This window comes from Megalops cyprinoides, chromosome 1 (assembly GCF_013368585.1).
Source record: "Megalops cyprinoides isolate fMegCyp1 chromosome 1, fMegCyp1.pri, whole genome shotgun sequence".
Taxonomy (NCBI): Eukaryota; Metazoa; Chordata; class Actinopteri; order Elopiformes; family Megalopidae; genus Megalops; species Megalops cyprinoides.
The window spans coordinates 27810774-27954952 of NC_050583.1; positions in this window are offsets into that span (position 1 = coordinate 27810774).

A 144179-nucleotide genomic window follows, 5' to 3' on the forward strand; every position below is an offset into this window, starting at 1 on the left:
ATGAATGGGTGTAAAACTGAGGGAAAGCAGGGGGCAGCAGTGCAGAAGCTAATTGCCTCTCAATCAGATCTGTTCTGCTCCCCTTTCTCCTGGGTAGGCACTGATAATAGACCCGTTTCATCAGAGATTAGGCACCAGGCCTCTAAGCACTGCTCCAGGGAAGCTTTCACATGGCTGCCAGCTCTTCAATGCCCCTACATCACAAAGGGAAAGCACCAGTCAGTCTTCCAGCTGGTTTGTTTTCTGAGAAGTGACTCATCAACCCTTAGTATAGTGTAGTATGTTTTCATCTACAGTTTTATGTTACTTACATTACGATTGCAATACAGATTGTTATGAATAAAAATTATTTAAATGATTAAATTATAAAAATAAATTCTAAAATATAAAATAAATATACAATTGTCCAATTCATTTAATATATGCCTGTTAACATTACTTTCAAATTTTTGCACTTTGTGATGCTACCTGATGATGTCCAACCATGTAATCAAGTTAACCAACAATAGCATTGGCTAGTTAACATTAAATTATTGCCAGATAGCTACTGAGCTTGTTCACTCATTGATAGGTAGTTTATTTAGTTTATTTATTTAGCTAGCTATTGATGAATAAACAAGCTAGCTAGGCAACTGTATCTTGTGATGTGCACTTACAATAAAGTAAACCAGAAAATGGATTCTGTGTTTTGGATTGGCAGGAAGTTGGTGAATGGTACAGACTGGAGTTTATACCACATATTATCAAGCTATCAATAAGTGTTTGGCTTGGGGTGCCTTTTGGAATTCTCTTTTTACAGTAATTAGAGAACTTTCATCAGAGCATCACTTGCTAGAATACAGAATTCATGTATCTGCATGTACACCATTGAGCCAAAACATTAAGGCTTTTCACATTGCATATTCTTAGCCCAGGGCTATCCTTAGCCCTGGGCTAAGATTTGACCCTGGGATAACTTAGCCCCTTTTCACACACACACACATTGTTAGCCCAGAGTTAACCTAAGCCCAGGGCTATACAATTCACACTGCACTTCTACTAGCCCTGGGTTAGCCGGTGGAGGGACTGTGATGCTCTGGGCAATGGTCTGCTGGGAAACCCTGGGTCCGGCCATTTGCCCATCAATTTGACACGTGCCACCTACCTAAACATCGTTGCAGACCAGATACACCCTTTCATGGCAATGGTATTCCCTGATGGCAGTGGCCTCTCTCAGCAGGATAACGCGCCCTACCACAGTGCACACATTGTTCGGGAATGGTTTGAGGAACATGATGAAGTGTTCAAGGTGTTGCCCTAGTCTCCAAATTCTACAGAGCTCAATCCGATTGAGCATCTGTGGGATGTGCTGGACCAATCCAATCCATGGCGGACAAGTTCAATCCATGGCAGCTCTACCTCGCAACTTACAGGACTTGAAGGATCTGCTGCGAATGGTTCGGTGCCAGATACCACAGGACACCTTCGGAGGTCTTGTAGAGTCCATGCCTCAGCAGGTTGGTGCTGTTTTGGCGGCACACAGAGGACCAAACGCATAGGCAGGTGGTCATAATGTTTTGGCTCATTGATGTATATGCTAATGTTGAGACTGATGTAATCGGTATCAGTGTCCTTCTTAAAATAAGAAAATGTATTTTTGTGGTCCCCCCCACCACCACCACTACCCCATGTTGAACTGGAATCTATGTCCCCTACTGTGACCTGTGTAGCTACATCTGTAAATGGCTTTGTTACAGTCATCATAGAATACTGAGATATGGATAGCTAGCATTAATGATTTTGTTTTGTAAAGAGGCTACAGCTGGTCAGCTAGTGAGGTCCTAAAACAGATTTGTAACCAGCCATCTTCAGTGTCAAAGCAAGGCACAGCCAGCTAGCAGATACCTATCACAATAACTGAAAATAACACAGTATTTATTTTATGGTCCCTTTTAGGTTCAATGACAATGAAATCCTCATGACATGACTCCTCTGCTGTGTTGATGAATTTGTGATCAGAATCAGACCTCATCACCATATCCTTTTCTAAGGTGTATCATTCAAAGCCTGATATCTCAGAAGCTTCATATGCTCCGTGATACGTGTCATTTCTGCTGCTTTGTTGCGGCACAGCATGTTATGTTTATATTGAAACATGCATTTCCAAGGAACCTAACTGACTATGATTTTGATTGTATTGGCCATCTCACATTCTAGAAAAGATGAAGTTGGATTCTGGAGGGATAAATGAATGGTAACATTCAAGATGTATTTAAGTGTCATGCTACTTAGCTGTGACTTGTTAAGATTAACCATTAATTTCACATCTGTGAGGTTTTCCACTCAATGCTTGGAGGCAGCGTGGATTACATATGCAAAAGACACTGAGATGGCACTAATAAAAACAGTTGATATTTTGTTATCAAAGCAAGTGACAGAATATTAGGGATAAGTGAAAGCAATCATGTAGAATTATTATCATGATAAAGATTGAAGTTGTACCCATAATGGGTGAGAAGCACACAGATCTCCAGTGTAATTTCAATAAGTCAAATCTAATAGAGCATCACTAGAGCATCATGCAAGATTTAGTGCATTAGTGAAGATTTGCAGGGGTTCACATTTATCAAATTGTGACAGAGTGACCTTAATTACACCTTGCTCATTAATGGGAGTAATGACACACAAAACAAAGTCTTACAGACTAATATACTTTATATCATTAGGCATTTTGTAGACTATTATATTAATCGCTAAAATTGTAGATGTCGCATAGTAGTAGAATTGCAGTAGAATTGTTGTGTGTCATTTCATGCATATATGTTTAACTGGTCCCTGCAGTATGTGTGTAGAGAAGGCAGTGTACATTGTGTTTCACTGCAATCTACTGTTCTTTTCACATCATAAAAGGGATGGTCCCTCAGACAATGATGACATTGCAGGACCATTTTTTTACCCTGATTAAACAGAACAGCTAAAATGTTTCCTTTTTTAAGTTTTGCCATATCAATTCTTTTTGCTCATTATCCTACATGTTTTTTAAAGACTGTCATGAAATTATCAGCACATAAATTTAGAGCCCATTTTAAATTCTGCTGTTACACAGCACTTAAAAGATATTTGTGGCCCAGGTCATATCATACTGGCTGTAATTATGCAACATATGTTAGTGATATGAATCACAAGCAAGATGTCAGGAATGTAAAGCACAAATAATGTTGATGTGACAGATTTTTCCTGACCTGGAAAAGGGGCATCAAATGCTTTTCTCAATTTTTCTACTTGTGGAATTGTTCTTTGAAGGACCATCCCTGGCTGTAAGAAATGACTATGTAAATATCCAAAGGAAAACTTTGCTTAGCCTTCACTGATTCAGGAATGTGTTAAACTTTGCATGACAACTAGACACAGAAATTCTTGCATAAATTAATAGTCAGAATTATGATCAATATTGCTTGAATTGGTATGACTACTGTATGTATACCTTTTAGCACACAGGCAGTCAACGATAGTGTTTAAGAGTTGAGAGATTTAGTCCAATCCTGTACAGTATTTGTCTGTGACCCACTTTGTGCCACTGGACTGTATGAAAAGCATTGTTGATGGAGGCAATACCACAAACCCCCTCTTCCAGCAACAGCACCAACTTAGTTGAACATGTCACAGAGCCGCAGTGCACCTTTCATCTGCACACAGCTTCAGAAGTCAGGCTTCATTATGCCTCCTCTGCGTGTTTTCTTTGTTTAATTCTCCTTTGCCCCCTAATTGCCTTCTTCGCTACTCCAAGTGGCGAACTCTCTTGTCACAGCCATCACTTCCCACTGATTCCTCTCTTTCATGTCGCTGATGTAAGGGCTCTTCACATTTTCTCTTGGCATTTTTTCCATCCTCTTCCTTCTCCTTCTCTCTCACTCCCTCTCCCTCCCGCAGCCCAGCACTCCCCATATGCTCCTGTTTAATATTTAATCAGCTCCACCTTGTCTGCAGCATTGCTGGCTTCATTAGATAATTAATGGTTGCCTGCATCTCATTTGCCTCAGTTGATGCATCTGCAGCCAGTAATTAGAGCGGGAGTTTATTAGCGGCAGCGGCTTCGTTTATTTGCAAAGCGCTCCCCTTGATTGAGGCCAGTGGGAACAGCATGTGTGGACAGACTGTCACTCCCATTAATAGTGCCGCTTTGTTTACATTTTTACTACTAGTTTTGCAACGCTGCACATCCTGGCAGTTTGGGGAACAGTTGGCGCTGCAGATTTGACTTTTATAATTTAGTAAATAATTAGGTAATTCACAGCAATAATGCTCCGCCAGAGCAGTGGACCAGCTTTAGAGGAATCTGGAAGGAGCTTTTATTATCTGGCAAAGGATGAACTGGCAGCAGAAATCTAGTCAGACGTTCACATCAGGGAGTGTGCTTCGCCACTTTCAGGGTTTACACCTTCTTCCACTTCACATAGGAGACCATAATGTTTAATGGTGATGTGAGCCTTGGTGTACCTTTAAGCAGTCCAGACATGCTGTGAGAGAACACCTAAAGTTGCTCTCCTAAGAAAGCATTTAGCGAGGATGGGTTCTTATTTAGCTTATGACCTCCTAAGTTAAAATTGCATCTGGCACATTTGACCATTTTGAGCCATTTGAAACATTTTCTGAGCCAGGTTTTCAATATTTGATACAATGTCATGACTGTGAACACATGACCTTGGATCTTCAATTAAATAATACTATTCACTCTTCCACCATGCTAGTTAACATGGGAACTGCTCATCCAAACATATTCAACTGGACCCCTTATAATCACTACACTGAGAAGGTCTGCTTGACTATGTTAGCAGTGTAAGCAAGGACTTTTTTGACTGTACATACCTTATTAACTCAAATATTAGGCATAAGTAATAATTTTAGTCACATCAAAATGACAGATATGCCAATTGCCAATGGTTTCCTACAGAAATAACCACAATGACCTTGTGGTATTTGCAGAAATATCTGTCTGTGTTAATTTTCCTGCTACATTACATCACCTAAAACCATCCAGTAGCCTCTGTTACTTTTTGCCCAATTGGTCTTTCCTCACTCAATAGTACCCAAATATTAGTAACCAACTGCAAGTCACAGGCATTAAAACACAGATTGAAAAAATGGATGTATATATATGTATATATACATGTGTGTGTGTGTGAATTATATGGCCAAAAGTATGTGGACTCCCCTCCTAATTATTGAGTTCAGGTGTTTCAGCCACACCAATTGTTAACAGGTGCATAAAATCAAGCACATGCCATGCAATCTCCATAGACAAACCTTACAATGATTCAAAGACATGGATGAATTAGATGAATTAGAATGCGAATTGCGAGTCACGCCTTCTCGTCCAACATCAGTACCTCACAAATGCTCTTTTGGTTGAATGGGCACAAATTCTTGTGGTTTTGGAAACACAAAAAGCTCATATAGGTGTGATGGTCAGGTGTCTACATACTTTTGGCCATGTAGTGTGTGTGTGTGTATATATATATATATATATATATATATATATATATATAATACACACACACACACACACACACACACACACACACTATTTCGCCACACCTGTTTTTCAGGGTTTGGGCTAAGCCCCTTATCTCCAGTGAAGGGCAATCTTAATGCTTCAGCATACCAAGACATTTTGGACAATGCTATGCTTCCAACTTTGTGGCAGCAGTTTGGGGAAGGCCCATCTTGGTATCTTGTCACCTTGTATGAAGGCTGGTTAAAACAGCAAGACTAACTAGACTTATTTAGTGCATACCCTTTGCACGATTTAAGAATCAATTACATATAATCAAAAATACATTTACATTTACATTTATTTATTTAGCAGACGCTTTTATCCAAAGCGACTTACAAAAGTGCATACAGCAAGTATAGCGACAGTACGGGGACAGGATGTGTACAGTTCCACAATGAGACAGTTCTCAGCTGAGAGCAACGTCTGTTTGAGGACACAGTACTATTAGATTTGTACAATTACAGCCTATAGGGCAACTAATACGATCCACTTTCAAACGGCAAACTTCAACAACTTCAAACGGGGCAATGAGCGTCAGGGTAAAGACGGCAACAAGAAACAATTTAAAAAGCACAATTTAAAGAGCACAGCAATTGACGACAGCACTGATTGGGGGGGGACAAAATACTGGGGACAAAATTATTCCCATACAAACATACATTTGGTAAATATACAAGGGTAAACAGTCACTTACCTGTATAATATACAATGGTTAACAGTTAAATTGTACCAGTGAAAAAGGAATCAAGAATTCTCAGCATTTTTAAGCTTGGGATGTTACACTGGGTATACAGTATGCAGCATTGAGTGTAACATGTTGTCATTTGCTGAGAACGTTTTTTTGCAATGTAAGTCTTTCTAAAGCTCAGTCTGAGTCACAATAGGACAAGGTCTTAAGTTTACCTCGTATTTCTCACACTGAGCTAGAACATGTGTTGGGTCACTAACTCGTCGAATAAGAGGGCCTTGGGGGACAGCACTACGTCTGTTCTAATTTCATTGGTCACAGCAATAATATCAAAGTAGATGGATAATAAATCTGGCAGAGAGATGAAATTACATGATCCAAATGCATTTTCATCCCCTTTGCACATAATGTGTGGAAAATCTGACTTTGCTATGCGTGTCAACAAAGGAGATGGAGTGCTAAAATCATTTATGTGAAACAATACAGATGTCTAGCACATTGGCCAAAAGGGAGATCAATGCAGATTATACAGCATGATATATATTCACTATACACTTGATACAAGTGAAGTAAAAAATGTGTGTCCTTCTTTGCCCTGTTGTTGCCATTTCCTCATAGATTAAGAATATGAATACAATCAAGAATATGGGGATACATATTGATTTTGATGACCCTCTTAAAATTTAATTCTGTCTTTCTTTTAAATCATTATCATTGTTATTTATCAGGCTGTGTATCTATTTGATGTGTTTAGGTGAAAATGTGTAAATATCATACAAATTAATGTCAGTTACTTGTGTTTATGTGCCACAGCATACATGGTGGAATGTTTTTTGTACAAGTGAGGATTTAATCGTCCTGAATGATATGGTTTTCTTCACTTCTGGATATGGGTGCACTAACTGAATGAAAAATTACACAGCAGGTAAAGGGTGGATAAAAGGGTGGAGGCCATATGGATGCCAGGGGCAGAAAGGTCCAAGGTTACTAGAAACTTTAGTGCCAAATTTAGCCTGCCAATGGCCAGGGGAGACCCAACAACACCATCCCTGTGCAAGAGTGAACAGTGCATTTGTGTGGTGCACTAGCTATTGTTAGCTACTAACAGTCTACCATGTGACCAGAGATTTAACCCTTTCGCACGAAACTTATTTTATGCTATGTAGCGCGCATGGTACGTTACATGGTTTGTTATGTTTTCTTTAGCGTTATTAAGGTTCTCATAGTTTTCACCGCCGCATTTGTTATATTTTTTAATGTTAAATTGCTGTTTCCTCAAAGCTAAAATTAGCTACAATTTTTCCAATCTTGTGTTCTAATCGCACCAGTTTTAGCATACACGCTAAACGGAAAATCACACTGGTTTGATCGTACAGACAAAAGGGTTAAATGATGGAGACTGATGAAAATTACTGTATGTGGTTGTCCAGGAGTACAAATTTAAGAGCTATACATACTGGTCTCATCGAAGTTAAATATAGGCAGTTACTTAACTCGTAAAGCAGCGAGAATTGTGTAAGGGAATGGAGCAGAACACACAGAGATGATTAAACGCCCCCTGTCACTTTTGGATTGACACTTCTTATCTATCTGCCACATCTTTAAAAAATGTGCAACCACAATATTCATTTTTGACCCTCACTTATCACTCTAGTACATAAGGCAAAGCCCTGGTGCGAACATTTGGTCGCTCATCATTTTAAAGAATTATTTTTTGTAAATAGAACTGGGAAGAGGTGAAGGGGGAAGGGGGAGCACTTGTAGTCGTAGTGGTCACTAGATAAATATTGTTATGCCCTGTCAGTTTTGTTTTTTATTTTTTTCTTGAAATCGTAGAATTCCTCTCTGTGTCCTGAAGCATACAATTCAGCCAGAGTTAGTAGATGCTGTATATTGTTTTAATATCCTAAAATATTTTTCTTTTTGGTATGGCCATACACTGATGCAAGACTGCTGTAAATGATTTGTATTAAAAGTAAATAACTTAGGTACAATGCTGATTTTATAGCTACAATCAACAGCCTGCAAAACTTTTTGATCACATAGTCTCAATCCTGCTCCTGGGGCCCCCCTGCTCTGCACGTTTTCCCTCTTTCCCTGCTCTACCGACCTGACTGAACTCATCAGTGGCACTTTTGATTAGCTGAGCACACCTGATTTAATCAAAAGCATGTTAGTTATTTCAATCAGGTGTGTTTGGAGCAAAGATAGATAGAAGATATGCAGGACAGGGGGGCTCCAGGAGTAGGACTGAGAAACACTGGTATGGTATACCTCCAAAAAAATAGCACAACAGCAGAAAATAGATATCATTAAAAAGATATAATTTGAAATGATAAACATGCAGCAAAAATGATAGAATGTATTATATAGTTATTTTATCATGTTAAATGACATCTTATTAATCTTAGTTTCTCTTTGATGCTATATAACCATGAGGTTTATTAAATTTGAATTTTGAAACAAAATGTTGTGTCCTGTACACAGCTCTTCTCTGAGATCCCAAGTATCTTGGCACAAATGCATGGGCAGTGTAGCATAGTGGTTAAGGAGCAGGACTTGTGACCAAAAGGTTGGTGGTTCGATCCCTTACCCTTCAGCAAGGTACTTAACCCTCAGTAAATATCCCGCTCTATAAATGGATAACTGATGTAACTGATTGTAACTGATGTAAGTTGCTCTGGGTAAGAGTGTCTGCTAAATGCCAATAATGTAATGTAAAATGCACAAAAGAATACACAGTACATGAATTAAAACATTGAAATGTAACTAAACATTGCTTCACAAATACTTAAGTATATCTTCATGTCTGTACAAAGTATTGTTACTAGATAAAATTAAATCAATGCTTGCATTTGGATTGCTGGTCTGACATGTTTGGTTTTGTTGTATTATAATATAACAAGATATGCTATAGCCACACAGCCACAATTTATTTATCATAGTTAACCACAATCAATTATGGTGCATTACAACAAGTACGTTGTCATGTGTCACAGTGAATCTTGACTTTTAGTAATAGAATATTACATAAAAAAATCAGTTATGGTCAGCTTTGTTTACTCATGGGCTGCTCATATTTGCTTGTTCCATTTGCTGGCAGCAGGCCAGAGCAGGCTAATGCCAATGGCTAATGCCAATGGTTTGCTGATGTTGTCCCACTGTTCTCTTAATTTTTGCATTTCAATATTGGCAGGCCAGTTCACTGACAGCATTTAGACATACTGGTATGTAAATAGTTGACTGACAGAAGAACCATGTGGGGTTTGTCCAGAAAGAGATTTCTTGCAAGTTTATTTATTTTTTTCTTATTATTTTTTTGAAGTGTATGAAAAATTACTTCTAATCAAGACTGATGGTAAAATTTTATCATCCAGAATAAAAATTAGATTTTGATATTGGACATTAAGATATAGGATAACATGCTTTTATGCCTTAAAAAACTGCTTGCATGTCTGTGACTTGTTTTGTTGTGTTTTTAATTTTTTTTTTTTATTATTGATTGCAGTTTTTTTTTTTTTGGGGGGGGGGGGGGGGTGGCTGTTGTGCATCAGTCTTCTCAATGGCTCATGATGATCTGTTTCTGGAATAATCTGGAATTATTGTTTCAGCAGCAATTAAAGTGACCAACAAATGCCTATAGCTCAGAAGCACTTTTCCATCTGGTTTATCTCAATTCTATGGCTGGACAAATGTTTTGCATATAAAATCAAGCAGAGAAATAAGCATGTTATTTGCTTTATTGTGTTCTGTAGTGATTTCCTCCTTTAATTGCAAACTGTGCATGGAAATGGTTAGTATTTGGTTTTGGGCTGACTGTTCTTTCTGTATTTCTATATGGATTTCTGTACAAGCCAGTGGAAACCCACACTCATCATGAACTCTAATCTACAAACATCTGGAATGTAAAAGGTTTAGCTTTGTGAGTGTGATATGGGAGATAGGCCATCTGCATTTCTGTATCACACAACAGATCACTGGGAGATGATACAGAATGTGTTAGTGAATATATGCAAGCCTTTAATCAAGCTCTGTACTGCTTTGATGCAGATCCAGCAGGCTTCAAGGGAGTCTGTGCTGCAGTTTTAATGTGTAGGCCTTTGACATATGGGAAAGGGGAGGATGGCTTTTACAAAACCCTTCACAGCTTTTACTTAGGTATAAACACCTTGGTTAAAATTTTAATTATTGATTGGCAGTGCCTCAGCAGTTTATTGTCTGTGTCTAAGACTTTTGTAAGATTTGTTTTATACTGATGCTCTCTATTCTGTATTTTAGGTAATGTGAATAGTCAATGCTTACCTGACAAAGCAAGATACCCTACAAGGGGAATGCAACAAGTTAAAATGTCCATGATATGTTATTTATCCATCAAGGTGTGGTCAATATAACATGCTTCACATATTATGCACTTTATAATATCATGCATTACATTAAATAAACAACATTTAGGATAAAATGGTCAACCAACAGCTGGACTTCAAGACAAAAGCTCTAAGCTTGCACTAATGTTTCACAGCCGCCTCTGTTTCAATATTCCCTTCTAATAAACAGGCTTTTGCACTAATTAAAATATGAGGTAGGCCCTTTGGAAATTATAGATGCTCAAGGTTCTAACATAAGAGCTTATTTGGAAGAAGATCAGATATCCAGTCAGGCCCTTTTCCTCAAGAATTTTCATCCCATTTACTTGTGCAAGGTCTTATAAATATTAATGGATCTTGTTAAGTATTTGGAAGATCAAGCATTAGAAAAATACTCTCCAGCATCCAACAAATTACCATTTCATTTGCACCTTTAAGTATTTAAATAAGGAAACCTTTGCCACCTTGTAGTTAGACTAATATGCAGTCCACCAACATCGTTGTAATGATCAGATTTAATCTTTTTAACAAGTATTTACAATTTTAAATCAGAGCCTCTGCATTTTAATACAGAGATGAGCTGAATTAATATACACTAAGACACAGGAAGAGTAATATGTATCATTATCACAAGTTTTAAGTCATTCTGACACAAGCTACATGTTCTTGCATGAGATGAAGTATGCAGAAATGTAATCTGTTTTGTTTCCCATTACAGAAAAGCGATTCTAATGCAATGTTTCTTTAAGCAGCAGTATGAACCAGTCTCAGTCCTGGCAATAAAAAATCAAATTCAAAATCATTTTTATTAAAAAGGTGCCTCACCAGCATGCACTGTTATGTTGCAAACACATCTGAGGTCCATTTCTGGAAACCAGCAGGCATTGACAGTCTAAATCTCCCACCTTGCTCTATGTGTTTCAGCACAACCTATTCTTTTCTCTCTAATTAAGATTTCATTGTGCAATTGACTGGTGTTTGTCATAGTTTTTGCTTCTTTCTCCTCATATTCGGTAATTGGTGATATTTCATCCTGGCCATTAAATTACTCCAGCAATGACTGGGATAATTATTTGGCATGCAATTTTCTAATGCGAGTCATCAGTGTGTGGTCTTACATGTATTTATCTATTTAAAATCAAACATCATTTACATGCATGTACCTGTATATCAGCTGTGGTATACATTATTTGCATTACACGAGATGATTTGGGGAACTATACTTAGGACTTTCAAATCATGCTAAGGTTTTTCTGCACTGAACATAATTGCTGAGTGAATTCCTGCATGATCCTTATTTTTAAATATATCCATGAAATGCTACTGTAAATTAAATAGATATCCTAACATCATACTTTGCTTAGGTTGGTATTTGAATGTTTCTGAACTGAATGCTTTTTTATTTTTGCAGCAGCCATTTACTCCACTTGGCATAATGCTGTAAAAATTTTACTTACAAAAATGAATACATTAAAAGGTGTCACAGATAAGTAACTTGCATTTTATTCATTCAAGGTTTTTAAATGCTATACATTTATAAGAATGTAATCCATTTTTTATTGAATGTAGGTATTACATTTGGATTTGACATTGTTGATTTTACAACAGCTGATTTCCACAAGACTGTTGTGTCCCTGTGTAAAGTGTGCATAAAAGCATGTTTTAAATAAACAACTTTAACCAGGACACAGCAGCAGAAGTCTGATCAGTTCATCCATTACACAACTGGTATCACAGTGAGCCACTGCAGCAAGCAACTGAGCTCTGCCATCTGCCTGGGGCGGAGCTGTCAATCAACAGCGTTCAGCTGATCTCAGCACTTCACTCAGATTACAGGGGGCTGCTGCTTCTCTCTCTCCCTTTCTCTCTGTCTCTACCACTCCACATTCATGAAGATTCATCACACCTTAACAATGGAACTCAACCTCAGCACGATGTGACCGGAATGACTCATTTCATGTATTTATGTTGTCCCAGCTCCTGGAGCCTATTCAAGGGAACCTTTTTTCCTGGACTGGAAATAATGTAATTATTTCCAACAGCACCTACTGCATAACTTGGGATTTCATAAAACATGGTGCTGTGGTTTCAGCTCTAAAAATGATTGAAATAGCTTTGGGTCCTCGCATGCATTACAAGGCTTGTAAAACTGCAAGATGTGGGTGATTGCTCTATGTGATTTCAGCTTTCTGGACTTGAACCTTTGGGCCATCAGTCTTTGTTCCTAGCTATTTTGCTCTTTATCTGGGATTTTATTTGTCCTCAATGCACAACAAAATAGTTTTCCCAAAATTAAATTATGGCAAGCAGACAGATTCCACTGAAATGCTATGTTTACTGTGTCTAATATATATACCAGTACCCCCCCCCCCCAAAGAAATGTTATAGTTACCTCTTCTTAATGTGAGCAAGGTATTTCTATAAATCAAATAAGAGAAAACAGTAACATCTGTAACATTTAAAACTGAAATATTGTTGTAATTTATAAACAGTTAATGTTATAAACAGTTTATAACAGTATAAACCAGAAAATGTGTAATTTCCTATTGTGTCTTTGAAATGATAAGCACTGTAATTTCAAAGAAATGAGGACCTCTTTATTTACCAGAGGTAAATTTATTCTCAAATTAAAAAATTAATAAATATGTGGATATCCTTCTGTTTGATTTTACCTTTTTGCTAAATATTTTTTGTGCAACTGTTGAGAGGGTTAACCATGTTACCTTTTATTTTTAATTTATTTCTTAAATTGAATTTCAGACTTAACAGCTCCTCATATTCCAGCAAACTTGCTGACATGCACTGGTCTATGGAGCATTGATCTAGTCTAATATATGATTTTAATGTTTCTCATTTTCTTGACTTGCCAAGCCACATCCATCATGCTGTGCTACATTTAAGTTCTCTAAATGACTGCTTTTTAACTTTTGTCACTTATTCAGCAAAGAGAAATGTGCTGTATTTTGATGCTTGGCTTGCTCTGTGAGGCTATTTAAAAAGGAGCAAAAGGGTCAGATCATCTCTCTCATTTGAAGCATTTTTTGTTTGAAAGATTTAGTGGTCAGGTTTGTGTGAGAAAACATTTAAAAAAATTATAAAGATTTAAAGTCCTTGCTCAAAAATAAAACTTGATTGTTAGGTTATGACCCAAAAAGAAAAGATATTGCCAAAACAATTGCTCCATTGTCCGCATCCTATTCACAGCTCACTAAAACAACTTACTAAGTGTACACAGGAGATACTGCTGAGGTATGAAAAGCCCTTGTAAGGAATAAAAAGTGAACATTTCGAATAAAATCAAAAATTGAAAGAGTGTGCCAATTGTCAAAATGATTTGCGATTACAACTATTTGACTTTCCAAATGTTTTTAACTTTGGTCTTCAATCTACCTTGCAAAGGCTGACACCAGCATAGTTGTTAATTTGAGGAGATTAATGTGTATATTTTGCATTGCAAAATAAATCAAGGGAACAATCAGACATAATCATCTCATCCAGAGTAAGAACAAAAGAAAAATCAGGGTAATTTGGATAATTTAGGTATGTAGCTAGGTAGCCATCATGAAAGAAATGTTGGCCTTAAATAGTATATATATATATTTTTTTTTACATTTTTACTCAATACACTTGGTATCTGACTTACAGTGCCAGCGGCTGTCTTCAGGGGTTTTTCCTGGTGTAAGAATGATGGTCGCATAAAATCCACCCCTAATTTCTCGTGAAGCAGATGATAAACTTGGAAATGAATAAGGTGTTTTTCTGACTGAGTGGAGACAAAAATCATAAAATAATCATGAGTCATTAATAGATGGGTAATAAACTTTTAATGAACACACATAATTAGGATTCTCACACTTTGATGGATGTGACAGTCAGCAAATTTTCAATTTGAAATGGTTTCAATTAAACAAGGGTTCTTTGAAAGACTGAAGTGCCTTTTTATTGCTAAAGCAACTTGTTTGCACCCTTAAACTAAATGGTAGTATCTTTTCAATTGCATTTGTTTCCCTGTGTGGGAAGTTTAAGTCCATCTGGTGGTGGAACTAAGCTTCCACCATCAGCTCTCCACTTTATCACAATACTACATTATGTGTTTCTAAACCTACACATTTTAAGATTTTACACACTCTACTGTGCAATACAATCTGATTGCTATGTCTGTATCCTCAGCCCAAGTTCAGCCAAAAATAAATATAAAAGCATGTGTATGAAGGTAGCATATGCAGAAATATTGTTTATGCTGTAAATGTCTTTTGATAAGAATATCTGCTAACCCAGTAAATACATTCTTATTCACACAACATGAATATATTTTGTCCATAATCACTAAATGTGTCATTTTAAAATCTGTGAAAAAAATAAGATGTATCATTCATTGATTTGTCCCTTTATACAATATACTGGTCAATAACGATGACCAGAAAGCCGATTGGTTAAATATAGATGGCATTATTTGTTAGCAGTACAATGTATCATTCTAACACATTATGCCTTTGCATGTGTTCTGCTTGTTCAAATGATAACTACCCACGTGTTCAGAAACCCACCGCTACTTTTCTCCACCCTGTTGAAAAAATGCATAAAGCTGAATTAGCAAGAATACAAATAACCATGATTTTAATGAATTCCCCAAAGCTATTTACCCACGTTAAAATATGCAGCTTACTGATGAGATTTTCTACTGGATGTTAAATTATTTTAATTCATGAGCCAATGAGCTGGGGGAGGCATGTATTGGCTTCCTAGTCAATAAGCCTTGTCTAAAATTTGCTATCTTGGTTTAAACCTTACTCAGCTGTAATGTGTTTATGGATGTGAGGGATTGTATTTGTAGTCACACTTTGAAAAGTGTTAATAAATTAAAGCTTTTTTAAATGTCACAACAAAAAAACTAATTCAAGTTATCACCTCATGAACAAAATTGGCAATATAAGGTAATTAGAAATTAATTCATTATCACAGAGAGGGTCATATACTGTATGGATTTGCATGCACAGGTGAAATGTGCCTCAGGCCTGTCATATGAGTGACCATATTCATATGTGGTGGCGTGCTCTAAATTTTTGAATTGAAAACCCTTTACTATTATAAATTGTTTTCACACAGATGTTTTACTTGGTTTTTTATATGATTATGATCATATCATAATTTCAGGACTTTTGCAAAAGGTTTTGAATATGTGATGTTCCTTCCCCTTGGCATTACCAATTATGAATGTCTCAGTCACTTTTAAAGCCCTGTAACAATGACAGTCTATGCTGTCCATTATTTCTTATAATGCTCATAATGTACAAAATGATTATCCAAATGGCTATAAACATGACAATATAACCCATGACATATAATTACTAAAGGTTTTTGCCAAAAACTACAGGCTTAACACTGAATAGTAATATATTCTTGTTTGGTGTTGTTTAGTTTTATATGGTATGTAAAGGTAAAGCAAGTACAGCAGATCATAGTATGACATGGGGTGGTACAGTACGGTGGGTATTGGGGTGCATGGGACATCATCTGAATCAGTTTCACTAACATAATTTTAATTTAACTCTGCATATTAGTGGTCCAACAACTAAAGATTGACTCATCTTTGGATTAATAAGTATTGACCATTAAGATATATGGCCCAAAACAAGAACAGCCAGTTTTTCACCTAGTACTAAGTACTAAGTACCTACTTTAATGATTTATTATTCCATAAAGCCATTTTGCATTTTAACAGTGTGTTGCTTAGTATTGTAAGGATTCACATAGTATTGTACACAAATCATGTGATTGTTCATTGCTTTTTGCCTGAGATAGTTCCATGAGTGCGTTTTAACTGCTAGTCCAATTAGTCGGTAGTTTAGGTATTCCCCTCTCAGCTAGCTGCTCATTTGCACCTTAAATGAAGGAATTTATTGGGTGTGTTTGTGCAGAAGCTGCAGCGGAAGCTCTCAGCCTTGTTTTATGAAGACTTGGTCCTACAGAGACAAGAGAGTCTACCTAAGGGTGTCTATTGAAGGAGGCCACTGCAGGAGGTCCTGTCACATCACTACATCATATTGTGAATGTTATTTAACTATGTGCATCTATTCCCATCCATTATATTTGGGGGTTTTACTTCAGGGTATGTGTTGGTATTGTGTTGGAATGGGACAGACGTTGTATAATGTGTGTATTGTGTTGCAATTTGGTGTTGGACGAAGTGTGCAGTTGTGGCCTCCGCCCTGTGTGCTTGTTCGTGTATGGATGGTGGTGTTCTTGCTTGTGTTATGATTTATGTTTGACCTTGGGGGCCACTCTGGACAAGAGCACCTGCAAAATGTAAATGTAATGTTAAATGTATTTACATCTTACTCATGGTGCTCTTAAAAAGTGCATGTAAATGTACTTAAATAGCCACTACTGCATACTTCCAATGGGGGCACAAAACAATAGTACCAAGAAAATGCAATCAGTATGTGCACCTGCTTCAAATGACATTTTTATTAGGGCTAATGAAATCAAACACAGTTACTAAAGAAAGATTGAACTTTTAAAAATGACAAATGATGCTAACTATATCTACTGTAAATCTAATACATTACATTTGCCTGGCAGACACTTTCATTCAGAGCGACTTACGCAGCTTACATTTTTACATGTTATATAAATGTTTGCACTTATATGTACCTGAATATTTACTGAGGCAATTCAGGTTAAATACTTTGCCAAGGGGTGCAACAACAGTAGCCCACCTGGGAATCTAACCAACAACCTTCGGGTTATGAGGCCTTCCCTTCCCACTGTGCTATACTGCTACACCAAATACAGTGAAGCACATCGCTTGAAATAAGTTTTATATACGTTTAATATACTTGCCACTTAAATGCCTTGCTTGTTTGGGTCTGTTTTCATGATGTCATGCCTCCTCAGTTATTTGTGCATTTTTCACCTGTGGAAAGTGTCTTTTTTATTTGTGCCATGTCAACTGGCATCCAGGCAATTAGCTACACTGCACATTATTTTTCTAAACATGTGCTTTTAGGTGCATTGGTATGTAGCACAAGATAAGTTAAACTGTATTCAGATTCTAGAGGCTGTTTTCATTGACAATTTCACTCCAATGATTGCTATATTACACATTGTGAGCCCAAATGGATCCAGATGGATTGTTTGTGAGTTTTAAACAGCATTAGTATTAGAATGATTCTGTTTGTGTTTTTGTTGTTTGTTGTTTCATTATATGGAGCTGATTCTTATAAGAAGAACATTATAAGCAGAGTGTATTTCTTTAACACAGTGCACTGTATTTATGAAAATTTTAAGCCAAGTCAAAAGCAACTCTGCAATGCAGTAGATGAGGTGCCAGCTCTCAGAACTGTTTATATTCAAAAGTGTTTTTGTTTAGAATTAGGAATGCTAACCTGTTCAGTGTGAGAACTGCTTAAGTCTACTACATATTGCAGTGCTGCATATTTATTTATTTTTTTTTAATTTCATTTTCAGGTTTTATTCATGGATAAAAAGCATCCCGCTGAAGCCATGGCAGGATGTCAGTAACATCGGCAAAATCTGAGGATAGTAGATAACAAGAGTGGCACAATGGGCACAGAATAGCCTTAATGCATTGCATTGTGTCTTGTTTAATAGATTGTTGTTAATTTCTTCGTAATGAATTAGGAGAATAATCAGTCCCGAATGAGGATTTCATTAGTTGGGCAAAGATCAATAATCTAATCATGAATGTACAATGCATTTTTTTAGCATAGTCTGTAAATTACTTTCAGCAGATAAATGAGGTTCTACTGATGGAGTTGTTAATGTATAGGACCAATATGAGACAGTAGCTTTGTTCGTGGAAAAAGGAGACGGCTTCAGAGTAAAACGAGCATGACTGCAGTATGTATGCATTAATTGTGATGAGGTGAGAGACATATGTAAAGTGATGAACTGGTAAGGAAAAAGATAATGTGTATGTATATATGCATGTGTGTGTGTGTATATGTGTATGTATCGATTAGTGCTGCAATGATTAATCTATTGATTAGACCTATCAATCAACTAAAGCTCACTTGACAACTAATTCTTTGAAACAGATTAGTTTTAATAAACAAGTTAAACACTGCAATGCCATTGGTTACTGTTAGAATGTTCGACACTCTGAATACTTAAAGTATCAACCTCAGTACATTGTTTGAGTTAAACTACTATGAACAATCAATTTAATTCCATTATACAAGTATGGCCCATACACAATGCAGACATGCAATCTATCATACATAGTAAAGATAATTCGCTAGCTACACTCAGTCGAGTTACAGCAAGGTTAATAAAAGGAGAGTGTAAAATGTTAACCCTCCATAGACTCATCATGCTTTTTTGTTACCCCCTCTGGCATGCCGTTGTTGCCAGTTTATAAATTGCCTGTCTTTAATTGGTTTCAGTCTTTCTTTCTATAATTGACGTAGACCTGCATTTAGTTTAGTGTGTACCTTTTCAAACCTAACGAGTCCTTCCCAGGTAAGCAAACAGTATCTCAAGATAATTGTGGTTAGACCTCAAGAAATCAGTATGCAAATAAAGAAAATGAACTAGAGGAAGTCAAAAATCCCTCCTCAGAAGTGTCTGCACTTCATAAAACACTACATCACTAAAAGAAGCATCTTATCGGTGTAATCCATTCCAGAAGAGGGTTTACAAAATACCAGCTTCAGGGGTGGTTTGAATACTCAGTATTTTTGTCTAATATATTATGTTGTGTTTTTTATATTTAACCAGCAAAATGAAAACAAATGGATGGCACTGTATACATAAGTGTATGTATACATAACACATACATATATACTGTAGTTATACTGATATATTTTCTCTTTAAGACAGGTTATGCTGACTATACAGTTCAATACATTAATTGACAATAAATTCTGTGAGCCCATAAAAAGCGCTTGAGCAGTCATTTTCAAGATGGTCATGATTTTTTATGGTGCGGAACTTTTAATTTACTGGGATGATAAAAATAGATTTACTCTCAACCACTTGTATTTAATTTAATTAGCTAATCAACTATAAATCATCTTCTATAGAAAATGTAATTTAATTGAGATGGTATTTTCCAGATTTTTTTCTTTTTATTCTGTCACAATAAGTATAGTGATTGCAACCCCTTTAGTTCTTGGGTTTAGATGAATGTACATGCATGCATCACAAAGCCTTTCTAATAGGCATGCTTTGCCAAGCTGGATTTCCATGTTATTTTTCATTGCTCTTTCCATCTCCCCTGGCACATGGACACACACATTAATATTAATATGTATTTCCTATATATATAGGATATAGCAAATTTTCCTTTTGGTTTTATAATGAAAGGAAAGCAGCTAAAAATGGGTAATCCTGGACATCCTGACAAGCAACTTTTGTAACCACCTGTATCCCTGGAAGAAAAATTCAATTTGAACTTGAACAAAGTCTGTGGGCTCTCACTGTCAGCTGTTGACATAGCAGGGATAAAACATGAGCCTTAGAACTTAGCTTGCACTCAAAGTGAATGCTGCTCAGGAGCCCGCTGTATGTTTGAAATCATTACAGGGTTATGGAGGGAAATAGTTTATAAATATAATGAGCAATAGAATGGCTTCTAAAAGAGAATCCTAAATTTCAGTACAAGTATGTTCTATGTCACCTTAATTTGTTTGAAAGTTCTAAAGTAAATGATCTATTTATACAGTATATGGTTTAGTTATTAAGTTTGCTTGAAAAAGCGAATTTACTCTTATTCCTCTCATTTTTTCTTCTTCCATTTGATTTCTGCATGCACCTCCTATAGCTTTTAAGCTACACTTACAAAACCTGTCCAGTACTTTCAGCTAGTATGGGATTGTGTTACTTGTGCTTTATGTGTCAATACGTAAAGTATTTTTTTAGGTATTTACAATTTCCCATTGACTAACCTGTATAGAATGTTCAGAATCTGAACTTTTTATCATGTTCAGCTGACATCACAATAGGACTACAGAGTGACAGAGTGTCTTGAGCACAGCTTTCAACTCAGGAGTCAGCTTTCACTTATCTGGTGTGAGTCTCACACTTTCCACCTCAATCTCACACACTGTGACAAAATCTCACACCAGACCTGTTCACAGTAGTTTTGTTAAAAATAGAACTGGATTGGCAAGCAAAATAACTGGTTGAAAATAGTATTTGCTAGTTAGCTAGCTAGAATGAGTTCACTGGTTTTAAGTAGCTAACTTGTGACTTAGCTAGTGAGGTAGCTAGCTAAATAAACTAGTTAGCTGACAAACAAGATAATGTTGTAGGTAGTCTGGCTAAGTGCTTAACATGCTAGTTACCCTAGTAACAAGCTAACTACCTCAGAATGAGCTAATATGTTGACTTATACATGAAATGAGTGTGCATGTCTGCATGCAACGTTCTCAAATTGAAAATCTTACTGCAGCCTAAGCAATGTTGGCAACCCTAGTAACTACTAGCTACTACCATGTTTTTTGAAGCAAACTTAAAGTTTGTCTCCAAACTTTCGTGTATAGCCTTACTTTGTAATTCTCCAAAATCTCTCAAATTCAGTCATATCCAAATCATCCATGCTGTGCTGAGACGATGCACAGACTACGCTCAAAGACAGTCCATATGAGACCTCACTGCTCAGCAATGATGGGAGTAGAGTGTTACGAAAACTCCCCACGTATCTTTTTTGGTTTATGGTTTGGACCACTAACTAGCTAGAAAACTAAATACTTTGAGACCCTTTTTTTTTTACTGTTTCGGTGGGAGGTCTTAACTCAAATGGTGTCAGTGCTCCCACCCCCTAGCTGTTGTGTTTTTGTTTTTCCCTGTCCATGTGCTTTTTGTTTTCCTTGTGTTCTAGCCCTGCCCCACTCTCTGCCCTGTCTCCGCCCACCCGATCATCTCCACCTGCCTGCCTACACACCTGCTTCCCATCATCTCATCAGCCCAGCTCTATATCTACCCTGCTTGTCTCTGTCTTGTTGCCAGTTTGTTGCAGTGTGTTTGTACCTGTCTCGGTCCCACCGTGGTTTCTGCCTGATTGCTGTTCCCCGAATCGACCCTGCCTACGCTTCGACCTTCCTCCTGCCTGCTGCCCTGCCTTGTTCACCTGATCTACCTGACTACCTGGTTTGACCCTGCCTGTCCCCGGCTTTGATTCCTGACTGCGTTCGGACTGCCTGCCTGGTCTCTACCCTGCCTGTTTTTTGGTCATGATTTTCTGCCCGGCATCCTTAATAAAAGCACTTGGAATCTGGGGTTCTCGTGGTCCGCGCCTGAGTCCTTGCCTATGCCCTGACAAATGGACTGTACTTGCTGATTCAGGCAGACATTTTTAACATGTTTCCTTTGCAGTGGCATTTATCCAACGGTCATTTTGTGATCTTCAATGTGCATAGACCAGTAATATGTATTCAACTTTTCCTATATAGAAGCTATCTAGCTACTGTTTCAGCAAACCTTAGCAAGTAATGTATAAACAACTGAATTTGTGTATCTCTCCTTTCAAGCATGACAGCATTAGAATATAATACAGGCTGTAGTAATTAATTGATTACCTTTTCATTTGACAACTAGGACATGTTCAGTGCATTTTCAGATAAAATAGGCTGGTTGTAGTCACTGGTATTCAAGATCAATTTCTAACAATGTATGATGAAACTATAGGATCATATTGTGAAAACTGTATAAAAATGCAAATGAGAAATGTGACATTGTTTGCAGGACACAGGTAGCATGATCTGTATGTAATGGTACAGTTAAATATTACAAGCTACCTAGGACACTGATTGAACAGATCCTAATGATGACATAATGACTGTCAACCGATGCTATTTGCAAACAAATGGGGGTGCAGTGGATGTGAACTTATGGAGAGAAGTGACGGGTTCTAAGGCAACTGCCACCTTCACAGCAGCAAGTAGGTTATACAGAGAAGGGTAATAATTCTAACATCAAGCATGACCTTGATAAATTGCAAGCTCCTTAGTCAGTTATTTTTTTCTCTTGCACATTGTGGTTGCAAGGCAGGCCTGCCTGAAGCTTAATCATATAATGCTTGGCAGTTACTCTTTTATCACTTGATCAATGAAGACTATTTGCTGAACTAAATATTGCTGTTTATGCATCAGGCAAAATCAGAAAATGTTACAAACCATTCAAGACAGCAAATCACTACATTTTCTAATATCTGGTTGAGGTTTGATTGCATTTACTGTAGACTTTGAACTCCAATTGAAAAACAACCAGTGCTGTCAGAAAGTATTAAACTTTGTTAAATGTTGGTGTTCATCAGCATTTTTTCTTTGTGCCTCATAGTTTACCATTATGTTTAATTAAGTGCCCCTTGTCTTATTGTCAAGGTAGACACTGTACTGGGCTTTCAGTCTCAGGTGGTGTAATTGCAAATGCAAAATGACCTGCTGTTCTGTGCAAAAAATACTACTGCACCCTAAATATTCACAACCACTCCTTAACTCCCCACATTTTTACACCACCATCCATCACATTTCCTCACAGGCAAAGTACTAGCATAATGCAGATGCAAACTGCACAGTCTGTGTTTCTGGACTGTGCTCTGTTTTTGAGCCAAAACGCTGGCTCCTCCTCACAGTCTCATATTTTTGCACCAGCATTGGTTGAGAGGTATATGTTTTCCTCATATCTTTACAGGCAAATACCACACAGTGATTAATGTACGCACGTTTAAACAAGGATTCATTTATTGGGAGGGCCATGACCCCTTGTTTCACCAAACAACTGCTCTGTGGTTTAGTTCCCTTTTTATTGCATGTGCTTGGTTAATATTTCCAAGGCAGGCATCACAGCACAGAAAAGACACATGTAGCTTGGTAGAGTTCCTACAAAACAACTTAAATACACAATTAACAATAAGTCAGCACATTCAAATAACATATTAAATCTAAATATATTGTAAACTATTCACCGTTCATTACATATTTAAAATTTTGTAAATGATATATAAGATTTTCACTAAAAATGACCTTAAAGTTCCAAGCTGCTAGAACTACAACTTTTATTTGAGTCTTTTGAATACTTGTGTTCCAGCTATAGCTGTTGGAGGTTTTCATATTGTAACTACAAGAAGTTGTTATTAACCAGATATTATTATGATATATTTCCACTCCAAAAATCAACTAAATGTTTTCTGTTTGTTTTTAACAGATGGAGTAAATTGCTGAATTAAGGTGTTTTGATTGTTTGTGCTGTTAAATATTACCACTATAGTGTCATTGTCATTCTTAATGTTTATGAATTGTCATAGCTTTCTTAAAATTTGAACTCAGGAACATTTTTGGGAAAATGTTTTCAACATAGAAAACACAAATGGGTTATTTTAAATCTGGAATAAATAAAAAATGTATTTAATTCAATGATGCAATATTTTCACATATTTGTAAGGAACAGATGTTCCTCTCATGCAAATCTGATTTTAACTTCAAGATGGCATCACTCCAGTATTTTAAATTGATGTCATTACATAGACTTAAAAAATCTATTTAAGTATGTTGATTGCTGTCACCATTCTTTCTGTGTGTAAAAAAGTGGACTTTGAGGACAGATGTAATTACATCCATGTAAAAGCTAATAAGCTTGTGTCAGCTTCTATTTGGGAATAATTGCAGCTTTTGATAAATGTACAAAAACAAGGATTCAGGGAAAACAAAATGGCTACCCATAATGTGTAATCATCTTAAACTGCATTCACAAGTTAATGGAAGGCATTTGCTAAGTATGTTAAGTCCATCAACTGAAATATTTAATTGTCATTATGCCCATCACAGGGAAAGAAGAAAAATAGTAGCATTTTCAATGGAAATATTGTCTTTTCCCTTCTGTGTAAGAATATAATGTTGTTCAGATAAAACACCTTGCATGTACTGTACAGTACACACTGTGCATAGAGCCATTTGGGAAATTACCTATTTCTCCTCATCCACTTTAATTGCAGTGTGAGTACTATGAATTGTGTTCAGAACATTACAACGCTTGATGGAACAGAATAAACAGAGGTAGGATATGACATGTTGGACAGTTCATCTTATTGTGACACATCATTCTAGTTGGCCACAGTGCTGAGACATCTGTCAAGGCATGACAATCATGTGGTGGCTAGTGTTCTGTGTGTAAGCACAGTTGCTAATGTATATCTTTAGCACTGTGTGCACAGAGGAAAATATACAATGGATAGCGTGGCTGCTGAAAATATTTACCAATTCATGTCTGGACAGACAGGTAATATCAGATGGTCAAATCATAATGAACTGGCCATGCGGGCAAGGAAGTAGCATCATGACAGGTGGTCAGTGGTCAGTGCACAGGGCGAGAATTGTGCTATTGAAGATCCCGATAAGCTATCTAATCATAATTAATACTACATTAATTTGTTTTGTACCTTATTAAGATTTAATCACTGCCCGATGACAAAATTAACATTTTAAAATACATACAAATAAGACAGAGAATCTAATTGACTATGACAATATAAAATATTTGATTTATTATTTAAGTAATGATTTAAGTAATTTTAGGTTAATAAGACTTTATATGAGTAGCAATGTTGCACAATCGTATATGTCTGTAAAGAGGCAGGTTGAGATAAATGAATACATTAGCAGCATACTAAAGCAAATCATATAATGATCAGTGATAGGCATTCTTCTAGTCCAGCCACCTTGAACAGTGTTCTACATCAATGATCACTAGAGAAATGTATTAGATAAGATGTAAGCTGAGGTGGAGATGTTTTTGGTGGTGCGGACAAGGCGATTGTTATGCTTCAGAATGCTAGGATTATCAGCATTTTCTCAGGGTTTGGGGCATCTTGTGCTTTGACAAATATCTTGTGTCATGGCCACCGTCGTGGTTGTACCTCAGATGATTGGTAGCTGCCCAGTCGAGCATCTCCCCTCTGTCTGCAGGCTGACATGGCTTGCCTTGAAGCTTCTGTTTACCGTTCTGTTTCAGCAGCTTGTTCTCACTTCCCTTAGGTCACCCTTGCAGGCCCACATGTCATGTTTTTTCATTGCTACCTTGTCAAAAGGGCCTCTCTGCCACATCTATCAAGACAATCATTGAGGGCTTAATGCAAGAAGTGCAGCTCCTCTCACATTTTTCATTACCCCATAATTTATTAATATCCTCCTGTTGGACACTGCATTTATCTTGATAAAGCCTTTTCTTGGAGGGGCAGCAATGCAAAGTTGTGCTGTCGCGCTGGAAAATTCTCTCGCTTCACAGATCATGTTCAGCATGGTTTGCCATTTTATCTAATGTAACTCAACCCTTCCATCCCTTAACCTAAGGCAAACACATTCTCTTATTGCAGAGGGAGCCGAAGAGATTTTCATCACATGCAGAGAATTGCAGGACATGGTGGCTTTCTATCATTTTGATTAAATTCACCTGTTCACCTATTAACCTTAAGAAAAATTGTTAGCATTTGCCACTGCACTGTTGCAGCCTGTTAATTGCCATATAAGAATGGCAACGGGCAGCTAAACTTGATTTAAATGAAAGAGGTTTCAGACTACTACTTAGAGATTACAAAGCAGCATCAGGCCATCACTTCACCTTCTAGTCAAATTATGAGGTAAAAACACTGGTACCTATGTATAATGGTCAATTAATACTCAGCTTGCTACTTGCATCCTACCATAATAATGATACTCAGTTCTCTTTAGCATATCTTTTGAAAGAAGAGAGAAGAAAAATCATAGAGTATCCCAAACATAGTGTCCAGTTCCCCAGCTATTGCTTCTAGTCAAATGAAGGCACAGGAGGTTCCCAGCACCAAGTGTTGGAAAATAGCTCCCATGGTGGACATAAGGACTAGGAGAAGAGAGAGGCATCTGTGCTACAGGCATTTTTCAGCAGTGCACCACAGCTAATTTCATTAATTGTGTTTCATGCCTTGTTTCTTCTGATTACATCATTAAATCAATGCTGTATTTTTGTGGTTTGCAAAATAAAAATGTCATTTTGTTTTAACTGGCAATTTTTTTTGTCTTTTAAAAAATTTCTTTACCTTTTCCCATTTCTCTCACAAGAAAGGCTCCAGAGTGGATCATTTACAGAATTTTCTTAAAACATTCTCATTTCAATCAATCAACATACAGAATCAGAACAAAAGCCAAACTCTTGTAAAGAAAAATTAAAACCAGTAAGTACTTTCATGCATTTCCACTCCGTTTTGTCACTCAGTTTATATTTATTTATTATTTTTTGTTTGTTTGTTTGTTTTTTGGTGTTTTTGTTTGTTTTTTGGTAATTACTATTTGTACTAGTTATGATATATCCACATGCAAGGAAAACTTATTTATTTTAAAGAGAAAAAAATGCACACCATGAAAAAAATGAAATAACACACGCATGCACACAAACATGCACACCTACGTGCATTTGCCCCCATTAGGGAATGCTGACCTTAACTGTCAGTGGCACTAATGCAGTTTACAGTAAGTACGAAGAACTGGTAGATCACCAGAAATAAATCAAAAGAAATACATACCTACACATACACACACTGGTACACTAAAAACAGATGTTGTTCACATTTACTGTAACTCTGAGAGTTTCAGCTTAATAATTTCTATTAAGTCTAATTTTCAGTTTGTTGAGTCATTTGTTTCAATCTATAAAACTTTCAAATATATGAAACAGGTAAAAATGTGTTTGGTTATATAGCCTACTTGGTAGCATTGTTCTTTGTGTTTTTAAATTATGAAAATTGTGCCTCAGTTGTTTTCAAGGATGAAGGCCCATTTCCTGCGGTGAATATACAGTAGAATTGCATTTGCTGTTTATTCATTTATTTGATACCCATTTTTCACAAAGCTGTGAAAGGTTGTCATTTTACAAAATACTGTACTGCTGTCAACATGTTCTTAATACAAGATGCTATGCTATGTTAATATGTTAATAACTGAACAGTAGCTTCCTTATCCACTGATAGCCAAACCTAGTAATTGAATTTGACGTATAAGTTCTGTTATTTCTCCAGTTACTAAAAGCTGGCTTAACCTGATGCTTGAGGCATCAATTTGAGCCCCATTGTATAGCTAGGATCAGAAGAGTTAGCCCTGGGCATACAGTAGTAATGTAACATGCAAATACAAGACATACATCACCAATATAGTGTCCCACAGAAAAAAGCCTGCAAACAACAGCAGTGTTCTCCTTAGCTAGCGTACCATGGGGAATAAAGTAAGGATCTCAAAAACAGAAACTTTTTTTTTTTCCATAGAGGGCACTCAAACTCTGCTGGCTGCTTAGTCTGATTCTGAAATGCAGAAACAAACAGACAGTATTGTTTGAAGTGATACCTTGAAGATACCTTGAAGGATCTGCCTGTGAGGTAGGACTCAAACCAGCGAAGTGCACCGCTGGTGATGCCCAGTTCAGCGAGGGTGGCCAGGAAGATCTGGTGATTCACTGCGTCAAAGGCAGCGAGCAGGTATAATAGGACAAGGACCGATGACCTGGAGGCAGCTCTTGCTGTCTGCAGGGTGTCGACAATCGACAAGAGGAGTGGAGTGGTCAATTTTGAAGCCAGATTTTTTGGTATCCAACAGGTCATTCTGGGAGAAAAAACCAGAAACCTGGGTGAAAACCACTCGTTCAAGGGTTTTAGATGGAGAGAGACTGGTCTGTAGTTTTCTACTTGTGAGAGGTTAACTGTACACTTTCTGAGCAGTAGGGTTACCTGAGCCTACTTAAACGCGGTGGGGAAGGTGCCAGTGGTGCGTGATGTGTTGATGATATGCGTGAGTGCAGGTAAGAGTGTTGGAGAGATAGTCTGTGCTAATGGGTTGGAGCAATATTGCTGGGATAGAATGATGTAGGTGTGTGAACAGGTAATTAAAAAAAAAACAAAGGTATATCTTGCCATTCAACTGTTGCCCTCTGACAAGGATGCATTAGTGAAGGTGTTGAGTACAGTAGCCTCATGGCTATGTTAAACTGTGTCATGAATAAATCCCTGGACCTGAAGCCCTGTCATCAATTGGGCCTGAGCACAAATTATTACTGCCTTTCACTTTTACCTCTCAGGTTATGTGTTTATATGTCTTTGGCAGACATTCCAGCTCTACACTTTGATTGCTTATCCCAAGGGCCTGTAGTTATCAAATGACAAGATAACTCGCTTTACACAGACTGTGTGCATAGCACCAATGTGTGCTGTTAGACAGGAGCCTTGGTGACTGGAGCACTGAAGTGAATTCATTCAAAACTTTAGCAGTGCTACCCAGATTTGTTAAAGTGCACCTTATCTGTAAGAATTACTGATATTACAGTCAGTCACATACAGTGATCAGAATCACTGGGACAAAAGCACTGTTTTTGAATGCTGTTAAAAGCATTGCCTGTAATAATCAAGTAATCTGCTTATGAGAATACTTTGGACTCACTCACATGTAATTTGTGATGATGCGCAAATAAAAAAGAAGCTTTTGAATGTATGAGAGGCATTAATTGCTATAGCACCTAAGATGTACAGTATTCAGAAATGGCTGTGCATGTTCACTGAGTGCTTGGATGTCAGCTGACATGGCAGAGAAAAATAAAGAGGTCACTGTTTTACAGTGAAAAACATGAAATTAATGAACCTTAAAATCAGAAAGTGCATGAAGAAGAAAGATGATAAACCTAACGATGATAAACAACACTGAAGACATGGAGATTCTCAATAATTAATGTGAGTCAAATTACTATTTTATGTTTGAAAGAATTTAGTTAAGGATACTGACTTTGCCAAGGCATTGTAACTTACAGCACCAGCAATCTGCACAGTGAAAGTTATCTGCATGAGTCATATTATTCACTTTGAAATTAATGAGTCATATGATTTTTATTCCATTTATTAGAAGATTTTATAAGTATATTATATATTCAAATACTTTTTGTTCTATATTTAAAGAAGTTAGCTGAAGACAAAATATTAGTTAAAACATAAAGGCTCATTTTATCCTTTCAGTTGTAATTCTGCTGTTGAGAATCAACCACCAATAACATTCAAATCACCCTGAACAGATGTAATTCTTATACATCGAGTGCACTTTTAGGTTTGCCAGCTCAGTAAAGACCTTTGGCTTTCCTCTTTTGTAAAGACCCATTCTCTATCTGAAAGTGCTGTCTGCAAACTTCTAAAAACACAATATTTACTATGCAATGAAGAGAGTTACATAGGTTACTGTTCAAAATTAGGAACAAACCTCAAAGTAGGGGACTAAATCATTATTTATGATAATGCAAGAATGAACATTTCCAGACTATATTAAAATTGTGAATGGTAGGTTTTGTTTATATGGAATCCTACTAATTAGCAAGAAAGGAACAGGTGGCATATTTTGAAAGAAATAACATTTGTTCATCAGAATCAAAGGTATGAATCATTACGGAGTTAGCATTTGAAGGCGTTTGAAATGGTAATGATGGTTCATCAAATTGAAATAAATATTTGCTGAAACAGTTGTATTTTTTGTCGTAAAATGTTTCTTTCAATTCTAAGTGACTTTTATTTCCTAATTGGACCGTCGTCAGCTAATACAGATGCCACCAAATTCCCATGAAAGAGCAAGCATCTGTTGTTCCTGAATTTGAAAACAGCAGATGCACATTTAAAGAAACAATATTTTCTGAATGCATTTCAAATGCTTACATTTAAGAAACCAGTTAGTGTCAATAGTTGACATAACAAGAATAAGCTGGTGCAAGCTCAGCAATTGCTTAGAGAAAGGTACTGCAGGATAAATCATTTAAAAGAAGAATGTGAGGCTTCAAAGGCAGCATTAACAACAAGCATGGTAATAATAATCATCCCATGGTTAGAACAACCTCAGAGATTGTAGTGATTACAGTTTTCAATTCTGTACATTTTCTTGTACATTCTCAACCAACAAAACCACTGTGTGTCATCTTTGTATCAGCTACATCCACAAGGAAGGGTAGAAGAAATGAGGCTGAGGTTTTCAAAAGGACGAAGGAAACACTGGCATTACATTTCACCTTATCCGCTTTCCTCTCAAAGGAAAATGTATGGTGCACCTAATTAGAACAGACCACATAATTACGCTGTTGTGTAACATCCAGAAGCTTAATAAATATAATGCAGATTCAGAAGGTTTTTAAGCAATGGTACTTTTAATTTTATTTCTTTCCTATGAAAACGAACATCCCAGTCTCTGAGTGCATCCTAATTTAGAAGGAATGCCCTGATTAAAGGATTCTTTCTGCAGCTGTGGTACTGTGATAAGGGGTTTATGCTTAGACCTTGTGTGTGGTTGCAAAAAAAGCCTCTCATTTTCACATTAATGTGTCTACCCTCATTTCTGTGTCGTATACAGAAAGTGAAGGATGATGAGGACATTTCTTTCAGTGGATATACATTTTAGAGGGTACAAATGCACATATACATACATGGTTGTAGAACACTGCATTACAAGGCAAGGCAAATGTAGACTTAGCTCATAACCAGGGTTTGGAGGGTTACTTTTAATATGTATTCCACTACAGATTGCAGAATACTTGCCCTAAAATGTAATTTTTAACATATTCTGATAGATTACTCAAGTAACGTAATCTAAATACTAAACACAGTGTTTTTAATTTTTAAAATGTAAGTAAAAGTGTGAATGTGGCTTAAACTGGTTGGGTGATTCTCACTACAGTGTCCTTGAAAGAGCAAGATGGAATCTGAAGAATGTTCTTAACGGTTTTTTAAAGTCGTATACATATACACAGTATACATACCATGTACAATGGCAGAAGTAAGTATGTTAATGGGACTGACAAAAGTAGTCTGACATACCCTCAAGTAAATCATGAGATTTTTTTTAAAATAAACTTTGAACATGTTTATGACCCATGATGGAATTTTAAAACTACCTCCTCAATCAAAGAGCAGCACATTGTTATGAGGCTCTCAAGCTGTTTACTTTATTTCATGTGAGGACTGTTTGAACACACAATCTAGCTGCATAGCTAGAGTCTAGTTGTGTCACAGTCACTGAAATAGCCTTGGATAGTATAAGCAATGTTCAAACGCACAATGTAGCTGCATAGCTAGAGACTAGTTGTGTCACAGTCACTGAAATAGCCTTGGATAGTATAAACAATGTTCAAATGTGCACATCAGCATCATCCATGGATTGCAGATTGAGAATGTGACTGAGCTCCAAAATTTGAGTAATTGCATGTGCAGATACCACAATATTACATAAATTCTGCATCATACTTAGAGGTGTGCAGAGGAGTGTATTCATATTCATATCTGTATGTTTTCAGGGGTTTAATATCTGTACCTGCATTCATATTTGGAGAAATGGCAATGCGGCATAGTAGTATGTGCAGAGCAAAGATGACAATTTTTGTATAGCAAGGAAAAAATTAAGGAATTGTCTACATATAATATTAAAAAGCTCACTTATTCAAATAGAAATTGTCATAATTAACTAAACTAGTCATCTAACATTACTTACATAATGGATGGAGTTAGCAACTGGAATAAAACATTAAAAGAGTAGTCCTTTGTATTTATTCAAAACAACAAATTCGTACTGACTTTCAAACGGTTAGATAGCTACATCATTAATAAATCTTCATTCATCCTAGCTACACCAACAGTAATGCATAGACGTGGCTCTGATATTGCACAAAGAGAGTACAGAAGAGTATGTTGCTGCTGGCTACCAAGCTGATGAAGAAGATAAAAAGACAGCAAAAGAAAGATATACATTCTTAGCTTCTCGATTGTAGTAAGCAACTGAATCCATTATAAATTGTTAATTTTTCACCGGTAGCTTTCAAATGTAACCTGATTTGTCGCTACTGGCTTTAAAAAAGGAGCTGGCTGCATTTCAAAGCTTACAGAATTGAAAGATAGTGGACACTAGCAGCCCAACCAAGCTGAGACCATAACTTAAACTTGATGGCAAACAAGTTAATAGGCACCTACAGGGCCCCCAAAAAGAAAAGCGCTAATAGCAAACCCACAAGGGATGATTTAATCACTTGCAAGGAGCTTCAGGAATGAAGGCTGATAAACAATACAGAGAGCACTGGAGGGAGTAGAAACCTTGGTTCAGCTCAGGGGTAAGGAAGAAAAGATTCAAATACATATGCAACTGATCCATGCAATTTCACCATGATCATCATATGACAGTTTAAATTCTGAATTGCGGTATGAGAGCAACTCAGAGGAGACAAGCAAACTAACTCTTTTGTAGTACCCCAGGGCAACCTACCGGGCAACAGAGCCACAAATCCAAGTCACACTAGAAATCAAGTCACTCCTTACAATATTACCTTTTTGTCAAAAATTGTGGTACAGATTAAAAATAATACTCTACTTTACAGATACATCCCTGATACAATTATATGATGAAATGCTTTTGAGCATGCATTCTTTTCTTTTACAAAACTGAAATCGGTCAAGAGTGAGCTTTGGTATAAATCTGGTATAAAGTGCTGGACTCCTGACATTTTTGCTCTCTCATTAGTAAAGCCCTCCAGGGCCTAGAGGTTTGGGATGGGAATAGTTGAAACACAATCACTTGGTGGAAGAAACCTGTTACCACTGACAAGTGACACATTCTAGAAATGTGTAATCCAATCAGTAGCTGTTTCCAAATTAAATTAGCTACAGCAGCCAATTGTGAATGGAAACACAGATGAAAAATATGCTTGGGAATTCAGTTAGGGGTTACATGTTAACCTGGGAAAGAACAGAAAATGTTACTTTGTGTATTGATGTCTATATTGTCTAATACAGCGCATATCAGGGACAATTCTTTATGGAAGGATTTTCTCCCTTAACTCAAAGAAAATCCACAAAGTCAAAAATTAAATGAATAAGTCTCCATCAAATGGTGTAAACTATGTGTACTGAAATGCTATTAGACAGGTTCTGGTGGAAGGAAGTCCAGCCTAACATCCTGCCAGAAGATACTGTTTGCTGATTTTTTTTTGCAATAAATTAATAATAGAGACAGGTCATATTGATGAGCAATCTTCTCCAACACCTTCAAAAGTGGACAGATCAGGTTCAATGCATAAACGTTGTATTAGTTTCTAAATGTCATCATTTCAGAAATCACTGAGATGGATTCATTTATATTTCTCTAACAAATAGTTTATTTCTAGAATTTGCACCAGAAAACAAATAATACGATTGCAAATTGTGGGTTGTAAGATAGATAGTACATTGGCTAGCCAAAACAGATTAAGTTGCCAATAGTGTTTTATTGGAATTTATAGATAAGCAATCTGGCTCAACTGGCAAACAAATCACAGCTGTCAGATAATACACACATATAACATTAGCTAGCTAGCCTGAAGGATTTGTTTGTATAATTCATTGGTGACTTTTAATTACGTGCTAGGTAGCTAGTTGGTCCCAACGAAAGCACATATCATTCATGAATATCTTCAGTAGCATTTTTGTCAGCTGACTTGGAACAATGAATGCTGCCTAATCTGTTGTAAAATTATGCAAAGTGACAGACATTGAAGGGGAAACAGTCTGTACCCCCCAACTTAAGTAGCTAATGACACAGTTGGGACTCATCAGAATGAGAAAATGGATACTGTTTGTAAATTGTTCTCAATGCTCATAACAGTACTAGTCACAGATTAAAGCTGTGACGAGCATATTCCCGGAATAAACAACAGCGCCACAATGTGACATTCCCACAACGCAAGAGGATTTCTGTTTATTAATGGCCAAAATATTTTTTTAAAAATTTGGTAGAGAGTATTGTGTTTGTGTGTAAAAGTGTGTGTTAGCTGCTGCCATTATGTCTCCGAATGTGCATTGTATTTACCTGTTTTGTTCCCGAGGTAAGGCCTACTGGCAGCATACCTCTGTCAAGGCAAAGAGAAATATATGTATTGGCATTTAATTTTCACCGTTATTGTTCTAGAGAAAATATGTCTACACAGACATTGTATGCCACTACACATTTATTTGGAGTTTCATTATTTGAGAGGATAAACAGTGGTTAAAAATTGTTTACTTATGTACAGTGTTCAAGTTTACAATGCCAAACAGGCTCTGAGTGATACCACTGTTATTCATTCAACTGTTGGATGGGAGTAGCGTGAATCTAATGGGTTTAGAAGGAGGGAATTGTGAACGATTGGAAATTAACTACATAAAATCATTCAGTACCATTTTTTGTCATTTCCTTTGCTGCATTTGATTAACTGATTTTTTGCTTTTATGTTTTTTTTTTTTCTGTTGTTAATTTTATTTGTCTTTTTGGTTATTTTGATGGTTTGAGGTTTGTTCTATCTGGGAAGGGCCTCAGGTTTCTATGGGGCTGATATGGAACTTGTAGAGAGAGAAGGAGAGAAGGCTGTGAGATACCTACCTGGGCCAAACTACTGGTGCAGCTATTTTCATTAGTGATCATATGTTTGTTTTGTATTGATTTATTTTTTCTTTGTCTGTGCTCTGGTGTGTCCTAGTTTAGTGTATAGTGCCAATTGAAAATGGACTGCTAGTAATGCTAGTAAGCTTGAATGCTGACTTATTTTGAATTGAGGTTGACTGTGGATGACTTATGTTTATTACCTACAGTTGTATACATTTTGCTTAGCAGACACTCTTATCCATTACGTTATTAATTTGTACAGTTGGATATTGACTCAAACATACAAACCACTTTACTTTTTACTTCCCTGGTACTGTCCACCAGATTTTTCAAATATGTTTCATCATATCCCTAGGATGGACATTTGCAGCTGCATTAGATGGCCATTTTGATGCCACACAAGACAGGGACTATTAATTTGAAAGCTTTATTTTAAAGACAAACTTATAGATAAGCTGTTGCGTTTGATAATGTAAACAAAACTTTGCCTGTTAAAAAGCAAGTACATCTGTAGTGTATTGAATTACTTCCTGTGATTTCAGATAAAAAAAAAAAAACTTTTAATTGTTTAAGAGAAAGCAATTTCCTTTTAAAGGTGCTTCGTTGTTCTCACACTCTTTATTAACCATGGTATATGCAAATACACATATTACCCACTTTTTATATAACATTAAGTGTGTATTGTTGCTGTTGTTTGCATTGGGCACAAAGCCCCTTGTGAATAAGTCTGGTGGAACAGTGCAGTATTTGCAGATTTACCCATTTGCAGGTATCTCAAGAAAATATCTCTCAGAAATGTCGAGGGTCCTCTACACAGTCTAATTTCAGAAATTGAAAACAAACTTTGCACATTGAACAAGACAGATGTCAGAGACAAGATCTGGCAGTGAAATAGGCAGTGAAGCCAAAGAATGGAGAGGATCGCAGGTCCCAAAGCAAATCACGTGTGGATCCTTACATGAGTTCATCCAGCAACATCATGAAAAAATTGTGGGACATTGTAGTGCCTTTGATTCGTAAAATGAGAATTTGTTCAGGCATTCAGCAGGAGGACAAATGATCCACATTATGCACTGTGCATCAGACACTAAGCATGGTGTGACATTTCCATTCACTAGTCTGGTTTCATCACCAATCCCAAGTACCCCTTTATGGGAACCTTTGCAGATGGTGTTCCTGCTGTGGTAAAGGCACACTTAAAATGTCCTTTAAGCATAAGGATGTGACAGCCCAGCAGGCAGGCAATGCATTTTGCCTGGACTCTTTTCTCCATCTGAAAACAGCGTCAGAAATACTGTATACAGGTGCAGGTCCAGATGCTGGTCGTGAAATCTGAGAGCTGTGTCTTTGTAGTTTATTCAAAGTCTAGGCCATTAAGCCTTGCCATTGTTCCGTTTTTCCAAGTACTACTGCAAGTGGCAAGAGCTGCAAATGATGTGGGTACAGGCCACTTTCTAAATGGGTAGAGAGCCACTGATATATCTTTTGTGGGCCTGCTGTGTTTCATCAACTGGATATATGAGGCTTGTCTCACCAGGGCAACCACTGCACAGTGCTAGGGTGTAGCAGATGCAATCCTCCAATACACTTGCATACAAACCACGGCTATTTTTCACACTAGAAGTTGTCCAGCACACTGAAGTAAGCTTAGTGCCGATTGGAGGATGGGTGTGGCTTTACTTACATCTTCTAAGGGAGCTGCAGTCACTTGATGAGTGCCAAGCATCCCTGCCAACATACAAAGAACAAAGACAATTTGTGCTGCTGCTGTATGCTCCTGGTTACGGTTGGCTGATGACATGGCTGACTCTGAACCGGGGCTCACCATGAGTGCCTTAACCACTGAACTACTTGGATACTCCTGTTGCATAAGATGTATTATTGAGTGAAAGTATTAATATAAAATTGTAATAATATTGGTGTGCTGAGGATTTTAGGGAGGCGACAAAATTATCTATAAGAGCTGGGCATGAAATCCTGGGCCTGCATTTGTTACGCGTCTCAGAGCAAGAAAGGTCTAAGTGCTTGAAAAATCTGGGAGTGACATCAGTTTGGTACTACTCTTACTCCTACGTGATTTATCAAATTCTTTATACCTAAAAGTACTAAAACCTCTGCAAGTATTTAGGAGCTGTAAGCTGTTCAAATACATTACATTGCTGACAGGTGGCTACATCAAGGCAGCATGCATGCATTTTTTTGGGAGAGCAAATACATCATGCATACATTTGACAACATGCATCTGTTAAAAATATATCAGTCAGATAAGGAAGGGATTTTATTTGTTCTGTGAGAATAACTGTACTACTTACTTCTTCAGTGAAAGTCATTTAAACTTTGCTTCTTGGCAACAGGGAAAGTCTGTTTTTAAAGACAAATAATGTCATCTACTCAGCGATAATGGATACCTCCATAAAGCATGAACAACATTTCTCATCTATAGGGTTCATAAGGTTACAGTTTTGTGGAGACAGAAAGTTGGCATTTGGCAGTCTGGAAAATTTGACATAGCCAAGCTGCATAATAGAAGCTTGTGCAATTCTGCACAATATCTGCAAGCTGCCAATTTGTGTTGGCATATGTGGGATTTCTAAATTATTGTCCTTGAGGGGAAACTTAAAATTAAGACAATGTTAACTTTCATGAAAAATTAAAATTATAAAGTCTTAACATACATTTTATTGTTGTGATTATTAACAAAACAATTTCAAACCATCCATGCTGATTTTCTGGCATTTATTCACATTAGGCCAGATTCACATGCATACAAACTTTGTTTGTGCATACAATTAAAATGATGATAATTTTGGAATTCATAAGTTTATTCTTACCTGTAATTTGGTTCTATCTACAAACGAATTTCATGACTGCTCCAGACCAATATTACCACATATGCAATCACAGATTTCGGCAAGACAGTGACATTCCTATAAAATTGTGTAAGTATCAAATTTATATGTGAGCAAAATAACCTTTTGCAGTCAAAATCTATTAAAAAAATGTGATTCGTTTTGCAATAAACAAACAAACAAAAAGTAATGTAACTAATGAGATGCTTGTAATAGATATCTGTTAGATCAGCTCAAGACATATTCAAAATCTCAACAAAACAACAACAAAGAACTACAGTTTCACAGACAGGGACACTGACAGAAAGGGGGATACAGAGGTTCCAGGCTGGATGGGGCCACAAAACGGATTGATAGGGCTTTGTCATCAATATCACTAATAGCCCCAGTGGCATATTTTTTTGGCATGCTTGCATTTTAGTCATTCTCATTTCATTCATTAATCCTCATTATCCTACTCGTCACCAGTGTTGGCCACTAACAGATTCTCCCAAATTAGTAGTGGTAGGGGGGCATCATTGGACATGGCTTTGCGAGGATGCCATCCTTTCTCTGATAATTTACATCCATGTTTTGAGTTTGCACTTTTGCGGGATATCTAAGATTAGCCTTTGTCATCCAAAAATCCAGCTGTGTGAATGCTTCATTATCATGAGACCATTTGTAAACAAGGTCTCTGCATCCCCGCCTGAACTGGGTCTCCGTCATCTTGGGCAAAAGTTGGCAGAAACAAGATTCAGAAAAGAAGCTTTCCTTTGCTTTGCCCAGTAGTGACCAGCTCTCCAGCAAAGGATGTTTACTGTCAGCATCTCTACCACCACCACTCTTCCCAAGTTAGATGAGGCAATGGCACTCCTGAAATCCTAAAAATCAAAAATTGCACCTCCAGGCCACTTCCTCATGGATGAAAACGATCTGTGTTCATAAAGGTGTGGGCCTGGCTCACAGAACCTCTATTTATATCCTCAAGTGGTGTGGATTTACCATTTATGACACTCACAGTGGCTGTGCCCTGTGCAGTTGTTAACCCACTAGATCACATGCTGTGTGTCCCACTCCCTCTCTGGTGCAATATTTTAGGCTGATGGTACCTCATTTGCCTTCCTCCCAGCAATTCCCTCGAACTAAATGACTGTGATGTTGTTTGTCTGTAATGTTGAATTTTTCCCACAGTTGCAAAAGTCTCACGGAAGGCTATGATTCACTTTGTAAAGACAAGTCTTCACACCTGGCATGCAAGGGAGGATAACATGCTTCTGCAAGTCAACACAGCAGATGGACTGGTCTGAGATGGACCTGCTCTGATCAAAGGTGTCTGCTGTACTCTCACTGTTCTTGAGTTTCCAATGCCACCCCTTGGCATTACTCTAATACTTGTTTGTTGCTTCATCATTTGATTTTCTTGAGTAAAAGTACAAACTCCTCAAGATGACATATTAATGTAGTGCCAAAATCTAGCCTACATTCCATAGCCAGCAGACATCAATCTGAAATAATTTCTTCTGTTTGGACATTTTTTAACCCTGAAAATGAAGACACCAAAAAACTGCTAATTGCAGTCTGTGTGATGGGAAATTTTGAGGGGAGGTACAAAGTTAATAGATTTTAACACAAGCAATTTTATCAAACATCTATAGAGTTGCCATCCAGCGCATGAGACATGAAATTGACGTGAAGGCTAAGCAGAGCGAAGCTAACCTGGCTAGCCTGCAGCATTGCTACAGTCTCTGTACTGGCAAGAACACCTGTCTCAGGACAGTTCAAAGGCAAAGAAAATTACAGAGAAAATAAAAGAATTTTTTGGTCTTGATAACAACCTCTCTCAGTTGTAGAAGAAGTAGGGTTCCACTGCCTTATGGACTGCCTAGAGTCATGCAATGCATTGCCAGGCCGGCAGTGTCTTTCTGAAACAGCTCTGCCTCAACTGTAAAAGGAGGTCTCAGCACACGTACACCAGCTGCTACAAGACTTTACTGCCCTCAGTTTCACCACTGATATCTGGAGTTCAGATGTTTGCCCACTGTCAATGTTAAGTTTCACAGTGGGTGGGTTAAAGGTCTACTCTTAAAAATGGTATACAGCACTCCAGGCAATTCCACAGCTCACACACAGCTGGCATGATCTCATTGGCATTCAATAAAATGCTGCAAGAATGGAAAATCCCAAAATCAAATGTCTGTTAGTTGAGGATAATGCTAAAAATCTATCAAATGTATTCCAAGATGTGGGGCCTCTCAGCTTGCCCTGCCTTGCTTATATATCATAGCTCTCTCTGCATGAAGATTTGCTGTCATTCAGCCAGTGAGCCTGACAGTGATTTACTTAACATTTGTTGCATGAGGTTCAGTATTTACTTGTTGGACAATATTTGCATGTACAGCAGCCCCACAAACTACACATGTTCATTATTTTGTGTACTGTCTTATTTCTTTGACATCTTAGCCTTTTCCAATTGGTTTGTTGGTTTCATTTCTACAAATTCAACATTCTGATTTGACCTATATTTTAGTCTACCTCGGTCCATTGGCCCACAGATCAGTAGGCACACTGAGAATCGTCTCTGTGTTCCTGAAGTTCAGTGCAGCTATGTCTGTATACATGCCGGCTCTAGCCATTTTGGTGCCCTAGGCAAGATTAGGATTTGGTGTGGGAATGATACTGGGAATGATAAAAATGCATTTGGTGTGGCTGCACTTTTACATGATATGGACATTAGCCAATTAAACAAGAGTTTTAATGTCCTGTTATTTCAAAGGCAAAGGAGTACATCTTTAATAATGGAGACTTGAGAGGTAATACACATTGGAAGTGGGATTTCTATAAACTCAAGTTTCAACCTGATATGGTCAATAAATTCTGTTAAGTCAGTTGAATGTTTGCATTCAGTAGCAGTTGGGACTTAAGAGGAAATTCGCATTTGCATTATGACGTCATAAAGTAATTAGTAAAATGATGTGTCTTTTTCATATTGCATTCTTCCCTCTTTCAGATGGAAAAATACAATACATCAAGTGTTGTATGAATGCTACAACAGAACTGTTACAGGAATGTTAGGGTACTGGTTTTCCTTTTTCCTGATTTCCAAACATTCATGGTTTAGCTGAAGCCTGTGACTGTGTGACTGAAGGTGACATTCACTTCAAAATATGTTTGAAAATAAATGTCCAGTATATTTATTTGTAGGAAGTGCTGTATGTCTACGATTTCCCAGTGACATACGTTTAGTACCTCATTCATGAAAAGAACAGTTTTTTCCACTGAACAACAATGCACATTTTAATGACTTGTATGAAGAGCCAGTCACAAAGAACTCGGGGTAGCAAAAATGGAACAGTCCAACAGATTTCCAAATGGTGCAGAAGAAAAATAATGGGGCTGAGTAGTATAAGGGTGACCCAGTTCCCATAAGACTATAAGATTGATCACCTACACCAAAAGGATACTAAGGAAAAGAGGTCTATTGACCACAGCAATAACTCATATGCTGCTAAAGCATGCTGGCTGTGAGTCTGCTATTCAGTGATAGTGCCTCCATTATGGGATGTGCATTACAGAAGTCATAGCAATATGAAATGTACTCTCACTGTCAAGTAGCCACAAAGCATCTATCCATCCATTAAGTGTCTGGTAGCCATTCTACCTTGCTTGCTGAGTAAATGAAAAAAGAGTAAAATTTTATTAGGATAAAATGTTTTTTTACAACAAAGTGACACACACTTAAAAGCATATCCAAATACATATGAGGACTCTTAAAATTCCCATATGTGGTTTAAATGAAGGATGAATGTCCATACTGTATAAATAGGATGCCACATAAATCTGTGTGTAGAGGAAGGAATTAGGCGACACTGAAGTGCAACTAGTTTTTGTCACTCATTTTTATGCATGTAGAAAAAGGTCTGCATTCACCCTGACCTCAGATATGTCATCTTTACTTACATCTACATTTATTATAAAATGAATTTTATTTTCAAACAAAAGCAGGCATGTACAAAATATCACACATATGTATTGTGTGGTCAAAGTAATGGAAGCTTTTACTGAAAACTTACATAAAGAACATTTCCTTCAGCCCATATAATCAATCCATATAATCAGCCCTATATGTTAAATTAAGTGGCTTGTTCCTATGTTAACATTATCAACCGTTTAAAGGAAATAAAAAGTGGCTAAGTAAGTAATTACTTACTTTTTGTTTCAGACATATATGTTAGTGGCTAATTAGTTGACTACTTGTGCTTCCTCAAGGTAAGTTGTCCCATTCTCGATTATTTTCTTTGTGACAAAGCTGAGGACACAATAATCAGCCTACAAACTGTTAAGTAAATGGCAGAGTGTTTTTTTTTTTTCCATTTTACATGCAACATTGTGAAACTGTGTAACTTTAGGTGTAAAATTTTACCAGTAATTCATATGTTGTGAATTGTTATGGTGTTGCTGTTATGGTGCAATCCACTTATATTTGTATGTATGCTGGGTTTCACCTAGCTATGCAGTGTCTGGTGGACAGTGACATGTAATTGCTATATAATATATGTCTGTTTCAGAATTTTAATTGTCCTGGCTAGGCTACAATTGCTTGCTTTATTCACCTCAATATTTTCACCATTTGCAGTTCTTGCACATCTGCTGCATATGTGAGACTGACGTAGACTCAACTCCTGCACAGCAGTTATGATCTGTTAAATATACTTATGCTTTCCTTTTTATCACTTTAATTTTAATTACATAACATTATGCTGTAAAAGCTGTTTATAAAAATTGTTGTCTGCTACTAGAATTAAATTTTTGGTAGAGCAGAGAATGCTTAACATAGCCCTGTTATTATGAAAATACTATTAATCATTTGTTCACTGAATTGTTGCATTATGTTGGATGAGTTTTGTGGAAAGGAACAAATAACCAGTTCATAACTCATCGTTAAAAGACTGCATTTGCAGGTTTCCTCATTCACAGAGATCTCAAGACCATACCCCCCATGACTGGTGAAGGTCACCTGTGTGTTATTTTTCTGTAAGCAGCATTCATTATAAAATTTCAAAACCCACAAGGCTTTCAGATAAGATTAAACAAAAACACACAAGGACTAGTTACTTATGTAATAAAGAAATAATCTAAGATACAATGGATTGCACTGCACTAGAAGAGTGCAAGTTTGTGCAGTTTACGTGAGGTATGGTCCAGATTTGTTCACTTTGAGTAACTGGACTTCATTTTGACATCAGTAATTGAAATGGCAGTAGCCAGAGCATTCAGTGAAGAAGCAATGCCCATGCTTCTTGTTGTAATTGAATGATTGGTAAACATATCTTCATTTACCTATGTCTTGTTCATTTGCCAATTTGTTCATAGTTAGCATGACCTCACTTTTTTGCTTTTGTGTCTTGTCATTTCTCTTTGTAGACTCAACCCAGTTCTCTTTCTGAGTCATTGGTGACTATGTGAAGGCAGCACGGGGCTCCCAACCTGAAGCACTAGCTCCAGTGTTCCCCTTTCAATTCATCCATCTGATCCTGACACTAAGGAGAAACAAATGTGCTATTCACAGTTCAAGATGTTCATCATAATGTCCATTCTTATTCTTGGTCATGGCAATATGTACAAATATATTTGGCATGTATTATGTATTATATATATATACCAGTCAATGTAAAACACTAGTCAATGTAAACACAATGTAAAACACAATGTAAAAAAACACATGCACACACAAAAAATACACACACAATTTTTTTTTTCTTTTTTCTTTTTCATTGTGTTGTACACTGACTAGTGGGGAACTTTTCAGGATTCCAGATACAGTTACCTTGGCTTTCAGACACAAATGGCATAGAGCTTAGCACACACAAAATGTTGTCAGGTGCTGCTGATCTGGGGCTTTTCACATGGTGAAACAATCGCAGTAATTGGAGAAGTAGATTGTTTCAGCAGAAATGCAGAGTCCATGCAGTGATATATAGTGCAGATAATTTAACTGATACTAGCTGGATTTAAATCAGTTCCATCAAAATCCTACTGAGTCAATTTGTGCAAGGAGCACGGATGGCAAATGAAGCACAGATGTTTCCACTTGTGTCTTGGCATGTGAATCTGGCTGCTGGGCTACAAGAGTCAGCTGACTTAGGAAATAATGGGCTGACTGTGTTTGCATGGTTTGCCATGTGTCTTGATTTTTTTTTGTTGCTTATTGGATATATTTCAATTTTTCAGAAAAATGAACTTGACAAGTTTCAATCATTGAAATCTGTAATAATAAATTATTCGCATGTGAATAATAAGCTGTTTACCTCTGTCCTAAGAATTCTAATGAAGATAATCATTTAATGATGTTCAAATTGTAAGCATTATATTACAGCACTTACATCCAAGGCTGAAGTGTTTACTTTTTGCACGAACAAAATATTTATGTTCCACTGATTTGGTTAACTATCAAATTTATTATGAATAGAGGCATGCCAACCTTACTGCGATCATAATGCTATACATAATTTCTGTTGTCAGTGTTAGATATACTTGTATTTGGACCGAAAAGCAAGATACATGAACATACACATGTCTCGTAATTGTCAGGAAGTGTCTGAAGAGTGTTCTGAGGGAAGACAACTGAAGGAATGTAGATTTCTCTCCAAGTTCAAATCTACTTTGCAGTCCAAATGAAAGTCACAAGGTAGCAACTCCCTACAACAATCACAAGGGGTGCTATATATTTAGGTTATTTGTTAGCTGTTAGCTAACAAAATAATCACATAGTTGTACAATACAGTGTTTTCCCTGTCCAAGATGTTATTTGCCTGTAAGTAACCTAATATGATGAGCAGAAAGGCATGTCACTGAAGTGGGTGTGCATATAGAATAATACACAGTGCAAATGTGCAGACGTGTACTCCAATCACAGTGTTCATTGACAATTTTCTTGTTTACAATGAAAAAACTAAATAAGTTACAATTTCAAGTATTTGTTGAAAATGAGCGTACTAGCTGTACGTGTCCATGCTGTTGAATGAGGATGCATTTACAAGATGTAACTTAGAAAATGTGAGATGGTAATATCAATTCCTAATCCTCTGTTTATGTCAGAGATTCATAATGCCACACTTAAAAGGGATGAAATGGATTTAATAAATTAATTGTATTTAATAGTACTGAGCAGAATTTTTAACTCCCCAGCCATGATAAAAAGCCTCCATTTTTATTTTATTATTTTATATTCCTTACATGAAGGTATTTTCTGCACAGCTTGGGCAGTAAGGATGTACATAAGGCAGTGCGACTTAACATAGAAGCCATGTGTCAGTAGAACAACACTGGCAAGCAATCACATTCATTTTTTTATTCTGCGTGTCTATGGCAACTTGATTAAAGTACTGAAGCATTCTTCCTTACAGCCTAATCAGCAACCTGTACCTTTTTTATCTTAATTTTTAAAAACAAGGTTTTTATAGGTTGCTCCCAATTAAATAATAGATAAGACAGATTTTACATCAGATATCCCTGAGGTTATGAAAAATATTCAGTCATTCCCATAAATGGGGAGTTTGACACATCCTTGGTGATGTTAAGATTTCCCACAGAAGCAGGTTGGAAGTTAATAAAAAAGTAGTTCCATTTATGAAGATGGTCATTGTTGGGACCTCATCTGGTTATTCAAAAACATACAGAGAATAGAAGAATGATGCAGGTGTTGTTAGCATTCTTCCAGTTCAGAACTCTTGACATTGTTTAAAATACTACAGAGCTGCACAATAATGATGTTCAAATTGTAAGCATTATATTACAGTACTTTTGGAAAAGTGCCTTTTTGTAGTGGTCTTGACATGTAACTTATTTATTGTGTGTTGTCCTCTTTAAAGTCTATAGCCATCCCTTGTGGTGTCTCATTGGGAACACTCCACACCTTCTTGATTTTAGGAATATGAAATTACACTTGGAGAAGATCAGGGTTTACTGCCAGGGTGTAATCAGCATCATTCAAAGGAGCATCCTCATTGTAAGAGGGGATTTCTACTGAGAAGTTAATTTTGCTGTCAGCAGGGGCATTGGCTGGACTGTTAACCATCAGGGGCTGAGCCCAGACTTTTCTCCATCGAAAAACTTAAACATACTTCTAAATAGACTGTTTCCATGATTTTTTTTTTCTTGCATGTGAGGGCTACACATTGCTTAAAAAAGGGCTTGGATTTGATTTACCATATAATCTGCACATGAATATTCCAGCCACCTGAATGTCTCAAACCAAAATGAGTGTCATATAAGATACCTGCTACCATTATTACTAGGCCTACGTGATGAAAAATCCTCAAAACCCATAATACAATGGCAATTTCACAAATGAGAGTTGAAAATGGCCAACTACTCAAAGTGACTGAGTAAACTTTCATAATTTGGTTGCAAAATCATTGATGATGGGCCTACTTGATATAAACCACAATTCCCACCTCAGTGGTACAGGTAGTAAAACATGAGAAAATATTGCTACCTGTGGAAAAATTAAGACAATGACAGAATTCTGTATTTTTAAAATTATCTGTTTAAATTTAGCCTGCTTCAGTATCGTTATGACCCAACTTGTCCAGGCTGCAATATAAGAAGGGAAACAGACATAAGGGTAGGATTAAATGCAATGGCTGAATTTATTTGCAATTAGAAAGAAAGAAATAGAACTGTGTTCTCTGAAGCTAATAAACAGTGCTTGCTGCCTGTCAAATTACACTACAGTGTGTGAAGAGGACATAATAATGGCAATGGCAACTTTTTTCCATTGTAGATAAAGCACAAACTGGTAAGGGAATTTCTGACAGTTCTGAAAATTGTTTGTCCACCGTCTGAAGGCTTCCGATACGTTCACGACCACTATCACTGACACCTGACACTGACCTGCAGTGATGTCTGTGTGACACATCTAAATCATTTAGATTCAGTGTTTATTTCCTAGTTTAATCTGACATCTCTCGTGAGTGAGCCAACTTTTTAAATGTTATCAGCTCAGCTAGTAGCCTAAAGTTTTTTTTATGGAAGCTGTGGTAACAGCTATACAACAATATAAAACGTTTTGGCTATCTAACACAAGACTAGGCTAGTTTGGTGTCGCTAGCCAAGGGGAGGTGCAACTAAGCTATCAGTGCTAACGGTTTAGCTGGCTACAGTGTAATGCAAAGTACTTTAGCTGTATATAACTTATGCTGTGCTCGTGTCATGTTCACATAACTTGGAACTCATATAGACATTTACACACAGCATGAGAGGATGTTTGTGCTTCAGCCTCAACCCCTTTACTGCAAACAATTCTGCGTATAACCATTTTTTCCTTACACTGACTGACTGTGTGAGCTAGCATTTGGCATAGTAACCCCATCAATTGAAGAATTGACAGAGACCTGTCAACCAATAAGACACAAGTATTTCCACGTATTTTCCTGTGAACCCTCTCTTGTTCTTGTCTCTGTTCATTGAAGATAAAATACAACACTCCATTCAGATACAAAATCACTGCGGTCTTCTTTTACTAACATTCAGTTACGTTCAGTGACAAATCGCTCAAAGTGGAAAATTATTTGGTGCTAAAGAAAAAATCTTTGGGGCTACAGCCCTGAATGCCTAGGTGACGCCTTTGGCTGTCAACCAGAGCTGAAGTCACAACCTGATTGTTTCGTCTTGGTATTGTGTTCCAACATCATTAATTTCCCATTTTAAATTTTGAGCATTTTTTTCCTGAATTATATAAAATGAAAGGTACAACATTGAAATGATGTACAAAATGTTTCAAATAATTTAATATAGATTTTGTAAACAGACTATAAATGAAAATGGATAGCTTTTTCAAAACAAATATGTGTGTGCCTGTATGCGTGTGTATGTATGTAAGGGATATTTACATTTACATTTATTCATTTAGCAGATGCTTTTATCCAAAGCAACGTACAAAAGTGCATATAGTGGGCAAACAGGCACAAGGGCAAGATGTGTACAGGTCATACAAAGCAGACAGTGCTGAAGCTGAGCACAAGGTCAGTGTAGCGAGACAGAACTAATCTGATCTAAGGGTACATATATCGAATACAATTATGCAGATATGCCGCAACCTGTAACCTGTAATGTTTCAAGAATATATAGCATTTCTGGTGGTGGCTAATTCAGTTCATTGGAATATTTCATATTTAGGAGAAAACTGACAGAGTGTTTCAGTGACAGCTGTAATACAAGTGTTAGAAAATTCATACATGCATACATACACGAAAAGTATACGCTCTCATGCTGTAGAGCAATATAGTTGTATATCATTGCATGTACAGTATTTCAGGGGAGGCACAAACGGTAATTTTACCAATTTTTATGTAAATGAGCTGTACAAAATTCATTTTTTGAATGTTGTTAACCTCCCTCTACTGATGGAAGTAAGAAAGCATCTGTGATTTAGCTGGATCACACAAAAATACTTTCAAATAATTATCCCTTCAGATGATAAATGCTTTGCTTTTTTTTCTTATTTCACCTGGGGCTGAAATTTTATATCCAGTCACATTACTAAATTAAACTGCCTTTGACGCAGCATCAAGTACTTTTGCCGAGAGCCCATTTTCTGGTGACCTGTTACGGAGAAGCAAGTCATAAGTTTAAGGTTCTTAATGCTTAATGGGGTTCTTGAAATGCCATTTTTTGAAACGTTACATCCTGTTCTTTGTAGGAACATGAAATGAATAAATAGTAATACTACTGATATCATTGCTTTGTGGTCTTGAAATGTAATGCAGAGTGAATAAAGAGATTGGAGCAATCCTTCCAGCACCAAAGGACCTAGTATTAGAGTGTTGTCCAGATCAGACTAAGCAGAGTGTGATCCGTGGCTGTAGCCCATCATCCTGTCCTGGCACTTTACAACTGCGATAGTTCTAGCAGCTATAATACATTCCGATGGCGGCGGCAAATTGGGACAAATATATTTAATCGCCTTTTGCAGATATGCAGGACTCACAATAAAATAAAACAAACCTGTTTACCCAACTTGTCCTTTACCTGTTACGGCATAATGTCGTGCTGTAAATATCATGAGTTGTTTCAGATTCAGAGTCGATGAGTGCATGCATCGGCTGCAAATCGCGGAACTGCTTCTTAATCAGCCACCACAAATTATACAAACTTTTCTGTGAGAATGCAACCTTTAACTATAATCTGTGCAATATAACCTTGTTTTCCCCATGTAACCTTCCCCATTTCAGCTTTTTCAGGCATTACAGCTCATAGCCAAGGGGGAACTGGCTTCCTACCTTTTGTGCTTTTGGCAGCGTGGAGTCCTCTAAGCACAGAGTGCTTTAACCACAGTTAAACACAGAGAATGCGCAAAATACCTGGGGGGGTGGGTGTTTCACCGACAAAAATATGCATTTCACATTGCAGGTGATATGATATGATGCTTGCTTATTGTATTCATAGTAGCTGCTAATGTATATGACTGTTAGAATAGGCAAGCCTATAACAGGGAAACAGTTTGCTGGATTAAAACCGTACTTCATTTCAGGGGTAAGAATGGTTTTACCTGGGAGTGGCTCCAGCACTCCTAAGGTATAAAAGCCAGCCGTGGTCTCATTGAAGGGGGGCTGTGTATAGGCAGGGCTATGTTCCAGAGCCCTGTGAGCCTACTCACATTGTGATTTCTGTACAAGCTAGTCAGCTGGTAGCTGCCCTAAGCTGCTTGTAAGATACTGTAAAGTAGTGATTGCTTTGTTTGTTTTTGTTTTGGATTTATGGACTTCGAGTTGATTTTATTTATTTATTTTTTGCCACGTTGTCACCTGTCTGGGAATGTGTTTTTTTTTTTTTTTTTGGGCCTCCACAATAAATTCATCAGTGACTTTGTGTGATCCCTATCTCCTCCTTTGGATGTAAGCTCACACTTTGTGACACAGAGATTCAGAACATCCCGTCTCATGCTTTTGGATGCTGCAAGTCCATGGTACATTCTCACTTAGCTCACCGTGAACTTCTCAGCTGATCTGCTGCTGATTAAGAGCTGTTTTTCTGTCACTTGGTCTGAATCCTACTGATGGTTTCCGGTGTCAGAGCACCCCAACCAAAAATGTGTTTGCATCTGAAGCAAATGAATTCCCCTGCCTACTTGGATAGACGCTGCTTCCCCACTAGTTTCCACTTTCATAGAGAAAGACCACGCTGATTACCTCAAATTCAGGATAATTGAGAAAGCTGAATGTAACTAATGGGGTGACTTTTACAACAAAATGCACAATTGATTCACTCTCTTTAAACAGTAGCAACAAAAAGACTGAATTTGTTGAATTTGTTTTAGAAATAACGAAAAATAAATATATAAAAAAAATAAAGAAATAACAGCACCGATATAGATTTTACATTTTACAAATACACATTCATCCAGCGAAAATTCTTATTTGGAGCAAACTTACAAAAAGGAATGAATCATCAGATCACCCTTGGGGGAAACATTTCCAGATGATGTCATAAGGAACACAAACATATACTAAAATCCCTATTTTCAACCACCAAGCTTGAACTGCCACAGGTTTCTGATGCCACAAAGCTTTTTACACAGAAAAAGCATATACTGTAACCAGGCTTTGCCTCTAATGCTTATACCTTACTATAAAAGCAAGTTTTATCACAAGTTTTTACCACATGTTAGGAGGGGGGAGGGGTCTTCACTAGCAAAAAGACAGTGATTTCACTGCCCTGTCTGGCCAGCAGCTCATTCCACCACTTGGGGGTCAGAATGGAGAAGGAACAAGAGCAAGAGCAAGATGAAAGATCTTTCCACAAAGGAACAACTAGGTGGTTGGAGAGGAGAGGTAGAGAAGTGCAGGATTTCATGATAGGTATGAAGGTATGAAGGTGTTGTTGTTGTTACTGCTCTGTAGATTAGACCAGAGTTTTGAATTTTTTCCAAGCCATAATAAGTATTCAATGTAAAGAAGTGAAGAGGAGTATAATATGTGTGGATAATACAGTGTTTTGGTTGGCTGTATATCATGTTTTATTTTTTAATATTTCTAAATATTATATCACATTGTTTTGTATATACTATATTTCTATTCAAGTATAATGCTGACATGGCCACAAAAGTTGACCACTGAATCCCTCATTTTTGTGGGTCTTGCCAGCAGTAAACCTGAACATACTTGCTAATGAATTTCAGCCCTTATGATTAGTCAGTAAAGGAAAGGGAGTGGTACTGTTCACGGTACAGATCATTTGAAATTTTAATCTGTTGCTTGTTAGTGTGTAAAAATATTGACATATCCAACGTTGATTTCACATGTGTGAATGCAAAACTGGTTCAAAGTTAAACTGCAGCTAGACAATCATCACTATAAAATACTTATTGTTTGCCTGTACATTTTTACATCAGCTGCACTACCTCGTGACCTTGAAGTACTTGTGGGGTGCTTGTAATACCTGTATTTTTGGTTTACGACTGTTTACAGTACTTGAAGAATAGTCACTACAGGTGAATTTAATCCTGTTTATTTATGCTGAGGGCAGATGTGAGGTGCATTGAAACATTTGCCTAAAATCTCTTTCTGTCCTCAGTCAAAACCATTATTTGGAGAGGAAGACTTTATAAATGACCACCTAGTCTTTTACTATAGCTACATTAACTACATTTCATGAACTGCAGTCAGTACATGGATTTATTCAAAAATCTATCTATTCAAAAGGTTGGTCCATGCTCTAGTTTTAATCTTGCCTTTACAAGATTCCAATAAAAGTAACAGCTGCCATAGAGATTAAAAGCAATTTCTTATTTTTAGACAATGCACTCTATCAAAGAAAATGATAAAGGAGATTTTGTGTGTGTGGGTATAACTTGACTAAATACATGACTACACTTCAAAGTGACTTATTTCCGTTTGTTTTATGCTACTGAAGTAAAGCCTGAACTATTATGTCTTTAACTGTTACACATATTTGCTCAAAAGGAACTATTGATTCATGGATGTTTTGAGGGCATTTTCTGCTTTCTACGTCTGCATACAGGCACTGCATACGTGTACACAGGCTTGTTTATCACATTAACTTTGTGTTCAGGTTACGCAAATAAAATAAAATAAAGTAAATGTCTAGACAAGATTGCAGGTCACCGATGGAGATTTATTCAATTCAAACTAAAACAGAAAATTATAACAGTAGAAAAAAGACAGTCCAATGATGGGTTGACAGCAACATTAGGTTTGCATGCTGCTGACAACTGGACTTGCATGGAATCAAGATGGGACTTCTTAAACTGTAGCAGATCCTGTTCTATTTACTAACGTCTCAGGATTGAGGCCCCTTTAAGGTAGGGTATTGTATTTATGAATATGTTGTATGCATAGTGTAAGATATGTGTAAAACACATGATATATACAAGGTTATTTATTACAGAGTAATAAATAGCTTATTAAATGTGCTGACTGATGATGATGAAATGCATTGCAATCTAATATATATAACTATAGGATATGGATGATAACTAGCTGTAAGTTTTATGCCTTATAATGGCATTGCATAAAGCTAGGTATCAAGTTATATATATAAAATCATAGAGTATGTGCTTGTAATTCATAAGTATGCATTAGTCAGAATTTAATTTATTTAAAACAGAGTTTTATATGCATTTCACAGTTTAACATGCAGATTGCACTCATGAACATTAAAGACATACTTGGTGTTGTTGAATGCTGGGAGTATTCTTAAACCCACTCTAGGCGTGAGATTTTTTTTTTTGTTATATCACTCACAGAATTCAGATCAAGAATTGTACTCCAAAGGTAAATCTGTTATATTTTAGTCTCCTCCAGGAGGCAGAAACAAAAACTTGGGACTAATTAATAACACACATGTGAATGAACACAGGCATTTCTAGTGACTAAAATGATCCAAAGATTCATTGCCATTGGGACAAACCCTAAAAACAAAAACTGAGACTAAGCTGTAGAAGGTAAACCAAATCAAAGAACAGAAGTGTTGTGCCAGTCATGAAGGTATACTTAATTAAGGACATAAATAAACAGCAAAAACTATTTAAAAAAAAAGCAAAAAATACACCTCAGTGTTGATGCCAATTGTTTTCTAACATACCTCTGCACTACAGTAGCGTAGAGCATAGATGACCAACCTGACCCTGAGCAGGAGCCACAATTTAGATAATTTTGTCACAGTGGCAATTGAACACAAGCAAAGGAATATAATAAAGAAAGCAGATTAGACCATATTCAACAAAGTATTCAGTGCAATGTCTTCAGTGTTGTTTTGCTGTGTCTGGAAATATCATGTATTCCCATTGTACCTCTGGAGTTACAGAGCGCCCATTAGTGCATACCTCTAAATAACTCAGACTGGCACTTCACTGGAACGTCTTGAAGTTTGGGCTCAGAAGACATCTTGCATTAAAGCAGGAGCATGTGGAGATTTAATTACCAACTTATTCCATTAGAGGGGAGTTCCAGCAGTCCCACGCCTGGACCAACTGTAAGATTAGTAGGGGGACCAGGGGAATATCATGTTTTTAGGGGATGAAGTGCCTGTATAAAAAAGCCAATACAGCACAGTGTACCGAAGAAGCTGCATGTAATAGTGCAGTGCCTCTGCTGATACTTGTGATATTGTTGATCAATTTAGATTGAATGCATTCTTGTGAAATCCACAAGAATGCATTCAATCTAATCTTGTGAACTGAAAAATAAATATAGTGGACTCCCCTTAAAGTAATCACATCTTTTGAGGCTGTGGCTTTTCATGAAGTGACTTTTCACTCTCAGTTCAGCTACACCATCATACAAAGATCACATGTATGAAATCTGGTGTGACAAATCATGAGAAGTTGACAGCTATTTCAAGATGGCCACCATTTTTTTTGCCAAGTGGACTGACAGGTCCTGAGGTGTTGACTTTTAAGCATTAAAAATGGTTTTGCCACCTTTGCAAATTGATTGGCAGGTGCCATTAGTGTTATTTCATGTAGCCACTTTTCATTCACAATTTAGAATACCAGAAGGACCCCAAATATGATATTTCAATTTGCTTAACAATGTGTATTTTCAAGGTATTGTAGAGTCCATGTTTTTTAAAGGGTTGCTTTCAAATTTGGAACATCCTCTCGGTGTGGCCTTGAAATTGTGCACAAGGATTTTGCATTGCACAAGGATTTTGATTAATGCAACAGTGCATGATTTTAGCTCATCTGCATATTGATGAATGAATGCTGCAAACTGACTGTGTAGCAGCCATATTTGTTTATGCTTGAACAATTCCTTCACAAAATGATTTGAAGTTAGTTGAAGGATTGTAAGTACCAAGTTGTCTGTAAATAAATAAATAACAGTTCACAAGGAGTCAATGTTTAAGTGTTTTGCAACTAATTCAAGATGGCCTCCAAATCGTGTGACCTGTGTCAGTCATCCTTTCTGGACTTACGGTGGTTAAAGAAATACATACCAATGAAATTTTGTGTGTTTCAAGTGTTTTGTTTCGGACACAATGAATATGGCAGACAAATGAAGTGACCGTTGTACAAAATTTTACTATAGAACAGACGTCTTATTGGGTTATACAAGATTGCAAAAATTTGAGACTTTTTGAACAACAGTCTATGATTTATATCCATTTGGAAATGCTGTCTTTTCAAAAGCAAAAAAGACACTTATGTCAAAATATTGACATTGCATCGTCCACTTTGGAATACAATGGCTAATTCAGCATTTACAGTTCTATGTGCAGTAGACGTTAAAGCAGATGATGGATTTCTGTGCATGGCATTTGATATTGAACTTAACATTTCAGGTGAGGTTAAAATGAGGTTAAAGTCTACCCTGCCCTGACACCACCCCTACAATCTTACTGGTCCGTGCAGCAAGAAAATTTCATTTTATCCAGAAGGGATTTCCCTTGCAAAACGTGTCACTTGTGCATATATATGAAATGTCTCACACATACTTACGTGAAACACTTGCACACATGCATGTGAAACATATTTCATATTTGTGCAGGTGAGAATTTCTCACATATATGAGTGTTTCATGTGCATGTTTGCAAGTCAATAGTACAGCTGTGTCTGCAGGAGTTTCATATGTGTATACATGTTTTTCATTTGAATATGCAAGCCTTCCATATGAGTGTATGTGAGTGTTTCATATATGTGCATGCAAGTATTTCATATACTTGTGTGCAAGGGGAAGTTTGATTTATGTACCACATGTTGCCTCATAACCATCTATGAGCCCATCCTTCATCACTTCGTGAGGGTGACTGCCTTATATACAGGAGTCCACCTAGCATCAGACAGGTTGACTTAAACAGACACTCTCACCCCCCTTGAAACTCTTACATGCCTTGATTGCATGCTTTTACTCTCAAACCATGAACAATAAGAAATGTCACAAGCCAAATTAATATTTCTCACCCAGAATTCTCCATGAAATGCTACTGCATACCATCAGTAATATCCTTCTTGATCCCTCTATGCTAGTTTTGTGTCTTACTCCATCACTGTTACCATTAGACTTTGTTACACAGGCTTACATTCTATACCTAAGTTAACCATGCAGTTTTATTAAAGGAAAACTAAACCTTTGTAAAACTACTGATACAGTTTTTGAAAGCTCTTTGGCAAAGAAAAGGTTTTCCTCTTGTCCTTGACTTACTGAGCAGCATCTTCACATATTTTACGTTTCTTCAGGATTTCATCCCTTGTCAGTATGTTGAGTTTCTCCATTGCAAATGCATACGGTGGGTCATTGCCAAATGTCTCTTCTGGTCTGTATGTCAATAAACTGTTGTTTATTTGCCTCACTATAAGTAAATAAATAACAGGCATCTATAGGGAAATTAACAGTTGAATGGAAATTACATGCCCTTCATACTTTGTGGACATAAAGCAGAACATTCTGGATGCTGGACATTCCCAGGAGCCTAGGTCTCATAAATACAAGCTATAGCAAAACACATAACTAAAACCCACAGCAGCTTATTAAAAATTAAATCAAAACTTATTAAAAATAAATTTAAGCATTATTGTGTTTTGGATGAATTATTGTTCCCGCTTGAATGGCTCTCTGCCTCAGTCAAATGAGTATGCAGCCATGAGTCCAGGTGATTTATTGTTATACCAAGCAGGTAAAGTTTAGATATGGCTAGTTGGTCAAATGACAATAATAGATTAGTTTCAAAATTCCTCTTTAAAGAGCAAAATGTTCTGATTTGATTAGTTTTTGGTGGAATAATCTGTATTAATTCTCTGGACACAATGCACTTTTCCTCAAAGGGCATATTATTGAAGCCATTTATGTATTTTTTGGTGTGTTTTAGGGTGAGCAACTCAATTGACTTTGGGATCCTTAACTGTGTATATTTATAGCTCCCATACTAATACACTTTTATTTTCCATATTCAAAATCAAATCCATGATTGTAAATGAATGGTATCTAAATTCCAATGATTGAAAGAGCAGGGTCCTTTCACCCAATACCTGTATGGAATTTACAGTTCAAGTTTGTTTTCTTCCTTACTTTCTGTTTGCATATGGATATTTCTGTAACTGCATAATATTGAGACAGGGACAGATCCTTCTAATCTTCCCAAAAAGATAAAATGTATATCGAAAAGTCTATCAAAAAATTTAAAATCAGTCTAACTCCTGATTTTTTACAATCACAGATGTTGTGTTGGATCTTTCATCTACAGGATCCACATTTAATGACATTTCTTGGTAGGGTTATTTGTAAGATTACCTATGAATGCGCTCTTCATGATGCATTTTAAGCACATGCATAACACATTATAGGCTATGGATAATGCATTATAATGCATGACATATATGTTAATAATGGCTTAATGTCTATAACTTCATTCATCTAGCATTAGAAGCAAGTTGCATAACGTCTTATGAAGCAAAGTGTTCATTATGAAATTGCTAAAGGGGTATAACACCTCATAGATATCCTTCTTTATAATGTCTTATATGAAATACTACCCTTGCAATGTCTCTAAAAAACCATGATTATGTGTATGACTTCACATCATATGTGCCATTTACAGGCTATGATTGAAGTGATATAACACATTGTAGACAAATAGAAGTGGATTTTAAGTGAAGTGCTTTAAGTCAAGTGATATCCTCTGGTGCCATGCAGAACACACTATGTGCCAAAGAATTTTTATTGTTTATATTTTAAATTTTCTACTTAGAAATAGGCTAGAAATCCAAGGTGTAGACATAATTTTCATAACTGTTAACAGTATTAGATGGACTGTTAATATCACTGTTATAAATTAAACATATAGCATATGATATACACTTCATCAACGAAGTATGCATCTTTCATAAGTATGTCTTATTATGGAATTTAATATGACAAACAGCTCCATATTCAGAGAAAGCTCACATTCACCCATTACTGTTCCAAGCTAGCTATTTATCTAACTCTCTAGCTATATAGCCAACAAGCTGTATTATAACTGTCACAGTAAGAAATTTGCTAGCTAACTCACAATGGGTAGCTAGCTAGCAACCTACATAACCAATTCATCATACCTTGGTAGTTTCCTTGGTAGGGATGGATGTTAACCATATGGTAGCTTGCAGGCCCTCTTTGATTCATTTGCCTAGTTTTTTTTTTTTTTTTTTTTTTTTTCTTGCAAGTACCAGCAAGCATAAACTGCACTCTTCTCTGTTAGTTCTGCCACAGAACACATGGTCATCTACATATGGCATGAAAATCAAACCCATTATGTTTGTTTGAGAGATTACCTGATGTATATTTATTATGTATGTTTATGTTTCCATGTATATTGTAAAAGTATGGATGCAGGTATATATCTGTGTGGAAAAACATTCTCTTTTCCATCTTCCAAATGTCAGTTACACATTAAAGAGACAGTCCCATCAAAATAAAACTAAAAATCAATGGTTTTCCAAAACAAACACTATTATTTTCTTCTGTTTCCTCCATTCCTTTGTATATACTGGATGAAATAAATGGGATGGCAGCTTTTCCAAATTCCAAATGTTTGACTACTTGTATCATGTTGAAAGAAATTGAGTATAAAACCGGTCAGAATTGTTCCAAATAGGACAGGGACTTTAGATATGAAGGAAGAATGCATACAAGTAGCATGCCTAGGTAAAGATGTTATGCAATGCAATATAAGAATCATCCCAAAGTATAATAATACTAATAATAACCGAGGGATCACTAATGGTATAAGAACATTTCTTGAATAGCAACTGTATGGTCCCGTGTAGGAGCTGTGTGCCAGCTTGATTTATACATCTTTCCTCCATCCATGCAAAGAACAGCGCATCTAACATTGCAGTGGCTCTGAAGAGCCTCCCTGGATGCAAAGGGATATATAACACAAGTGTTCTCAAACTCAACTTAGTATTCCTTGATAAGAATAGGGAAATTCCCCACATTCAAAGAGCGTCACTTTTCCTTTCAATCTAGTCTTTCTCTAAAGGCTAATTTCCTTCTTCAAATTCAAGCTTCTCTAAAATATGATTTCCCAGATGCATCAACCTATGTCTTCCATTGATTACACAACAGAAGATGTAGATTCCAAGTGATCATATGGACTCGTCATATGGAACTAATCTCCACATTATTATGTTTATCCAGTGTGCCTCTCTGTAAAAGCCTGAAGATATGAACCCCTGACAATAAACCTCTTCATTCAGGCCTATTGATAACTCGTGTAACATGGCTTACTTGGTCAATTGTGAAGAATGGACATGTTACATGCACAGTGTCATCATTCCCCTAATGTAGTAAGACTTCACTACGCTGAAGCACTAGAAGTGAAGAGGTATTTTGAGTTCAGTAAAACATGAAATCACATCACATTTGAATATCCTTAAATTGAAAACAAATAAACTTTTCTTTCCTGTTTCCATACAGGAACAGAGAGCCACGCATCAGAGAGCCTGACTTTCAATCCTTGAAAAAAAAACTGACAGTAGAGCAACAAAACTCATTTTTCATTCTGTCTGCAAGGAATTGGTAACATCTGCCTTAAAGATGCTTAGCAAGCATCATTAGTCCTAAAAGTTGACTGTCTTTCAGAGTTTTTTTAATGTTCAGGTCTGCTTGATTGTGGATTGTGTAGTGATTATATTATCTGTGACACTTGCGGGGAAAAACAATATTAGTGATTTTTTAACAGCCCCCAAGTCTGTTAATAATTGTCAAACAGACAAAATGCACCATTATTTCCATTCTGTTGTTGTTAGTTAAAAGAATTTTAAGGTGGATTATGATAACAGATGTAATAAACCTTTTTTGACTTGATGGCTATTGGCGATACTGTTTTAATTGTTGCTTTATTGCTATTGAGAAAATTAGACTGCAAATCTGACATATTTACTTTCCCTTGGGTTTCAGTAGGTGTTAATTTGCTACAGCTGCTAATTTTTAGTGTTTAGCAGGTTTAGTGCTAATGAGTACCATCCTCCCTCATGTCCTAAAGTGTGACAAAAATATTGGTCCAGATGTTTTTTGTTTATTACAGTGTGAGTGTACAAATGCACTGATATTGTATTGCCTGTTATTTCCCTCACATTAATCTGTCCATTGTCCAATTTTTACCATCTATTGACATCATTTAACTTGTCTTAGTTTTAGCTACATGACCAATTAAAGGCATTTCCTGTAATTTGGGGGTCATTGGTGTCCCAAGTGTTTATTGTACAGCTTACTTTATATCTGTGACTTTCAGTATTGAAGTACTTAATTGCAAGGGGATCATTTTTAATTGCTGCAACAAAATTAAGAAAAAAAAAACACACCTCTGCCAGTTGTGAGTGTAGGATTATAAAGACTCTTATAGGCTGACATTTAAGTATGTAATGTTATCATTGTAAAGAAATGTAGCCTACTGCATTTTATTTACATTAAAATCAATCAAAACTTGCAAATCAATATCTCAGATGATTTTAGAAGTTACAGTTCACATTCCTGTACTCACAGATTGATTCAAGAAATGTTCAGATGAATCTGAAGTACACAGCCATTTGGGGGTTGAATTTCTTCTTCAGAATCCCTGTGAATGTTTCAGAATGTTTACAGTCCTGTGTGGAATTTAATTGAATGGTCATACACCTCCACAAAAGAAAAACAGGAAATACTCCATGGAATATTGCTAGAAGTAAAAGGTGGTCATTTCTTGTGTAAACAAACCATTCATGAGAGATTTCTTTGGCTGAGAATTTGAATTTGTTGCTTATGGAGATACACTTCCACAATTATTTTAAATTCTTCCACTAGAGCTGTGAAACAACAATTGATTTTTTACAAAAGATGCAAATAAGACATATGGTCAGAAATGTGAGTTGTTCCCCATGCAAAAGGAAACATATTTCAATACATGACCACAGCTATTTGCATTATTCATAATTCACAAAGTCCGATCAGGTGGGTGAGATCAAAATAGTTAACAGGGGCTTCCAACATCCGTGCAGACATGGAAAACTATGACATCCCATGCACTGGAAAACTTTAAGGCATGATGTGCAACATAAAAATATCAGCATTAATAACAATAACTACATCTTCAAAAATCTTCAGTCCTCTTAAGGGTTAAATGATGCTTCGCATTTTCATCAAGGCATTATCCCAATCGATGTGGAACAAGGGAAAAAGGTGTCAGAGTGCACAGCAGTACACGTTGCAGTCACAGGTGCTCAGCTGCTGTCTCAGCACATTGTGGCTCTGCTGTGGTTTTGTGTTGCAGCACTGCTGATTGTCTGGTGAATTGGGAAAACGTGCAAAACGCAGCAGCTCTGCTTTTGGAGGCAGAGAGGAAACTGCTGAACAATGTCTGCATAGTAAAGCAAGGCCATCTGTTTGCTTTACTCAAGTTTAATTTCTGGACTATGTGATTTTATTAGCTCAGAGAAAAAGGCTCACAGATTCTCTGAGGTATCTTCTCCTTCTCTGGATGGATTTGAAGAGTGTTATAGATGGAGGAGCTGCATCTACTCTATACAAACAGCCCCAATGGACTGTTGCCATTTCATTATGGCTGACATCCGGAGCTTCACCATGGACAGAGACAAAAATTAAATATAGAAACCGTGTGGGATTTTATTAGATATTGTACTTTTCACTGTACTGATGTAGATGAACTATTAACCTTTGCACCTTCATAGATGGGGGGTGATAAGATCATTTTTTATTCAGAGATAGTGTTCTCAGAGGCAAAGTTACTTGGGGACACTTATTTTATTTGTTTTGTAAGCCTATAGTTTTCATGGCTAACATTTTTAACATGTTTAAAATTTAACATTTTCTGACTGTGTTTGAACTGGCTTGTGCATAGTAAGGCAAGAGACTACAGTGCGAACAGCTCAGCCTCTACAAATTCTTTGTGTATGTACATATAACAAAGCCAGTGGCTGCCATTTGAATATATGTACAAGTATTAGATTTGAAAAACTTGTGGTCAGATGTGATTAATGCTTCTGTGATCATAACGTAGTTCATCAGACAATGCTGAGGAATTCATCCTCTACTGCCCACCAGGTCTTTTGGGATTCCCAAATGAGCTGGATTTCCTGCTCAACTCCTTTCCTCACAACAGAACCCTGCTTATTCTTCTGGAAGACTTTAATATCCAAGTTGACAACTCTCAGACTACTGGATTCCTCTCCCTGCTCTGGTCATTTGACCTTTAGCTTCAGCAGTCACCTGGCACTCACAAAGCAGGAAATCAGCATGACCTTATTTTTCTCATCTTCTTGATTACTATTTCTTGTCCTTTACTCTTACCCTTTCTGCAAAGTCCCTGCAGGCTCAACCAGTGATTCAGTCACTCTGCTACCAGACGTCTGTTATTTATCCACCTTTGCCCCACTCACAAATGCAGAGACTTCAAAACACCTGATGTCTCATTGCCTAACAATCTGCTCTTTTGACTCTCCCATTCATTATATCCCTTACAAACAGCTTCCTGACCACTGGCTGTTCAAACAATCTTTTGTTGCACCTCTGCTCAAAAAACCTGTTGGACCCTTCTGCTACCCAAAAATACCACTCTATCTCCGTTCTCCCTTTCTTCTCCAAAACCCTTGACTGTGCTATCACATGCCTATCAGGTGTCCTGGAGAGGTACCTTATCAACCCTTTGGAGTCAATCTACAGCAGAGCCTCAGAATTCGGTCCTTGGACCCTTCTGCATACATGATCACTAGGTACTGTCATTTTTATCCATGGATTATCATATAACTGTTATGCTGATGACACCAAACTGTTTCTCTCTTTTCTTATGTCTGATACCCAGATTTTGTCATGCATCTTTGCTTGCCTAGCTGATTTTTCATTCCGGATATCTGATCATCACCTGAGACTCAATGTGGACCAAGACCAAGCTTCTGTATATTCCAGCCAAGATGTCTCCATTCACTTGACCATCACCCTAAAAAACACTATACTGTCAGCCTCCTGGGCTGTCAAGACTCTCAGGGTGACACTTAACAATAATCTGACAAATGCAGACCACATAGCTGCCACTCAAGGACCTGCTTCCAGGACTGCTGCATCTTAGCTGGTTGTTTTGTTTTCCCTGTCCATGTGCTTTTGTTTTTCCCTGTGTTCCAGCCCTGCCCTGCTCTCCGCCCTGTCGCCGCCCACCTGATTGCCTGACTGTCTTCACCTGCCTGCCTGCTCACCTGCATCCCGTCTTCTCATCAGCCTTGCCCTATTTAAGTCCTGCTTGTGTCTTGTCTCGTTGCTGGTTCATCCCGGTTTGGTGTCGTTACTCGCTGTTTGCCTTTTCGTTGTGGTTTCGGTTTGGTTTTCTTGCCTGTTTTCCTGACTTGGCTCCTCCTTCCTGCCCTGTGGTTTTGGTCGCCGTGTCTGCTCTGGTTTTTTTGACTCTGCCTGCCTTGACTTCATTTCTGGATTGCCCTCTGTCTGCGCTTGAGTCCCTGCCTGAGTTCTGACACCTGCACATTCTTCTTATGTAATATCAATACAATCTGCCCCTCACTCACCACCTATTCAACTCAACTCCTGGTCCTAACCTTGGTTCCCTCCTGCCTACAGTATTGCAACTCCATCCTCGCTGCCTTACCTGCACGTGTCACCTCCCCTTCTTTGTCCTGCCAGGCCTGGTGCTCTAGTTATTGCACAGGAGACGAGGTGGATGGAGCATTCAGCATTTTTTCTTGGCTGTACACTGGGACATATACAACCACACTGAGAGTTAACGTAAATGATGGAATGTTGTCTGGTTCACTGGTATGTGCTACAGCAGATAGCTATTCCTCTGCTGTAGGGCACCTACAATTCTATTATATGTATGTAAAACAAAAGCCTTGAATTCTGTGTCAATGAAAATAAAAGTCCTACCCACAATAGTGGTTGGTTGTCCCAATTTTAGCTGGAATTTAACTATTTATACCATTAAACATGTGCAATCAAACCCCTGCACCTCTATCAGAATGATGCTGCTCAACTGGTTCACAGTGTCCCTAAATTTACCCCTGTCTCACCAATCCTGATTTCCCTTCACTGTCTCCCAATGACGACTTGCTTCTGCTTGAAAGTGCTGGTGTTAGCCTACTGAGAAATGTGGGCAATGGCTCCTTGTTATCTTTAATCAATCATCAGACCCTTCACACCACACCACTGTGCCCAGATTCTTCTTGGCTGCCCCCCATATCTTTGTATTGCAGTCATGTCCTCTGTCTGTCTGAGCCCCTGTGTGGTCGAATGAGGTTCTGTTACTATCAGAACAGTGGGGACACTGGCCAAATTTTGTTGTAGACAGAAGAGCCACCACTTCAGGCTACACTTCAGACCCCCATCTCAAGCATGATCTTTTGTTCCCCTTATGTGTACCACTGATAATTCATTCATAATGACTGTCACATTGTTTATCGATATCTGAAGGCAATTATATGGGTTGGTCTGCTAGGTTACTGATGCTGGTTATATTATTTATATTATTATTTATATTTATACTTATATGCTGGTTGCATATAAATAATGAAATGGCACAACTGATCTCATGACAAGCTGGGTGACAGTGCAGAAAAGAGTAAGCTGCATGACAACAGTGGAGGTGATGAATAAGACACCATTGACTAAAAGGTAATGTGACTGTTTTTAATGCTTGCTTCACTGCAACTTCTTCTGCATTCATACAGGAGCACTCAAGCACAATGAATGAACCACAGAAGAGAAAATCTGCAATGGAGGACATGCACATCCCCACTGTTGTCATTTGAGCGACTCATAGGCACCTGACAATTTGCTAGATGGAGCTATTGAGAAACACAACGAGGGGACCCTGACCAACAATAACCCACCCTACCCCAACAGAATGGAGCTGGTGATGTTCTGCTGCTGCTGGTTGGCTACTGATACAGCCCAGACTTGAAATTGCAATGTCTTTTGCTGTAGGGTTCAGCCTGTGCTCAGAATGAGTGCCCTGACCAACTGAATTGTATGTGAGAATGTGAGTATTTTTTTAAATCCAGCAACAATTACAAGTTGGTATAGACATGTAGTAAGAATAGTAATATAGTAAACTACTAGTAAGAAACAAGTAGTGTTTCCAGGCTTTACATGATTCCTACATCTAGTAATGCCCACAAAGCAATATATTTCCATAAATGCAATTACATTGTAGTACACTGCATCTCACTGTAAAAGGGTATTTGTATACAGAAACATAACAGTGTTAACTGTTACTTTTCAAGTAGTTCTCCAACTCTCTTACCATACTGTCATGTTAGATAAAAAACATGTTTTATTGTCATTTTTTGTATGAGGGAAAACATCAAATTTAATTTAAAAAAAGTCACTGTTGTGCTATTTGTCATGTTACAAAGAGGAAAGAACAATTTGAGAGTAATTGCGCTTCCAGGAGAAAATGAGGCCATCTTTTAATGAGGGAGAGAGGTTGTACTCTGTGATCTCAGATCTGGGTACTCTGTTGTAGTTCTGCTCCCTACTTTTCTTTAGCCTGTAGGAGTTTTTCTATCATCTGAAGAGAACCTAATTGAATGCTCAGAGATTGTGGTCACAGAGGCCTTAAGGCATTGCCTCTGGTCTCTGTTTTATATTTAATGTTTAATTAGGCTGCTCCTCCCTGGTGGATGTAAGGCTAAGATCTGTCTTGTTTGCCTTGACTACAAAGGAAAAAAGATAATTCATTGCTTGCCATTTCAGGTGGTTTCATTAAAATAAAATCTTTGTGCTTGAGTATCTGCTGAAATATAGAAAGCTGTGCATTATATTTTTGCCATTGTTACAGATTCTTTTTTTTTCCAGGAAAGGAAACTAGAATATATACCATTTGTGTTTTACAATTGCTGAAACAAATTATGTTTCAGCAATTAAAAAGTTTTAGCTTTCTAATTAGAAGTTGTCACAGCATTAAACTTTTGACACTGAATTGTTATTTCTTGCTGTTTTGTTGATTGAGTGGGCGGTCGTCCATAATTTTGAAAGCATTATGCACTTATGATGCACCGTTCTGATGAAGGTTCAAAGTAACAGATTGAATCTTTGGATTCATTGCCAGATCCAGTTTATGAAGGTACACTGAGTTAAATGGAATGCTTTTCATATTTTTTCAGTTGTTACGGCATGTGTCTGAATACAAGCCAATCTCTTCAAGTGCCAAGCTCCATCAACTCTATCTTCATTCTAACTTTCCATTGAAGCTTAGGAGGACTTGCAAAAACAGGATTATCTGTGTACCTCTTATCCAGTGTGACTCACCAGCTTTACCTTTTACATATCATTCATTTATATAGATATATTTTTACTGAAGCAATTCAGATTAGGTACAGTACCTTGCTGAGTTGTACAATGCACAACCTGTGAGGTGAACCTGCAATGGAAGTATAGGTTTTTAATGTATGCTGTTGTTTGAATTAGGACTTGAAAAGGTGGTGACATGAAGGCTCAAGCAACCTATTGTTAACAAGCATAAACATGCCATATTTTGAGTGTACCTTTTAACAAAAGTCTATTTTATTAATAATGAGAAGATGTCATTACTGCTACATAAAAAAGATACAGGCTATTATAAAAGTCACATAATAGCTAATATTACAGATGTTTGTGATTATTGTGATTATGCAATTTGTTAAATAGTTATTGGTTTAAATGATAAAATTGATTTAGAGCGAGAAAATATCACTCTAGCCATAACATTATAGTTGTTTGTGATTGTGCAAGTTGTTTACTAGTGAGCTTGTAAGCTAGATCTGTCATTGTGTAGTTGCAAGCCAGGTAAAATAACTTCAGCCTCACTAGCTATCATATATAGTTTAAACTGACGTGAAGGGCATGCATGCGACCTCTAGATCAACTTCCAGACCCACTCACAAAACTCACAAAGATATTAATTTTTTAAACTGTAACAGGTACTCAGACAGTCATACAATGTTATCAGGAAACATTAGAAAGCTAGCTAGCATTTGCTAATGCATCTTGCTTTGACACCAATTGACACAATTTGATTGTTGGTGATCACCTCGAGCCCCCCTGTCTGCAACCAAGCTTCTCAGATGGAAAAGAAGGTCCGCGCAAGCGGACAAATTTAAATTAAAATGTCACTAGCATATTTGAAGCAAGTCAGCTCTGATTGTTTTTCTGTTATTGTTGTTATACTAATTTAGCTGTTCAAGTGTGAATCTACATCTTATTTTACAAGTCTGACAACAGGCTGTTTTGTTGGACTCCTAATTGCTCGCTTCAGATCTCAAGGGAGCAATAAAAAATCTCTGACAGAACACGTTCCACTGACTGAGACATGAGCAGCATGTCATTGGCTAGCCAGGTAAAGATCCATGTGAAGTTTGAAAAAAAGATAAGCTATTGAATAACATTTTTTTTGTAATCTCTGTGGCTAGTATATATTATCCCAACCACATCCATCTCAACAACTGTCCTAAAGATTCCATGCAGCCCTACAGGTGAAATAGGAACTGGATACATGCTTGTCCTCTTTCTTTGCTAACAAATGCAAGTCTCTAGTGATAGTTTGCAGAACATGCAGCTTAGATAATTGTCACTCCAAAGAAAGAGTAATCAAGCTTATTCATAAGTGATTAACTGACCAGCTTATCTAGTTAACATATTGATGGGAGAAATACAGAAAAAAATGAATAAATGAATAAGAAATATTTTGTATTTATTTCTGTATTTATTCTTTACATTTATTTATTTATGCATTTACTCTCAACGTTTATTTATTCATGCTTGTATTCTCAACATTTATTTATCCACTTTCATTCATTTACTTCCTCTGACACTTTGATATCAAATATATTTAATACTGGAAACATCCCCACTCAGGAAAATGTATCCTGTGCTGTGACACAGTCTTTCAGGAGGACTGATCAAAGTGTACAGTGTACAGTGTTTTCCTGGTGTACTCCTGCACTAGCGAATCAATCGTCAATTTGGAAATGGCAGCAAAAGTGAAAGTGCAAACAGGGGAGGCAGAAACTGCTTTTGCTGGTTCTATGTGTACACTTTGCCAGCAGGGATGTCAAGCCAGAGTGATCTATTTGTCTTGTGGAAGTGCACACTGATTACCTTGTTTGTAATGCCCCTGGATCTCAACATCATTGCAGATCTCTATACAGCTCTTTGATACAAAACCTCTTGGAAAGACTTTTCAGCTATCAGGTATGAGCCTGTTTCCCCAATGGACCGGACAACCTCTCAAAGTCACTGTTAGACAAATTATAAACTGCACAAATGTTTTTTTTTGTGAATACACTCTTGATAATACTTGTGAATACACACTTGATAATCACATACTTCCATACATATGTATATACATATATATATGTATCCAAATTGTGGCTGGGTATCTGTCTATGAATAGGTAACAAATGTTACATTCTGAATTATCTGCATCATCCTTATCCAGGACAACAGATTCTCACCAAAAGGAATAAGATAAACGCAGGTGAAGTGCCCGCATGTAGAGAGTGAAGTGCAAATTAGCAAACGTTTCAGTCAAGCGACCTTCAGCAGTACCATTCTCTTTTATACAGTGATTCGTGCTGAAACCCTGACTAATAACACTACTCACAGACACCACAGGAGGTTGCATAAAACCACTTAGACACACTTGCTGATGACAGAGTGTACTTTCAGTGTGCTAAAAGGCTGGTTGATGTGTTTGGACACAGCAGGTGCCACAGTTTTGTACACAGTGAAGAAGGTGCACAAGTTGAGGTTTGCTTGCTGTGTCCTCCAAAATATCACCGCCATGGATCATGGCATTCATTTGCCACCCGTAAATGGTAATGAGAAGATCCTATGTCCAAATTGTTCCAGACAACAGGCAATGATTCAGATTAACCTAGAAACTACTTGTGTGTCTTTGAGTTGAGTTATGAATTACATGTAGCCATGCACCCTTTTACGCTTATATTTTACATCAGGGTAAGAATGAAATTGGGTGTTTCCACATATTCCATGAATCCAACGTGACTCTTTAGTATATGAATGGGATACCCTGCCACTTAATTCGTTTAAGGTGAGAGTTCACTTAAGTTGTATTCATCTTGAAGTTAACAATCAGTTTAGTGAGAATTGTTATGCAATTCTGAAAATAGCACAGTCACTCCCATTACAAAGCACAGCAGAGAGCTCATTACCTGTCATTAGAGGGCACGCAGACACAAGTTTTCTAAGGGTACTTTGAAAAAAAAAAAAACTACCTCATTACAAAGCAGAAATACCAGAGCAAAACTAGATATATGATCATAAAAAATAAAGTGACTATGCATCACAAAAAGAATATGTGAAGAAATGAAAATGTTGTGATAGTCAGAGGTGCATGGTGCAGCCAACTGGAAGAGTCACATGCAGATTAGGCTAATGGGTGGATACAGAACAAGTAGGAAGTACGTATATTGCCAAACTGGTAACGTGTAACATGACAGCCTCTGAAAGGTATAGTTGTACACAATTTATGCTAGCCATAACTTATTTGATGACTGCAGCTTATATCATGTCATCATTACTTTTGTTGCACTGTGTGATTAATAGATTTTCTAAAGTAAATTTTAAGTCACTGTACCACTCAGGCAAGAGAAAATATTTCACATTTATGTCAAACATCTATCTGTAAAAATGCATAAACTAATTGTGGTAAAACAGCAAAAAGAAAGCATTATCATATGCTTTTGAAAGGATGTAAAGTCTCCATGCAGATATAAGTTGTGTATTCAACTTTTTCTTCAGTAAATTCAACACAAAATTTAATGGAACATATCTGCAACACCTTCTCTATTTTAATGCTGTTTTCCCAGTTGTATTGACACATACAAAGACATGTATTTGTATCAAAGGCAAAAAGTGACACTATCCCAGAGAAGCAGTTCCTAATTCTGATTTTCTTCCATTAAGACAGATTAGTGGATCACACACATGTATTTGAGGGCCTTTACCAGCTTCAAGACATACACAATCTTTTAGTAAAATCTGTCCCTGAGTAAATCTCTCCTCATTTGTAACCATTTAATTCAGGTCTTTCATATTATGGCACAAAGAAATATGACAGAGAGAATAACCCATTTCATTCAGGCGACAAAAAAAGAGAAGTTCTGTGGATTGCTTTCCAAACATGTATTATTTCAAACAAGAAACATCACAAGCACAAGGTTTAACAATGTTTGGGGCAGTAATTTAACCACATAATTGATTTTACAACACTGAACCACAATAAGACAAAGCAAAATTTTAAATCTATTAGCTACACGACTGGGTGCAATATTTTGCATGCATTTGCTTTGACTAGATTGCCTTTGGATTTATGTAATAGAGGTGTGATTAATTTTACTTATTATCACTCATTTGGTCTGGCACAGATTAGTATGACTAATCTTATTTTGAATATTAAAGGGTATATAGTAAGTTGGTGTAACTCAGATATTTAAAATAATTATATTCTTTACTTGAGAAATGTAGGGCACAGTCTCATATTCATATGGGTACATTCATGTACAATATGTAAATGTGAGCTATTTAAGCCACAAAAGTGGTGGTTACAACGTGTTCCACCTCCAATTTTAGAATTTTGTCATAGTCAGCATATACAGAACAATCATTGTTTCTATAATTACACAATAAATGCTGCTATAGTTCTGGATTTCTTTCTGTGGGTCTCAAATGTCATCTCAATCTATGTGTTCATATGAATGCCAGCATTACCTAGTAAGTGCATCCAGAGGGGAGATCTCAGATTTGACTTCCAGAATGTGGCACTCTTTCAAATATGGAGAGGCTGAGCCAGGGTCCAGTGTCACTACTGTAAGGTACAGTACCAGACAATGACATTCACTATAACAGATAGCCACACACCTCTGACACCTACATGGTTCATTGCATTACATTACATTATTGTCATTTAGCAGACGCTCTTATCCAGAGTGACTTACACAGTCTACAGTTTTCACATGTTATCCACTTATACAGCTTCATGGGTATTTACTGAGGCAACTGTGGGTTAAGTACTCTACCCAAGGGTACAACACCAGTGCCTAGCAAGGACTTGAACCAGTCACCTTTTGGTTATGAGCCCTTCTCCTCAACAACACTGCCATCCCATTCATGGCATGGTTCATGGCCTTTCTCCCAACTTGACCAGGCAAGAATGACTGAAAAGAAACAAACAAAGAAAAATAGGCAGAGGCATTTGAGCAGTTAACTTTTATCATGGCACAAAACATGTTTCCCATTATTTAATTAGGCACAGTATAGGTCAAACAGTTGGTGGGCATGGAGGAATCAATGTTTAAATTGGGCCTCTGTAAACTTGCTGCAAAGGAATAGTGGTATGTGGTCAAGCTTTTCCTCAAATGATTAATAGACCAATCAAGTAAGGTTAGAACAGAAGTTGCCAGCGCTGATGTCACCTCCCAATGCGAAACCCAGGTGTTCTTTTACTTCCTGTTAGAATAATTGCCTAATCCCTGGCTGTGGCTTTAATGAGGATTGGCACCTGTGAGCCTTACTTACCTTTGGCACAGAGTTTCTCCGGTTTCCTGAGCTCTTTGAGCTATGTCACTGACAATGTAATTATTTTACATTTGATCTGGCATCTGGGACTGATGAACTCTTTTTTGTGATTTTGTGACTACCTCCTTTATTGCTTATTTTTCACTGATAATTGGTGTGCAGCACCAGCTCCACCGCTGTTCAGCTTGTAACATACTAGTGCTTGGCCACATGGACCCAAAAGTGTTTTGGCCAAGATCGACTCTCCTCCCCTTCATCTGCTCTTGCAACATGTTTCTGTGTTAGAGTCGTTCAGCATTTTGCATTGCCTCCCAAAATTGCTGTGGATAACATTTGAGATTCCCAGTCTGGATAAAGCCCATATTTAATTTCATATGGTAGTGAATGAGACCTCACCGGATGACTTGAACTTTACAGATGAACTGAGAGGCAAACATTTAACAATACTGATGTCAGTATTGTGTATTTATTGTGTATATTTGTGTATAGCATACAGTGAAGCAAACTGGATTCTGTGAAAGTGTAAGAGAATCCCTTAAATATCAAACCTGCTTTACATTTGCTACCAGATGTACATGGAACAACATTTTTCAGTGTTTCATGTCTCCAGTTAAGCCTCTAATTACTTATTTTCAACATTTGATGGATGGCTTTCATCTCTTCATTACACATCGCAGCTCGGCTGTGATTGGCTGCACACTCTGGAGATTTTGATAGTTCATAAAATCCAATTAAATCGTGTCAGTTGTGTTCTTTAATGTTCAATTTTCCCGACTATTGATTTTTCTTTCTTGCACCATTGTGATGCGAGAACTGTGAGAAGGTCTGACTGCTCTGAACCAAGAGTGAGATACAGAGAGTGGCACAGGCTGAATAAAAGCCAAAAATCTGACTGCTGAACTGATAGACTGGGAGACGGAACAGGAGCAACTGAAATGATTTGGCAAATGTAGAATGACAACAGAGCAGCTTCTCTTTTCAATTAAATTTACAAAATCAAGAGGTGGAACTGCAACCCACCTCTCACAATCAGCCCTGTAAAAGTTAAATCCATTAGCTATTAAATCTGAGACTTAACACAGTGGATATAAGGAGGATCATTAAAGCAGAAGAGTTGGAAACACATTTTCCTTCTGAACAAACATTAGATCTTAAAATACTATTATTTTGTAAACCGTAGGTGTAAAATGTGCCAATATCTTCTCAGAGGTTCTCAGAGATTCTCAGAGGTTGTAACTTTGCCACGCCATCAGAAAAGGCAGCACCTCAGTAGCCACATTTCAAAATGGCAACATGCATTGTTCAAACTCCCAGCACTCACATGAAGCTCTTCCAGGGGTGTCCTCTCTCCAAAACAACCTGCAGCTTAACACAGATGGTTAATGATTAAAGAACTTCCCTGAGTTATTGCACCCTTCCTAATTTATTATTCTAGAGGTGGACTATGAGGCACTGCTCTGGTTTACACTGACCCTGGGCTTGTGAAATAATTAGTACAATAGTGCAAATCAGCCATTTTGAAAAGAGTAATTTACTCAGTATGCAGGCTCTCAGCAGGGCCTCTCATTAATCAAAGCAGGCCGTGTACATCAAAGTGTTCCTTTCCCTCTACAGCAGCATCCATCATGGTACTATTAAATGTGCCGTTGCAATGCTTGATAAATATAATGCCTTTGATATGCTGCTAACTCTGTGTATTGGCATGTCTGAGGACAGAGCTCTCTGGATACCATACTCAGAGGAATAAAAAAGAGGATAAAAGTAAGTCCTGTTATTTTGTCCTCAGATCTGCACAAACTAAAATAAACCACAGTACCTTGTTACTCTGAATGTTTGGTGAAGAATGGTGTTTCTGAACAATATAACAAGACTAATTTTGTAATGTGCGCTTTGCCCTTTCATCTGTTTCAGCCTCCTACTCTTTCTATCAAATATTTATTGCCATACAAACTTCTGTGATTAATTTCCTATAATAAACTACAGGTAAATATACTCTACATCAGTGTTCTCTACTCATACTAGGGATACAGCGTATGCTGTTTTGTTTATCCAGCTGTTTTAATTAATTTGGATTAATCAGGCTATTATCTGAATATTGACCTATACCTCAACATGTCTTGATAATGAACTGCATGAAATAAATGTGTTGCTGAAGTTAGGCTTATGCTATTAAAACATACAATTAAAGGCTTTATTTACCATGTTTTATTAGTACCTTCTCCTTAAAATAAAATGGGTAAGCTAAATGAGGCGTAGTAGTGATTGTTCTAGCTGTCCTCATGTGGCAGAATGAATGACCCAGCCCTAGGTAATACCATCACCATTAATAATGCCAACAAATTTCTATACTGTTTAATATGTGTGGTGATATTACTGTGGATGGCTCAATACCTGTAGCAAAAAGAGCTTATTGAAATGATTTGCTGATGAAGAATTAACTCACCTGATGCTCAAAGTGTAACTAAAAATTAATGGCAAACTGCAAATTATACAGGGAGGAAAGACCAGAATTGCTGACCAGATTGCTCTGTGTTCCTAATGCATCAGTAGCTATTACAAAATGAACAGATAGCAAAAAGGGTATGTTTAACCCTCAATAATTATTTAGGAATAAAATAACATGTGTAGGCTGATGTCAGAGTTTTTAAACAAAGCTTTAAGCTTACTGAACTTTGAAATTCCTCATTGATATATATTACTTTATTTGTAGCTGACCTTATCAAGGACATTTTTAATTTCAGATTACATACAACACAGAAAAGTATGGCTATCATGGATCTTAAATGTGCTGCCACCTGCAGTGTCATATTTTATTATGATAACATGAAAGATTTTAACTCTCTTCTGTGCTTCAGATAAAACTTCTGGAGAATAAAAATAGTTATACTTCGAAAATGGGACTTGAAGATGATTTTCACCTGCTTTGCAGTCTCCTCATTTGGCACTGCAGATTTATTAAGCGGACCCAGGGTATGATGGGAGAAGCCTTCAAATTTTGAGTCTGTGGCAAGGGAGCTTGGCCCAAAAACTCAAATCAGAGCTGATGTGAAGAAACAGACATGATGTATATGTTGGAGCAGCCAGCTCCATCCATCAGGAAGGTGTTTACTCATGGGGAGGGGGGCTTGGTGTTTGCCATGGGGGTTACTGTGATGTGGATGCCTGTTGCTCCCACTGCTGATCCGCTCCCTGTGCTGGTTGCCCAAGGGAGGGGTGCTGGCCCAGTTGTCTGACATGTCGAAGCTGGGCCATATTTCATTTATACAGTCAGAGAAATGCTGCATGGACTTTTCAAGGGACCCGTGGACCAGGGAGATTAATGGTGGCAGTTGTATTTTTGCATACATATTTATGTGAAAGAAGATTGTGAGTGTACCCTGATTTCTGCATTGCTGTGACAACAATCAATATACAGTTTAAGCTAATGTATTGTAATCTAATGAAAATATATTCAAACTACACATAGTCAGAGAAACTCACTCTAAATAAATTTCCAGCATGCTCCAGTGAAAAATTTCACTTTTGACATTATTCATCCCATTGTCCTTATTCATTAGATAATGTAACCATGCACATAATGCTATCAAGATCATGAAGCATGCATGTTAATCTGCAGGGTACAAGGGAGGAGGGGGTGTGTTTGTACTGCATTTGTTTGAATCACTAATTAATACTATTATGTCAACTATAAGAAACTGGGAAGCCATTTCTAGCAAAAGACTGTTCTGTTCACAAGCACCTCATATGCAATACATTCTGTTTTGCTACATACACATATTGCCATTCCTGCTTTTCAAGAATTTAAATTGGAGTTGAAATTGAAACTGAAAATTGTTTTCTGCAAGCATTTTCATTAAAAATGAAAATGAGTAATATCAAATCTCAAGGGGAAGCTAAAACAGTAAACTTTAAAAATTCTTTTAAAATAATCACCTTTTGTAAAAAAACAAAAATGTAGATAAATATCAGATGTAAAAACAAATAACTTTGGAAAATTATCTTAGATATTATGACATATTGCAGGCATCTGTTTTAAACACTGCATTTTTTTTTCTTTTTATGGTATATTTAGAAAGAGAGTGGTCCTGAACATCATTTATCTGCAATAGCAATACACAACTCACAGACATATCATGTTTTCATGTTTCTGAGGTCACAATTTGTATGATTTGTTTTAGGACAAAAGTTGAAGCAAAGGTGCAAAAGTTCGAGTTTGTCATCAACAAGGTTTTTTTTTAATCCCTGAGTTTTTGTGAATAAGCCAAAATGATGTCCCAGACTGGAGCTTTTATAGAGGTAGATGGCAGACTTGATCTCAGATGCTAACTGCCCACAGCACTCTTGCTGGAAGGCAGTGTTTGACTCATCATTGGGAACTTTGCAAAATGCAGCTTATCACTTGACAACTTGAAGTGATGCTGTACTTAAAATGTCAGACCTCACCAACAGGCAGCCCTCCAACTAAAAATTCTGACAGCTTATTTATTTTTTTCCCACATTTACATTTCTGAAAGCCCTCCTTCTGTTTTTTTTTTTTTTTTTTAATCTCCAGGAGACCTGAGAATAAAATTTGAGATGTCTTTCTCACAGAAAGACATCTCTGGATTCAGTATCATTATCTTAATGTCTGAAAGAATCTTTTAAAGGGGAGTGAAGATCATTTGTCCAGTAAATTAATAACCATCCTTGATATGAATCGTTTGGTATATTTTAATGAACTCTATGGAATTCTGTCATAGTTTTGCCTATTAACTTGCCAAGAGCTGTTGGTCATTTTAAAACATCTTGAAATACTCATCATTTAATGTATGGTTTACTCTTATCCACCAGTATCCCACAAACAATTACGATGACATTTGTAAATGCAAAATATTCCTTTGATTCAATATTGTATTTGCAAAGTCATCATGGAACGTCCCTGAGATAAAATCAATTTATTTCACTATGTAAACATGTTAATCGAAAGGAAATTAAGGTTTCTCCACCACACTGTCAATACACCTAATTGGAAACTTCACAAACAACAGTATCAAGTATTCTTAGTAGGCTGTGTATTAATAAACACATATATTACAGAGAACAGTCTAAATCTAGTCTTGGCTTTGTAAATGAAATGGCAACACCTGACAGACCAGAAATTAAGTGTATGTAAAGTATGCATTTCGGTATTTTCAACGTGTAATAGTGATGCACGGATCGCAGTTATATCTGTGGATCGGGTGGACCGAGTCATAAAAATTAACATTCTGATTAATAGCGCATGGGTTGCGGGTGGGTGAAATAATACATCATTAATGAGGAAAATATTAATTACATTCTCTAAAATGTGAACATATTTTAAGCTTCATTTTTCATCAGGCACGAATTAGCAGTCTAGACTCACATTGCGCAGTACAGCTCCACAAACTTTCAATTCGAGAAAATTCGGAAAATTTGCTTTTTCTCTGGGAGAAACAAGACCATTCATTCCCACGGCTGCAGCAACTTGCAAGGAGAATCGTGTGCATTCCTGCAACAAGTGCTGCAAGCGAACGCTCATTCAGCACAGCAGGGCGCATTATAGAGGCGAGGCGGAATCGCCTGAATCCTGGCACAGTGGATGCTATGTTATTTTAGCACAGTGTGAAGAAAAAGTCTAAGTAGGTTAGGCCAATGTATTTACGCTATATGTATATATGTTAGGCTGGATTGGCACCAGTTTTGGCTCTAAACTTTAGAAGCTACAACCTTTTTTATTTATTTTGAACTGCTGAACACTTTATAGGCCTATTTATTATTTATTTATGTTGGACAGCCTTCGAACATTAGTATTAGTTCTTAATTGTTTGTATTCGGGAAGTTGCAGTGACATTCAGAATTTTATTTTGAAGAGGTAATGGATTAGCCTCAATATTCCAGCCTGTGTTTTATTACTTATTTATTTCGGGCCAAACATTATTATTATCTTTTAAATTGTTTGTGTTCTGGAAGTTGCAGTGACATTCAGAATTGTAGTTTGAAGGGATTAAAGATGTCAGCCTGTGTTCAGGCTATTGTGGAAATAGCCTACCTGCTGCCATTTTCATTTTTCCAAAAAAGAACTTTTACTTTTAAATAAATGTTTATTTATTTAAAACCAGCCTACTTCAGTGTAATATGTTACCATATCATCACGCTTATATATATATATCCCACTGAGAAATAATGGTAATGTGTGATCGGGTGTGGGTCTCTAAATCGGAGAAAATAATCTGTTCAGGTGGGTGGCGGGTGGATGATTTATTCGTACATGCAGATTCGGATGACGTCAGAGCTGATCCGCGCATCACTAACGTGTAAGTAGTCCAGTCCAGATAAAATCTATCAATGTATTGTTGATATGAACAGATATCATAGACTAGTGTTTCTCAATTCTACTCCTGGAGGCCCACTGTCCTGTATATCTTCTGTCTATCCTTGCTCTACCTACCTGACTGAACTCATCAGTGGCACTTTTGATTAGCTGAGCACACCTGATTTAATCAAGCAGCAAGGATAGGATAGGAAACATTGTTCAGATGAGAGATTATATCCTTTTTGCCTGTGGTCACCAAAAATCATATTTCCTTTATTGAAAATGTAGGGGCTTCCTTGGTATCCTCACCAAATTTCCAACTGGGCTTTTCCTATATGGCTATCTGAACATTGACAAAATTGTTCCCTCCCTCAAGTCATCATTGTAAAAGAAAATTGACCTGACTTGGTAATAAATAAATAAAAATAAAATAATTGTTGGCCAATTTATCAAATCAAAAGTGCAGCATTATATACAAACACAATGACACATGAAAGATCCTTGAAAAATTGCTGTACGACTCAAGTGCTTGTAAAACTGCCACTTACTGAGTGAATTTGTCAAATTTGCTAGGGCTTTAGTCATGTGGTCTTGAGAACTTTTGAGGCCCCCCACTCCACCCCAGTACCTAGGGTTCATTTTTTAACATGTCTTTTCTGTAAAGCTCATTTATCAGGGGCAAGCAGCTGCTGACACTAGGCCTCCTCAATCAAAGGGCTCCAGTGGGTTACCCCCTTAGTCCGCACACCACGGTTCCAGGTGGAAGAGCATTGTGGTGTTAACAGTGGAGCTCCACTGCTGAGAGTATGAGATCAGGCTGGTTGGCAGAAAATCAGCCATTTTGTTTTCACACCTATCCCTCACATCTTTAAGACATATTTTTGTGATTTAATTTAAGGAAATGGCACAAATATCAAATTAGTTTACTTTTGGCACTCCAAGTGTGAACAGGTACAGTGAGATTCTTCTTTGCTTTGATGGATCTTGAATTTTGGCTATTCATTTTAATATTGAGATCATATGCACACTAAGAATGGGAAAAAAAATTAAAAAGTAAAAAGTACTTTTTCAGTTTCAGCAAAACATTTTGTAATGTGCACGTAGTACAATGGAGCTGATTCTGATCTGAGGCTTCTTGATGCAGTTTTATGTTGAACTTCACCTGTGTGACCATGAGTGAAGTTCCAGGCATTTAGGGGACATAATCATGAGTAGATAACATGAACAGGAGTTTTCTCTGATTGCAATCACACAGGCTTGAGCACACAGAAGGCTCCACAACAAAAGGAAGCACATTAACTTTCACTCACTCTTGCCTCAAATGTGAAACGTTATCCACATTTGTCATTGCTGGGCCTTCTCTTTAATTTTTTCACAGTTATTGTTATTTTTTATTCCCTCCAGTCCTGCACTGTATACAGATCATGCTTAGCCAGATATCCTGTGGGTAGTAGTAAATAAAGAGGCCCTCCTTGGGGAAAGTAGAAACAAGGTTAAAAGTGGAAACCTTTCTGACACATGGGTGCACAGGCGATGCAAGAAAAAAAAATACCCATGGCTCTCCTCGTTGAGTTCATGACATGGCTGGTGTATTTATTATGTAACACCAGGCTTACTGTATGACTTGAGAAATATCTCACTGGCCTCCCCCCTATCCTCTGCTTTCCTCCTACTACCCAAGAGTTATGATGCAATGAATAGACTTAACCATCTGCCCTGGCCGACACAGGGTTTGGACACAATAGGACATGTATTGGATCATTTTGACAGGCAGCTTCATCATATAAGGCTATGCTCCAGCAATCTGCATTACTTGAAGGATATTCCCTCGGATATCAGGCGCAACCTGTCGCTATCAGGAGAATGTGATGAAAGGGCAGCCAAGCTGGGGACAGACTGTTGTTGCTTCCAAATAGACTCTCTCTCCCTATCTTTTAGTATTGTTACAATTGTACCGGTTCCATCTGCGGATGCCGTATAGTACATCTTGTAGGCTAGCTGGCTTCCCAAATTAGAGCGGAATAAGAAATTGCATTATGTGTTAGTATTATAATAAGATGAACATATTTTACAGTGTAAGATGTAAATATGGTCAACATGCAAGGACAGGGCTTAAGCTGATGAAAAGAAAATGCTTGGCCTATGGACATGTTGATATCTGAGAGAAAGGGGGTAGTTTTCTTCATGATCTAAAGAATTCTGTCTCATGATAAACACTTACCAAACAACTTCTTATTAAACAATGTTGCCTTCTAAAATGGGCTTTTTGATATAAGAAATGATATTAAATATCATTCTGAAACATTATAATTATACTGGTGATGACCAGTTCATCATTTCTCATAGCAATATAAAGGCACAATAGTGACCTTGGGCTTTATAAGTCTTACATTTACACGATATCTGTGTTTGCACTTATACAGACACATCTGTCACTGAGGACATCACCATTTAAGTATTATGGGTAATGAGACTCAAATGACCTTCCTTGGATTTTCAAACTTTTAATAAAAACTCATTACGTGCATGAGCCCTTTTAGGTCAAGGTGACTTTCTAAGGATAAGACACTCCTAAACAACCACAGAAAGACATTTTCTACATGAGCATGAAGGAAAAATAGCTTAATTTCAATGGCACTTTTACTAGCCATATGTTTGTGTATTTGGCACAAGGTAGTAGAAAATGCAGTGCTTCCCCATTTTCAGCCTATTCTTAAATTTGATATTTGCCTGCTGTGATGTTTTGGAATTACATATTGGAATTGCTGTGCAGAGCAAAGCAGGTGCCTCGGGGTCTATAATGCCTCTTTTGAGAGCCTGCTGCAATGATTAATGGGGGATCCTGTGTACTAATGCTGACTTCATTGGTAAATACAACACTGTTAATTTAATAATTATAAACTTCCTGCTCAACCTGAAAGTGTGTCTGCCCCAAGCATAGGACATATGATTAGGAGCCTCTCTGCATTACCTGCTTATCCCAAAGAAAATGAAGAAAACTGAGAGACAAAAGAAGAAAGACAAATAAAAAGTACTTTTCAGTATGTACTCGTTAGGAGGTGCTTGACTTGGCTTTGGTGTATTTAAGTAATGATAATGTAATTATGTAATTACATTTTCAACAAAACTTTAATGAACCAATGTAACTGTCCAATTAAAGAAAAAAAGTGCAAGGAAATATCTCTGTAATATTACTTGTTTGTCCATTCTATATTTTGTTTGGTTTGGGTCATAGAGTGTAATACTGCAGCATGTAATTTCAATTAATCAGAGCAGGTGATTCATCACTGAAGAACCAAGAAGTAGAAGGCAATAGCCCTAGCAACATCTACTCCTGACGAGATAGTGTTTCAAACAGGCTTCATTTAATTGGAATAGTGATTATTCCTTGGAATTCTCATCTTTATTTCATTGCACTACTAAAATGGATAAAACATTTTTTCTAACTACCATATTAACCCATGCCTGGCTTTCAAACATGTTAGACGGCAATGTTGTCTAACAACTGACCTCTCTCTTATTAATCTGTCATTTTATATTGCTTTCACATCCCGAGATAGAGTATACTCTCTGGAGCATATTGATTTCAGAAAACAAAGTGTGCATCATATTATTCTGCTTGAAATGCTATGTGCATTTATTTCCCTTGGGTTCAAATGTCGGCATTTTTAGAACATGTATCTTAGTAATGGCTATTTTTGGGGGTGCTTATTTGTTCCCCTATGCCCTGAGAAACCTTGGTGTTCACCATTCATCTGTTCAATGGGAACCAGCTCTGGGGCCATCCATTCCTGGGTGAATAATACATGAAAGAGCCCAGACCAGAGCCTTTTCCCCTATATGGTCATGCAGTTTGTTATTCACCACAGCTCAAGGTGGAAAGAGTGCGACCCATTACCTGTTTGGACTGAAAAATGGCTGATGTGACGTGGAGGAAAAACAAAGGCGTCGACTTCAAACGTACTCAGTTTTTCATGCGGCACAACAAACAGATTAATTAATAATCTGGCAGAGGGTAGGTGCAGCATCCATAAGCCCGGCTGTCACACACACTTATTAAACATAAGGCAAGCCACAGTCACTGTACCTGCACATATTATTTTGTGCAGTAATTCTGCAGGGTAACACTTCAACCATTGCCAGCAGCAATTATAGTATCTCCAAAAAGAGCAGTACTAGGAGCATGCTGCAAAGGGGAAAGTCACATCTTCTGTTTTGAGTCTGTTACTCTGACATCTCCTCTATGGTTTGAGAAAAGCTCCAAGAGACAGCTCCAAGAGACCTGATCTTCTGCCATTGTTTGTTTGAATTGTTCAAGAGGGGGTTGTGTGCAAATAGGAGCTAGAATGTGTTTTCCTGACAGTATCTTATATCTGTCCTGGTGCTGCCCTATGGCAGGCACTAACAAAAAAGATTATAAGATTATGTTCAGCTTTGTTTAGGTAATTGTTGTAATTGGGTTTCAATTATTTTATTTCTGTTTGGTTCGTTGTACCTTATTTGGCTTGTTAATCTCTCCTCACTACTTTTGGTAAGGAATGTTTTAATTAAAAAATGTGTTCTTCCACAAATCCAAAACACATATTCCAAAGAATAACAACATCTTTTTATACAGTACGTGTAAACACAGCAAATGTCAAAATATTTATACTCCAAGATGATTTTTAAGAAAACTAACTGCAGCCCCTGCCCTGTGGTCGGGAGGCTAGACCCACAAACAGACTTTGTACAACTACGCCACTCCCAGTGGGAGACCCTGTTAGGAAGCAGTGCTAGGCCACAGTAGGCTACACAGGTGGGTGTCCAAATAAATGAACAAAGGCAAGACAAAAATACAAAAATATATTATGTCTTTATTTGGTTAGCTAAGTGATCCAAGGTTTATCTTTTCCTTTATTAAGACCAAACAAAGATACTAATACGCATCAATCTAGGAGTAGGGGTGGTTCACTGTTAAGTTCAATGGTTTCCATGGAAGGGCACTCACAAGAAACTCATACAGCACATCCCATTTACAAGGCAGTCAGTGTTAACAGCACAACACACTTTGGGATAATTAAAAGAAACTAAGTTTCCCTAGTAGGGTACCACAATTTAAAGAGACTAACTAGAGTCACAGTTGGAAGAAACTACATTCCCCCAATAAAGCATCACAATTTAAAGTAACTAAGTTTGTTAGCTAAAAAATCTAAAGCTAAAAAGTGTCAGGAGTCCTGACAGGGTTAATAGGCCGGGCTGGATTCCCTGGAGGTAAGTTGGTGAGGCCCTAGGAACACGCATTCCAGGGCAAATAGAATAATTGTTAAATTGGTTTTTGGGCGGCAGCCTCGGCTGGAGTGCGGGCTCGCAGCTGCTCCTTGTTCCTGATTGGGGCACCGGGCAGGTATTTAGGAGGGTTGCGAGGCTCTTTAGGAGGGTTGCGAGGCCCCCCCCCCTCCTTAAAAGCTGGCTACCTTGGGAATCAGCTGGAGTTTTCTTTTTTGTAGTTTCTTTGTCTGGTTTTGTTTCGAGTTCCCATAGGTCATGGACCAGGAACTTTTTTTGTTAGTTTATCAACCATTTCTTTTTTTCCCTAGCAGGGGGCTGGGGTAACACTGACTTGCTGCCATCCCCCTTCCTACAGTACGGTGTCACAGAGCTCCGGACCCAATGGTGTGATGTTGACGAGGAAGAGCTGACAACCGGGGATTACAGCAGCCGCTGGGAGGCCGGACAGCGAACAAGAGCGTGCCTTCTGCCTTTGTGTGCTTTCTCTTTTTGGTTTTTATTTTGGGATGCAGAGAGGCGCGGGCCAAGCTACATCCCATCGTTATTGTATTTTCTGCTTTGTGTTTGTGTTTGTGTGCGGGTAAGTGCATGCGTGAGGGCCTGCCCCGGTGGTGCAACCCCCCCCCCCCCCCCCCCTTCCCTGTTGAGTCAGCCGAGTGGGACCCCACCCCAAACTGGGGTCAGCCGCAGGAAGGGCCAGAGTCGGGGCACCAGGAGTGGCTAATAGCACGTGTGTTGGTGAAGACCCGAGTGGTGTGCTGTGTGGGGGTTGCCCATACCTACGGGTCGTCTCCAGGCTGGGGTGGAGGAGTCCCAGGAGAGGAGAGCAAAGCTACAACAAGACTGCGAGCAAAGCTACAACAAGACTGAATAAAAATTACCTCGTAGTAGTTTCCCATCAGTTCCCAGCAATGCAGTACATGGCAAATTTCATTACGTCGCATGCTAAATTTACCAAACAGACGCATGAAACACCTGTAGCAAACATGATACAAAGCCATTAAATGTCTAGGTGGTGTATTACAAAATATAATTACATGCAAAATACTAAAATATTGATATTACCTGTTCCTCTCAATAAGCTGGTATAAGTGGCTATAAGAAAATCCCAATAGCTGCTACAGCGGAGATGCCGCCGCCAGACTTCCCAGCTAGCAACCAAATAAAGCAAAGTGCGACTGTAGCTCTGTACCAACACAGAGGTACACACATACAGCTAGCGCCGATTCAGCAACACATTATGAGAAACATTGCAGCTAGAATTTCCGTTCCCCATTATGAAAATGCCGTTTTAATGTGGCACAAACTTTTTTAAAGCTACCTGCTCAGTGATGATAGGTCCGCTCAATACAAACTTTTCCAGGCACATCCAAACTTCAAAATAAACTACTAATAGAAACAAAATCTGCATGTAATACATTGCAGCTAAACTGTGTAAGTCTACACTCCTAGAGAACAGATACTACAAAGTTTAACATACCTCTTATGCTCGTGTGTCCACTAAACGCTACTTGGGAGGTCTCCCAAGAACTGGAGTGTTTCTAAGGTCCTATGCGTCACACTTAAAATAGCCGCAAGCTAATTACCATCATCCTCTGAGTCCTAACACCCTACCTGTTACATAACTGTGTGTATCACTTTTTTAATTATGTGAAAATTCAATGTGTAAATGAGGAAAACATAAAATTCAGCATCAAATTTAATTACATGTATAATCTGAAATGTCATAACAGCAACCTGGTATATCCATAATATCTGCTGGTTTTTACTGTGAAAGATTCTTTGGCTTTTATTTGGCTAAGATTCCACGTAGTCCCAAGTATTTTATTAATTTTAAATATCAGGATGAATGAAAAGAGTAAGACAAACAATACATTCTCAGAATAAAGTGATCATGTTCATGCAGGCATCTTTATATTTTATTAAAGAAGCTTGAACTGTGGATGTTTGGATCTTGATTTGAAATGAAGCAATAATAACATTTACTGATTATGATTGGTTGTTATTATATTGTTATTATAGTATATATATAGTAGATACCATATAGAAACTGTAACTCAGATGTCTTTCTATTACTATTACTTCCACTGGAATATTTCTACCTCTTCAAGTCTAAAGTAGATTTGATCATACAATTTTTGTACTGCGGGTTCTCCAAAATTCTTTCTGCAGTTTACAGTACACTGAAAAAGACATACAGCAGATTACATATCATGATACAAGTGTATGCAATTAACATTTTGGGAAAACAGCGTGATAGAGATCACTGTATACAGCTGACTTTTAATGAGTTCATATTAAATATTAACTTGGAAATTTTTTGCATTTTTGGCAATTGCCAAACCATTGATTATTTATTCAGGAAGTTTATAGCAACTGCAGTAAAACTTCTACTATGGCAAACTTTTTTGCAGAGCAAGCAAAGGGTTCAATGACCCAAAGGAAATATTTCAAAACAGGAATGTAGAGGATGATGTATATCAGCTGCTATTATTCTATCATTGTGCTGAATAGCTCGGCAATAAAAAAGATTCAGTGTTGGAAGACCAACGATGTTTGAGGCATCATGGGTTGCTTGAGAGCATCATACTGTGGTACAAGAGGGACAGAGCACAATCAGCAAAGCAAAAGTAGTCACTTTTGGGATGTTTAAAACATTGGTAGAATTATTTCACTTAAATTTGATTGGGTGTGACCACAATATACACAGCCAACATCTGTTGTCATCTAATGTAAATATCTGGTTATTTACAAATACTTTCAGGCAAAATTATTTTCCTTTGACCAATTTTGAAACGAACTGAACTTTTTTCTGAAGAACTATTTTAAACACTAATCAGGATTAACTCTACACTGCATGCTACATACATCTAAGTAAAAAAAATGTTTTCAGCATACAAAAATACCACAAAAAACATACTTACTTACATTTTATGTGTCAGTACAAACATTAACAAAAGTCTTGCCATTTAGTAATTTGTTCATGTAATTTAGTTGTGTGTCTTTTCATTTTATCAGAAATGACCTTTCAAACTGTGTGTCACATCCAAATATGAAATGTGGAAGAGCCAGTGAAAGGCATCTGTCAGATTGTTTGAGATTATTTATGTAAATGTTGTAAATATACAGTAATATGTTACAGCAATTTACACCAGCGTTCTGCACTCTTCTCATTGTCTTCTCTGTTGCAGCAACAGAATAATGTCTCTGTGCTGGGATGGTACTGTAATACTGCCCATACTAATGTGCTAGTATAACTGGTACTAGCATAATGCAGTCAAATTAGTTCTATCCATGCAACTTCATGACATATTTTATGTCTGTATGCAACACCTCAAAGACAGAACACAAATGTAGCCCATCGCAGGTACATTTTGGTCAAACATAACTTAATAACGAAGGATTCAAATAATTTCCTTGTTCTAAAAACACTCAAAATCATGTTTTCATACACACTGTCACTTCTCCAGTTGCTCTCTTCTGAACTAACTGACCCCCCACCCCCCACCCCCCCCCCCCCCAACTGTAGGCTGCCCCTTCAGGTGAGTGTCACACTATTTGTTCACACAGCAATGTCAGCACTGGTGCTCTCCCTTAAGATTAAAGTTAGCACAATGAGCATTAGCATATACCCACACTAGAGCTTACGGCAAGTACACAGTTTATCTCATTAGATATTAATACAGCTACCCACCATTACCACTGGGCTCACACTACACCCCCCAGGGGTCCCCACTAATACACACTAATCTCTCTCTCTCTCTCTGTCTCTCTCTCTCTCTCTCATACACACATACACACGTATGCACACACACACACACGAGATATGGACAACACACAATCAAATAATTAACAGAGGAGAATTTTTTTTTTCTTGGCTGTTGAGTGCACCAGTCATTTGAGTATACATAAAAAAGTCAAACTCCACCAGCTTCTGCATTTGGTCACTCATTTTCAGAATTGCTAAGACTGCAACCACACGCTGACCATGCATTCATCCTGGAAAACTGGAACTTGCTTGACAAGTTAATCTCTTCACCTCCACAACCTACTCCCAGCTCATCACACATGCACAAAGAGAATGAGAACTGCTCTCCTTATCTATAGGGGTAAGACCTGTGATCGCCACACTCACTTGCCACCTCTAGCTCTTCTCTCAGCTTTGGAGAATCTGCTCTGGCAATTCTGTTTGCCTCCCCTGTATTATTACTATACATCTTTTGTTTATGACCTTAGTTTGCTCGATAACTAGCTTTTGTTTACAACCAAGATGGCAGACACTTATTTTCCACCAAGGGCTTAAAATTCAATACTTTGCACATACTATATGGCTGTTGGCAGAATAAGCATTGAGAATGGTGAGAGGCATAAACTGGGGTACTGGAGCATTTGCAATAATGTATTTTGTCAGGTAAATTAAGAATGAGAGACAGAAAGAAAAAGGAAGCGTAAGAAGATAAGGACAAAGAAAAAAATCCAATGGGTTTATCTCAGCACATGCACCCTCCCCCCACCCCACCCCACCCCATTCACATGGTAATTTAAGAGATGTTAGAATGAAGTGAGAAAAAACAGCCCACTCATGACATTTTTTGGAGGTTCAGTCTCACTGCTTGCTTCTCCTTTACTTTAAGATGTCTGACCTACTACAGTACAGAAAACCAGTTGCTCATTGCAGTCAGACTTACAACCATAAGTTTCACCATTTCACAGTAGTTGTTCACTCAGGACTGGCTGAAATACTTTTGTCTTGTACATTCTTAAATTTGGTTAAATTTAGGCATAGTGTGCCAGCCCCACATGTGTAGGGTCAGTGAAGATTAGATTAGATTAGATTAGATTCAACTTTATTGTCATTGTGCAGAGTAGGGTCAGGGCAGAGTGGAGTCCCGTGGAGATGGCATCCTCTGTTGACCTGTTGGTGCGGTATGCAAACTGATGGGGGTTCAGGGTAGTGGGCAGACAAGATTTCAGATGTGATAGAACCAGTCTTTCAAAGCACTTTGCAATGATGGGGGCGAGTGCACCTGGGCGGAAGTCATTCAGGGCTGCAGTGGAGTGCTTCAGCACTGGCACGATGGTGGCGGTCTTGAAGCTTGTGGGGACAACTGCCTGGGCCAGGGACAGACTGAAAATGTCCATAAAGACCCCGGGCAGCTGCCCTGCACAGACTCTGAGCACACGGCCACGTGTTCCATCCAGGCCAGCTGCCTTCCATACATTTACCCTGCTCAGGGGTGGCGCAAACATCAGAGGTGGAAAGTGAAAGAGGCAGTTCACCAGGTGGGAGATGTCCTTGTTTTCCCGGTCAAAGCAAGCGTAGAAGTAGTTGAGCTCGTCAGGGAGGGAAGCAGAGCTGGATGGGGGCACAGTAATGTGTGATTTGAAGTCTGTGATGGTCTGTATGCCTTGCCACATGCATCGGGGGTCTGAGGTGTTGAAGTGCTCTTTGATCCTCTGTTTGTACAGTATATGTGTTCAGCCTGGGAGATTCCCCTCCTCATGTTGACCCTGGCAGAGCTGTAAGCCTCCCAGTCTCCAGACCTGAAGGCTGCAACCCTGGCTTTGAGCAGGAGGCGAACCTCTCTGTTCATCCAGGGTTTATGATTGGGGAAAGCTTTTATTTGTTTTTGTGTTGACACTCTGTCCACACACATGTTGATGTGATCCAAGACAGAGTTGGTATATGAGTCAATGTTAATCTGAGAGTCCGTGGTGGCATGGGCTGCAAACACACTCCAGCCTGTGTGCTGGAATTGGTGCTGAAGAGTAGAGTCAGCACCTTCCAACCAGATCCTGGTTGATGGTCCTCATTGTGGTTTTCACATGTTTAATGACCGGACTGTACTTGGGAATCAGAAACAATGAAAGATGATCAGGCTGTCCCAGGTGGGGGAGGGGAGTGGCTTTGTAGGCGTCAGCCACATTTGTATAGACAGGATCCAAGGTTTTACGTCCCCTTGTGGTGCATGGGACATTCTGGTAAAATCTTGGAAGCATGGTACGTAGGTTGCAATGATTGAAGTCCCCAGCAACAATAAAGGCCCCATCTGGACGCAATGTCTGCAGCTTACTAATAGCGCCACTGAGGTCTTTCATGGCTACCTTCGCATTTGCATCCGGTAGTACATAAACTGTGGCAGCAATGATGCACGTAAACTCTCATGGTAGATAAAAGGGTCTGCACTTAATAATCAGGTATTCCAGATCAGCAGACCAATAAGTGTCAGCAATGGTACAGTCGGTGCACCATGATTTATTTACATAGATGCATAAACCACCACCCCTGCTTTTACCTGTCGCTGCTGCAGCTCTGTTAGCCCTGAGGACCGTGCGCCCCTCCCGTCCCAGCACGTTGTTTGGGACGTCATTGTTTAGCCATGTTTCCGTAACAAAACATGAAGCTGCAGTCCATAAGCCTTCTCTGTGTGAGGGTCCAAGTCCTTAGTTTGTCCAGCTTGTTTGCCAGACACCGTACATTGGTGAGGAAGATGCTAGGCAGTGCTGGCCGGTGTGGATTTAGCCTTAGCTTAGCCTGCAGGCCTCCACGCTTCCCCCGTCTTTGTTTACGGTTTTGATGCTGGCGCTGGACACTTCCGGTCGGGGTGAATTGTCCGTAGGTCCACGGTGTCCTTTCTATCTCCGGTGGTAGTTCGTCAAAGTTGAATGGATAGTCCAAAATTATGTTGGTGCACTGATAATTAATGTCCAAAAGTGTCTGTTTGCTGTATATGAAGTTCGCATAGCTGAATCGGGCGAACATGCAGGAGACAACCAGATAAAATAACACTATTTTACGAAATCTGGTAAGACACTGAGCCTCACGATGTGCATGCACCACCATCTTAGTCTTGAGGTAATGTCATAATATTATGTCATAATATTTATGCTTAATTGTTCACATGCTTTTACGTGTACCTAACAGCTTATGCACTACCCATCAAGTAATATTACACCTTCTTGATAGATGGTCAGCTGTAACAGAATTTGAGTGTATTGTCAATCAAAACTGGACCAATTTCATAACATCATTATTGCTTTTCATTGAAGTACAATCAACCATTTTTAATAGTGGTAGGGATGTTTTACAGCCATCTAAAGTATTTTTGCTGCCATGACTGCCCCCCCACCCACTCACGCCCAAAAAACATACCATGCAGTAGAAACATCCACAAGCAAGTCTGCCATTGGTTAAGTCCTGGATGAAGAAACAATTTGCTAGATTGTGTATGTATCATAGTGTTTCACTAAAAGATTGATTGATGCTATCCAAGATGAAGATCATTCAAGGTATACCAGTTGGTATGTATGCAGAAGGTGCAGATCATGTACTGTATAGGAAAGCCCTATACCACTTGGAGATCTGATGTGGATAAAGGAAGATGCCAAAGTATTCCTGATAACTCCTGTTCATTTCATAGAATATATCTTTAATAATGATTAGTCATTTTAAATTACTTGAACAACATATCATGTGTGGTCTTTAAGAACCAGATTAAAAATGGTGCTAGCTCAAATGTTCCCACTGATTAATTAGTGTATAGAAGTAATAACCACCACACACTGCACTACAACACACTCTCCCATGTTGGCGGTGAAGCATATGCTAACACAAGATGAATACTTTATGTGGCTTTTTGTAAATTTTTATGGCAATAATAAACATGATATGCACACATTATGGAACAAAGTATGGTAAAATTTACAAAATATACAAAATTGAAAACAACTAGTCAGGCATGAAGTAGGTTAGGATTGAATGTACACATAGATGGTGCAACTGCTCCACTTGAATATTGGTAACGATACACATAGGGTCCACATTTAGTGGAACAAATGCAAGTCTAACTCACTGCACAAGTGAGGTGAGCCAACTCAGCTGAAATATTTTGACAGCCCAAAACACCTGCAACAGAGAGCAGTGGAAATGGCAAGTGGGCAGGAGAACTTTGATAAGTGTAGATAACTTGTAGATGTGAGTACGGTTTGACTGTGGACTGACTTATCATGACACATGACATTGCCTTCAAAAGTGTGTTTGCCGCTGTGACATAGGATAATGCTGTTCTAACACAAATTGAAGATAGTAACAAAGATCAGGGGAACAAATCAGCATAAGAAAGTGTTGGATTTCAGTGAAATTGATGTACTGAGCCAGTTCTTAAATGTTTTGTGTCATCAAAGGGAATGAAACAGTGGTTCTGTTATTTTGTTATACCTTTGAAATTACAGTGTTGATCTACTACTTGTGTGTACAAACATATTTTTATTCATTTAAATGGTCTGTGGCACTATTGGTGTTCAGAGGCATAATATGTACAATGTATGTTTTAATAATGGGAGCCTGATGGAGAAAATGCTCTAGAAATAGGACGAGTAGTAACTTTCTTTTAAATGGTACTGTGAACTTGCTTGCTTTCATACAGTTATGGTCTGCACTGATTTGATCAGATTGTGATAAAAATAAAACTATAACAAAAACCCATCATACAGCTTAATGTTTAGTTAGTAATTAGTGATTAATTACTTATTAGCAAAAATATTCATTCGGTATTCCAGACAATGTTGACCTTTGCTCCTTGCACATTCAAATAGCAATTCTGGCAAGAAAACCTTGTACAATGCTCAAATGCACGTAAGACTTTCTCAATCAGATGTGCAACATTGAACACAGCATTGAAGAATTGCACTTTGATTACAAAGTGTGCTTCAGAAAAAAAGGCATATTAAAGATTATTTCATTATTAATGCATATTAAGCTTATTCCCTGTAGTAAAATACTTGTCTTTGGTGATTAAATGCTGTATCTTCCATAATATCAATTATAATATCAATAACATTGCTTTTATATCATTTTTCAAACAAGCACAAAGTGATGAAGTACAACCAACCTCTACATAATACTGTTGGCAAGCCAGTGTGATTGGCAACAGGGCTAAGATCTTTTATATCCCCCAATGTTATCCCCAGTCATTTACATTAAAATTGTGGTCTAGGACTGGCCGAAAGGGTAATGTGAACTGTCTTAAGTAGTGGTTGTATGGTAATGGGAGAGGAGTGCCATGGAATTATCCACTTTTTAAACATGATCTGGGTTTTGTCAGAGCTTTTTTTACCCATAAGCTCTAATGTTTGTTCACTTAAATGATATTAATAAATGCTGACTGTGCAAAAAGGTAGCACATTTCTTGTTATTAGAAAATGTAATGCATAACCTGATGATGCAAACTAATTTCCCATATTGCCTATAATATTTCCAAACAGACCAGCTCATTTTGTTGAACTCAGAACCTATGTAATAAATTTCACGATGTCTCTGTAATATTGTACCATCCAATTGTATGTTTTTGGGCATCCAGCCACAGAATGCGCTACTGCCCCCCAATGCCATTACTGTGAATTAAGGCTGAAAACAGCTGACTTTTTTTTATTTAACTCTGTCACATTATTATGTAGCACTGCACTTGAACACTGTAGTTGTCTAATTTGGTTCAAATGACTAATTTTCAACCTTGAAAAGGGTTAAGACAATGTTTCTGTTCTTGGGGCAGTTATTATTGCCAGTCCTTGGTTTATGAAACCATGAGGGAGCTATGGTGCTGTTCTGTAAATCTAACTCCAGGCTGCAATGAATAAAATATGTGATTATATAGAGCAATGCATAATTGTATTTAATTCATAATTCTCTAACTTCTAGTGGTTGTGTGAATTTCAAATTGGTGGACCCTATAGTCTTCTTATAATAATGGTTAATGGATAATCTAATCTTCATACAAGCTCTTGGGAAAATAAAACGCACTTTAATTGCATGATAATAGCTAGGTTATTTCCCATTATAATCACTACTCACTGCCATTTTTCTGTCTTTGTGTTGAGGATAGTAAAACTCTTCTAACTGGAGGAAAAGAATAAAGGAATGAACAAAAACAAGCCCTTTCCAAATATAAATACATTTTTAAAATGCAAAACTGCAGGCCTCATAAACAGTGTGACTGTTATTATCTTGCAGAAGATCGTTCAGAGAAAGAAAGAAAAAAAGAATGCCTCAAACTCAAAATAATACTTCTAGGAGGATTGTGCCCATTTTGTAGTTAATTACCTAAGTCTAATAACATTGAGGCTCCTAGCATGTATTAAATCTCACAGACAGACAGTGTATCAGCAGCTTAGGTAGGCAACAGCACGACTTTCTCTGTAATTAAGTTACTGTCATGTCGTGTGTAGGGATTCTAATGATGGATAGGGATACTGGAGTCTTCAAGCAAGTCACAGTCCCTCCCCCTGCAAGGTGATTGAAAATCTTGGGTGCATACTTTTACGTATGCAGATGCTCCCAATTTTTTTCCATGAGGTTAGAAGATAGCATATACTTTTTATACAGATTCATTCTATTATTTAACTAGGATTTAAAGACAAAAGCCAGCAAAGATTACATGTTTTCAGATTTTGATTTCAGAATCAGAATCAGAATTTTTTATTCGCCAAGTACAGATGTATAATTAAATTCTCTTGGTGCAGGTGTCAACATTGAAAACATAAATGCAGATGCAATTATACAATACAAAACAACACAATAAATACAATAGAATACAATACAATTAAAGAAACTGTGCAATGCCTTTGGTTATGTACATATGAGCACTAACTTTACAGTTTTACAGTTCCATTGTGGGACCTGTGAGATGGACTGTTAAAGTGCATGTGTGCAACTGGACAGTGGGCGGATATGGGAAGGGTCCTTATTTGAGAGGATTACAGCCTGGGGAAAGAAGCTGTTCAGGTGACGTGTAGTCCTAGTCTTTATGGATCTCACTCTTACTCTGCGTTTAGAAGGTAGCCGCTGGAAGAGAGAGTGACCAGGATGTGAGGGATCAGCCATGATTTTCCCCACCCTCTTTCTCATCCTGGACGAGTACAGGTCTGTGAGGGGGGGAGCTGACGGCCAATAATCTTCTCTGCACAACGCACAATGCACACAATTCCGCTTAGAGTGTGAATATGCAGATCTGAACCAGACAGAAATGGAAGATGTCATCACTGATTCAATAATGGCTGTATAGAACTGGACCAGTAGCTCTTGTGACAGCTTGTATTTTTTGAGCTGTCACAGGAAGTATGTTTGCTGTTCTGCTTTCTTGATTGTTGTGATCATGTTCTCTTCACACTTTAGAAAAAAATGCTAAGGGTAAGACCAATGGACATCCTGCTACACTTGTGTCTTTTGGTTTAAACCATTTGAGAGAGAGAAAGAGAGAGAGAGAGAGAGTGTATGTGCGTGTGTGTAAAATAACTAATAAGCTTAATAAAACACATTACATTACATTACAAGCATTTATGAGATGCTCTTATCCAGAGTGACTTCCATCACAATAGAACATAAAATAAGCTGGATTTAATTCTCTTGACTTCTGGGGATGTTGCTGAAACAGCTTTTATTTTTTCTTAGGCTGACGATTAAAAGGATCGTGATGAAATGATGATGCATGGCACAGGTATCATCACATACGTTTGTCATAAGTAAGATGTATCACAACAGATAGTAGACAGCATGGCTGCAATTCATCACTTTACTGAATTCCTCTGGAAAATGTCAACTTTTTAATACTTTCCAATGGACATGGTTTTGTCAGCTACTAGGTGAATAGTTCATGTGATCAAAAAGTGTAACAAATGTAGATGAATATTGATAGTACAAAAACAGAAAATGCATACCAATGTTGTAGTTTCAATGTATCTGTAGGATGTAGGAACATGTAGGAACATGTCTTATTTAAATTAAGCAAGGACTTCAGCCAAATTTTTCATCTAAATTTATGCTAATTGTGAATTGTGATATCCTGATACCTTCATCTTCCTTTTGGCTTCCATAATATATGTACTTGTTTGTTGAGTTGAGTGTATGCCAATTGAATATCACAGAGGAAGTGTAATTTTATGTGATTAGGGGGGAGCTGTGTTCACAGTGATTAGATTTGTGTTGTGTAGCGGACACATCGTAAATCATGACATAAAATTACTGTAAAATGATCATAATATTATCTGGTAATAACATCTGGTTTGATAGTGACATCTGGTTTGATACCTGTGGGTCTGTACCAGGTGCTTTCCATTCGATTATACAACATATAAATGGGCATATCAGTTGACCTTTTAGGTAATGATTCTAATCATCTTCAGCATCTGAAAACACATTGATATTAATACAACATGAAGATAACTTACAAGATAAAAGCAAACATGATTCAAAGTTCACGCTGTGTTTGAGTTTGTGGCTGTCTTAAAATTGTGTGTGTTGAATTATGTTAGTTGGTCAGGCAATTGTATGAACAATTTGCCATTTCAGACTGAACTTGACTTGCGGGACATGAGTTTTAGCTCTTGAGACACAATAACTAGCTATTTTATTATAAACTAACCTTGTGATCATCATACACACAAGCATTAATTCATTTTGTTAATCACATTATTTTTTTCTCATTTATAAGAGGCAGCAGAGTATAAGATGCACCAGACTTTTAGAAGATAACAAAAAATGATTTGCTAAATTTCCACTGCTTAGCCTTTTCCAGTTTAACAGATATCTATATGTAAAGTTTGTGAATTATCCTTTCATTTATGGTACAGGCTTTCTAGTTGTATATTAATGTTCTCAGTGATCTGGATTTAAACACATTATTCTTGTATCAGGAATGGAGAGTAATGATTAATATGGGAATTGTCTTTTATTTTGAGCCAAGAGTCTGATCAGCTACAAGACAGATCTGAGGGAAGGCCTTGATTGTTTTGAATTAGCTATTGCCTACAGGCAGGATTCCATGAGTATTTCAGCTGTGCTGCAAATACACAATTCCCTTAAAATCACCAAGAGCGCAGTTCTTAGCAGGGTAGGGGTGGCTACATACAATCATTTTAAAATAGCGCACACAACAGATCTTCATCTTGTAAATGAATGGGTTCATATATAGGTCACTAATGAAGACAAAATTACAGAGAAAGTGTCTACAAAACATTCATTTCACAATGTGAATACAAGGTAAGGACCAGCAACTAAAGACTCAAGAAGAAAATGGAGAACAAATATCAGCACAAGGGACATTTGAAAATAATGAGAAAAAAGGAAGGATAGAGAATGGGTGTCTTTAGGGGATAATAAAGTTGTTAAAGCAGACAATCACATGACTGGCTAGTGCTAGTTCTTTAAAACCATTCTCACAAGTGTTATCAGCCTACCTTCAAATTGCTTTCTCCCCCCACATTATTGCTTCTAAACAATACCTTTATCATAGATATGTTTCTGCTGAATTAAGACACTATTAAATATTAGCCTGAATATCCCCTGTCAAAGAAAATTGGCTATTTGCAGTGATGCTGCAACAGCAATAAGTAAGTAAGCACTGAGGTGAAATTGTGTGAAATTGTAAGGTTCATTCTTAATCACTTTTGCAAAGACTTTCAAATAAAAATTAAAGCAAGCTAATGCATAATAATAACTCATTTGTACATTGTTCTACACTCAAGCAAAGAATCAAGGCATTTGTTTTTCAATCAGCATTGCTGCTTATATACCCATGGTTCCAGTGTAATTTGGTTGATTGTTGTGGCCATTTACCCTCTATTTCATCAAAGTAAGATTTAGGGACACAACATATCATTTTTATTTTATTATCAGTTGTTTCTCGTTCCATTGAATGGATTGGATATCTACCTAGCAAATTTTCACTCTTGTACTAATGAAGCAGAAAAGGAAAATGTGTAAAAATCTATGTTTCTTTTTTTTTCATTGACTTACGGGCTTGTTGAAACAAAACATGCAGGGCTGTAGTGCTGTGTAAACATTTACATGTTATTCATGCACATTTTTATTAAAGAACAAAGCAGATTAAGTGTATTTAAGTGTAGATTTCCTACTTCATTTCCTCTTTATAGTAGAATACAATCAGACAATCAGTGGTGAAGACATAAAATATCTGATGGATGTTTACATTTATAACCTAGTGTTAGCTGTGTGGTGATATTGCTTGAAGAAGATAAGATGCAGCTAATGCAGATAGATCCCTCTACTGATCTATCAGTAGCATTAGCTAGTTAAATAGCTAAGTGTGTCAATTGTCACATTGTAAACTGTTATGATGGTGTCACCATTGTTTGTTCTGTAAGGAATATGGACTGCAGTAGCATCACATATTACAGAATATTGGAATAGGTTTATTTTATTCTGCCAGAATCATTTTCAAAACATGCTGCCCAAATGAAATGTAAACCGATTAATTTCAAAAGACTTCTCCCTGAAGGTGGCCTTCCTGATGGCAATCACCACAGCCAAGAGAGCTGAAGAGGTCCATGTGCCTGCAGTTAGTGCAAGGTGCTTTGTGTTGAGCCCTTAGTGTGCAGCTGTAATCCTGCCTTTTTGCCCATGGTACTGTCTCCATAGTACATGAAAGAAGACCTTATGCTATCTTGCCATCTGTTTGCCAGTGTATCCCAGGGAGAAGGTGTCTTCCACTTCTTTACCTGCTATATCTCTGAGAGACTTCTGATCTTGGTTTTATACATACAGGCACATACTTTCCAAATGCAGTTTTGCTCAGCAATAACATGCAAAAATATTCTTTTGGAAATTATTCCAAAATAAGACTCCTTCTATACTGTGTATGAATCATATTATGCCAGAAAAGAAAGCTCCTAAAGGAATGATAAAATGTTAAGACAGTTGACTGAAATATTAAGAGCACACAATGTGTTGACTAGGAATAAGATGTATCCCCATTCAGTTGAAAAGTAGAAGATTTAATTCAGATCCTGAATCAGCTCAATATATCTCTTGAAATGCTGCCTGACCTTTTAACTAATGAAACATGCAGAACCTTTAAGATACTCACTGGTGCCTCCAACCGCAGTGTGAAACTCATCCAGGCTTTTGTTCAGCTTCAGATACTTCTAATTTAAAGGGCAGGGTGACATATTTAAAGCCTAAAGGCAAGTCTTTTTTCCCAGAAGAGAATTTATGCATAATGCCACACAGATTGGGTGAGCAGAGGTCCACATTGAGTGAGACATATAGTATCACAAATAAACACTATTCAGAATCTTATGTGCTTCCTTATACAGACTTTAAAGTATTGCAGAATACTAGTGGTATTGGTGGTGTGCCAGATGATATGTAACTTATGTATTGTAGGCAAACATTTTACTGGGGACTACCCTGTATTTACAAAATTTGTAACATTTAGGACATTTAATACAGCATGATCTAACATCATTATGCAAATAGAAGATGTTTATGATTTTTTTTTTCAGATTTTCATCAATACAGAGAGAGATAAATGCTCTGTATGGATGTTTCAGATGTGCATTGGCACATAGCTCTTTTGTGAGTCTCCTGAGGCAAAATAAATTACACAAAGTTAACCAAGCAAACATGGATGGCCCCTATAGGAGTTTTATGCCAGTGAACATATGGTCCATTGATAAATTAGAGGAGCATATTGGAACATTACATCTGTTTTATATAAGGCTGGAGGATATCTTCATGGCAAAAGCTGTCACATTTCTAACAGTCATATTCCAGCCTCCATTTTCAGTGAATTTACTGAGACAATGTTAAGATGGAATATTAATTTATTAGAATTACTTAAAAAATAAAAATTATATATATATATATATATATATATATATATATATATATATATATATATATATATATACACACACACACACACACACACACACAGTATGTCTCATCTGTGATCGGTGATGATAGAATAGAAGTACAAGAGTGACAGGGATGGTCCTGATAGTGAAGCCCTAAACAGCCCTAGCTTTTAGTCTAACAGTGGTAAACTTCCTGTTTGCTGTGATTGTGTACTAAGCACAAGTGCCCCAATATCTCTTCTAAATCATTCCCGATATGTTTTGTACCTACACCTATATTTCATGAGCCCCAGGACAGGGCACTTCTATGTAGCACTTCTGTTGGTCTTAATAGCTAGGGAGTGAGTGCACTTGTGGACATGGGGAGTATGCAGACCCTACTGCAGGGAAAGCTCGGTCTTACTCATCATTGGATTTATGATTCCACAGTTACCATTGGATGTATTCATAAGAATGTGGTGACACGAAACACTACCCTATAGCAGCTGTGTACCTAAAAGTGCAGGGACAGTCCTATCTCTTGAAGGTAGGTCTAGTTAAGACCTTACCTTACCTTTTGATTCTAGGTAAAGATATTTCGCTTCCCCGTCATGCTTGCACTGTGGCAGTGACCCATGCAATGGCCAAGCAGGCTGAAATGCAGAATCAAAGCTGCAGCACTTTACTTTTCTACAAGGCAGATATGAGGGTAAATCTGCAAATCTAAATGTTAAGGAAGGCAGGATGAAATCCCACACACTGTTGTAAAAGCACAGAGTGAGTCCAGAAGTACCTTTAAGCTTTAGGTTCCCTAGTTATTTTATCCAGCTGCAGACGGAGGATCTAATCTTCACTCCTCTGTACAAATCAGCCCTAGAGAGCAAGAGTGGTCAGGCTAAGATGAGTCTGAGTGTAGCTTTGGGGAGTTCTTCCATCAGGAGAGGTTGTTGTGCCGTCAGCAGGGTGCAGCAAATGGTTGTCCCCAGAGCAGCTTGTGAGATGATAATTACCTTGGGTCACTCCATTTATAGGGCAGGCCACCTAGAAAACACAAAACCATAGCATGCCTTAGATGTCATTTCTTTTATCCAGGCTTCTGTGCAGATATTGCAAAGTACTGTGAGACTTGTCCTCATTGTCAGCATATTCGTCCCTAGGTCCCACTAAAGTTCCCTTTGAATAACTTGCTTTTGTTAGCATTCCGTTTGAGTGTCTTGGCATGGCCATAATTATCCCTGTAGAAAAAAGCATGCTTGTCATTACTGATTATGCCACAAAATACTCTGAAGTCTTCCTTTTGAGAACCATTAGAGCCAGGCAAGTTGCATTATGTCCAACTCCAGGGTAGTCTTTCCCATGGCTATAGTCACTAGTCAAGCTCCTCATAGCATTGAAGAAGATGTGAGACCAAATGCAGGCAATGGTGATCATCGAGCCATCAATAAGTGAAAGGTGCAGTCTGTTGGTACTGACGCCCAAGCAAAAGGGCATTCTCAGATTCTGCATTTATTTCCACTAAATGAATTCAGTATCCAAGTTCGAATCCTATCCAACCCCACAGATTGATGACCTCACTGAGTGAATGGGTACAACAAAGTACCTAACCACTATTGATTTATGCAAAAGAAATTGGCAGGTTCCTTTCAGTGCCAGATGAGAGCTGACTTCCTTCTGGATTCTCTGTCATGCTGTTTGGATTGCACAGAGCTCCAGCCACTATCCAGCAACTCTTTGACCAGGTACTGTCCAATATGTCTGGTTTTGCATCTGCCTATCTTGATGATGTTATTACCTACAGCACCACATGGGTTCAACATCTGCAATGCTTGAGGGCTATCTATGAGTGTACCTAAGGAGCTGGCCTCACTGGTAACACAGCCAAGTGCACTCCTGCTAAGACTGACAACCAGTACTTGGATTATGTTATTGGGAAAGTAGTCACAGGCCCCAGATATAGAAGATTCATGCCACTAAGAACTGTCCCCTTCCCCAGACAAAGACCTAAGTTAAATACTTTCTTGGAATAGTATATTTGTACAGAAGACTTGACCAGGAAGAATTGTCCAAACTAGATCCATTGAGCAGAACAGGTGGAGGATGCTTTCTTGGACATAATGAACTCTGCGTGTAAGACCTATATGTTATATTGTTGTGATTTCAGAAAGCCCTTCAATCAAATGCAAACAGACATTTCTGAAATAGGATTAGGAGCTGTTTGTCTCCAGGAGGTGCAAGAAAACCAGTATCCCACAGCCTACATCAGCAGGAAGTTGTTCCCCAAGAAGGTTTGCTATGCCTCCATCGGGAAGGAACCCCTTTCAGTCAAGTGGGCCCTACATGCTGAGGTATTACCTCTTCAGCCGGGATTTCCTCCTTGAGACAGAGCAGCAGGCCTTGTGATGAATTTACTGGTTAATGGATTCCATCATCAGGATAATCTGCTGCTGCCTCTCTATGTAGCCATTCAATTTCTCTGTCCGTCATGTCCCTAGCAAGGAAAATTATAAAGTACACTTTCTTAAACACAATATATCACAGTACATACACAGTGTATCAGTAACTTTTGATAGCTATATATCCATCTAGCTAAGTTACTTAGCACCTTAGCTAATGTTAGCTGTAATCACTGAAACATATTAGCTGGGTAATATTAGCAAGTCGACATTGTATCTGTATAACCAACTAGCTAAAACACAACACAAACACAACACTTGCCAGGCAGACAATGCTGAAACATCCTGTACCATGGTACAGGTCAGAGGTTTTGAAGCCAATTTCCAAGTCAAGTTTTTGCACCTGTAGCATGCATAGATATGCTTAAACTTCACATTCGTTCTGACAAAATTCAACATCAATATGGGTGGGATGATTGCTCCAAACAAACATTTCTGAAGACATTAGCAGTTGACAAACCAGCAAGCTTGCTAGTTTATTTTGCTAGCAATCTATTCACTATCTGCATTATCTGACATTCAAAAGAATTAAACAGAACAGAAATAATATGCCAAATGAAACATGAGGCATGTAATCATACATGCATGTAATCATGAAGCACAAGCCATCCTTGCAATGGCTTCAAACAGAAAGAGGAGAAGCCAAGCTCTTAGGATAGAACTTTAGGATCGCCTGGTGAATATGTCACTGTCAGTCCCTTCCAACCACTGTCTCATTTGTCACCAGTTTTTTTCCAGAATCATTTAATCTGCTTTTGGGAGAATAGTCAAACTGATAGTTTCACAAATTTCATAAAAGTAATCACCCCCAGTTATACTAAATAGGTTCAACCTTGTTGTAGACCTACTTTCATATTATTAAGGTCAAATCACCATCTGGGTAGAAACATCTGAAATTCATTAAGAAAAAATATATTGTTTTTGAGTTTAATGCTGGCAGAGGCCACAATAGATGTGAAATTCCTGAAATTACCTCTGCAATAAACTTATACTATACTGTTAGAAATTTCCAGCATGCTGATTTGCAAGTATCTGTTAGTTTACTTTACACAATTTGTACTCACCACCGGGCACACTGCTGAAGATTCTTTATCTCAGATAGCAAGAAATAAAGGGAATAACCATGTAAGTATGAATTTAATACACATTTGCAGTTTACTTTGGCATTTTGCAGACAGTTTTAACCAGTTATAATGAAAATATAATTACTTATAATGAAAGTGGATCTAATAAAGTTGTATGAAAGACAGTGCAGGATCCAACTACAACTCATAAAAAGGCTGTGATGAAAATGTCTGACAAAACACACATTACTAATTTCCTACCAAATGATAGTGAATTGTTTCTCTAGGTCATTCACTTTTGGAAACTGATTGCAATAGGTATTCAATGTTGTTGGAATATTGGCACTTCTTAAATACTAGATCCCCTGTGCATGAAGAGCAATGCAATGTTGTGGAAAAACTCCATGATATGCCAGTCAGTCAGAGAGGATTGCTGCCATTCTCAAACACGACTGAAATCAGTCATAAACCTGAAGACACTGCAAAAGAATCGGAGGTGTTTGTGGATTAGGATGGATATATCAAAAGCATTGCTCCACAGGCTTCAGACTGTGCCTGTTCAATTTTAACTTACTAGATTGTATGATTGAGGTTTTGATATTTCAGATGGACTCAAGGATTTTCCAAACATAGCCAAGACCTTGGCATCAGACCAATTTTAAAAGGAAAAAAAAACAAAATTGCTTTCCCAACACTTGCAGGGCATATATAACTCTGTAAGGTCTATGATGCAATCATTATATCTCACCTAAGAAGGTATTAATCAACTTATGCACATATTGCAGTATTCAATGATAATCCACACACAATTTAGCTGAGCTGAAGTTTTCTAAGCACAATAATGAAAAAGATGCAGTTTTTCCACACAGAAAGAGAGAGGATGTTAATCCTGTCCATGTTCATAAATCACAGTGCACTATCAGCAGGACACCAAGCAAACAGATCAGATCGACTAGGCAGACCTCCTTGACAAGAGAACACATTCAGCTCTACAGAGCCATCTTTGTTAACAAGAACATAGAGACAGAGGGGGAAGAATGACAAATGAGCTGCAACCACGATAAAATAAAGCACTCCTTCTACGGCATATTTTTAACTCTGTCATTTTAGCGTCCTCTTCTGTTAGGATTAATAATAAAATCATTCATGCCCTTCTATTCACCTGCAACTTTCTCTCAAAAGGGCTCTTTAGACAGGTAATGCCTGCATGACACACACTTTTATTTTCATATTTTGGATTATTCATGACCAATTTCATCAGAATTGGACCATAGTCACAACTTATTCCTGCTGTTTAATATATCACTTTCTTCATGAGATATTTGCTTTTTCCTGTGCAATAAATATATGAAAATGTCAATTAGATCATTTTTATAAAATGAGTTATATCCTAAATCAAAACAATGCATTACTGGGCCAATCCAACTTGAGGTACCCTTGCATAAATGACACTGAAGTGCTTCCCAGAGGAGAAACTCAATTGGCACTAAAGGAAATAAAGCCGCCTATGTGGGACATGTGTGTTTGGGGTGATGTTTGCCTGAAACAAGGGTGTGTCTCATTTGTTACCAAGACACAAGAAGGTACCACTCATTTTGACCAAACATTTTGACCAAGTCAAAAGCATCATATAGCTTTCTTAAAGGACAGACCACAATGTGTCCTTCACTGCATTCATATTTTCCTGAGGAAAGTGAATCAGTGGTAAGCATTCTGGTCCATGGAGTGACCTGCTCAGGTTTTCACCAAAACCAAGAACTAGCTAGCTAGCAAGCAGAAATGCTTTCATGAGAACAACTCAGCATGTGGGAGTTTATTTGGATAAGTGGGTAAAGGGAAGTGGCTGCAGGTGTACTGGTTGGTAACACACAGTCACCAGTGTCCAGGTGTTTCAACCAGTTCCTGTGTGAGATGCTATGGCTAATAGATGCCTTCATAAAATTCCTCTATAATCAATCTTAAATTAACTGTCTTTTGAAAAAGTGAAGAATTCAACCATATCTTCTGTAAATATAATATAGCTTATATAATTATGTCAGCAGTGGGGCGTACTGCTACCAGAGTGAAAGCAAAAGGAAACAGAAATTTGTACATGCACAGCAATACATTACATCACAGTCTTATAAAGAGCAACTTACATAGCCATAACCTCCACATCTTGTCCATTTATACAGCTGGACATCCACTGAGACAGCTCAAGTCAGGTGCCTTTCCCAGGATGTCCCACCAGGAATTGATCTGGCAACCTTTGAGTTACAAGATATGCTCCTTAATTATATACCCTGTAACTGCTATGTCATGAGGAAAAGTGACTATAGTCACCTAGTCATCTCCCACCTTGACTACTGCAACAGCTTACTGGCTGGCTTGCCGGCCTGCGCTATTCAGCTGGATCAGAATGCTGCTGCACGCCTGGTGTTCAACCTCCCCAAACATTCTCATGTCACTCCGCTACTCACTGTACTTCACTGGCTTCTGGTAGGAGCCCACATCCAGTTTAAGACACTGGTATTGGCTTACCAGTCCACAAGAGGCTCTGCCCCGTCCTACCTTCAGTCTCTGATCACTCCATACACTCCAACTAGATCTCTCCGTTCAAACTCCTCTGGGCAGCTGGCGGTCCCCTCACTTCGGGAACCTGGCAGCCGTTCCAGTCAGCCACGTCTTTTTTCTGCCCTCGTTCCGCGGTGGTGGAATGACCTTCCTCACCCAATCAGAACTGGGGTGTCACTCGCCATCTTCCGCAGGAGCCTGGAAACCCACCTTTTCAGAATCCACCTGTCCCCTATTGTGTAACCTTTCTGTTAGGTTTCTATTAAAAAAACTTCTGTACTTACCCTGTCTCTATGTTGCAGGTTTTGTTTGCAGATTTCTGTTTTATTGTTGCAGGGTATACAGGAGCATGGTAGGATATACACAAGCATGGTACTGTAAATAATTAATTTGCATTCCTACTGTGATCTTTTGCCTATGAGGTAGTCAGCTAAACCTGTTTGATACACTAATTGTAAGCTGCTTTGGTTAAAAAGCGTCTGCAAAATGCCAAATTGTAAATTGTAATTTGTAAATAATGATACTTCATGAGAATATGTATCAGCTACAATGCTCTAGGAAGGGAGGGGTGGTTTTCTGCTGTGAAAAACATCTATTCAGTGTGCTCAGCCTTGTACCTCCTATTTTAAGAGATATATGCCCACATAAGTTAAATCTGAAAACCAGAAAGTGAAATCTGAGCTTTTTCTCACTTTTGTCTCTTTTTGCAGTCTGTACATATTTAGCAAGAAATGCAGGCATATTCACTTTACCCCACATGGCCAAGCATCTCTGTGGTTAAAATTCTTGTTCTTGGCTGATAGTGCAGTCACTGCTATACATACAGACCAGTTTCACCATCACAAGGAACCAAGTCTTATTTTTCCTCCACAGAAGATTCATGTCAATCTTCTGCTCCACCAAGTAATTGGAAACTCTAGAAAGAGATGAAGGTACAAATCTTGCAACAGTAATATTTCTCTATGACTTTCTCTTCATACAAAATTGAAGTGGGGAACATTTTACACATGGGAACAATATACCATAGATTGTATATTGTTCCTTATGAGCATAATTTGCTATAGAATTGCCTGAGCTATGTAAATATGTATACGAATGTATGTATGTATATGTATGTGAATATGTATACCATTGAGTCATGCTACAAAGATGCATTCCTGTTTTAGCCTGTTTGAGTTTTTGATTTGTCACATGAAAAATAAGCAATTGTTCTTAAGGTAAAAATACAGCATGTCTGCTTTTCCATCTTTAGGTTTTTCCTTTTACATATTGTGTTTTACACATCATATTCACCTTGTAGACATTGTATTACCAGTTAAGTCATTTTTACTTGTTTGTTGTTTTGCTGTTTTGCAAGCAGACAATCTCATTCTCTCTTGTGGCAGTATCTCTGGAATACTTTTCATTGATGTAATTTTGCAATGTCAGCATATTCTTTGGGTTGTATTGCAAATTTTGGGTTATTCAGGATTCAATCATCAGCTAGTTATACATTTCAGCAGTGGAAGCCATCCTTTGTTTAAGTTTTGAAACATAGCAGTAGCTCATTATCTGTTTTCTCATTAGCTAAGTAAGTATTGAATATAGCAGGGAGTTAGAACAATTGGACACCAAGTCAGTGAGTACTGTAATTGCTTTGTTTGATTTGTCAACTCCTTGTTGCTAAACATATTAAGTTAGCATATTAGTGAACCACTGCAAAATAGTTAAGTTTCAAGCTGAAAAACATGTAACTAGATGAGCAAATTTATGCTAACAAGAAGGCCTTAGTGAAGGAGGCTGTTGTTCACAGTATCTCCTATGAAAGGTATGTCAATGCAAACATTCAGTAAAATATTGTGGGAATCTGAAGCAGACTACATGGGATTTTAACAAAACTGATCTGCAAGTGTTTGGGCTGGGGAAAACTTACATTAATGTGGTTTTGGGCCAAAAAAATACAGTCTGTTAATTTCTCCAAATAAGCTCAACCATCCATGACCATCCAAAGTGAACTTTGGCTGATACCAAGTAGTTTACTGGTAAATATATTAGGAACAGTACTGATGTTACCAGTAAGTTCATATTGTTACCCAGTACTTCCACGGTAAACACCAGGTAAATACTGTACTGTAAAATCAGGTGAGACAGAACTTGTTTTATGTGGTTGTGAAAACCTTGTGTCATGAGTCATGAGGATTTCATTAACTGTATGTAATTGTTTGATGTACGGCATCAAATGTGTACACGTATAACCTGGCAACATTCTAAACATCACATTTATTATAAAATCATGAACTACATTTTGAGCCACAATTATACAGCTGAGATATATACCTGCAGTATCTAGCTCATGTCTTCAGACACGTCATATTCATGATTCTTCTGTGGCTTCATAATCATGTCTGACTCCTCTTCACATCAGCTATCCTCAAGGATCTGTGAGAAATTTCAGACACTTGTTAACTTGGTTATTTGTTGTGTAAATTTTGCACTCATGGATTTGGTCCAACATATTTATTAAAGACTTTGTCCCAGAGTTTTCAAAAATGGTTATGACCAAATGGCCCCACACATCAAACACATTTGCCCCTTCAATTTAAGCTACTTGCTTCCAGATTCTTGTCCAATTATACAAAATTAGTAGCATGTTAGATCATATTCATTGTAGCAGCAGTGTACTTGAAATTGCCTGAGGCATAAGTAGTAAAAATGGAAAAGCGGGTCTTTTCTACTAATAAATATTTCAAATGGACATATTTCACTGAAGTATTATCAAAGCATAGTTGTATTCCTTTTCCCTGTAAGTCAGTCTGATCACACTTATTATCAGAGCTGAAGAAACTAAAATATGTATCATTGTTACAATGTCAAATGAATACTCATGTGTATTTTGCTTACATCACTGGTATTATATCCATAGTACTAAAGCAATAATAAAGATGCTGATTGAGTCCCAAGAAACCAGAAACCAGATGAATTTTACATTTATGAACAATTTCACCCATCTTTACCCGTAACATCAATGAACTATTAGGACAGACAAAACCCAGAGATGTCAAACCCACTTATGGAGATTTTTTCCTGATCCTCAGTATTATATTAACTATATGAAATAAATTTGGATTTTTTTCAAAATGTCTTGCATTTGAAAACATACAATTTTATACAAATATAATAAAACCGACTGTAATTTAGCAGACTGTTTTTTGATATTATTTAAATTGTGAGCAGGGCATTTCAACTGCAGTAGCCTCTTTATTGGGACATTTACTGTAAGTCCACCTCTTGAAATATTTTGGAGAAGTAAATTTAATGCCAGGTTGTTCATGTCACATTGGTAAACATTGAATTACATGTTATAAATATGACATTTCTAGTTTAATGCCAGGCAACTGGGAATGCTTTTCAAGACTATTGTTTATTGAAGCACAACTGTCAACTATTTTTGTTAAACTGATAACAAACATACACTGAATTTATGATTTATATTGAAGGTACACTTATGAATTCCTGTTTTGGTTAAGATGGTCCTGACCAGTACCTGTTGAAGGTTGAGTCAGAGTTCAATCTGCATATCTGTACTGTATAACCAAATGATCACTACACACTGTAATGAGATTTATTTGTGAATGTAACACATATCTACGACAGATGCCATAAGCTGTTTCCCAGGACATTAGCCAGAGGAATAGAGGAAGGTATGACTTCTGGCAATGAAATGCATGTAGAATTTTCATAAAGGGTCTTAGAGTAGAAGATGAGATGTAAGTTCTTCAAAATTCTGAAAGTGATGTAAATTTGGTTCTACTCTCACACCTAACAAAAAAATCTAATTACCAAGATTCTTTAGACATCTAAGTACTCTTACTTTGGCAAGTATTTAAGACTCCTCACAAGCTTTCATAACCTGTTAGGAGCTGCCAACAGATGGTTGTTGAGGTAGTATGTATGCATTTTTTAGAAGATAAATGATGTTTTAATATTGGTCAGGTAAGGAGGGTATTTTGTTTGTCACAAACCTCTTCAGAGACAGTGTCACTTTTTTATTGTTTACGGGAAGAATGTCAACACTACCCATTGAAATGAAAACAGTTTTAACTTTGCATTTTTCTTTTTTTTGACGATGGGGAAAATGCAACAATGTAACAGTGATTATCTGGGTGCATCACAGCCGACCATCAGCAAAGAAATAATTGAAACAATAATGGCCTTTTCATCCCCTCATATAATCCAAAGATTTATTGATTTTCCCAACAAGCAACATCAAGTTAATCAAAAACGAGACACATTCATGTAGATTGCGGGCTTTCCAGAGGTTGTTGAAGCTATTGACAGCACCCACTTGTGCATCATTTCCCCAGGTGAAAACAAGACTGTGTATGTCAATACAAGATGGCATCACAGAATCAATATACCCTAGTCATATTTGGTGCGACCCACATGATTCTCAACTTTATGCCAGAATGGCTTGGGTCAACACATGACTTGCAGATACTCAATGAGGTGGCCTCAACTTTTTTATTTCAACACAATCTCATCGCCCTGGAATGTTACCTACTCAGTGATAACAGATAGCCCTGAGAAGCATAACTGGTGACTCCCTTGCCACAAGTACTTGCAAGTACACAGCTAAAATGGAACAGCTAGCTGCACATCAGACATTCGTTGCATTTCGGTATATATAGCACTCTTGGCAGTGTATGAAACCAGCTGATGACCAAAAATACTTCATATATCAATTCTGTCATTTACGGAATGCATAAGATCATAGGTAGTGTTGTAGAGGGGGGAACTGGGCAGAATTAGCTATAATGAAGAATCTACAAACAATATAACCTTTGACAAGCATTGTGGTAAAAAAAAAAAAAATTTCCAATAAATATTTTTCTGTTACTTTCAAATTGACAAATAATAGATGCTGACATTTTTGTTGGCATTTATTAATGTTTTTGAACTATTTGATCATATTTACAGTTGTGGTAGTATGACAGTACTATTTCTTTCAACGACTGCATTTATTGGCCATTTTTCAATATTTGCCATGAACTAAGAAAAAAATGTGATCACTACCATTTGTTTGTGGCATTTCACATCATACAAATAAACTGATATCTACTCATAGGATATGGCGTTACTCTCCACTGAAACTAGGAAAGGTATGTACACACTCCGTATTGCTGCTTTCAGAAGTAAAAATATCAGAAGTAAAGTTATACTAATATTTATGTCAAGGATACTCACAGGTTTAAGCACACCTTTAACAGCTAGAGATTGTCAAAAAGTACCTGCATTTAAACAATGCACTATCAGTCTATCCGCTCCACAGGGGGTCTGTTTGCTGCAATGCATATTCAGTGTGATAACAGCCATTGCAATTGCATAATCTGATCATAAGAATAACAATAAGAGTAAGAATAAGAGAGCTTTATTGTCAATGTTCAGGTCAACGAAACTAAAGTTGCTCCCCGGTGTCAGTGCTGTGACAACATATAATAACAATTAAAGACAACAAGAATAAATACAAAAATACAAGATGTGTGATGTATAGAATATGAAGAGTAACCTCCACTATTTGCCCAGTGCTGGTATGAGAGTAAATGGGGCTTTTGATTTTTTACAAGGCTATTCTTAACACCAATGCAACATATCATTTGAAAGACTGATTTGCTTCAGAACAAGTTACAGTATGTTCAAAAGATTTTCTTTAACCCTCCTGTTATGTTCAAATTTACTAACATCCGTTATGTTTGGGGTCAATTTGACCCCAGCAATTCAAACCTCCAGAAAGTGGTGGAAATTAAAATTGCTACCCAAATTTATGTGTCAGGTACTTTATGTTTCCTTGTTGACTACGTAAATAGGCTTTAAATAACCCCCCACCCCCCACCCCCCCACCCCTATACATGTAGAATACCTATTATGCAACTATGGAAAAACATGACAATCACCATAAAATCTCACTGATTAACCTAAAATTGAAGAGAAAGATCTTTTTGGTATGTTAAGGCCTTTTATATTATTTCTAAGTACAGATTTTTTGTTATTATGAAATGCACTCACACATTCATCCACAGTCATGTGGGGGCCTGGATTGTAAAGAAGAGGTAATTGCTGAACCCACTTGTCCCATACATCCCGTATTGCTGCGAGTTTGTCCCGCTCTTGTCGGCCCTGCCTTGTTTCTCTGTCATCAAAGCGTATGACACGGGAGAAAAGATGCAATTTCTGTAGAGACATAGTTGCTGGAGATATTGCCCTTCCAGTGTCAGCATTCCAAAGGCTTGCTGTTGCTTCACCTTTTGACTTGTAAACTCCTGCCAAAATGAGCAACCCAATATAGACAAGCAAGTGGGTCACATCCAAGTGTTTCCAACTGCCCCTATACACACGCCTCCCCTCCAAGTTTGTCATCTCCAGTGTATCCTTTTCAATTGAAGAGCTCAAATGCTAGTTTTATGTCTTGGGCATGGCTGACAGCGTATCTGCTAGGGCCTGAAACCATCCTGATAACATTAGCAGCACTAAGTCTACCCTGTCATTCAAGTGGGGAAAGGGACCATAATAACTTTCCATTTTTTGAAGGTAACATGCCTTCTGGTGGTTGAGAAACAGGAGGGTCAACACTTCTCAGAGAGTCTCATTCTCATCAGAGGAGGATGCCTCATAATCAGGGTCCTCCTCAACGTTATCCTCTGTCTCATATACAGTCTCCTCTATGTCACTCTCACTGGCTAAACAGCTGTGACAAAACCTCATTGGCAGAAAACTTTTGCTTAGAGTTCATTTTCAATAGAGAGAGAGAGCATAAAGAGAGAGCACACAGAGCACCAAGAGGAATGGTTTTGAAGGATGCTGTGCAAGCTTTTATATGTTTGCTCCTCTTCTACTGTCATGCGCAGACACAGGTGTGGGAACCATAGTTCCCCTCCCTCACAGTACGGGAAATATCAAAGTTCTCATGGAAATTATGTTTTCCCCTCCCCCATGTCATGTGAACTGTCCGTGGTTCTCGCACTACTACAGGCATTATTATGATAGGTTATGGCCCTAAAACAGAGGGAAGTCTTATATTATATTATAAAATTATATTATAAAATTGCATGTTGCAGTGTCCTCAATATCATCCATAACAAGTAAAACAAATGTGTGTAAAATGTTGATATTTTTTATATGTTTTATACAGCTAAAACAGCCTGGGGTCAAATTGACCCCAAACAACACCAATGCGTACAACATGAGTACAGGGCATTAAAAACATATCATCATGTTAATTTTGTGTTTACCCAGTTGTCCCTATTAAATTAGGAAAAATCATTAAATATGAAGCAAAAAAAATGATGTTGAGCATTTATTTAGAGACGTTAAACATTGAATGGGGTCAAATTGACCCCAAACATAACAGGAGGGTTAATGTAGTTTTGTTTCTGGTCTGTAATATAGATTTTTCCACAGTTTTTCACTTGTGTTCTCCTATTTCTTCCATGTTTTGAATAAATTCTGATGTGATCTTGATTATTATTTGAATTTACAGCAGTATCATTTTCTATTTGGTGGGTCAAGCATTAGCCATTTCTGTTAAAATGGGTAACTGCATATCCTTGGCTGAGGAAACATTAACAAAATAGTTGACTTAAAGTGTATTAGCTTCATCCCTAAATTTCCTTTGAACTAGATTCCTTTGAAGATTTCCATTAAAGAAAGAACTTTTGTTCTTGTTATGTCTGAGTATATTTAGCTTTGTATTGATTCTTCTTCTATTAGTTCATTTTACACTCTTGATCTGCCTTCTGTACTGTAATTGAGATACCCAGTTTACCAGCCCACAGTCAGGTAAACGCAAAGCCTCTCTTGAGATCCAATAACTTCTCTGATAGTTCACCATCTATGTGAGAGACAGCCAGGAGATATTTTGCCTTCTCTTCTTTTACAATGATATGGAGAGGAAAGCACTTGCCTTATCTGATAAGAACAACTCTACCACCAAATGCAGCTCCAGTAGAAAATAAAATTTTTGAGTTGAGATACCAGCCAGAAAATCACAGATACCTTATAATAAATAAATGTAATTATCACACAATAATTTCCTATTTTAATAACTAATGTATGTCTGAAGAGTTTGAAATATTCCCCTTTTGCAGATGCTTTATGTTTCTAAAAAGAAAGGCTTGAAGTGTTCTTTGATTTCATGTGCTGTTAGGCCGTTTAACAAAAGGTAGGCGTAATAAAAGAAATGATCTTATTTGACCTTATGCCCTGCTTGAAATGGACCAATAATCAGCAGTACACAGTACTAGAACATCCCAACAGTAGTTGCATTGCCATAATTTGTGATCTTTCCCTGTTGTGTAGTGGAACATTCTTCTTAAACCAGTACAAACCCTTTTCTGCCAGTTGTGTAGTGGAACATTCTTCTTAAACCAGTATAAACCCTTTTCTGCCAAAGCCCTCTGTATTCTTCTCAGCATAATGTCAGATTGGAGCAGTCTAATCTAGACACAGAACTCCTGCTCCACCCATTTAGGAATCATTTCACTTTCCCTTGTGCAGCAGCGTTAGCGATTCTGCTGAGCTCAGCCCTAACACATTCGATTTGTTTTAACACCTACAGTAACAGTACTTCCTACTGCTCTGTCTGTGTCAAAGCCTTCAGGTGACTGACAGGGCCATGGGGTTGCATTTTTTTAAATTTAAAATTTGTATTATGTTGCATGAAAATATCTTCATCTATAGAAACTGCTCTTTCTGTGCAAGTTTAATCTTGCAAGGATCCTTATGCAAAATTGGTCTTGTCCCATTAGCTTAAAGTATTGTGTAAAAACCCAGAGAGGCTTTCTTTAAAAACACACTGACATCATTACTTCTCTACTCCTGTTACAAAAACTACCCTGACCCCTCTTTTGTTTTGGATCCGTCTCAGTGTTTTCAGACGGGGGTTCTTTGTCATATTGCTGAGCTAAACATCACCCAAAACTGTATTTCTCGACCAGTCACCTTCTAGGTGTTAGCAAAGAAGTGAATGTAGGTTATTTTAACACACCTATACATGAATTGTGTCTTCTGTGCTTTTGTCTTCTGTGTTGCTCTGTGATAAGATCACATCACAGACATTGGGCAAAATTGAGGAGGTCAGGAGAAGGAGTCTGATCAAACCATTCATTCTTAATTGCTGTGGAAGGGTGAACTTACTGCTGCTTGTCTGAACAGACTGCTGTCTCTGCAGTGATTGCATATGTGGCCAGAATAATGGAAGAATTTAAAGATTAATTCCATTTCATGGGCTTAATCTAAATATCCCACCCAATATCACAATATGTATTAGTGGTAATAATAAATGGCAATTGCATGGTCATTATGGTGTTTAACTGCCTTTTTTTTGTGTGGAATGCAGAAGAAGGGTTAAACTGTGTTGCTTTTAACCTGTTTCGACACATGAGGCTAAGTGAAAGCTCTGGTCGATTCAGACCTGTTTTATTGCTTGGCTGAAATAGTCTGCCAAGACAAGAGAGCTGAAAATCTTTCAGGTCATGTTCATATTGATTTCCCCAGAATATTAATTGGACTGAGTTGGAAAGATTTAGGGCAGTTTGATCAGAAAGCAGCCACGGGCCCCTCCCATGGGACCATAGATCAGTTTATTCTGTATTTTTTTAAAAAAACAAACAAACAAACAAAAAAAAAAAACAATTCATAAACTTCCAGGGCTATGAGAGATGTGTAGCCTACTTGAGCTGTTCAATATTAATTTGTTTCCAATTTTTCATAGCAGCCATCATTTGTGAACACTGCTGGCAATTTACATCTGGGTTTTTAATATCATAATCACTGAGAAAATTATTTATTGTGTTGGTAGAGTTTTATAAGATAGAAAGAAGGATGTGCTGCTGCTCAGAAGTAGAGTAGTCATTAAAATAAAGAGACTCGAAAATGTATAATGTTAGTCATCGCTTTCATAAAATTATATAACCCAGATAAAAGGAGTATTTAGGCAAAAATAAAATAGATTAAATACCCTTATTTTCAAAATATGTCAGCCTTCAAGTGTGAGGACTATTCACTATGCGACTATTCTCCATTAATATTTTTCAGGAATTCAACACCAGTGCCAAAAGCTCCCAAAATGGTTTCTTTAGTTACATTATATTTATACTGGTCCATTTAGAAGGCACTCTTATCCAGAGGGACATTCAGTGCAGGTCGTAAGGACCATCAACATTAATATAAAAACAGGAATAAGTATGCAAGCAGCAACTTGGACAGAGCTGAGAGGAAAAGAAACAGGGAGGAGGAGAGTGGAATGGAGTAGTGTGGCAGGATTGTCCAGCCGAATGATCGAATGTAGGTAGGGAGGAGATGATTCTATAGCTGTGTGGTGGAAAATTTTTGATTAAGTGTATACCCCATATGTAAATTATGAGTATTGCCACTTTCACCCCCCCCCCCCCAGAGAAAAGCGGACCTTGACGTGATACGATTAAGCTTGTTACATGGTGGAAATAAGTTATTGCCAACAAACATCATAAGCATTGCCAACAGATGTTAGCTTTTGATTTTAACCACAGTTATTGACATATTAATTGAAGTTATTGATATATTACATTAGCTATTTACTTTATCTTTACTGTACATGTGGAGGTCTGGAAGTATATAAGGAATCCAGACAATCTAATATGTTAGCCTTAAATAATACGTATTCTATTATACTTTGTATAGTGGAAAATATTGTATGCATTAAGCACTACTACTGAAAAGTAATATGATGTGATTCTATGCCTAAATAATGCTGGGGGTTACCCTAGGTCATAAACATTGCATGTAGGCCATTGTAAGACACTGCTAGGGGGGTAATTTTGGGGGCTATTACAGGACAGTGGGTGACCTTGGAGAAGGAACACTGCCTTCAGCATTGGCCCTCCCTGGAAGTCACCCCAGAACCTTTGTGCACTATGTTGCTGTTCCATAGTCATGCCAACTTCTCCTATTGGTTCATGGTCTACGCTTATTGTATCTTCTCTCCCTCCACTTCTCCTATTGGTTTACGGTCTACGCTTATTGTATCCTTTTTCTCTGACTCATAGTCATGCCACCTTCGCTTATTGTATCTTCTCCCCCTGACATGCCCCTACAGCATGTCAGCATGTTTTTGCCTCCTTTTAACATATGCATCCCATTTTAGTTTTATATTTTCTTTTAGGAGTCATACAGCTAGAAAATAAGAGCTGATTGCCTGCTTTGGTCTAGCTGACATCTACTGGCAAATGCTTGTGAACTGTATGTGGATTTACTGCAGTTTGTCATAGTTGCCCATCATAGTAGTGCTGAGCCAACGGCCCCCCTTTGCGGGGTTTAATTCTTCTTTGTCTTGTTCCTGTGGCCCATCTTCTGGGCCGTTTCCAGACGGGGCCTAGTTCTTACATTAACCCTTTGCTTTAAGGCCTAACCTTGTAGCTTATGGCACATAGATATCTGTGTGCCTTCTTACAGTCTGCAGCACCGCAGTCTGGCTAACTGAGTTACTTAACCTTTTTTATTATTTAAATGTGGGCCTGGAAATAATGGTAATATTCCAGGCATATATGCTGTGTATTGTTTAATTATGTTTAAAAATCATATAGGTGTGGAGTGGAAATAATGGGACATTTCAGAAGTGTTATGTTTAAAAATAATATACAATTAATGACTGTGGAGTTTATGGGACTTTCCAGGTGGGGTAAATGTAACAGCTTAAAAATTAAATAATGGTGTATTAAATGGAAAATGGGATGATCTTGAAGGAGGAGCCTGGGAGGAGTTGGAAATTGTGGTCTGGGATAGGAGGAGTGAGAAAAGGCATAAAGGATGGATGTAGGCTGAAGGGAGGGCGGAGTGATTGGGGAGTGTTTGTGAATGTATACACACCGCATATACACCTGTTGCTCCGCGGACCAACCCGGTTTACTGTATGTGATTGATAACCATATGCAATAAACCAAACAACCATGATTACATCAGACTCTGTGAGGACTTATTATTTTCCGGAAGGCATCAAAATGTGGAGGAAGACCCTCGGTCCATTTGGCCCAGACCAGGGGGATATCCACCACAGCTGCCCGTGTCTTAATGTGGAAAAATAGTTCAATAAATATGGTGAAGTAATGAATTAAGAAAGATTAGACACCCTTCTTCTCGACTTAACACCTTAAGAACGTATTTTACAGATCTAGATAAATAGTTAAAAAATCTGGACTGATTTGATGTGGCACACCACTGAGAGGCATTGTTCCCCCTGAATATAGAAACAGAGGCAGCCAGGGAGCCACAGAATTCATTTTTTCTATGCTCCATTGGTTGAGAACAAATATGCTGAGCTTCAGTAGTTTCAATAGTTTGTTTGGACTACTTTACAGTTTCAACAATAATTTGTTTTTGTCCTTTTTTGCTTTAGCACTTCATTCATTCATTCATTCATTCACATATAGTCCAGAGCATTGAATACCCAATTCCCTTTTATGCCTACCTACATGTATACTATATCCATGGTAATGTTTCCTGTGTCACACCCTTGGTGACTGTCACTGATTTTTTTGTTCGCAATTGATGAGAAGACCAGAAGAGGTGATATGTGATATAAGAAACTGCATTATTCAATGTGTACCAAATTTAGTGGCACCAACTCTTGCCTTTGTGCCAGAGCCCTTTATTAAAAATCATCAGACAAGACCTATTGTTTTACTTCTGGAGTCTATAACTATGTAGCCTGCCTCTTCTGTTAAAATTTTGTGTGTCTTCCCCCTCTTCTTCTCTCAACACATATTTCCACAAATGTCTCAAATCTCCATCTTTTGAAACAACTTTTGAACTTATCCATTCTGCTCCTTAAGCCATCTTCTAATTCCCTGTGATGATATTGCACTGGCAGACTACTCCACATCTTATACATCTTCTTTCCATCAAAAACCGGGCAGTTGTGTAGGGCTAGAGACTGTTCATAATGACTCTTCAGAACAAAGATCAACTCCTGTGGATTGACTTTTTACAATTTCTTGTGGAAATGGGTGAATTATATGTAAGAAATTACATCTATACAAATGAGCATATATATAATGAATATTGAATATAATGTGTATTTCAATAACATGTATTTCACTTTGTATCATAAAACATGTTTTGATTATATGCAAAGACTTTTTTATTTCTATCTGTAGTGCATAGCTATTACAATTACTTGATTATAAGAATTAAAAGTACAGTTAACTGAAGTAATTACATGGATATGGTAAGAATTTCTGGGTGAATCCCTCATCTGCATGAAGAAGATCTTGTGGATTTAGTTTGGATGGAGCTCCCATGAAGCACTGGTGATTCACACATTGTGCATCTATCTACAAGGCATTTGAAGCTATTATGAAATTTCCACCTGACTAAATCCAATTTCATTTACTGTTTTCTGATTAACTGAAGATATTTTTCCTTCCAAACAATTTGTTCTTGCCTCCACATTTCTGATATATGTATGAGAGCCTGCAAGGTTTTAAACGGCCTTTGCAGTTTAAAATGTCTGTGATCCCCCAGCCCACCACCACCCCCAGCATAACCACTACAGGAGAATGCCCCAGCCTGGACACATTAATTGGAAACAAGATCGGTAATTTACTATCTGCCACTTCACATTGTAGAGGCAGGTGAATTTCAACTTGTGATTACCACCCACTACCTATTAAGTTGTGGAGCTGTGAGACCAGTAAGAACAATTCTCCACAAAATCTTAAGTTTTTTTCATTTGTGGGGCTGTAATTACGTAATTATATTGGATTCTCTATTTACTTTGAGTCTTTGAGATTTTTGTACTAAAGCATTAATGGTTTCTGAAAGTCTGTCACCTTGTAATTACAATTTCATGTTTGCAACTTAATGCCTATTATGAACCAATCCTGCCTAACAACAGAATGGCTGAAACTTAACACATAGATATAATATAGTTCTGGCAGAAACAGCCCAATTGTAGTTTGGGTCAATACACACACACACACATTTCAAATTTTTTTAGATGATACATGATTCTTAAATTTCAATTGAAATTGACAGTAAATTACATTTATTCAAATTTAATAATATTAATTTCAAACCGCAACATAGTTGATTAATGTTAACACAACAGCACATGGCATTCATCTGCCCCCAAAGTGACTTGGAAATCTCATTCAAGCTTCTTCATTAAGCATATTTACACACCCACTGAATTGAATGGCAGTTAATGCAACATCCAAGAGATAACAGGGATAGTAAAAAAAAAAAAAAGTGAGATAACAGTTCATGTTACCACTGTTTGTGACCCCTAGAAATGGTTGTGTTTGTGTGAGGGTTTGCCAAAACATAACCATTGTTTGCAATTGTGAAAGACATCATTTTCCACTTTCATCCCAATGCTAAGGTTCTGTAGCAGAAATTCCTTCACTTTCTCAGTCTCTTGGTTATGGCAGTGAGGGACTGAGGATGTGTTTCCCAGATCTGGTGAAAAAGCAAGCATAGTAGATCTGGGAACGTAGGTGGATTAGGGTACTCTCTCCTTTCCATTGTATGAGTAGACACACACACACACACATTTGTTGTCATGAAAGGCAGACCACCTGTCCTGGAAGCAGACATGGTCCAGTGGGGGACCCCAGTAGCAGCTTCACCCTGAATTGTTTTGCTTCTACACTCTTTTCACATGAAAGGAATCAGCATTATGCAGCCATTTAGTATCCCCAAGTGAAAGATGGCACACTGTAATACAGCAACTGTATGAACAGTGATGCGCCCAGGTCCAGCTCTCTCTGTATTTATTCACTTTGGACTCCCGTTGTCCCTTTTTCACAGGATTTGAGTACCCTCAGGTCTCAGGGATCTCCTGGATGAGATGCCATGGGTGATTCCATTCTAGAAGAAATGTTGTAACATTTAACACCTATTTTCCACCTTTTTCCACAGGGACTCAAACTGTGGGCTCTTAGCTCAGGGCCTGCCCTAATCTGTAGTGCAATCCTTACAGAGTGTGTTGGCAGCCTTGACTAGATGAATTTAGGGATGTTGCATGTTGCGACTGTGATGTGGGAACAGAGAGTAGGATCCATTGGACTCCCGTTGTCCCTTTTTCACAGGATTTGAGTACCCTCAGGTCTCAGGGATCTCCTGGATGAGATGCCATGGGTGATTCCATTCTAGAAGAAATGTTGTAACATTTAACACCTATTTTCCACCTTTTTCCACAGGGACTCAAACTGTGGGCTCTTAGCTCAGGGCCTGCCCTAATCTGTAGTGCAATCCTTACAGAGTGTGTTGGCAGCCTTGACTAGATGAATTTAGGGATGTTGCATGTTGCGACTGTGATGTGGGAACAGAGAGTAGGATCCATTTGCCTGAGCTGACACAGAATACAGTGTCACAGTGAATTTACTGTTCTTACAAGAACTGTTTGATGGAAAAAGTCACCAACGACACTTTGAGGGTTTGTGTTGGCAATTAATGCTGCTATTATAGCTACTTCAGAACTATCCATTTGGGATAACTGATTTAGGCAATTTTTCAAGACATGTTGCTGGCTCAAGACTCAGAGGGCCAGATACTATATGAAACATTTTTGCCATAATATCAGCACATAGAGCTGGTGAATTGCAGGAACTCTGTTCATTAGAGATTGGTGCAGAATTTGGGCTGATGGTGTAGGGGTGACATTATATCCAAATGTGTCCTTTCCTAAAATTCAAAACAGAGCATTATTAGCAGACAGACCAGCTGTTTTTTTCCGGTATAAGCCTGAACTGTTGGGTCATCCACTGTCCACAGCCAGGCTTCTCTAATGGATTGAGTTCATAATAACAGGTGCATGTTCGATCAGATGTACCAACTCTGTCAGTAGTGAATGCTTTATGTTGATAGTTGTTGTTATTGTGAAGATTTCTGCACAGGAATGAAGGTGCTATACAAATCAAATGCTTTCACATAATCACATGTTTGGTTTACCACTAAAAAACAAATATTTTTTTTCTCTAATAAAAATGCAAAGTCCATTTGTGCAAATGAAACTGAAATCTGTTTGGTGAGCTTGATTAACAGTTGATTCTAAGGGGGCAGTGAAAATGACATTGTGCAAGAAATGACCAGAATGAAAAGCCTGAACTAAACGATCCTAAATACAGGCTTATACACTAATGTGTAGAGCATCTAAAATGTAGTACTAAATGGTCTTAAGCTTTGTGGACAAGGCAGACTTCCATGCAGCTGGATCTGTTTCCATATCAAGTTTATTTATTCTGGAAAACTAATGTGTGCACTGCTGTGAGCATAATTGCATACAAAAGGTTCATACACCAAGTCCCTCAAATACGAAGGTGCTTAATCCTAAAGGAATGCATGCTCTAAGTTGTCTGAAAGACAGCTTCCTCTGTGTTCTAGTTTTCTTCTTCTAACAAAGCCTGGCATTATATCACTTTCTCTGGATGCTGAATGATGCTGGCCTGGATAAAATCAGCAGCTTGTGGTGTAATACAGTAACTGCTTACAGAAATTGGTGGAAACTGGGAGAGCAGCGGCTAATCGGATTAAGGGAAGTCTATCATAGAGCAGCTGTCTCTGGACTTTAGCAGATTTCTCCTTATCACAGTGTATGGCAAACATAGATTATAGGGAAATCTAATGAAAGAGTTGAACTAATAAGCAGAAGGACCACAGGATCTGATAGCTTTAGTATTGGAAGGATGGCGTGCGTTCTCATATGCCAAGAAACTGATCTGAACGCAGTAAAATGCATAATAAATATACATCCTGCCCTCTTTCCTACACTGATGAATGTCTCAGAGAGACGCTGCAGAAGCTTTTTTTTCGTCTTTTTTACTCCTACGGTTAGCCATTTGTGAGCAGGATTAGATCAAGAACTCCCTTTGCTTTGATTTTGCTTGCTTCCAAATCTTCCATGAGTAAACTTAAGTGAATATACGCATTTCCCTCAGCTGCTGATGAGTTATTAGTTTGCAAGTGCTAGGCTCAAAGGTTTGTCTGTATTTTTCACTGCAATTGCATAACAGTACCTAATCATTTCTGGGGGGATGGCATTGTCATTTTGGGAAGCAGATCTATATCTGTCAGGGTTTCAGAGACTCCTGCCCGTAACAACCAGCAGACATCCTCGTAACTGCCTTTCAGGTCCTGTTGCCTGCTGCATCCCCAATCTTCTTCCACAGGGCCTTTCTTCCTGTCTTTGCCTTGCCTAATTTAGTTAAACAGTTTCACCTGTGTGCAGTTAGTCCAGTCATGTGTTTTGTGTTCAGTCTTGAGCTATCCTGCCTGGTTTGCTTTCTTGTGCACTAAGCTTGGTTGTTTCTAGTCACGAGTAATGATTCTTTGTCTTTTATAACCTACCTGTGTTTTTGCATGATCTCTGCAGCTGGATTACTCATGCTCAGCTGTTACAATATCTTAAATTGTTTTTGTGGCTACAGTACTCAGTTCTCAGAAAGCAAGTTCAAATTAATAGTATGTAAGACCATATGCCTTGATAAACCTTTTTTTGTGGGCATTTGTTGTGATTGGGCTATTTTCTGAAAACGGCTTAGAATCCACAATATTACTGTATCCTAGTGTAAAGTGGGTGTTTTGCCTTAAATGGAACAAATTATTGCTGCTCTCTGTTCAAGTGAAAATTGTTACTTGCACAGAAGAGCTTCATTTTGCTTGAACTACTGACTATTGCATGCAAATCTCATTTTAGAAGCCTAAATGAAATCATAAAATTAGCAGAGTCACCTGAATGAACAGCTTATACCAACATATCCTTTCTCATTTGTTTTCATACATGTGTTGGAAATGTTAAGTTAAACATGTATAATAGTTCATACAATACAGTAAGATGCCTGCTGATTGTGTCCTGACTTAATGTCAATTAAATGATAATCTAATACAGAGTTTGGTTAAATAGTCTGTCAGATACAATTGCTCCTGCTGCCTGGATAGCATTTCACTCATGCCTGTAACCATCTATGAGGTTACCTCTGTAATTGTTTTAGAGCTAAAAATAAAATTTGAAGCTAAATACAACTGGATAAAAAATCAGTGGTTGAGAACTTCTCCTCCAAGACAACTGCATGCTTAATTCAGTTTAGAATTGTTATTTAGTGTCCACTGTGTGTGAAAGTTGTGAGAGAGGGTGCAAGTGCAGCCCCTTGCATCATCAGCACTTCCACTGACAGCAGCAACTGGAATTTATGCAGCAGGTGGCTTGTGTGTGAACTGGCAGCATACCTTTCTGTAAGACAAAGCAATGATCGTTATGCCATTATCTGTAAGAAACGTTCAAAACAGTAACCTGGTACAGCGTCTGGAGTAAAGGCAATTGTATGAAACATGTTAAATATGCGTACTCTGGCCATGATGAAGGCTAGGCTATTTCTTTCATATTAGTAGGTTAGCTAACGTTTCACACAACGCCATTGATTAAAAAACAGATTATGTAAGCGACAGTATCAATAATAGTAGGCCTACGAAACATTTCAAAGCCATATTTGGACATGAATATAAGTATATAATGACGTTAGCTTGTAATGGTGTTACTCTCAAGCTTTTTTCTTTTAGTTTTATAGGTAGCTAAGGATACACATAACCTTAGCGTAATTATGATACTTCATACCATAGACCTATGTATTTTGATGCTCTGGAAAATGTTCTTACGATTTATTATGCATTCAGCAATGCATATTAATATGAAAGCTCCACACCTACCTTACAGTAAACTAATAAAAATTGTTTCTTGTAAATAGCAACAGGTCTCTTTCTATGTATGTAATATTTATATGTGTAATTTTGACAAAACCTCCGGCCCCCTACCGGCCATCAACTGTGATTTCATTGTGTTGACTTCTGCCCATACAGTAGGTACATGGCATCTGCCATTTAAAAGCACAGATCAGATGACATTCCAGTTGGTAGCTTGCTGGATCATTTCCCAGGTGAGGAAAGATATTCTATCTGAATTACTTGTGTAAATACATAGTTATGTAAGTCGCCTTCAAGGTTTCCTGCCATTCAAATGAATGATAAAAGACATTCAAAGAAGCAGCATCAATCTAGACCACAAAATGCCTTGCAGCAATGCATCACTACATTAAACTCACACTGAATGAAAATTGCATATTGAGATTTCCTAATGTAAATCATAATCGATAGCTCTCTAACATTATCCTTGTTCCTGTGACAGTTTTGACCTGATTTAAGTCTCTTTAGGTTACAAGAAAGTGAATGTGTAGTTTTAGGTGAGCTTTGGACTTAATTTAGAACATTTACAACAAATTGGATTTGATGTTCAGATGTCATCATATGCCTACATGTTGTGTTGATTGATAGCCATTGCAGAGTGGTTTTGCCATGATGAAATGGAAATGATTCTTAGAGAAGAAATAAATGACATAATGGTTTGACTTCTCTAGAAAGCCCTCCCTGAAGATGCTTTCAAGATCCTATCTGTCATAGTTTTCTACTGACAGCAGCGAGGCAAAAAGTGATGAATGTGACCAAAGTCAGTTCATTGTAAGGTAACAAAAAAGCCAGCATGTCAAGGTCAGAACTATGGTATGTTAGACAAGAGTGAGTCTGCTAGTCAGAGGCTTTGAAACTTTGAATTGGTCTTGTGTTCCAAAGTTTTTTAAAAATCTTTTTATTCTTTGTAATAATATTTCATAAAACACGAGAATGAACATTTTAATTTCAAAAATTGTCAATACAATCATTAAATAATGTTCCTTAAAACAGTCCTTTTCTAACACTTGTCTGTCACAACCCACTATCAGTAAACTTTGACAAAATAATGGAAGTAATTTCATGAAACACTGTGGAATTTCGATCTATTACTCATAAATGACATCCTCACTAGTTACTTTGACATTGGGCATAATATAGGATGTTGGGATTTCTTTTCATTCAGTCCATTCTTGTATTGGTCCCTGATCTTAACAACAAGCCACTTTTTGTTTGTCATTGCATTTTTTTGTAATAATAAGCCAGGGGGGAGTTCAATGGCAGCAGGTGCGTGGCTGTGGCCTGGTTGGAAAATGTGGCCTGGCTCCAGTCCACCGGGGAATGGAGCCACTCTGCAGGCACATAGCACCCTTCCACCACCACTCCCCTGGTCCTGTTCCACAACCCCCTCCTCAGCTCCAACCCAGACAGAGGTGTGGCTGATGCCCAGAGATCTTGGACAGGGCATCTGTATTTCCATGTGACTTCCCTGACCTATGGACAACAGAAAAAGTAAGCTGTTGTAGACTGAGAAACCATCGGGTGACTTGGGCATTCGTTTCTTTGCTACGGGACATCCAGATTAGTGGGGCATGATCAGCAACTAGAATGAAATGCTGTCCCAGCAAATAATACCTCAGAATCCCCAATGTCCACTAGGCATTCTTTCTCTACTGTTGCATACTTCTGTTCATATGGTAATTTCTTCCAGTTAATGAATAACACTGGATGTTCCTTGCCTTCATGTTCTTGGTATAGAACAGCCCCAGGCCCTTCCTTAGACGCATCTGTCCACACAATCCTCAGTTTCGTAAAGTCAGGTGTGACAAACACTGGACTTGACCACAGGGCCACCTTTTGACCCTGGAATGCTTTTTCAGCCACCTTCAACCGCCAGACCACATTAGATTGTTGGTGCTTGGTGAGGTCTGTGAGGGGAGCTGCTAAAGAAGCAAGGTTAGCAATAAACCTTGCAGCAATAGCTTGTTAGTGCAAGAAAGGTTCTAACCTACTTCTTTGTATGAGATCACGGCCAATCTTTTATTGCTCTGATCTTCTTATCCTGTAGCTTGACGTTGCCTCTCCCAGTAGCCGAGATAACTGAGGTAACCGGAATACTCCGCTTCTTTGAACCCCACGCGAAATTTCTTTGGATTAGCCATTAATCGCGTCTTCCGCAATGCCCCTATCACCAACCTTAACTCTTGACCAGTGAATTGTCCAGACAGAACTGAAGATTATGATATCATCAAAGTAAGCAGCTGCATACCTCTGGTATGGACAAAGGACCTTGTCCATGAAGCGCTGTAGGGTGGGAATGAGTTCACTGACAACAGATGCATGGCTGTGAGCTGGTTGGAAGATGTGGCCTGGTTCCAATCCCTCAGGGATCAGAGCCACTCTGCAGGCGCATAGCGCCCTTCCACCACTACTCTCCAGGCCACATTACAACATGTTGTTGACAGGGGTCAGGATAACAATCAACAAGTTTTTGGACCACAAAATGTAAACATGTAAACATATAAATACATGTTTCATGTATTTATATCTGGAATGAGCTGTCCATATATGCTGCATTTTCATATTATTAGAGGTACCATAGAATCTCATTTAGAAAACAGCATTGGTTTGATCATTATTATATGCCCATTATGAATTCCACAACAAAAGACAATAGGGAGGCTCCAGGTAAACTTAAACAAAAATACACTGGAACAAAAATAAAATTAGATCTAATATTAGCACTTAATGTTAAAAATAAAAACTGTTGTGATTGGAGTGAGGGGAAATTATCATGAAATGATATCCCCTAAGAAATACAAAACAAAAATATAACATGATTGAAAACTATAACATCATTGAACAAGTTTTCTTTTTTTTCCTTTCTTCAGATATGAAACTCAAATATTACACTGACATGATATTTTTGGAAAATAAATGTGAATTATATTCTAGCCAGTTTTAAATTAAGGCAGGTGGTAGTTTGATTTATGGTATCTTCTCAGGGTCACAAAACATTTAGTCATTTCCTGATTTTACAAAATTTGAGGTATTTCATCTCATGCCTAGTGTATAATGATTCTCTTTATGCTTAGGTTTTCTGGCACGTAGTGCCCTTGTGCCCAGCAGATGGATAAGGTGTGCCAGTATGACTGTGATCTGTATATGGAGTAAAATGGTAAGCTCTAAGATGGTAAGATGCAGCAGGTTGTACTGGCAGAATAAAATGCACAGACACATATACTCACCTATCATGACAAGCATATCATATGGCAGTTTGCAGTGGCAACAAGCACAGCTCTAAGACCTCTACAGATGTTTCCAAAACCAGTATAGATTAATTTCTTACTACTTCTTTTAATCCGAGGAATCACTGTAATGTACATTACCATGGCAAGTAAAAAAACAATTCTCACTTGTAATGAATTCATTAAGGGTTTTTAGTTACATTTTTATCAAAAATTAAGATCAAATTATGGTTTGGGATCAATCCCAGCCATCTCATCAGCCGATGATGGCCCACAGTGGCTGAACAAATTGGCTTTGTTCCGCTAGGGATAGGGGGGTGTACCAAACAGGCTTGCACTAAGGGAGGTGGGTAGGTTGGATTAGGTCAGTTGATATATGTACATCTGCCACAGCTGACGAATACAGTCAGAGGCAGGAAAATGCCTGAGAACTGGGCTTGGCTGGCTGCTACAAGGACGAATCTGCCTTCTCCATAGCCATATATGTATATATTCATGGATGTGCACATGCATGTTGGCATGATTTATAGTATTACATTTTCCTCTTATGTCCCTATGAGGAGGCAAGATTTCACTTCATTATATAGACTTTCATTTTGCAATACAGAAGATAGACTTCATACAGCTCACAACAGGAGGAAGGTATAAAGATGCTCAGGAGAAGGATTAAAAATGCTCAGACATTTTTGACTGTTACGTGTTGCTTTAATACTGATCATTTGCGCAAAACCACAAAACAAGGAATTCTAGTACTCATTGAATGGTTAAAAGTGGAAGTATTAAGCCAATATAGCCCTTTTAAGTGGAATACAATACTCTAGTGGGGGCACTGCATTCTATAGGGTGGACATGGCTCAATACACCATACATAGGGTACAGCCTGCTGCACAAGAGTTATATATATAATCTGTTATATATCTGCAGTTTAAGCCAGTGGCTTAGTTGAAGGCAGTAGCTTCTGATGGTATATCTGAATATGCCATCATCTGCGGTGATAAAAGAAAATCATCTGAAGTCAATTTAAAGGTTACTACAGGGATTATTAGAAGCATGAAATGGAAGCCAACAATGTGTGGAACAAAGCTGCATTAAAAAGGTAGGTATCTCATCTCATATTATGAAATCCCACATGTGATGTTTCCCTCGCTGTACAACATTCAATATCTCTTTGATTGTTGCATTAGTGTATTCTTTGGAAGTAAGGGAAATCTCTTGCACAACAAACATCTTACAAGATCAATACTTTCACTGGCATGTTGAGATTTACTGGCTTGGCCTTTGCTATCTTTGCATTTAAATGCAGACAATTCTTCAGATACCAACACCTTGAAAAAGTCACAAAAATGATTTAGCCATTGAGTAGATAACAGCCAAAGTAAACCAAATTATTAAATGGTGTGGCTCATTATGCTGTTTCTATTTATATCATGATTTTAGTGATTCAATCCATCTTGTTGCTCTCACTTTTGTCAGTGCAGTCAAAGGCTAATGTGTGCAGTCAGGTGTTTGGGGGTAGCAACCTTGGGAACATTTTTTTATCTTTATGGTTGTGATGTACTGGCCTGCCAAACAGCAAGATACATATTACAAGATACTTACTGTCCAGTCGCACAATTTCAGTTGTCCTGCTTTGGGATACTATATCATAATGGTACAGACTTGTAGTGATGCTTCATAGTACAAGCCTTCTGAGCCATGACCAAATTATGATGGCTGAATTTTAATATGGCCAAATGTTTGCACCTTTCCTTGCCCTTACCTAGTGGTACACATGACATGGCAGGATAATAACTCATCTGGCACCTCACATTGAATACAAGAATAGAGTACAGGAAAGTACAATGTAAGTGAATTGGAAATGCAGAGGTGTATTGACACATGAATTAAGTAGGGCAAGCTAGTCCTCTTGTAAGGACAAAGTCAGCTTGAAATGTGTGAGAAATGTGTATAGTCAATTTTATTCATGTATTTTAATTTTATTCATATATTTTAAAAATGTATTCAAATCCCCCTGAGCTTCCTTTTGCTAAGACTAAACTAAAGACTAAAGAGATCAACAGTTTCATGTGTCTTCACAACTGCATGTGTGATTCCTGAAGGCAGTCTTGTTGCCCTTCTCTTTACTTTTTCAAGAGTTTCTATGTCCCCCTGATAGTGTGGTGCCCAGAACTGGACAGTACACTAAATGTTGTCTGACCTTTGGCAGTTTTATGCTCTGATGCATAAGAAAACTGAAACTTAAGCTAGTTTTGTCTAGTTTTGATCTCCTTCAACAGGAGAATTTCTAACTGCAACATTTCCTTTACATCATGAATCCAGTAGTGGCAATCATACATTTGATGAGACAGAAACACTATGGGCTCCTGATCACTGTTAGCTGATGACACAGCTGGGATCAAACGTGGGCCATAGGGCTCATTGTTAGCAAGCTCACAGGCCATCATCGACAAAGGCTTTTTGATTATGCTGTAGATACCACACACTGAAAATTGAGGAATGCAAACTATTTCACAGTATGAAAAGAGATTAGTGGGTAATGCAATTCTAAGTTCTATGCCTGGCAGCATATATACATTACACAAAATTTAGATTACACAATGCCAGTTCACGTTACAGTAAGAAAACTGCTAATTAACCAATGGGTGCCAATACAAGGGCACAATGCAATATGCAAAATAAACAGAAACAACATTAAATTTGATTGGTTAAAGTCACAAAGTCTTAATTCTGCACAATCCATAGCAATAAGTATCAGACTCCACTGTTTCAGAGCAATGCATAATAATTTCTAAACACTTAACAAGTGTTTGGAAAAAAAAGCAAACACATTTTTATAATCAGATCAAGGTTTCAATCCCTCAAAACATATTAATGCTTTTCTGAAAAGGATCTTCTTAACTTAAATATACTTTAGAGAGCCTCAGTCTTCCATAAACATCAATTTGATTTTAGACTATCTCTCCTTTCTAATGAATTTTAATGAATTCTGTAAGAAATAAACATATTTTAGATATGTAACATATTCAGATTCCTAGCCATACTAGCCATACAGCCAGCCTTCATCATGATGTAGAATGTGATCATGGCCCAGGCCATGTCCATCAATTACAAAAATTACCAAAAAGAAAACCAACTTTTGGGTCATCCTTTGACATAACTTGGTTTGCTACCTAGCAAACCTAGTTTTCACACTGGAAGAAGTGCCAGAGAGCATGAAATGTGTTTGGAATGTTCAGCCTGGAATTGTTGTTTCTGTAGCAAGTTTGAATGGATGTTCATACATGGAATGTGGAACTTAATTTTGAAGTGATATAGATTTATGTGTGTTTAGCGTAGCATTACTACACTATTTATGATAGTATGACTAGTATGAAAGGCTGAGCACATGTAGCTACAGTAAAACACTTAAAGCATGTGTTCACTTAAGTTTACCTCATTCAAATGTATGTGCATTTAATTTGAATTACTATTCTCATAACTCTCACAATGCTACTGCGACATATATAATTTCTAGTCGTTATTATCCTCATGTGCATTTTATGAATTCTGTGCATTGTGCATACAATAAGTGTACAGTATGATAAGTATATGGAATGCAAAACATACATTTTGGTGAGAATATCAATCCTGGTGAACCCACTAAAAGACAGTTTAAAGCTTGACAGATTTTGGCCCACAAACAGAGTCAGTATTTAACTCATTTTATTAAACACTTTGCTACATGGCTGCTTTTCATTTTTACCATGGACTAATGTGCTGATAAGTGAGCTATTAGAATTTTACAGCTTACATTATGGAGTGTATAGTAATATACAGAACATTTTTATACTATCATGTAATCTTATTATAAATTATTGCTAGGAAGACATTCCATAAACAGTTTCACCATTCATTCATTGTATCACGTTATTAGAATTACAAGGAATTGGATTATGCTTTTAAAAAAATCTAACTGTATTCTAGAAACTTGCACACTGAAGATCCTCAGGGTTCATGTTCAGAATGCAGGCATAAATAAAATGCATCATCCATCTGGACCCTGAAATATACAGCATTCACACTGGTTTGAGCAGTCAGCTGATCCTGTTTATCTCTTTCTTTCCCCCAACTCTACTCAAAGCTGCAGCCACAATGCACGCTAAAAATGCCATTAATAGGAACGAGTTGCTGGATGATGAATTAAGGAAGCCACTGTTAATTTTTCATTTTGACACATTATTGCCTGTCTGGCAGGGGAGAAGACGCCTCCTGTACACTGGGCTTCAGAACTTGCTCTTAACACAGCCTTATTTTTTGCATGCATTAGGTAGCTGCTCTGTAGAAATGAAAAATTCATGACAATATATAATTTACAGAGTGGAAGATAAATAATGTACTAAAACCTGTCATCAAATTGGTTCTTTTTTATTCATCTCTAAATGTGCCCCCAAATCAATTCAACAACATTTAACACAAAATCTGCTCCTCCCTCCCCCAGATAAGAAACAAAAGCCTGTTCATGTAATCTTTGTCCAGATGTCATACTCAGTATTGGACACTGAGTCCTGCACACAGATTTCTTACCATAGCTTTAACAACGAAGCCCATATGTCCATGTGCTTACGCTAACCATCTGATTTTATTTATTTTAAAAAAATTTAAAATATCTCTTATAAATCTGGATTGATGTTTGATTTGTGTAATTATTTTTGATGATATTTTGAGGTATTCCTGGAAAGCTGAACCTTATTACAAAACATAACATAACATAACATAACATAACATTGCACTGCAATAAACATATCCATCCATATTGTTGACTGATGAGATCTTCAGCTTTATAATTCTGAGTACAGTTGGCAGTACTACACAATAAGCACATTTAGGATAAGATGTGGACTGAATCAAACCAGGTAACCTAATAAGTAATATAGCTTGGCCTGTTTTACAATTTATTAATGCCAATACCATCAAAGGGCTTTAGAGTCAAACAGACCAACAAAAACGACAGATTTATTCGTAATTGCATTCACCAAATAGCAGTAACAGCAATACAAACATTCAACAACATTCAAATGTATTGTGTAAAAGAAGCTACCCAGTAAATAAATAGTTTTCCTTAGCCATCAAATGATGCAATCAGTTTAGTTAGCTACTTAACTTGATGTTTGGTTTATTATCTTGCTGTATTTCACAGATATTGTAACTTTATTGTTAGATTGTTAGAACAGATATTGTTAGTTACTATGTGCAGTTTTTTTTTTTTTTTTTACTATTTACACTATGCTTATTACTTGGAAATTGCTCACTAATACTGATGTCAGTTGCCTAGAATAAATTACATGGAGATAGGGTATTTCGGTGTCGGCTGAAAAGTTCATTAAGACAATGGGACACTCCTGATTAAGACAATGGGAAACAGGAATTCAAATCTTTTTATAAATACTCATGCTTAAGTGCTTTAAATTATAAGAAAAAAAAAGTTTTGGCTACTTCAAAGAATCTAAAATATTAGATTTAGATTTCGAACATATTCAATTTTTATTTGTTTATAACACTTCACTGCATAATTCCATTTGTGTTATTTCACAGTTTTGTTGTCTTTACTATTATGCTAAAACAATAGTAAAGACATCAAAACACAGAAAAGTGTGTCTATATATATATATATATATATATATATATATATATATATATATATATATATATATATATATATATATATACACACACACACACACACACACACACATGCTATACTGTGTAATTATAATGAAGGTGGTAATTTATTATGATCATTTTAAATGAATTAACAATCTTTTCATGCACACAGGGAATTTAACTGACCTGTTTAATGAGCTATTAAAGCTGCATAAAAGGGCAAGCTGCATGTCCTTTCAGAGAGGGTAAGACACCTTGCTGAGAAGCTGAGAGGCAGCTGTTGGCTGGTAAATGGTCTTAAGAAGTTCCTTTTTTTGTCAATTAAGCGATTATTGAAATTGCTTTGAAATTTTATTTTTGGTTAAAATGTGCTGTTTTTTCTTTCACTGTAAAAAGATGAAGGTCTAGCTGGTGTCCCCCTTCCCTATATGCATCAGCAATAATGTGTTATAAAAAGTTAGTATATCAGCAAATCTTTTTGTATTAGATTGATGGTAACAAAATATTTTAAGCATCAGTGTCTCAGTGTTGGAACTATGTTTACAATGCTATGATTATGAGTAAAATTTAGATTTTATTCCAATGTATGGTTTGCCTATTTAGCCTTGCATGGAGTCTTGAACCCCCAATGGCATCTGGCAACAATGAGGTTGTTAAAGTTTGTGCTGAAAACACAAATGGTACGGTGTCCTGTTTTTCAGTAGTTGCATCTGGTTTCGGTTTATCTCAGTTCCAAAGATCTTACCAGACTGATAGAACTCAGTACTCAACATAAAATGAGAATAAGTGGAAATCAGCTAATTATGTATTATATGGTTCAAGCATACACCTTGTACAATTAGAGGAACGAATGGCCTCATTGTCATGCTCGTATTTGTCAAGTATTTTCACTTAGCAGCTACGCCTGCTGGCTCAAGCCATTTCTTGTTATTGCATTCAGCTTATGGGGTTCATTAAGCAAAAGAGGACACCTTCATACTTCAAGCTTTGCATTTCCGGCACTCTTTTATTGTTTCCTGGGGTTTATCGCTTCATGTTTTTTTTATTATTATTATTCTTTTTTGCTTTTTTGCTTTTTAAAGTAGAGCTTACTTCAGCGAGTGCCGAATAAATAATTTTGTGATAAATCATATATTTGATGGTAATGAATGAATTTTGACTGCAAACATTTGAAAGTGCATGGAGGGCACATCCAATGCCTTTGAAATGTGGTCTCTACCTTGTTACCACATTTTTATTAATCACCAAAGATTTTGCTCCATTAATCTAAATTTCAATCCATTCAAACCATGTCAGTTAATATGTTACCAACAGATGTCACCAGGACTGAGGGAATTGCCACCCTGTATGCATCTATAAAAATAAATTAATATGAGGTAAAAACAAGAAGTTAGTTATGCTCATATAGGCTGCAGCAGTCATTGACCCCCACTCATAGCTCAAGCACTGGCAAAATCATTCCAATCCCTGATTAATCACATGTTAACTCTTATAACTCTATAGCAGATGTTAGCAATATGTAAATATTATGTTGCATGGAATGCTGTATCCCCAACATGTGCTGGCAAAGCAAACCAATATGTGTAATGGATTTTATGCATATTTGGTATTGAGGCAATCCAAAAGTAACGGAAAGTAATCAAGTTACGTTACTTTAATATTGTGATGCTTGGATTAGGTTACTGACTACATTTTGTAACAGGTAATTAGTAATTGTATCGGAATACATTTTTAAAGTAACCCTCCCAACCCTGATTATAAGCTGCTTTCACTCTGCCCCTAAGACATAAAGGCAAGACCATAATACCACCATTCCATCGGATACAAGTATGAATACCTTCGCATTACTTTTTCAACACATCAGGTCCAGGGGCTAGTTTGTGGAAATATGGCACTAATTGCTGGTTGTGGGATTAATGACCTGAATGGGAATCTGGAGACACGGTTTATTCGCTTCGGTTACTGTCATTTAGATTTGACCCATGGACTTTGGTTGGTGCTTGCGTTATCGACCTTATAATAACAAATATTCAACTGCTTCAGTGCAAAGGATGTTACCCAGGTAGTAAATCCAATCTCATATTCAGTCCCCCAATGTCCATGATTCAAATCTAGCCTTCTGTTTGTCTTACCCTTTTCATTGGTATTTGGAGTATTTAAAGACACACATTTTGATTGATGTCTGGAGTGATGTGCTGCCTTGGGAGAACACTGAAAATTGGTTTCATTACTCTCCAAAGCTTTTTTTCCCCCCCAGAACATAAAGAATAGCATTAGCCAGAGGGACAGAGATATTTTAAGTCTGTTGTTGGATGGGGATAGAGGGCAAAAGATAATAGGAGTTGTGCTGATTTACATCTCTTCAGTGCTGATACAGAGGTCTTTAAAACCACTGATATTTCACATATTTCAGTAATGCCATATTCTTTGGTGAAATCCTATTGACAGTTTACACTGATTATCTTAGACACAATATTGCGGTGCCAAAGGATGATAGGATGCATGTGCTCTGCATGTATTAAAGGGGAAGGGAATTGCCAGAACAAGTTGTTTTACTATTTTAAAACATGTCATAAAAGATGTATTGAGGCTCCTGAGTAGTTCATTGGTTAAGGAGTTCGCTAAGGTGTTCGGCCTGGGTTCAGCCATGTCATTTGCAGACAGTGACCAGAAGCCCACAGACCGGCTTCATTCCACTGGAGATGAGGGTGGTGAGAGGGGTGCTCCCGACACCACTCTCAGACACGCTGTGAGTTGCTCAGATGATGTCAGCAAAGTAGCATCCTCCAAGAGCACCCACACTTGTAGTGTATTGTCTGACTTGCTGTATGAAAAACAGACATTTGTTGCGTGCAAGTGTGCCAGAAAATTGTATTCGTTAGCATTCTTTTACAAGTTTCTTGTGGTGAGACAAGCCTTATATTCAGTTTGCCCACATTAAAGCATGAGCAAATACAAAGGTCAGTGAGGAAAAATGCCTGTGTTGTGCCATACTTTTATCCATCATTTGCAGTATAATATGACTGATGTGCAAGGAATAACATAAAAATATATAAATTTATTACCTAAAAGCCATAAAAACCCTGCATGAACACTCCAAAACCTGAACACCCACCCCTTTTTGATATAGAAACTACACTGTGCATAGGGGTGTAAAGGGTTCAGATTTTATGAGTTATACATTGGCATTCATCAACATTTTATAGCAATCCAAGGTTAGAAACTGTACTTTTGAATGTTCCCAAGATCTAGCATCCAGCAGTGGCTTTCATGTCTGGGCCTTCAAATACATTTTGAATGTATGAATGCAGGACATGCATTTCAGAAAACTCATGTGGCTAGAGACACATTGGACCACCATTTACATTGCATCAGTCATTCTGACCACCACAGTTTTAGTTCCTCTTCTGCAAGCTTAAGACCAGAGTCTTCATTAAATGCCACCAGCCCCCAGAACCTTCATTTCATTTGGACATTCCCATAATAAGTATAAAATAGAGCCATCTGCCCCAAGCCTACATTGAAAGCAGCAGATTTAAAAGTAGAGCAGTCCGCATGGAATGAGGTGTGTGGAAAGGCAAGTGAATAAAGTCATGGCTAGGTTTCTTGCATAATTTATTAACAACTCCTCACTGTCTTCTAGTCTATATTTCCATTGATCGATTTTAGGTGGTTTTCTACAAATATGGGGATCATGCAGAGGAGGTTGTGTGTCTTGTGGATTGGTTGAAAAAAAACAAACAAATCCAATTTCATTACAATTGTTGTTGAAATTTGGGGCATGGGTGTTCAAATTGTACATCGATTGTAGACCATATAGTGTGCCAGCTGCTCACAAGTAATTATAATTGCCGTTGTGAGGAACTGCCAGCTGTGAGTCAAATTCTATCATTTTTTTGCCAGAACCACATTTAGTGTATGGTTTCCAAAGGTGGTGATGAGAAGGACTGCCAACAACCACAGAAAAACTGAGCTCTCCCAAAGCCATCAGTTCACAGCTGGCAATGCACAGATCCCCTGATCTTTACATGATTTGATGGTTTGATACTGATAAGATTGATGAATCCATATCACATACTGTAGAAATTCATGGTTCCATGCTGTGGCTGCTTTCAGCTGATGTCCATAAACAAACACAATGTTTATTGAGCTGTTTCACATAAGGAGTAAGAGAGCTGTGTGAAGACGAGAGATAAGCATGAACAACCAGCTGGTGCGGTTGCAAAAACGCAGTTCTCCATTCTCTTTTCCCTTTTTTACTGGGTTTACTGGGTTGGGCAATACTCTTTTTGGCCCCCCTGTCTGACCAGTTTGTCTTACCTTGGATTATAAGTAAGGCACAGCAATCAGTTTCACCTGCCCAGCCGCTGTGGTTGTTACTAGATGACAACACTAGATGACAACAAATGCTCAGTAGCTCTGGCCAAGTTCCCCTTGCTCATCCAATGACAAGTATGTTGCTACGGGATTAACACACTGAACTGAACAGAGCAATGGGTTAACAACATACTTGTCCTTCAGCTATGTGGACAAGCTCGCTAATTCAACATGTAGACTAGTACACCAATTTTTCAGACTGAATGTTTAGCTAATTATGAAGCTAAGCCTAATGTTTGTCACATTATAATACGGTCTGTGTGAGTAACCAAAAAAGAACAATAATTCAATGATTATTTCTTGTACGTTGCGCAGTGTACTGATTGTCATGTCTTCCCTCATATAGACCAAGAATACGTCAGTGACAGTTGTTAGTTTATATAGTAATATTGTGTTTAAAAATTAAGTTACAAATCAGCAAGGGAAACATAAATACTTTTACAAGTGGTTGATCAATTATATGCTGGACATTAGTTTCCATTAGCCTTTGTTGCATGGCACCTTGCTTTGAAATTCGTAGTAAGCTGAATCTGATGATTTCAGTGTAAGCAAAGAGTTGATAGAAATTGAAGTTACATACTTAGCCAACATACAGAATTTTTGCCAGCTAACTTTACTGTTGATTAGAGCTCTTTGTGGTGATACCTGCACTTAAATTACACTTAAATTCGTTTAAATTGCATTGGGCCTTCTAGCTCGCATTAGCCAGCCATCAACAGAACAAAACATTGTAGAACATAAGGTTCAACTTCCTCTCCATCAGCTAAGCGAGGCATGAGTCAAAAACACAACGGAGAATTCAAAAAGCAGCTACACATTGTAGGCAAGAATGCCAAACATTTAAAAACAAAGTTAACAAAGAGAACAAACTACGCTAGATGCTACACAAAAGTAAAGAGGGAATTGCCCTGAATCTATGTAAAGTGACAGTACTAGCTTCCAACTTTGATATGAAAGGGTAATTCCTGAGGTATCTGAATGGCAACCAAGTCAAGCAAAATATGGAGAAAGACCTCCAATGAAAGGTAGGCAAAACATTGTTTACATCCTCCTCCTGTCAATGGGGGAGTGGCACTAGAATATTAAAAGTTTTCTTGCTTGGTTCTTCCTTCTTAAGTGAAGCCTGTTATCATTTTAACATGTACGAAAATGTAGGTCTACTGTATGTCACTGGTGAGTACATGGTTACCACTGGCGAGAACAAAACTTGCATGTGAGAATGAAAATGTTACTCATAAGACAATTACAAGCACGTGTAAGGAAAAAACGTCACTAGTGAGAATAAAACTGCCACTAGAAAGACAATTTTCATTACAAGGAGGAACCTCAATGCCACTAGTAAGAACATTAATGTCACAAGTCAGTAAAAAGAAATGGGGTGGTAGTCATTCCGGTTTTGTCATGTTGGCAGGTCTGCTAGTTACCAATACCCTGTCATTAGACTATAATTACATTATAGTCATTACATTATAGTAACCGTTAATGACTGGATCGTTTTACTCGGGCAAGAGACTCATTTTAATATATTGTTAATATGCCACAATGATGCTCCTTAGTCAAAGCCAAAAGGAAAATAATACACATCAGAATGAAGCACTGGCACCAAATATATATCAAAATATCTTGGCAGTTTTATTTAAATCCCAGCTGAAGTAGAATATAGAGAATAAAATTCAATATTTCTACAATTCAGGCAGTCCCCGTCTTTGAGACTTTATTATCTTGCGGTATTTGCCGGCTCTTTTTTCTTGCTCCCCACCATTCCTCTCATCCTGAGTGCTCTAAAATTCAAGGCAACTGTTACAGTCATACAGAACATAACTGAATATAACATTTTGTTTATTTCATAAAAAATATAATAAAGAATGTCTGAAAGATGTGTCATAAATCAGGGTTTTGTGTTGTAGATCAGTTATTGGTAGCATTTCAAATGTGATCAGTGCAGATCATCATTAATTGAATATGATGAAACAGTCTGTACATTTGCCCAATATATTAACAGTTGCCCGATATATTAATTCTTTTATTTGTGGATTGAGATTTGGCAAAAAAATCCCTCCATCTCAGCCATGTCTTTAACACCTAATTCAAGGTGTTAAAGACATGCACCTAATGCATTTTGACATAACAGTTAATTTAAAATGTTTACACAAAGGAAAATTTGATCCAACACAATCTCAGTCATGACACCACAGCATTTCCAATGGAAATTGCACACTTGAAAGTCTGGTTCAAAAGAAAATTGAAAAAGAGTGGAATTAACTTACACGCACAATCAGATCTCTCTTGCTTTTCATTTTGTTTAGACCATGCAAGGATTTATCAGTATACAAACTAGGTAGATATTTTGAATGATTTTCTGAAAAGCTGTCTAATTGTAGGAAATTATGAGGCGTGATAAATTGGTTCTGATACATTTGTTGATAGAGAGTTTTAGGGAATATGTAGGATATAAAGTAACCACTGTTGTGGGCTTGGAGTGTTTGTAGAGTCATCAGAATTGATCAGTTCAGGCTATTAGGTAACCCCCAGGAGAATAATAAGCATGCATATGTCTAAACAGCCATCTACAGTTATTCCTCTTTGTTAATGATGAAGCCTCTGTTGCCACTAATGGTTGTTTTTGTTTCTGAACAAAGCTAATATGTGGGTTCTGGCTGTGTCATGTGACCGCTGGAGAGCATAAACAAAGACAGGTCATTAAAATGAATTTATTACACTTTAAGTTGCCTTCTCATTGCATTTCACAGCTAGGTGCCCCTTGACAGCCACCCTGTCAAAAAGAAATGAAAATAACACAGCAATTTTCTTGCCAAGAGGGGGATCCAACATGGTGCTGCTTAAATCAAAATCTACTCTCTTCCAACTGTAATTCTTTATTTGATGGACAATTGTGTCATCTGTGTGTAACTCACTAACCTTGTCTCTGCCAACATTATTTCAGATCTGCGATAAAAACACTGTTCATTTTTAAGAATATGACTATAGTTGCATTGAAAGTGCATAATTTTAATGTAATCATGATTCCACCAATTCCTTAGTTTTTTAAACAATACATAACCTTCACTAGTTATGTCTGTTAGCTTACAAATAACATTAAGCTATATATTAAGATGCACATCATTTAAAAAGCCAACACAAATGGACAGTTCATGCAAGAGGTAAAGAAACGCTTTCCAGAATTTACCTTTTTGAAAGTTTTCTTGCTGTGCACAGACTTGAAGAAGGCCATCGCCTTCATCAGGGAGGGAGCCAGGCCTTTCTCAACCAAAAGACCAGAGTCCAATCGGCTGCAAACTGCCAGGTCCTGGGAGATGAGGGTTGATGTGGGAAGGAGGCTGCAGTTCCCAGAGGTGGTGCACACAACCCTCCGTCCGGATATTGTATTGTGGTAAACCGAAAACCAGAAAATAATTCTAGTGGAGCTGACAGTGCCATGGGAGGAGAGTTGCGAAGAGGCCCACGAGAGAAAGGCGTTGAAGTACCAGCCCTTAGTTCAGGAGTGCAAGGACAAGGGATGGCAGGCATGGTTGTTCCCCGTGGAGATCGGCTGCAGAGGTTTCCCAGCCAGATCAACATGGCGGTTGTTGTCAGCTCTGGGCTTGGACGAAGGGAGCAAGAAACAAGCAGCTTGTAGGATGGGGGAAGAGGCAGAACTAGCCTCTTGCTGGATATGGAGTAGGCGAGAGGAGGGAAGCAGGAAGCCAGGAGCAGATGGGCAGCGATTTGGCCACCACTGCTGGCCCACCAACTGGAGAGTGTCATGGTTAAGGGTCGAAACACTCAGTGAAGGTTGGGTACCACCTGATGACATCTGCTCCTGGCCGAAGGCTACGGTTATCTCATAGGGTAACCAGAGAATGCACCCTAACAGGTGTATGTCACAAGTAAAGCTGTTTGAGGACCTGACATATGCCATTCATTAATATTAGAATAGATGAGGTGAGAAACTGATTAGATTTTAGATTAATTACATTTTTTAATTGATCGTAAATGGAATATATATCCAATTCACATTGGTAGATTACAATTAACAGTAATTAAAAGGCAAATACTTTAAAGATTAAAATGGAATTTCAGTACAAAGGGATTGTTTGATTTGGAAAGAGAAGTGTTTAGGTATTGGTGAGGATTAAATTGTAGTTCATGGCTTACTATGGTAGCTGCAATTGCATGAAAAAATGCATACCACAAAATAGCATGGGACATGGATCTAAAATAGGAAGGTATGTGTTATGATGTTTACATGTATTAAAAATAATAAAAACAGTTTGTACACTAGCCATCTAATCTTGGAAAACAGTACTTATCAAATGCATTTCACAACTCTCAGTTAATTCAGCTCAAGCTTTCTCTCGCAGATGCAGAACAAATGGGTAATTGACATGTATAAACATGGCAATCTTAGACTTGCCTACAGGAGATTGAACATTAGGAAGAACAGTGACTCTTCAGAGGGAGAAAAAATGTTTTATATTCATAAATACCAAGCGATGCCCTGTGGCGTGATATGAAAATAGCCACTGAAAGGGGTAGATGTGTCTCGCCCCAGCCCCTGGGAAGCAGTGGCGTAAATCTAAATGTGATATGCTTACCAGAGGATCTACGAGGCAGGGGACCAGGACTCCATTTATTTTTCTGTATTAAAATAACTCAATGCCTGCCTCTTCCATAGCACCATCCCTTTTCAGCCACTCCTATTAAGTGTTTTCATTAAACTAATAACCAAATTATAGTTTGGAGCGTTGGATCGTCGTTATCCCTCTTTTAGTTTTCTCAGAGAAGAAAAGGTCATCGCTAATAATGTGTTTGGGAGGAATGAAAAGTGGTTTGGGCACTTCATATTTATCACTGCTTGATTACTGTGAATCCTTGCCTATTGAGTGGCATGAATAACATTATATGGTTCCCAGTAGCTTTAAACGCCATTTTAATGAGCTGGTTTGTGTCCTGAAGTTGGAGGCTTAGAAATATAGGTAGTTACTGAAGGAGGTCCTTTTGTGGATAGAAAATGCAATATGTTTGCCAAGTTCATTCTATAGTAAGTCCTGTTATGTATTCAGTGTGTTGAGGTTATCAAATCTGAGGGGTTCTGGGAAGCAGCTGTCATGATGTGCAGAGGAATGGGATCACATTGGCTTTCAGATAATAAAATCTTTTTAAATCATGTATATCTCTCAATGCACAAAACAGTTCACAAATATGGCATTCATTCTGTTATTTTGCTCGGATACAAAAATGAAAGGTTATTTGAAGGTTTACTATTTGACAATAGTGCCTCTCATTCATTTTAGACTATATTTTGGGGAAAAAAATGTTTTAGTGAAGTGTATTTCCCGTTATGTCATGTAGTTATGGCAACATGTAAAGTACTTTGTTACAGTACTTTGTTAACCTTCGTATGTGGCCTCATTACTGACTAGGTGAGACAGTGGTAGATGAGGATTCTCTCAGACACCCTATTACTACACTGCACTTTAGGTTGCAGTACTTTCCCCATTTGAGTATATGTTCTTAACAGCAATGCCAAGAGAGTGGATGTTTTTGTGTGTTTGCAGGACAGCTGAAGAACTGTCCTCCTTAAGATAGCTATGTCTGTTTTATTCCCAAGTTCAACACAAGCTTCTTCACACCTGTGTTTCTGTTGTGTAAGATATGCCTTCTGATGCTTCCTCATACTTATTTCCACAAGGATAGTGATTCATTATACATATACTACACCAAATATGGAGGCAGCCATTTTGAAAATGATGTCTACTTGTACTTTCACGCATGTTTTGTTTTGTGGCTCATAAAACTATGAAAGTGATAAGGACTATGGTTTGCAGCATTTACAGAACGTGTGGTTGAACACTTCCAAACAATTCAACAGTTCATTTGTCAGTGTGACAATACATGTCAGACAGTTCAAAATCAGTGCACTCTTCTCAACTAACTTGCCCAATGGAGATAATGGGTAATATTGTTTTGCACTGTTTTTGATACTGTAAGTGAGCAATTTCTGGCACAATAATTTCCTTTGGGATCAATAAAGTTTTATCTTATCTTATATTATCTTAATAATGCAAACTGGTTATTGGGGAGTGACAATAGAGGCTGTATAATATACAGTCATGTGGTAATGTTACATTTAATTAGGAAACTGTAGAAGACCTTGCTACATCCTAATAACAAATCAAAATAATCAAAATCTGTAAACGTGATTTAATCAAAAAGCAATTTTCAAAGATAATAACTTATTTAGTGTGGAAATAAATGAACTCATATTCATTCATATACTGTATGTTACATTCAGTAATTTTGGATACATTTTATAACATTACTATTTTAATATTTCCTACATATGTTCAAAATGCTAATGAAATAGCATTTTTAAAATCCAAACCCTGAATGGATTCAGCAAATATATAGAACATACAGAGCAGGATATGCTTTAGCTTTAGATGAAAAAATAATTTTTTGGTCTTAGAAATTAGCCCTGTCAGTTTATTAATATATTTTAATTATTAACAGCAAACATCAAAAATAGTCAAGATAGAGTCAAAGTTTGTAATGAATAATTGAAATTTGATTAATCATACATCAAAGTTATCAAATAATGTTGGAACATGTTACATAGAGAGATATAAAACTATTTAAAGTTTTACAAGTTGGGTCTTTAGTTTACATTTCAGGCCTTATGTTAGATTAAGCAGATTTCTGTTAATGAGGGGTGATAGAGGGTATGAACACAAATGGATAAAAGACAATGTCAAATCTTCAGACTTACTTCAAAGCTAATTAAACATGCTCTACACCTAAAAGATGGTAAGAAAGTATTCCCTACTGTAGATTACAAGTTTGAACAAGTAGTTATAAAAGCAAGGTAAATCTTTTCAAGAACATTAAATCAAATTTTATATTACGCTGTGGCCTTTGCATTGCTGGTCCATAAAAGAAAAGTGTGCTGATTAGCCCACTGTCATGCTTGGGATTGATTGTCACAGAGCAGTATTTGATTGTGTGGTAGTATGTATTTTTTTTTTAATCTGTTGGATTAAAGCTTGTACTGTGAAGGGATATTTATGTACAAACACCCTTATTAATAAAACCCTTATTAGCAAAACAGATGCCATCATTCTAGAATGTTTATTGAACAGGCTGCTCATTTGAATATACTCGCTAACACATTCATTGTCATATGAACTTTTTTAGCTAAATTAACAATTTCTGAACATTCTTTAATTTCATGACCCTTGCCAGATCTTGACATGATAATTTAGCACACTCTAAAATGAATGAACTGTATGAGTGATTTAGGTTGACAAAGTAACAAAATGGCTAGAGTTAAATTTACCTGTATTGTATTGTATTTACCTGTAACCAAATCAATGATTTTTTTTTTTTTTTACAGTTCCCACCTTACTAAATAATGTTCCATCAAAAACACTCAGAACCCTCAGATACTGCTTCGTCTATAAACTTCTTCTTGAGCAATATGAACAACACTAAAGAGTCTACCTTTATGTTGGTGAGTTTAAAGTCCCTAACTGCAACAAAAAGGTCTATAACATGCAACATGCAACATCTATCAAGTAGTTGTTTTTTTAATATCTCATGAAAATAACTGCAAATATTGACATTGATGGCTCAAAGCAATCATACAATGATAATACACAGGTGACCACACCTCAGCCATTTGTTCTCAGGTTCTACAGACAAATGATTCAACACTGTCAGGACTAGTATGCCATCAAATCATATTTTAAAGTGTTTGTGAGGTGATTTCTCCTCTTGAGCACTAGCTGAACTAATTGTTTGCCTTCAGTCGCTCCTCAGCGAATGCTGAGTTTCACTCCCCTTGCAATTAAAAAGAGATCAATATATCCTGACAAAGGATATGCACTGTGGTGCTGGCTAGTTTCTCAGCCCCAGTTATTCAGGAGGGTCAAGCATTCAAAGCACAGAACCAAAACCCTAATGGAGCACATATCCAATAACTCCCGAACAAAGCACCAGGACATGAAATTATGTTCATCACATTCCGCCATCTGGAAATGCCATGGTGGAGACAGGTAGGAAAGGTAATGGTTTGCAACGAGCACAGCGGACTTGGGAGGT